The sequence below is a fragment of the Coregonus lavaretus genome (genome assembly GCF_964263955.1).
Source record: "Coregonus lavaretus genome assembly, chromosome: 28".
In the NCBI taxonomy this organism is placed as follows: domain Eukaryota; kingdom Metazoa; phylum Chordata; class Actinopteri; order Salmoniformes; family Salmonidae; genus Coregonus; species Coregonus lavaretus.
Genome location: NC_140015.1, coordinates 19,208,681 through 19,352,859, shown reverse-complemented (window position 1 = coordinate 19,352,859; position 144,179 = coordinate 19,208,681). Strand labels below are relative to the sequence as shown.

Here is a 144,179-nt window from a genome sequence, read left to right as displayed (position 1 = left end):
TTCATTTACGGACTAACACAGTCATTACTCAGTGTAGTTCTCCGAGAACTGTTTAAGAATTATGAAATGTTGCATGCATGTTAGGATTAACTATACAAATATCTTGAATGATTATAATGTTTTTTAACCATTTTACAGGTAATCAGTGAGTTAGTTAACCCATGGATATTAACCATGAAACCAGTCTGTTCAGGCCATATACACTTATGAATCACACAGCATAAACCTATGGGCTGCATGTGAACTATATGACACCACAAAGCCCTGATAGTATTTTCCCTAATCTCTCAGCTGTAGTTAGATGTACTGGTATAAAGCCGTTTACAGTCCCTGCTCAGTAGAGTTAGTCTGCCGTCTGCAGGTGAATAGTGGGAGGTGTCTGCATGTGGTCAGCAGAACCTTTGGTGCAGACAGTCCCCTGGCGTCCTTCTGTTGACAGTGTTTTACTTTGAACAAGGATGCCATATATGAGTAAAGTCAATGAAGGACAAGAACATTTGGACATTGTATAGCAATGTTTACAAAAATAGAATGACAGCAACATTTGGGAGAAATATAAATGAGTTGTAAAATAACATTTATTTAGATCATAGACAGATCTCAGATCTTAGGCAGATACACACAGAACAGATTCATACAGTATGCAGGCTATTTCAACACCATCCCTTTAGCTCTGAGCCTCTTCCATTGACGGTGGTTTTGGGATGCTTGCCAATCCAATAATTCCTCACTTGCAGCCTCATTTCCTGTCCGCATGCACCCTCCAGCCTCCAGCTCTAATTCCCCTACCCTCGCCAGGAAGATCACCAGCCAACAGGGCTTGGCACTCAGAGGCACATGCCTACATAGCCTCATTGCCACGGCAACAGAAAGGTCCTGTGCCAAACATATGGTTACAGAAAGAGAAACAGAATAGAGATGAATGGTATAGCAACATAATAATGACAGCAACTAGGAATAATGAACTGTATATCACTGTTTCCCTATGAGTATTTCCATACCATTCTCTCTTTCCCTATGAGTGTTTCCCAACCTCTCCCTAATTGCCTGGGTATCCTCCTCTCAGCTTTCAGTAAACAGCTTATCAGTGACAATCTGAGAGTGGCTTAAAGGTTATTCCCTGTTTTCCTCTCTCTTTTCATCATCTGATGCTTTGTCTCCCACCACTCCCTGTCACGTTTGAGGGTTTCTCTCTCTCTCTCTCTCTCTCTCTCTCTCTCTCTCTCTCTCTCTCTCTCTCTCTCTCTCTCTCTCTCTCTCTCTCTCTCTCTCTCTCTCTCTCTCTCTCTCTCTCAATCTCTCTCTCTCAATCTCTCTCTCTCTCTCTCTCTCGCTCTCTCTCTCGCTCTCTCTGGGGAAGTTCAATATAGACTCTACACTCCATGAGCCAACATTCTGAACATCCACTTAACACACAAATAGCCCGAATGACAGGGGGATAAATAGACCCAGTGTTGTCCACCAAGCTTATAAAAAATGGCATATGCAGTAAGGAAATAGTATAGCATAATGTCATCTGGATATATGTATCGTTCATTGGTGTGTTCTATTCAGTAAGAGATACATGTGTAATAGGGGTCTGCTAAGGGTATTCTTAGCTGTGACTGTATCTACAATCTCTCGTGTGCAGACTATGCTAGCGTTACGCAAGACTTACTGTGCCTACAAAGGTCTTTAGAAAATCTCTGCTTTAGGTTCACCGAGTTTGTTTTCTCCTGATTTGTTTACCGTTGCACTGCAGGTTTTGTCTGCCACAGATTAAAAGTAAACATGGCGTTTTTTATTACATTGAAGCCTAAATATGGAAGCTGTTGGATTGTTATAGCTTCTTTGTTTGGATTAGAAAGAACCAGTGCTGTGGCAGACAACAAAACTGGGAAAGAGTGAATGGCGAGCCAAGAAATACCCTGCATACAGGATTTGATAATGACACTTAACAAGTCCTATCAACCATTTCCCCCTGTTTTTAAAGAGACAGACCCATCTAAAGGACTTTGAGCTGGAGAATGTAAGGTGGACTTTTGCGAAATATTTTGTTGATGTACAGTATTATGACATATGGCACATTGTATGTGTAATTGTTTTGCAAAGAGTTGGGCTTGAATAGTCATCCAATGACCTGTGTGCATGTTTGAGGGAGGTGCATGTGTGTGAGCGTGTGTTAACGCTCTCACATTTCAATTGAACCCACTTTGTGAAAGCCATTTTTCCCTTGGTCAAATGAAATTACGTAATGGTCTTGGGTACTGTAAAACTCATGTCATGGAAAAATATGTTTTGTATACTCAGTGTACAGTTGAAGTCGGAAGTTTACATACACTTAGGTTGGAGTCATTAAAACTTGTTTTTCAACCACTCCACAGATTTCTTGTTAAAAAACTATAGTTTTGGCATGTCGGTTAGGACATCTACTTTGTACATGACACAAGTAATTTTTCCAACAATTGTTTATTTCACTTATAATTCACTGTATCACAATTCCATTGGGTCAGAAGTTTACATGCACTAAATTGACTTGCTTTTAAACAGCTTGGAAAATTCAAGAAAATGATGTCATGGCTTTAGAAGCTTCTGATAGGCTAATTGACATAATTGGAGTCAATTGGAGGTGTACCTGTGGATGTATTTCAAGGCCTACCTTCAAACTCAGTGCCTCTTTGCTTGACATCATGGGAAAATCAAAAGAAATCAGCCAAGACCTCAGAAAAAAAATTGTAGACCTCCACAAGTCTGGTTCATCCTTGGGAGCAATTTCCAAACGCCTGAAGGTACCACGTTCATCTGTACAAACAATAGTACGCAAGTATAAACACCATGGGACCACGCAGCCATTATACTGCTCAGGAAGGAGACGCGTTCTGTCTCCTAGAGATAAACGTACTTTGGTGCGAAAAGTGCAAATCAATCCCAGAACAACAGCAAAGGACCTTGTGAAGATGCTGGAGGACACAGGTACAAAAGTATCTATATCCACAGTAAAACGAGTCCTATATCGACATAACCTGAAAGGCCGCTCAGCAAGGAAGAAGCCACTGCTCCAAAACCGCCATAAGAAAGTCAGACTACGGTTTGCAACTGCACATGGGGACAAAGATTGTACATTTTGGAGAAATGTCCTCTGGTCTGATGAAACAAAAATAGAACTGTTTGGCCATAATGACCATCGTTATGTTTGGAGGAAAAAGGGGGTCGCTTGCAAGCCGAAGAACACCCTCCCAACCGTGAAGCACGGGGGTGGCAGCATCATGCTGTGGCGGTCCTTTGCTGCAGGAGGGACTGGTGCACTTCACAAAATAGATGGCATCATGAGGAAGGAAAATTATGTGGGTATATTGAAGCAACATCTCAAGACATCAGTCAGGAAGTTAAAGCTTGGTCACAAATGGGTCTTCCAAATGGACAATGACCCCAAGCATACTTCCAAAGTTGTGGCAAAATGGCTTAAGGACAACAAAGTCAAGGTATTGGAGTGGCCATCACAAAGCCCTGACCTCAATCCTATAGAACATTTGTGGGCAGAACTGAAAAAGTGTGTGCGAGCAAGGAGGCCTACAACCTGACTCAGTTACACCAGCTCTGTCAGGAGGAATGGGCCAAAATTCACCCAACTTATTGTGGGAAGCTTGTGGAAGGGCTACCCGAAACATTTGACCCAAGTTAAACAATTTCAAGGCAATGCTACCAAATACTAATTGAGTGTATGTAAACTTCTGACCCACTGGGAATGTGATGAAATAAATAAAAGCTGAAATAAATAATTATTTCTACTATTATTCTGACATTTCACATTCTTAAAATAAAGTGGTGATTCTAACTGACCTAAAACAGGGAATTTTTACTAGGATTAAATGTCAGGAATTGTGAAAAACTGAGTTTAAATGTATTTGGCTAAGGTGTATGCAAACTTCCGACTTCAACTGTATATGCTATATTGGGTTCAATTCAGTTCCAGTCATTATGTTTTGAACCCAACATCCGAGGATGTATACAATGGAAAATAACAACATCTGTAACCAATTAGATTGAATAGTAAAAGTCTACGTATTTCTCATTAAAGTTATATTTTATTAGTGGGTTAGGTTGGTCTGTTTAAACTGAATATGGCTCTGAAATACATGGATTTTAGTATAAATCTCTAATTTCAATCCAAATGAATGCATTTTTACCATATTTACAAGATAGACAAAGTCTTAGACTCCATGAGAAAACCTCAAAGATGTAAAAGCAGAATGTAAGGAGATGACGGGGAACCTCAAGTGTATTAAATTAAATGAGACTGCAATATGAGAACTCGCATCAGATCAAATCAAAGGCATAATTTCCCCCTCAGCGTTCTGCTTCTTCATGTTGGGGTATGTTACTGTGAAAGCCTCAGCGCTGCCTTTCAACTTTTGCTACTCTGAATAACGTCTTTCATGCTGTTTATTTCTCTGGTTCTTATCTCAAGTTATCCCTTTATACTCTCTCTCTCTCTCTCTCTGTTTCATTCTTTCTCTCTCTATTATCTCTTTCTCCTCTCTCATAAATGTCTACTATATTTGTTACAGCCAGTGAACCAATTTACATGGCACATGCAGTGTTAGTGTTGTTCACCTTGAATGTTCTTTTCTCTGCAGAGAGCTGTGAATTGAATGAACACACATGCCTACCTTCACCCATGCACGCACAAGGGAGCACACACACACACAGACACACACGCAGGACACCTTTTCCCTCATATTTTTCCTATGTGTGGCTAGAAAGCATCATTAGCCCACCGTGTATAGATAGCTTGGCACCGTTTCCATATGGTGTGCACGTCATCCCTCTGTCACAGGTCCAGGCTCTCAGACATCAGGGCCCTGATTTGGTCATATCCAATTAGTGCCTGCACTGAGGGGAAACACTCAGTCCAATCTGTGTCCTGGCTTTAATACCCATAGACAGCCTTAAAGCCCAGATTACAGCTACTGCTCTCTATCTATTTTGCTCTCTATCTCGTTCTCTCATCTCTTCAACTTGACCTTTTCCAACTTCGCCCCTCCCTCATGCTTTCTCTTCCTTTCTCTCTCTTTCTCTCTCTTTCTGTCCCCTTCTCCATGTTTCTAGAATCTACACCTTTCTGTGCTGCCTCATTTCTGGCTCATCCATGCACTGTTTGACTTCCCTTGAAATTAGGGTTGCACTGATTTCTTCAATATTGTGCACCCCTTTTTGTTCAACCCGTCATGGTTACCATGTTGATGCTAGGAAGTGGTTCTTGTTATTTTGGTAGTGTAGGAGATGGATTGGGCGTTGAATGATAAGCACACACATGCATATTAAAGAGACAGTCCCCTTGTGAAGTGCCCTTTAAAACAAGCATGCTATCAGATCACATGCTGATCCAAACGTCATATTGCAGTGACTCACTCCTTCTATCTATTTCTCATCTTCTCCCTCTATATTTTTAATCTCCCACTTCTTCCCTCTCTCACTTTTTCACTATTTGTGGTTGATTTCTAACTTCAAAGCCAAGGTCACATTCATGAAATCATCCCAGTGTATGACTGAGTATGACAACCTGAATCTCAATGTAGATTTCCCTGTTTGTAATTCAAAATGTGCTGTGTTGGTAGCAGCACAGCTATTTGCAAACCCTCACATTACTGCACACAAATTGACATGTCACACACGTCCACTCTCACTGGAGAGTTAAAAACCCAACAGGATTCTGTGACTCCAAGTACCTAGTAGCTATAATTGGTCAGAGAAAGGTGGTATTTATGCATCAAGTGAATCTCTTCTGCCTTCACTGTGGTGAGAAGGACACAAAGGAGGATCTGAAGGCACAATGTGAATCACAATGGCAGCTGCAAGGCTATACAGTAACTTCACATAACAGCCAGAAACAGTTTCCAATTTGAATCTAAATTGATTATATAAAAACATTGAATGTGAAACGATCTATTTGCATATATTCCTTTTTTAAGGTTAATAATAATTTATTATTATTATTATTAAGGTTGCATTTCTATTGTTCCAGTGTATCTTGTATCATTCACAGTAGGCCTATTTATATTGTTCCAGTGTATTTTATATCATTCACAGTAGGCCTATTTCTTTTGTTCCAGTGTATCTTGTATCATTCACAGTAGGCCTATTTTGTTGTCATTCTGTCATTTGAGCAACAGGGGCTGCAGATCAAAATGAACGTGCATTAAATCTGATGTAATGTATGAAATATGTGCACTTATGTGAAAAATGTCACATGCTCCCTGACAAATGAATGAATGTAATATTGCAGTTGTCATTCCACAGCCTAATATGGACATTAACACAACTGGCAGCTAACAACCTAAGTGCGCAATTTTGTCAAATGCAGTTTTAGTCAACAAAATACATTTGGAATGAACATTCTGTAAATAATTTGCGACCTTGTCATGAATTACTTAATGATTAATGATTGAGATTCAGGTTAATCTCCCATAGAGTCAACTGCTTACACTGGTGTCTGAACAGGTTCAATGACACGATTAAGAATTACGTAACGACAAGACACATACATTTGGGAGGATTATTGATACTATATTGATAACTTATATTGATACTACAGCTTTATAATCAACGTAAGCTAAATAATAACTAAAACAGTGGCTTTTAAAGCTGCAATATGTAATTTATTGGGCAACCCGACCAAATTCACATAGAAATGTAGGTTATAGATCTGTCATTCTCATTGAAAGCAAGTCTAAGAAGCGGTAGATATGTTCTATGTGCGCTATTTCTTTGCTTCCCAGTCTTAAGTTTGGTTTTCACTTCTTTTACTTTCGGTTTTGTACACCAGCTTCAAACAGCTGAAAATACAATATTTTTGGTTATGGAAAATATATTTCACAGCGGTTTCACAGTTTAGATGGTACAATGATTCTCTGCACTATACTTGCTTGTTTTGTCACAAACTGAAATTAGGCGAACTATTAGAATTTTAGCAACCAGGAAATGGCGGAGCGATTTCTGCATAGAAATCAGTTATATATATATTTTTTAAATATAGCCTAATGGGGTTAAAGCATTGATGACTTGTTTGTAGCATGTATGTAGTGATTTTAAATTGGATGAAATTATTACATTTACATCATTTAGCAGATGCTCTTATCCAGAGCGACTTACAAATTGGTGCATTCAACTTATGAAAGCCAGTGGGACAACCACTTTTTTTTTTATGGGGGGTGGGGGAAGAAGGATTACTTTATACTATTCCAGGTATTCCTTAAAGAGGTAGGGTTTCAAGTGTCTCCGGAAGGTGGTCAGTGACTCCGCTGTCCTGGCGTCGTGGGGGAGCTTGTTCCACCATTGTGGTGCCAGAGCAGCGAATAGCTTTGACTGGGCTGAGCGGGAACTGTGCTTCCGTAGAGGTAGGGGAGCTAGCAGGCCAGAGGTGGATGAACGTAGTGCCCTCGTTTGGGTGTAGGGTCTGATCAGAGCCTGAAGGTAAGGAGGTGCCGTTCCCCTCACAGCTCCGTAGGCAAGCACCATGGTCTTGTAGTAGATGCGAGCCTCAACTGGAAGCCAGTGGAGTGTGCGGAGGAGCGGGGTGACATGAGAGAACTTGGGAAGGTTGAACACCAGACGGGCTGCAGCGTTCTGGATAAGTTGTAGGGGTTTAATGGCACAGGCAGGGAGCCCAGCCAACAGCGAGTTGCAGTAATCCAGACGGGAGATGACAAGTGCCTGGATTAGGACCTGTGCCGCTTTCTGTGTAAGGTAGGGTCGTACTCTGCGAATGTTGTAGAGCATGAACCTGCAGGATCGGGTCACCGCTTTGATGTTAGCGGAGAATGACAGGGTGTTGTCCAGGGTCACGCCAAGGTTCTTTTTATTTTTTTTGGGGGTAGATCAGCTTAATATTGCAGATAGATTGTAACTTCCATCAATGTAATTGTCTGCATCACTTCCAATCCCTCATGTTTATATATACAGTGGGGGAAAAAGTATTTAGTCAGCCACCAATCGTGCAAGTTCTCCCACTTAAAAAGATGAGAGAGGCCTGTAATTTTCATCATAGGTACACGTCAACTATGACAGACAAATTGAGAAAAGAAAATCCAGAAAATCACATTGTAGGATTTTTTATGAATTTATTTGCAAATTATGGTGGAAAATAAGTATTTGGTCACCTACAAACAAGCAAGATTTCTGGCTCTCACAGACCTGTAACTTCTTCTTTAAGAGGCTCCTCTGTCCTCCACCCGTTACCTGTATTAATGGCACCTGTTTGAACTTGTTATCAGTATAAAAGACACCTGTCCACAACCTCAAACAGTCACACTCCAAACTCCACTATGGCCAAGACCAAAGAGCTGTCAAAGGACACCAGAAACAAAATTGTAGACCTGCACCAGGCTGGGAAGACTGAATCTGCAATAGGTAAGCAGCTTGGTTTGAAGAAATCAACTGTGGGAGCAATTATTAGGAAATGGAAGACATACAAGACCACTGATAATCTCCCTCGATCTGGGGCTCCACGCAAGATCTCACCCCGTGGGGTCAAAATGATCACAAGAACAGTGAGCAAAAATCCCAGAACCACACGGGGGGACCTAGTGAATGACCTGCAGAGAGCTGGGACCAAAGTAACAAAGCCTACCATCAGTAACACACTACGCCGCCAGGGAGTTGCATCCAAAGAACACCATACCTACTGTGAAGCATGGGGGTGGAAACATCATGCTTTGGGGCTGTTTTTCTGCAAAGGGACCAGGACGACTGATCCGTGTAAAGGAAAGAATGAATGGGGCCATGTATCGTGAGATTTTGAGTGAAAACCTCCTTCCATCAGCAAGGGCATTGAAGATGAAACGTGGCTGGGTCTTTCAGCATGACAATGATCCCAAACACACCGCCCGGGCAACGAAGGAGTGGCTTCGTAAGAAGCATTTCAAGGTCCTGGAGTGGCCTAGCCAGTCTCCAGATCTCAACCCCATAGAAAATCTTTGGAGAGAGTTGAAAGTCCGTGTTGCCCAGCGACAGCCCCAAAACATCACTGCTCTAGAGGAGATCTGCATGGAGGAATGGGCCAAAATACCAGCAACAGTGTGTGAAAACCTTGTGAAGACTTACAGAAAACGTTTGACCTGTGTCATTGCCAACAAAGGGTATATAACAAAGTATTGAGAAACTTTTGTTATTGACCAAATACTTATTTTCCACCATAATTTGCAAATAAATTCATTAAAAATCCTACAATGTGATTTTCTGGATTTTCTTTTCTCATTTTGTCTGTCATAGTTGACGTGTACCTATGATGAAAATTACAGGCCTCTCTCATCTTTTTAAGTGGGAGAACTTGCACAATTGGTGGCTGACAAAATACTTTTTTCCCCCACTGTTTATATATATTGCAGGTTTTCCTACTTACAAAGCATGTAGAGGTCTGTCATTTTTATCATAGGTACATTTCAACTGTGAGAGACGGAATCTAAAACAAAAATCCAGAAAATCACATTGTATGATTTGTAAGTAATTAATTTGCATTTTATTGCATGACATAAGTATTTGATACATCAGAAAAGCAGAACTTAATATTTGGTACAGAAACCTTTGTTTGCAATTACAGAGATCATATGTTTCCTGTAGGTCTTGACCAGGTTTGCACACACTGCAGCAGGGATTTTGGCCCACTCCTCCATACAGACCTTCTCCAGATCCTTCAGGTTTCGGGGCTGTCGCTGGGCAATACGGATTTTCAGCTCCCTCCAAAGATGTTCTATTGGGTTCAGGTCTGGAGACTGGCTAGGCCACTCCAGGACCTTGAGATGCTTCTTACGGAACCACTCCTTAGTTGCCCTGGCTGTGTGTTTCGGGTCGTTGTTATGCTGGAAGACCCAGCCACGACCCATCTTCAATGCTCTTACTGAGGGAAGGAGGTTGTTGGCCAAGATCTTGCGATACATGGCCCCATCCATCCTCCCCTCAATACGGTGCAGTCGTCCTGTCCCCTTTGCAGAAAAGCATCCCCAAAGAATTATGTTTCCACCTCCATGCTTCACGGTTGAGATGGTGTTCTTGGGGTTGTACTCATCCTTCTTCTTCCTCCAAACACGGCGAGTGGAGTTTAGACCAAAAAGCTCTATTTTTGTCTCATCAGACCACATGACCTTCTCCCATTCCTCCTCTGGATCATCCAGATGGTCATTGGCAAACTTCAGACGGGCCTGGACATGCACTGGCTTGAGCAGGGGGACCTTGCGTGCGCTGCAGGATTTTAATCCATGACGGCGTAGTGTGTTACTAATGGTTTTCTTTGAGACTGTGGTCCCAGCTCTCTTCAGGTCATTGACCAGGTCCTGCCGTGTAGTTCTGGGCTGATCCCTCACCTTCCTCATGATCATTGATGCCCTACGAGGTGAGATCTTGCATGGAGCCCCAGACCGAGGGTGATTGACCGTCATCTTGCACTTCTTCCATTTTCTAATAATTGCGCCAACAGTTGTTGCCTTCTCACCAAGCTGCTTGCCTATTGTCCTGTAGCCCATCCCAGCCTTGTGCAGGTCTACAATTTTATCCCTGATGTCCTTACACAGCTCTCTGGTCTTGGCCATTATGGAGAGGTTGGAGTCTGTTTGATTGAGTGTGTGGACAGGTGTCTTTTATACAGGTAACGAGTTCAAACAGGTGCAGTTAATACAGGTAATGAGTGGAGAACAGGAGGGCTTCTTAAAGAAAAACTAACAGGTCTGTGAGAGCCGGAATTCTTACTGGTTGGTAGGTGATCAAATACTTATGTCATGCAATAAAATGCAAATTAATTACTTAAAAATCATACAATGTGATTTTCTGGATTTTTGTTTTAGATTCCATCTCTCACAGTTGAAGTGTACCTATGATAAAATTTACAGACCTCTACATGCTTTGTAAGTAGGAAAACCTGCAAAATCGGCAGTGTATCAAATACTTGTTCTCCCCACTGTACATATATATATATACACATACACATACACGCATACATACACATATACATATACATATACACACATACACACCCACATACATACAAACATACACATACATATCCTTTAAAAATATATATATATTCCCCTTTATTACTTTCCAACCCCGCCACCCTTTCCCCACTTGGAGTAAACTACTGAACAACAACGCCTAGGCCTCTACTTCCAGCCCATACCCACTATCTACATTTTATGGACACAGTCAATTTTACAATAATTACATTTTGTTTGTTCTTTCACCTGTATTTCTTCTACTCTCAACCTCTCCGATTATTTTCATGATGTCCATCCGGTGCCATATCTTTCTAACTGTGCTCCTTCACAAAAGCTCCCAACCTACAACCCATACACTTATTATGGACACAGCGTGCCTACATTATTAGTTATCTTGTTATTGTTTGTTGTTAGTTGTTATTAGTCCCATCCTTCAATTCCATTCAACACCTCCCATCTATCTCTCAACACCATCCATATAGGATTTCTATTTGCCATATATATTTAAACTGTACTGTGATGTCTTACAAAAGTTCTGAACCTTTCTATTCTCTTTGTTTCTACAGATTGTGAATTGAAAATAAACATTTCTGCTAATAGTATTATTATGTTATTGATCGATTGACTATGACTTTTCAGATCACCCAGTAGTGCTATCTGCAGGGTTAGCTCCAGGTAAATATTGCAATCCTTTAGCCATTCCTGGACCTGTGTCCAAAAACAAGCTACAAATGGACAGTACCAAAACAAATGCTCTAATGATTCTGTCTCTTCGCAGCAAAATCTGCAGAGTTGGGAAGATTGTATCCCCCATATAAATAACATTCTATTGGTAGCAAGAATTTTATATAATAATTTAAATATTCTAAGTTTTGAATCCAGTGTCGTTTTGCATATCAGTTCATACATTTACATTTTAGTCACCAGGATCTCTAGTGGCACAGTTAGCACTGCGATGCAGTGCCTTAGACCACTGCGCCACTCAGGAGGTGGTCTGTTCATAAACACTATGCCATGGGATCGGTACATCAAAAAATCTCTTCCCAACTATTTTGCAATCTATATGGGACGGCTGTCAATCCATTGGTCCTTAAATGAAACTGATATACTTTTTTATTTATCACAGTTTTCCTTAACCAATTATGTTCTTTAATGCAAGGCCGACAGTGTCACGCCCTGGCTCTGGGGACTCTTAAATGTTGAGCCAGGGTGTGGAGTTTCTATGTTGTATTTTCTATGTTGTGTTTTCTAGATCGTGTGGATCTATGTTGGCCAGGGTGGTTCCCAATCAGAGGCAGCTGTAACTCGTTGTCTCTGATTGGGGACCATACTTAGGCAGCCGTTTGGCACCAGTTAGTGGTGGGATCTTGTTCCGTTAAGGTTTGTTTTGTTAACCTAGGACTTCACGTTTCGTTTGTTTGTTGTGTTGTCGTGAGTTTAGTACTTAATAAAATGTACGCTTATCACGCTGCGCCTTGGTCCTTCTCGTTCGTCAACGACCGTGACAGACAGACAAGTTCCTTACTTTCTCTCTACAATTAGCTTCAGTTAGAGGAGATGGAGGCGACTGAAACGAAAACAAATGCTTAAAGTACCTTGTTTCCTCCTTCAAAATATTATTTGGTGAATCATGGGTTATTCCGTCAATTGTAACCAGTTTCATAAAATTATTTTTGGTAGCATTCCTATGTTGAAGATTTAAAAAGAATTTGGTGAATTTTTCCCCATATTCCATCCAGTTTGCTTTATTTTTATAATATATTACACTTGATCTTTCTTTAATAAGTTTCTCCATTTCTTTTTGTTTTTCCTCTAATTTATTCTGAGCCTCTATGTTACAGTTTTTATTGCCATCTATCTGTTCTGTTAGACTTTCTATTTCCTTTGTTAGTATAAACTCTTTTGACCTAAATTGCTTTTGTTTTCGAGATGAGTACTGAATTGCATGGCCTCTAAAGGCACATTTAAAGGTGTCCCATACAATAAGGGGATTTGCTGTACCTATGTTATGTCGGAAAAAGTCAGTTATAAATTCCTTTGTCCTAGTTAAAAATGAATTATCATCCAATAGGCTTTGATTAAATTTCCAATATCCTTGCCCACGTGGAAATTCAGTAAGAGTAATGTATATGCCAATTATATGATGGTCCGACCGCATTCTGTCCCCTATCAACACTTTTTTAACTTTTGGTGCCAACGAGAATGAGATAAGAAAGAAGTAAAGACGACTAGCTTGATTGAGTCTCCACCATGTATATCTCACTAGATCAGGATATTTAAGCCTCCATATATCTACTAGTTCTAATGTATCCATGACATTCACGATTTCCTTAAGAGCATGTGGGTGATTGTTTGTGGTGTGATTTCCTTTACGGTCCATTGAGCTATTTAAAACAGTATTATAATCCCTCACCATAATAATATTGTCTTGAATTGCTTGCAGGGTTGATATTTTATTATATATATTGTCAAAGAAGTGTGGATCATCATTATTTGGTCCGTAAATGTTAATGAGCCATATCTGTTTATTGTCCAATAACATATTTAAAATAATCCATCTACCTTGCATATCTATTTGGACAATTTGCACATTCGGATCGAAATTACTATTAATTAATATCATCACCCCTTTTGAATTTCTTTGCCCATGGGAGAAGTATATTTTGCCCCCCATTCCGTTTTCCACGCAACTTCATCTAGAATTGTTGAATGAGTTTCCTGTAAACAATAGATATTATATTCCTTCTCTTTGAGCCATGTAAATATTGTTATTCTTTTGTTATTATCAGCTAAGCCATTACAATTATAACTGGCTATACTTATTTCACCATACACCATAATGAGATACAAGTTTCAAGTCTATTTATCATTATATATATTTGTCAATTTACCAATAAAAAATACCGTAATGATTGAGTGTCCATATACAGTGGGGAGAACAAGTATTTGATACACTGACGATTTTGCAGGTTTTCCTACTTACAAAGCATGTAGAGGTCTGTAAATTCTTATCATAGGTACACTTCAACTGTGAGAGACGGAATCTAAAACAAAAATCCAGAAAATCACATTGTATGATTTTTAAGTAATTAATTTGCATTTTATTGCATGACATAAGTATTTGATCATCTACCAACCAGTAAGAATTCCGGCTCTCACAGACCTGTTAGTTTTTCTTTAAGAAGCCCTCCTGTTCTCCACTCATTACCTGTATTAACTGCACCTGTTTGAACTCGTTACCTGTATAAAAGACGCCTGTCCACACACTCAATCAAACAGACTCCAACCTCTCCACAATGGCCAAGACCAGAAGGACGCCAGAGAGAACACAGGACCAACCCCAACAACCGTCCGCCAAAACAACAATTGCCCGCCAAAAAAGCCATGTTCTAATTAGTTGTATTTGAAGATGTATTATTCTGCTTGTTATCTTTTCTTGTTATATCGTTTTATCCTTTTTAAAATACTATACTTACTACAAATGTTATTTAATATTCCAATCCCTATCATTGCCAGTATTGGGTGTTCCATTATTCAACTCCTCTATTACAACTTTTAGAATAGCCATGGAGTAGTCTTTGTGTCTCTGAACATTTGGTTGTCAATATATAGTTTATCGACCACAAGTGCCACACGTTTCCCTTTTAATCTATTTTCCTTGAAGATTGGATACAGAACTTTGTGCCTTTCTGCAATCTCCCTCGGGAATTGATCATTCATGCCTATTTTCGTGCCAGCAAGTATTTTTCCTAGGCTTTTAACCATAGCTTTATCCTTAAAAATCAATCATATTTCTGTCCTCTTTGTCCGAAACGGTGTACACGTTCGAGTTGGATTTTATCGACAGCCTCGAGTGGTATTTGAAGCGCTGTATGCAGGAAATCCTTCATAATATTCTCAGTTATTTCTCCCTCCTTTTCCTGAATAGGAAAAGTACTAGATTTTCTCTCATCGATCTAGTTTGGATGTCTAGTAAGGCTTCTCTCAGAAGATTGTTCTCCGTTTTAAGTTCCCTAATGTCCGTTTCCATCTTAGTTACTGTCACTTTTAATTTTTTGGTTTCTGTTTCCATTATCGCTGCTTTTTCGTCACTCATTTCAAGACTCGCTTTCAACTCTTTTACGTCCTTACTGACCAATTCTAGTATGCCCAATTTGTCATTTATCGACTTCAACAGGTCGCTTTCCACACTTACCAGACCCAGTGGTATCAGTCGACGAGTCGCGTATTTTCTTGGGGATTGGTTCTCCTCGTTTATCTTCCGCCATGTTTGGGTGTTGCGTGTTGTTGTAATATTTGTCGATATATTTCTCTAGCCTTATGATTTGTTTTGTGTTATTATCCAGATTGAATTTTATTTACTGCGAATATATGAAATGCTAATATTTAGTCTAACTTACTGATTTTTAATATTATGTTTTTATCTTGAGGTGGTTTGTACCGCTTTCTATTCAATACGCCATCTTGTCTACACACACCTGCACTTTACACGAAGAGTCATTTCACGCCAAGGTTCTTTGCACTCTGGGAGGAGGACACAATGGAGTTGTCAACCGTGATGGCGAGATCATGGAGCGGGCAGTCCTTCCCCAGGAGGAAGAGCAGCTCCGTCTTGCCGAGGTTCAGTTTGAGGTGGTGATCCGACAACCACACTGATATGTCTGCCAGACATGCAGAGATGCGATTCGACACCTGGTTATCAGAAGGGGGAAAGGAGAAAATTAATTGTGTGTCGTCTGCGTAGCAATGATAGGAGAGACCATGTGAGGATATGACAGAGCCAAGTGACTTGGTGTATAGAGAAAATAGGAGAGGGCCTAGAACTGAGCCCTGGGGGACACCAGTGGTGAGAGCACGTGGTGCGGAGATTGATTCTCGCCATGCCACCTGGTAGGAGCGACCTGTCAGGTAGGACGCAATCCAAGAGTGAGCAGCGCCGGAGATGCCCAACTCGGAGAGGGTGGAGAGGAGGATCTGATGGTTCACAGTATCAAGGGCAGCGGATAGGTTAGAGGAGAGAGAGTTAGCTTTAGCAGTGCGGAGAGCCTCTGTGACACAGAGAAGAGCAGTCTCAGTTGAATGACCAGTCTTGAAACCTGACAGGTTTGGATCAAGAAGGTCATTCTGAGAGAGATTGCAGGAGAGTTGGCTAGAGACGGCACGCTCAAGAGTTTTGGAGAGAAAAGAAAGAAGGGATACTGGTCTGTAGTTGTTGACATCGGAGGGATCAAGTGTAGGTTTTTTGAGGAGGGGTGCAACTCTCGCTCTCTTGAAGACGGAAGGGACATGGCCAGCGGTCAAGGATGAGTTGATGAGCGAGGTGAGGTAAGGGAGAAGGTCTCCGGAAATGGTCTGGAGAAGAGAGGAGGGGATAGGGTCAGGTTGTTGGGCGGCCGGCCGTCACAAGTCGTAAGATTTCATCTGGAGAGAGAGGGGAGAAAGAAGTCAAAGCATAGGGTAGGGCAGTGTGAGCAGGACCAGCGGTGTCATTTGACTTAATAAATGAGGATCGGATGTCGTCAACCTTCTTTTCAAAATGGTTGACGAAGTCATCCACAGAGAGGGAGGAGGGAGGGGGAGGAGGAGGAGGATTCAGCAGGGAGGAGAAGGTGGCAAAGAGCTTCCTAGGGTTAGAGGCAGAGGCTTGACATTTAGAGTGGTAGAAAGTGGCTTTAGCAGCGGAAACAGAGGAAGAGAATGTAGAGAGGAGGGAGTGAAAAGATGACAGGTCCGCAGGGAGTCTAGTTTTCCTCCATTTCCGCTCGGCTGCCCCGGAGCCCTCTTCTGTGAGCTCGCAATGAGTCGTCAAGCCACGGAGCAGGAGGGGAGGACCGAGCCGGCCGGGAGGATAGGGGACATAGAGAGTCAAAAGATGCAGAAAGGGAGGAGAGGAGGGTTGAGGAGGCAGAATCAGGAGATCGGAGGGAGAAGGATTTAGCAGAGGGAAGAGATGATAGGATGGAAGAGGAGAGAGTAGTGGGAGAGAGAGAGCGAAGGTAGCGACGGCACATTACCATCTGAGTAGGGGCAGAGTGAGTAGTGTTGGAGGAGAGCGAGAGAGAAAAGGATACAAAGTAGTGGTCGGAGACTTGGAGGGGAGTTGCAGTGAAATTAGTAGAAGAACAGCATCTAGTAAAGATGAGGTCAAGCGTATTGCCTGCCTTGTGAGTAGGGGGGGACTGTGAGAGGGTGAGATCAAAAGAGGAAAGGAGTGGAAAGAAGGAGGCAGAGAGAAATGAGTCAAAGGCAGACGTAGGGAGGTTAAAGTCACCCAGAACTGTGAGGGGTGAGCCATCCTCAGGAAAGGAACTTATCAAGGCGTCAATCTCATTGATGAACTCTCCAAGGGAACCTGGAGGGCGATAAATTACAAGGATGTTAAGCTTGAATGGGCTAGTGACTGTGACAGCATGGAATTCAAATGAGGAGATAGACGGATGGGTCAGGGGAAAAAGAGAGAATGTCCACTTGGGAGAGATGAGGATTCCTGTGCCACCGCCGCGATGACCAGATGCTCTCGGGGTATGCGAGAACACATGGTCAGACGAGGAAAGAGCAGTAGGAGTAGCAGTGTTTTCTGTGGTAATCCATGTTTCCGTCAGCGCCAAGAAGTCGAGGGACTGGAGGGTAGCATAGACTGATATGAACTCTGCCTTGTTGGCCGCAGAAAGGCAGTTCCAGAGGCTGCCGGAGACCTGGAACTCCACGTGGGTCGTGCGTGCAGGGACCACCAGATTAGAGTAGCAGCAGCCACGCGGTGTGAAGCGTTTGTATGGCCTGTGCTGAGAGGAGAGAACAGGGATAGACAGACACATAGTTAACAGGCTACAGAAAAAGGCTACAATAATACAAGATAAACTTTACCTATGTCAACTATACTGAACAAAAATATAAACGCAACATGCAACAATTTCAACAATTTTACTGAGTTACAGTTTATAGAAGGAAATCAGTCAATTGAAATACATTCATTAGGCCTAGATAGTTTGTGTGTATGTATTGATATGTGTGCCTTTTAAAAAAAAGTATGTAGTTTTGTCCTTGAGCTGTTCTTGTCTATTAATGTTCTGTATTATGTCATGTTTCATGTTTTGTGTGGACCCCAGGAAAAGTAGCTGCTGCTCTTGCAATAGCTAATGGGGATCCTAATAAAATACTAAAATACCCTAATCTATGGATTTCACATAACTAGGCAGGGACGCAACCATGGGTGGGCCTGGGAAGACATAGGCCCACTGGGGAGCCAGGCCCACCCAATCAGAATGAGTTTTTCCCCACAAAAGGGCTTTATTATAGACAGAAATACACCACAGTTTCCCCCTCCCTCCCTCCATGCCGGATGTGGAGGTCTTGGGCTGTCGTGGTTACACGTGGTCTGCGGTTGGACGTACTGCCAAATTCTCTAAAATGACATTGTAGGTGGCTTATGGTCGAGAAATTAACATTAAATTATCTGGCAACAGCACTGTTGGACATTCCTGCAGTCAGCATGCCAATTGCACGCTTCCTCAAAACTAGAGACATCTGTGACATTGTGTTGTGTGACAAACAAACAAATTAAAAATGAGAAGAAAAAAAATATATATACAAATAAAAATTAATAATAAAAAAATAAATAATAAGAAATATATAAAAATATAAAATAATAAATAAAAATATAAAAATATAAAAATATATATGTATTCACTAACTGTAAGTCGCTCTGGATAAGAGCGTCTGCTAAATGACTAAAATGTAAAAAAATGGAATGAAATGAACTAAACATCTGGGAAAGTGAGAGAGCGGGGCCTTCCTCACTTACGTTTCACTGAAACACTCAAATATAACTCTCCCAACTTCCACTTTAGAAATTATAATTGTTGTAAACTACAGCGGTTCAATGTTTTCTAGGAATAGACTCTAACTTAGTTTATTCAGCTAGCTAACTTGGTACAGTATTCTTCCGTGAAAACCGTCTATGACGCCATAGCCAACTAGCATGCTAGTCTGCGAGACAAGTGATTTTTAATAACAATGTGTCTAATTCTGGAGCTGTGGTGCACTGCAGTGCTTAAAATTCTAATTCAAACACATTACAAATAATCCATGAGCCAGGGGGGTCGGTCGGGCTCACCTAGGGTGACGATGTCTCATAGTGATTTTCTTGAAATGTCCCTTGAGTTGGAAAATGTCTGATAGTAGTGCAGCAATGGGAGCTTCCTCAGTTATCACTCTTTCTTTCATTCATCCCTCCATCACATTCATTTTTCCCATAGGGATTTTACCTATGACAATGTCAGTATACAACAAGTTAATGCTCACATATACCCTTTAATATATATAATTGGAAAGTTTAGATCCACAGTTATCCATCAGACACCTTTTTTGGAATGTTCAGGTCAACAGAACTTTGACCTCTAGTTTACATATCAGAATTACCTGTATAAATTGCTTTAAAAAGGAAACCCTGATACATTTTAAACTTAGTTTGAAAAGTGGTTCTGAAAGATCCTGAAATTACCTTTCAAATTATATATATTATAACCAACTTTGAAAGCACCAGCTACAACTTGTGTAAAAAGAAAATGCCCATAGTGTGCCATTGACATTAGGATGTTGGAAGCTTAGAATTCCATGTAGTGGGGCAGCTATAAGCTTTCAAATTACATACGATTTAAGGGTATATGTGAGCAATAACTTGTTGTATACTGACATAGTTTGTCATAGGGTAAAATCCCTATTGGAAAAATGTATGGGATGGAGGAATGAAAGAAAGAGCTCTCATTGCTGCACCGCTATCACACATTTTCCAACAATCTTGGGCTCCCGAGTGGCGCAGCGGTCTAAGGCACTGCATCTCAGTGCTTGAGGCGTCACTACAGACCCCCTGGTTTGATTCCAGGCTGTATCAAAACCAGCCGTGATTGGGAGTCCCATAAGGCGGCGCACAATTGGCCCAGCGTCGTCTGGGTTTGGCCGTCATTGTAAATAAGAATTTGTTCTTAACTGACTTGCCAAGTAAAATAAAATAAAAATATATATATACCTTCAAGGACTAAAACGCAAATCCTGATAATTTGGTTGTTGCCATGGTAGCAAGAGATTTTGGCCAGAACTGAAGGGGGGTGAGGATTATGTGATTGCACACTACAAAGCGAAAAGGAGCTTCATTGATTTCATTTTTGTATTTTTTATCTAGTTTATTTGAATGAAAAATTGCTAGTTCTTTTCTTTTATATATTTATTGGGAGAAATGTACATGCAAATAGCCTAAAAGCTTCAAACATAAAGTGCCTTCAGAAAGTATTCACACCCCTTGACTTTTTCCACATTTTGTTGTGTTACAGCCTGATCTATACACAATACCCCATAATGTCAAAGTTTAATTATATTTTTGGAAATGTTTATAAATTAATAAAAAATGAAAAGCTGAAATGTCTTGAGTCAATAAGTTATCACGACTCAGGATAAGACCCAGATGCAGACACAGGAGGCGAATGGTTCAGTTCTCAGATAATTTATATAACACGGGGGGCAGGCAAAGGGCTGGTCGAGGACAGGCAGAGGTTCGTAACTAGGTCAGAGTCCGACAGGTACAGGACGGCAGACAGGCTCAGGGCTGGCAGAAAGGTCAGTCCCGGGAGTACTAGAAAACAGCAAGACTGGAAAACGGGAAAACACGCTGGTAAGACTTGGCAAGACGACGAACTGGCAACAGACAAACAGAAAACGCAGGTATAAATACACAGGGGATAATGGGGAAAATGGGAGACACCTGGTTGGGGGTGGAGACAAGCACAAGACAGGTGAAACAGATCAGGGTGTGATGTAATTATTCAACCTTCTTATGGCAAGCCTAATTAAGTTCAGGAGTAAAAATGTGCTTAATAAGTCACATAATACGTTGCATGGACTCACTCTATGTGCAATAATTGTGTTTAGCATGATTTTTGAATGACTACCTCATCTCTGTACCCCACAGATACAATTATGTATAAGGTCCCTCAGTCGAGCAGTGAATTTCAACCACAAAGACCAGGAAGGTTTTCCAATGCCTCCCAAAGAAGGGCACCTATTGGTAGATGGTGAAGTTATTAATTACCCTTTGGATGTTGTATCAATACATCCAGTCACTACAAAGATACAGTTGTCATTCCTAACTCATTTGCCAGAGAGGAAGGACACCGCTCGGGGATTTCATAATGAGGCTAATGGTCTTTAAAACAGTTACAGAGTTTATTGGCTGTGATAGGAGAAAAATGAGGATGGATCAACAACATTGTTTTTACTCCACAATACAAAAATAATTGACAGAGTGAACAGAAGGAAGCCTGTACATGCATCCTGTTTGCAACAATGCACTAAAGCAATACTGCAAAAAAATGTGGCAAAGCAATTAACAACACATTACTGAGTACCACTCTCCATATTTTCAAGCATAGTGGTGGCTGCATCATGTTATGGGTATGCTTGCAATCGTTAAGGACTGGGGAGTTTTTTATTCGATAACAAATCAACGGAATGGAGCTAAGCATAGGCAAAATCCTAGAGGAAATCCTGGTTCAGTCTGCTTCCACCAGACACTGGGAGATGAATTCACCTTTCAGCAGGACAATAACCAAAAACACAAGGCCAAATCTACAAGGGGGTTGCTTACCAAGAAGACAGTTAATGTTCCTGAGTGTCCGAGTTAAAGTTTTGACTTAAATCTACTTGAAAAGCTATGGCAAGACCTGAAAATGGTGGTCTAGCAATGATCAACAAACAATTTGACAGAGCTTCTTGCCCTTTGTTCTGTTGTCTGTGCCCAATAATGTTTGTACCATGTTTTGTGCTGCTACCATGTTGTGCTGCTGCCATGTTGTGTTGCTACCATGTTCTTGTCATGTTGTGTTGCTACCATGATGTGTTGTCATGTGTTGCTGCCATGCTATGTTGTTGTCTTAGGTCTCTCTTTATGTAGTGTTGTGGTGTCTCTCTTGTCATGATGTGTGTTTTATCTGATATTTTATTTTTTTATCCCAGCCCACGTCCCCGCAAGAGGCCTTTTGCCTTTTGGTAGGCCATCATTGTAAATAAGAATTTGTTCTTAACTGACTTGCCTAGTTAAATAAAGGTTAAATAAATAAATAAATAAAATAAAAAGCTTGAAGAATTTGAAAATAATAATGGGCAAATGTTGCACAATCCAGGTGTGGATTTACCCAGAAAGACTCACAGCTGTAATTGCTGCCAAAGGTGCTTCTACAAAGTATTGACTCAGGGGTGTGAATACTTATTGTGGGGATCTATTTTCTTGTAACTGGATGTGATGCCTAGCTTAGAAAGAATGCATTAATGATTAAACATAAAAGGTTTGTACTGTACTGATATAAATTGTTTAACCTAACAAGCTGTGATTAATGTGAGGAGCTGTTTTAGGGAGTAGGGGGAGATAAGAACTTGTGTCTCACATACACGAACACTGCCTCTTTGTGATCTGTGAACCGTCCAAGGACGTAGGTACAAAGAGTACAGGGGAACGGTGTCTATGGGTGCTGACTCGAGACAGGGTGTGATGATAACAACTTATGCCTGGCAACAGTGTGCAACGGTAAAGCGCCAAGGGTCTGGGACCAGCCTGTCCGCCAACGATTGGCTGAGTAAGTCTAAACCACGCTCAGTCTCTACTCTGATTGGCCAGCAGGGAGCGGGAACTATCTCTGTCAGAGTATTTGAAGAAGAACTTAGAACAATGGAGTGCCCTGCGTGGTATTTCAGTGGACCCGTATATACGAACATCATATTTACCATTGAAGTGGTTTGCATTAATTAAAATACTAGTCTATTTTAGAAGATGTGTATTGACCTCTTTTGTTCCTAATACCAGATTTGAATTGACGCAACTTAACATTATGTAAATGTAATTATTTGCAAACATTTCTAAAAACATGTTTTCACTTAGTCCTTATGGGATATTGTATGTAGATTGGTGAGAAGAAGTGGAATAAGTCAAGGGGTATGAATACTTTCTGAAGGTATCGGAATTATTAAAGGCAATTCTCTCTTTCTCTCTGTATGAAGTATGCCAGTTAAGAAATGTGTCAATAAGGTGACAGGTCAGTGTTGGTATTCTATTTCAGGATAATTTGGCGATTGCGATTAAGGAGAATACAAAGGATGTATGCAGTGTCACACTTCTCACATGGTCTATCTGTCCAGACACCTTTGGTCTAGAACTGGGTGAGCTGAAACAAAGCTCCTTTCTTCCTGACAGTCCCATATGAAGATACTTGGTTGATACCTATTGAAAATGATATACTGTATGATATAGGGCTTACTTAAAAGGCATTATCCATATAGGTTCTCTGTCCCATTTGGCAATGTTACAAACTACACACATAATCAACTTGAGACTAACTAAAAACAAACCAGTGCACCCAGTTCTGCTTCTTCATTGGTTTTGTGCGGCAGGTAGGGCCTACACTCTGCCTTCCAGAAAAAAGATTCCACTAAAGAGGCATAGTGGCAATTGTATTTTTTTTTCGACAAGATTCCAGGCTTATAATTGAGTAGTGCCATATAAATTGGTGTATATAATAATGGATATCAAGAGTATAAATTGGTTGACTACACTAGACCAATGTTGGCAGATGAGTTAAAGACACCTGTGACCGCTTTCAAATGTTAGTTTGTGGTCAGGTTAGGGCTGGGCGATATGGCCTAAAACTCATATCTCAATGTTTTCAAACTTTTGGGCGATTCACGATATATAGCTTGATTTTAAATCAAAAACGTTTTCTCTAAATAAGCTTTGTTGTACAATTAAAGGTCAAATACACTGCATTTATAACAGTCAGCAATAATCTAATGAATTCAGAGCTTGTGAAATTATACCCGGACTGAATATATGCCTTCCACAACCATAAGACCCACTAATAATGTAATTATTTTATCAAAATAGTGCTACCTGCTTTTTTGTGTGGTTTTCATGCATAATGACATTCACTAATAATGTAGCAGGCATTTTAGATGTTGAAATCAAGTGGTCTACCTTATTTCTCAGAATGAGAACGAGTTGCCAATTCCTTATATAACTGTTTTATGCTTATTGTACATTTATAAAACACAGACTGAACAGCTAGTATAACAATCTTTATTTGACTAAAATGCTGCTAGATATACCTGGTACCGTAATGCGCGCGCGACAAACTGAGCATTAATTTTCCAGAATGAATGTTCATTGGTACATCCGTTTTAGTGGTGTCTGCTCGGCTCGAAATTTGAGGAGTTGAAACATAAACAGTGTATGGTTCGAAAGGTTAACTTCTCCTCTATTACAGTAAAATAATGTATACATGTGTTTCGGTGTCCATATGACCGATTCTGTTGGACCAAACCTCAAATCCAAATAGCGAGTTGAAACCGTTTGTCTGAGAGGAAGAAGTGATCTCTCATCTTTGTTGTTGTGAGTGGTAGTGGGAGGGGCTTCACTCTCGCCAAAATCTGTCCAATGCGTTTCTATGCGCTTATTTTGAACCTTGTCGCCTGCCTTCCCGCCTTTGGGACAATGATTCCCATTGTTAGGGCGGAGACATGAGCATCTCGTCATTATATACAGATCTCTGGTATGAATGGGAAGGCGTACAGCACAGAAGGAGCGAACGAGACCAAAAAGACAACATGAGAACAAGCGGACATAAACGCTCATAAAAAAGAAAAGTACAAAAAACCTCGATTCTGCGATACAGGCATTTGAAATATTGCGCAAAAACATAAATTCGAATTAATCGAATTAATTCGATATATCGCCCAGCCCTAGGTCAGGTCCTACCAGTCAGGACCATATTAATAAACTGTGTGTTATTCTCAGTGTCTAGGAGACAGAAGACTCTCCAGACCTCCATCAAAATGTCTTTGAACTATCTGAGGAAGGAGAAACATATTGAATGAATGCATGTCTGCATGCAATGTACTCAATGCAGCACAGAGGGCTTTAACATAACACACAATCTGTATCCCCTGAATATACACATTGTATCCAGAAAAGAAAACATTCAATATACACACCAAGACAGTTCATGTACAATGCATACTGTATGTTTGTCTGTCTATGAACTGCCTATAGCCTATAAGTAAAGTCAAACCCCATCCAAGTAAATCAGTGCTAATTTCTTAACCCCTGTGTAATCCAATTATCCAAGTATTACTGTGAGCATGCATACAGAAAAAGCTGGGCCTGTGGGTCTCAAAAGATTTACATATTGACCTACTAATACTAACACCATGCTTTGACTTTCTGTTGTTTTTCAAGTTAAATGTCTGTGTTGTTTATGGAAAAATGGTTGTCAACAGTTAATTTAGTCCCCTGTAGCTCAGTTGGTAGAGCATGGCGCTTGCAACACCAGGGTTGTGGGTTCGTTTCCCACGGGGGGCCAGTATGAAAATGTATGCACTCACTAACTGTAAGTCGCTCTGGATAAGAGCGTCTGGTAAAAATGTTAATTGTCTTTTAACTGTCTGTCAGACAGGTCATCACTAAGAGATCCCTAATCACATCAACTGTACTTAAAGAACCTCTTGCGCTATAGCTTCCACTTGGCTTCCAATTTCTATTCTAGACATTTCGTCGACATTGATTTCATCTGTGCACAGACAACAAAGTGAAAGACCAAGTGGTGTCTTCACAATGTATCAACAGAAAATGCAATATTCTGTCTATCCAATGTTCTGAATGTAGTTACAGGATATTATCTGTTTTTGTCACAGGTTAATAATTGAACATATAATCAAGATCTTTCTAAAGGGGCCAAGAAATGACCTAGTCCTAGCCTCATCAACCCAGATAATGTCTGAGAGGCTTATCCATATCCATGCTACTGAGTCTTTCAGATGATAAGGGTTTCTATAACTGACCTGCTCTCAAAACCAGACCAGACCAGGGCTCTGGGTCAACATATCCAAGACTCAACTTGAGGAGCAAAATGTATGACTGCTTATTCTCATTAAAATCATTCATATCAAAAAGAGATCCAAATTAAATGAAATATATTTTATGAGACACAGGACCTCTAAGGGCATATTGTCAACTTTTCTACCAATTCACCAATTAATTAAGTACTGGTCCCCAGACTTCCATTATCAGGTATGTGATGAAGTACTGTATATGAAATAGCGTCAGCTTCCTTTAAGGGCCCTTGGTCTGTCCTGCTTGGTCTGTCCTGCTTGGTCTGTCCTGTACCAACGGGTCCTAAACCTTTAATCCAGAATGACCCCATTAACTGTAGGTCCATATTTGGCCACTTCACCATGCCAGACCTCAAGGTCAACTTCCTTGCACGTCAGAGCTCTGTGGTTAGACTGTTGCCTCCTGTGACGATGTTCATTTACATTTACATTTTAGTCATTTAGCAGATGCTCTTACGCATTCATCTTAAGATAGCTAGGTGAGATAATCACATATCACAGTCGTAGTAAGTACATTTCCCCATTAAATGGGTACCTTCCCTTCTAATTATTCCCCATGGAAATACATTTTTTTACCACATATTCAACAAGGAAATGTAAAACACAACACTCCACCCTCTCCCCATACAGAGGTTTCAATTCATGCTGCACTTTATTACTAATAAAAATAGCACTGAAGAAATGAATGGGGTAAAAAAGAGTTGAATGGTGTGTAATGATCTTGAGATGTAGTGCTACACTTAAATTGTACTGTATAGAGTAAAAAACTATAGTGATTTGGGATTATCTACTGTGACAGTTTGTTGTATTTGCTCTAAAATGAATGTCAGAACTATGTGCTTACAGTTAGCTCTGAAACATTCATATAAATCACTTATTGTTTGAATGTTCTTGATACAGTAAGATGCTGCGTGGTGATTGGATACATAGCTGAAAGTATTCCACTCACAGTATGTAGTCACGTACTAGAGAAGGTGATCTTACACAATGCAGATTCACAGTACTTCCTCATTGCTCTGACGTATATACGGAATACTGCAAGACGGACATGACGACTAACTTTGTTACAGTTAACTTGGAAAAAATTGTCTAGCCAATTATGAGTAATGGGATTGATCCATTATTCATTTTATTCCACTCAAACAAAATCCATTCTGAAGAATGTTGGTATTTTTTGCTATTGGGTTCAATGTTTGTTTAATCAGAAATGTTTTGAAGGTATTTCTGATTTGAAAAACGTTCTCAATTAAAATGAACAATGAACGTTTTGAAGATTGTGCTTAAAATGTGTTGGTTTACTTGTTATTTACAGGATAATTATATTATTTATTTAATGAATATTACAATAATAACGTTATTATAACTAAATAACTACCTCTCTCTGGCTCCTCGGATTGAAGTCCCTGATACCACGGTCCACGTAACAAGCAATTCGTTTGATTGATTTAAAATAAGTAACAAAATATACCTATTGTTCCCTAATACATTTCTAGTAAATTCCAGGTAGGCCTATATACCAGCTGTAACAGGACTGTTAAAGAATGCCACCTGCAAAAATACATTAAAAACAGAGACTCACTGATTATCACCAAGTAAAATAACTTTAGTAGATTGACCCCTAACCTTCATGACAAGTCAGGAAATGTTCTTAATTTTTCAGGTGTGTGTATGTGTTCTTTTTTTATTTTACCAGAGCTATCTGTGTATCTTAGGTAAAATATCCCACTCAAATAAAATAGTTGTCAGGAGAAGATAGTGTTCTAAGCACACGACCTGATCACAAGGATAAAGGAACATCATGAGTGACAACACAGTCTTTAAAGACCAATCACAGTGACAAAGCAGACTCTTTAAAGACCCATCACATGGACCAGGAACGCAACCACATTTACATTTTAGTAGACGCTCTTATCCAGAGCGACTTACAGTTAGTGAGTGCATACATTTTCATACTGGCCCCCCGTGGAAAACGAACCCACAACCCTGGCGTTGCAAGCGCCATGCTCTACCAACTGAGCTACAGGGCAACAGACAACGTCGACTCCTTTGACAAGCTTGACACAGGTGTGCCAAGGCTTAATTTTATAAGTTAGTTAAAAACGACCATATTGACCTGACTCACTGATGTCCCCACCCCCTCTGATGTCCAGGAATGGAGATGGGGGGAGGGTGGTGAAGGAGCTGGCTGACCTTTTTGGAGAGCATGTGACTGGAAACCAGGAGACTGCAGGATTAAGAATCAGGGGTATTTAAAACGAAGGCCGGTTCCTTGTATTCATTTTGCTCTTGGACTGACATGCAGCAGTAGCTCTCAGGAGAGACAGAAGCTCTTTGGAACATTTGTGAAATTAGGTGAGGCAGAGACTTTTTATTTATTTATTTTTATTTAACCCTTATTTTTCCAGGTAAGTTGACTGAGAACACATTCTCATTTACAGCAACGACCTGGGAAATAGTTACAGGGGGGAGACTACTTATTGCTACTTTTCTTTATTATTCCTTAGAAATAATACATTACTACTACTTAATTACTTATTGCTAATACAGATGAATACATTAGTGCTACAGTATAAGTACAAACAACTTGTAAATGAAGTATAAAGGAAAAGTTCCAAGAGTATCAAGCAGGAACATCTAAGACTGTGATTGATTGACTCATGCAAATATAGCACCTGTAGCCATGATGCAGAATGTACATGCATTTGTAATTGTAGCTAACCTGCTCAATTGAGAATTATAGCATGATAGCAATGAGTGTGCATTAAGATTGGGAAGTGAAACAATGCAATATGGACATATTGCATAGAGGAATCCATTTGTGTGCTAGACAGAAGTCCACATAGCTACAAATGTGTGCATCTTGACTCTAAAATCATTGGCACATTACTAGAATACCAATAAGAAGGCATGCCCAACGCATTGCTTCACACTAACTGGTATGCTAGCGTTGATATTGGAACAGAGAGATGTAGAGGATCCTGGGAGTTTTTTAAATAATAGTGCAGTGGAAAGTAGGTGGGAAAACATTTGTGCCAATCAATGCAACATCTAAAAAGTTGTAAAACCTCCAGTGGAAGGCAGATATCTGAGAGAGAGCAGACACCAAATTCCTGGAGAGAGAGACTTACCTGTTGGAAGCAGAGACTGAAATCACAGCAACAGATGCTTTTGCGCAGCTTTACAGATCTCTGTCCACTCTGGATTGGCATTAGGCAGCAGTATAGGGAGTGCCAGATCTGTGATCTCATGCAGGTGCAGCATCTGTTGAGTTACATAACGTGTCCTGGTAGAGTGAGCTCCATCCACGTCATTATGTTAACAGGATTATGGAGCTCCCAGGTTCGGGGAAGGTGGTACTCAGGAGACAGATTAGGAGGATACTGCTTAAACAGATGAACGAGAACAGGAACAAGGACAGAGTGTGGCCTCACCTGTTGTCCAATATAGTGTCTGAGCCACTAAAGAGATTGGCAGGCCAGCCACTGCCTGTCTCAATACCATAATTAATTGGTGTCCGTCCCGACCTCCTTACTAAGCCATAAGGATCAACCTTTTTTTAGCTGATGACATCAAAGGCCAATGGGATCTAAAAAAAATCAGATGCACAGTAGTGAAGATTTCATTTACAATAATTTTACAATGCTATGTGCATGCATAGGAATTCAGTGGGGGACAGTCAATTCAATACTTTAGTCAGGTCAAAAAATCAGACATCCAAAAAGAAGATGTCCATGCTACGAAAGGAGAGTGGCCTGGGTCAAGACAATCTACCAACCCAAATGGGAAAGACGTTTTCTTTTTAAATTATGGGGACTGAGAAAATAAGGGGTTGATTTCCCCCCTCCCTTCGTGATCTAAGCGATTAAGTGTGACACAGAGGACATTCCTGGGATTTAAGAAGGGCAATTAATCAAATTGGGTTTTATATGGAATCAGAGATAATCTGACTGTTTAGCCAAATCCCATAATCTATCCTGATTAGCAGTAAGGTGGCTGGAGGGAGCCTGGCAGAGAGCTAGAGATTAGCAGAAAGACAGCAGTAGAGAATAAGAGAGAGGGGGGGGGGGGGGGGGGGGGGGGATGAGGATAATACAAGATAGAGGGAAATGATAGACTTTCTGGCCAACACTATAACAGCTCTCTCTCTCTCTCTCTCTCTCTCTCTCTCTCTCTAATGTGGGAAACATATTTACATTACCAAAGCAAGTGAAATAAACAAAAATGAAAGAAACAATCAGAAATTAAGAGTAAACATTACACTCACAAAAGTTTCAAAAGAATAGAGACATTTCAAATGTTATATTATGGACAGTCTTGTAACAATCTCTCTCTGTCTCTCTCTCTGTGTCAGACCTCAGCAGAAATGAACACAGCTCCCCCTGCAGGAAGCGCCCTGGCCACGCCCGCCGGAACAGCTGGCCCCACCACCCCCAAGAAGGGACCCCCTAAATTCAAGCAGAGGCAGACCCGTACATTCAAGAGCAAGGCCCCCAAACCTGGCCAGAAAGGGTGAGAATCTCTCTCTGTCGTCACACATTCACACAGATACACACAAACTCCACACACAACCGTTCCACATATTCACACTAACAAGCACTCAGTTGTCTCACATTCTCAAACCTGTATAAATAAACACAGACAAATTCTAGAATCTGTAAGATACAAACATGTCTCCTTGTCAATTACAGATTTGGTGATGACATCCCCGGCATGGAGGGTCTTGGCACAGGTAACTTTGATATTCCATCTGCAATCATCAGTAGTCATGTTTGTTCATCTATATATTTGTATTTCTACTTTCAGTATACAGTGCCTTTCAGAAAGTATTCATGCCCCTTGAATCATCCCACATTTAGTTGTGTTACAGCCTGAATTCAAAATGGATTAAATATGATTTTTTTCTCACACATTTACACACAATACTCCACAATGACAAAGTGAAAACATGTTTCTAGACATTTTTGCAAATGTATTTAAAAAGAAATGCAGAAATGTTCATTAACATAAGTATTCACACCCCTGAGTCAATACATGTTAGAATCACCTTTGGCAGCAATAACAGCTGTGAGTTTTTCTTAGTAAGTCTCAAAGAGTTTTGCACACCTGGATTGTACAATATTTTCCCATTATTATTTTCAAAATGAAGCTCTGTCAAATTTGTTGTTGATCATAGCTAGACAACCATTTTCAAGCAGATTTAAGTCAAAACTGTAACTCGGCCACTTAGGAACATTCACTGTCTTCTCGGTAAGCAACTCCAGTGTAGATTTGGCCTTGTGTTTTAAGTTAATGTCCTGCTGAAATATGAATTCCTCTCCCAGTGTTTGGTGGAAAGCAGACTGAACCAGGTTTTCTCCTAGGATTTTTCTTGTGCTTAGCTCCATTCCGTTTCTTTTTCACCCTGAAAACTCCACAGTCCTTAACGATTACAAGCATACACATAACATGATGCAGCCACCACTATACTTGAAAATACGGAGAGTGGTACTCACTAATGTGTTCTATTGCATTTGCCCCAAACATAACACTTTGTATTCAGGACATAAAGTGAATTGCTTTGCCAAATTGTTTGCAGTATTACTTTAGTGCCTTGTTGCAAACAGGATGCATGTTTTGGAATATTTTTATTCTGTACAGACTTCCTTCTTTTCACTCTGTCAATTAGGTTAGTAATCTGGAGTAACTATAATGTTGTTGATCCATCCTCAGTTTTTTCCTATCACAGCCATTAAACTCTATAACTGTTTTAAAGTCACTATTGGCCTCATGGTGAAATCCCTGAGCGGTTTCCTTCCTCTCCGGCAACTGAGTTAGGAAGGACGCCTGTAACTTTGTGTAGGTACCTTTCTTTGTGAGGAATTGGAAAACCTCCCTGGTCTTTGAAGTTGAATCTGAGTTTGAAATTCACTGTTCAACTGAGGGACCATACAGATAATTGTATGTGTGGGGTACAGAGATGAGGTAGTCATTTTAAAATTATGTTAAACACTATTAGTGCACACAGAGTGAGTCCATGCAACTTTTATGTGAATTGTGAAGAAAAAAATACGACTTATGGACTCAAGACATTTCAGCTTTTCTGTTCTATTTGTAATTAATTAGTAAACATTTTGAAAAACATAATTCCACTTTGACATTATGGGGTATTGTGTGTAGGCCAGTGACAAAACCCCCCGCTATTTAATCAATTTTCAATTCAGGCTGTAACACAAATGTGGAAAAAGTCAAGGGGTGTGAATACTTTCTGAAGGCACTGTATATGGCTGTTGATAGATAACCACGACAATCAACAAGTGTTCCTTGCCCGTTTTCATCAACTGGACAATCATTACTAATTGTTTCTCCCTCTCTCATTCTCTCTAGACATAGCAGTGGTCTGCCCATGGGAGGCCTACGGCGACATGGAGCTCAGTGATCTGGCCAAATATGGAATCATCTAAGACTGCAAGCCTCCTGCCTTCCCTTAACCTCTCCGCTCTTAACCTCTGACCCCTCCCTCTGTGTTAGTCTGGCGCGCCACCATAAGGCGACTGGCCATCCCCCTAAAGTCGTCTCTTCACTCCACGCTGTTCTTAAGTCTGTTGTGGTCAGGCACTGTGGCCTGAAATACCATATACGGTGGGCAGACGGAACACTGAACTGTTTATTTTTATTATTATCATATAATAGTATTATACTGTATTTTAAACAGGACATAAGAGATACTTGATGTGATACAACGAGACCACACCCACCCCTCCTCTCTACAATAGCCTACCTCGGCTCCCCCATCCCTCTCTCCTTCTGTAATCCCTCAGATTCCTTTAGTCCCTCAATTCCTCTGTCAACCATCAATCACAGCAATGGACGCAAGCAAAATACTAGCTATGACTAGCTTGTATTTGCTTATAGTCTACTACAGAACTGTAAATATGTCCCTGTTTCCAATGCAGCCTCTACCTTTATTCGTTACCCTCCCTTTTTACCCCAAGGTATTTTTTGTCTGTTTTTTGTTGTTGCATTGTGTTTTTTACTTGTTGATAAAGGCGTGCCACTGTGAACACACAGGGAACGAAAGGGATGAGACCAGGGAGGAGGGTGTGTGATATATATTGTGATGACCAAAACTACAATGCTTTGTCATAGATCATTATGGTGAAGGCATTCCCTGTTATCCCTGTGGTGCTACCACACTACCCCCTTCTTAGTGTACGGTATGCCACCAAACTAAATATAAACATATTGATGTGTTACACACACAAACACATTTATATGACAGAATGCGTATGTGTGATTGTATGTCCTGATAGATCCATTAAAGTTTTTATTTTCAATACTCATGTTGTCCTTTTCTCTTCTGTCATCTCTGAGAAAATATCAGAAAATACAACCCCTTCCATGATGGGGTATAAAATGAAAATCTGAGTATGTTATACTTTTCACTAATAACTGACATTATTTTAAAGAACATTAATTAAGAATGGCAATGAACATTCATAAGCATATATTTCAACCATATTTTTTCTACATTGCTCCATCATAACATACTGTAGTTTGAAACTATAACAAATGTATATTTCTCACAACCGGTTCCTATGTTTTTCCCAAACATACTGTACATGTCCTGATCTCAGAAACACATCCAGCTGTCACCAGTGTCTTACACAACAATGTCTCATTTCCATGACATACCAACCACAAGTATTGAGTAAGAATAATACAGTATGCCACTTTTGGAATATTCCAGATAATGTCCTGGGTGTCACAATCACTTAGCACACAAAGGGAGGGGGAAATCAACTCCTTCATTTCTCAGTCCCCAAAATATATTTCTCAAAACGTCTTTCCCATTTGTATTGCTACATTGTTTTGGTTGATGCCCTGTGATCATAGGTCAGTCTCTGTGTCTGTGCTTTAGTATTTATTTAGTAATTCTTGACATTGCTGATACTGTTTATTCTTCTAGCTCCCTGAAGCTTATGGAAATCGTATACTGTGAACAGGCAAACTGTCCTGGCCTTTGTGTCTGTCTCTATGAAAGCTTCAGTGTCTATACCCTTTGCTCCATTTGCACACACCTTACAGAACGTCCTTGCCTGTACAGACTTGAGCCCAGGAGCTCAGCACGGGCTTGTTCATACAGAGACCCAATGGAAGGCATTCTCCCTCCCTGACGTACACCACCTGAGGGGTATCAATGTTGTGAGGTTATGTCTAAGTGGTTACTGTTAATCTTAGGGACAGCTAGATGAGTCAGTTGTGTTATTCAGCCTCCTCCCTCCTCCTCCTCGGTCGTCACTAGTTACTATAGCCACAAAGTAATAAACCCTGTCTATTTCTACAAAAATTTGATTTTAAAACTAACCTCAACCACACTTATGTCTAAACCTTACCTTAAAACCAAAAAGCAATAAATAAAAAAATATGAATAGCCAATTTTGAGGTTGTAGTAACTAGTGGAAACCCTCCTCCTCACCTCTAACCTCGCTCTGTAACATAGCAACCAGCAGTGTGATTATTTATGATGACCGGACATTCAGATCTGGGCCTATGCATATCATTTCCAATCACGTGGTCAACTCTCATAGCTAGATGTTCAACTTTAGCATTTCCTTGTAAACATACCAAAATCTGTGGTTGTTGCATACATACACATGCACTGATAAAGAGGGGGATATGGAAGTCAAATCTATTGAGAAACTGTATAGAGGGGGTGGTTGATACTGCATGTGTGTGTGCGTGAGTGTGTGTGTGTATTTGTGTGTGTGTCAGTGCCTGTTCCATAGCCTCCAGGGGTTTGAGCCCCACCTATACTTTGCTGTTTTGTGAGATAGACTAAGAGAAAGAGAGTGAGAGGAGGGGAAGTCAGGGGTGGGTCAGTCCAAACTTCTCTGCTATCTGTAGATGTAGATTTGGGCGAGGTGAAAAAATCCTCATCTTTCGTTTCCAAACTCATTTGCTCCCTCTCTCATTCCTTTCTTCCTGCTTTCCCTCCCTTCCTCTTGCACTCACTGCCTGTAAAAGATATGGGAACATCCTTGAGTTAGGAGGCATGTTCATACATAGATGACTGTCTACTGATGCATCAGCTGAGAGTTCATTGCAAATCTCAAGTGGAACTACAAGTACGAGAGAAATAACCAGGAACCACAGAGGTGGATGCACTGAAGCCTCAGGATAAAGGGTAAGTCAATTCATGTTACTCTTCTTCGCTTGTTTGAAAGTTGCAGCTTGAATGGAGGTATAGCCTACACAGGAAGAGTTTGTTATTTTAAAGTAAAAATGTTGCTCACAAGATTAAAGGTAACAGCTGAAGCAATGATGCCCTCATGTCTCCTGTTGTTGGATGACAATTTATCATTATTGTTTAGACTGTTGTTACTGGGTAAAAGTCAACCAATTCAACGACCCGATTAACGGAAAAACATAACATTCAAAACAATTGTTTTATGAAATATTTGTTTATGTTTCATACTAGTTTGTGTTACATAACAAATGACCAGTCACATATAGTGGGGAAAAAAGGTATTTAGTCAGCCACCAATTGTGCAAGTTCTCCCACTTAAAAAGATGAGAGAGGCCTGTAATTTTCATCATAGGTACACGTCAACTATGACAGACAAAATGAGATTTTTTTTCTCCAAAAATCACATTGTAGGATTTTTAATGAATTTATTTGCAAATTATGGTGGAAAATAAGTATTTGGTCAATAACAAAAGTTTCTCAATACTTTGTTATATACCCTTTGTTGTCAATGACACAGCTCAAACGTTTTCTGTAAGTCTTCACAAGGTCTTCACACACTGTTGCTGGTATTTTGGCCCATTCCTCCATGCAGATCTCCTCTAGAGCAGTGATGTTTTGGGGCTGTCGCTGGGCAACACGGACTTTCAACTCCCTCCAAAGATGTTCTATGGGGTTGAGATCTGGAGACTGGCTAGGCCACTCCAGGACCTTGAAATGCTTCTTACGAAGTCACTCCTTCGTTGCCCGGGCGGTGTGTTTGGGATCATTATCATGCTGAAAGACCCAGCCACATTTCATCTTCAATGCCCTTGCTGATGGAAGGAGGTTTTCACTCAAAATCTCACAATACATGGCCCCATTCATTCTTTCCTTTACACGGATCAGTCGTCCTGGTCCCTTTGCAGAAAAACAGCTCCAAAGCATAATGTTTCCACCCCCATGCTTCACAGTAGGTATGGTGTTCTTTGGATGCAACTCAGCATTCGTTGTCCTCCAAACACGACGAGTTGAGTTTTTACCAAAAAGTTATATTTTGGTTTCATCTGACCATATGACATTCTCCCAATCCTCTTCTGGATCATCCAAATGCACTCTAGCAAACTTCAGACGGGCCTGGACATGTACTGGCTTAAGCAGGGGGACACGTCTGGCACTGCAGGATTTGAGTCCCTGGCGGCGTAGTGTGTTACTGATGGTAGGCTTTTTTACTTTGGTCCCAGCTCTCTGCAGGTCATTCACTAGGTCCCCCCGTGTGGTTCTGGGATTTTTGCTCACCGTTCTTGTGATCATTTTGACCCCACGGGGTGAGATCTTGCGTGGAGCCCCAGATCGAGGGAGATTATCAGTGGTCTTTTATGTCTTCCATTTCCTAATAATTGCTCCCACAGTTGATTTCTTCAAACCAAGCTGCTTACCTATTGCAGATTCAGTCTTTCCAGCCTGGTGCAGGTCTACAATTTTGTTTCTGGTGTCCTTTGACAGCTCTTTGGTCTTGGCCATAGTGGAGTTTGGAGTGTGACTGTTTGAGGTTGTGGACAGGTGTCTTTTATACTGATAACAAGTTCAAACAGGTGCCATTAATACAGGTAACAAGTGGAGGACAGAGGAGCCTCTTAAAGAAGAAGTTACAGGTCTGTGAGAGCCAGAAATCTTGCTTGTTTGTAGGTGACCAAATACTTATTTTCCACCATAATTTGCAAATAAATTCATAAAAAATCCTACAATGTGATTTTCTGGATTTTCTTTTCTCAATTTGTCTGTCATAGTTGACGTGTACCTATGATGAAAATTACAGGCCTCTCTCATCTTTTTAAGTGGGAGAACTTGCACAATTGGTGGCTGACTAAATACTTTTTTTCCCCACTGTAAACATGTTCCTGAAATCATCTGTAAAGATGTATAGAGGTTTCATCTCCTGTCCTCTGTGCAAAACAGAGTTATCCTTAAGCTTTAAATAAAGGGGCCAGGGCCATATTTACCCAGCGATAAGCATATTAAATGTCATATTTAAATCTCTGACACTGAAACAAGGGCTCTGTTATGAACTAGAGGAAGTGACAATGAACTATCAGGAGAGTATATCTCTGGCTTCTCTCTCTCACTCCCTCTCACTTCCAGTGTGTCAACCCCCCCTCGCATTTGTCTTCACTCTCACGCTCACTCCCTATTGCTCTCTTTCCTGGTTTCACACGGCTGTATGAGTTAATGTAGTTCTCCATTTTTCCTCTGTGTAGAGCAGGGATGAGTCCCCAATTTTTTTAAATGAATTTTTATATTTTATTTTAGGAAATCAGTTGGGCTTTCAACTTACTGCTGCGAGTTAAAATAGTGGAATGCACAAGGTGCAATTTTGAAATTTGGTTGTGGATCAGCAGTTTTTGTCTTGTCATGTAAAGCACTGATAGTCAGTCAATTAGCATACGTCAGCAAAATATTTTTTAGATTGCTAAATTAGTTATCTAAGACAGCTATCTAAAGTGTCCTGTATAAAATACAGTATAATACTATTATATGATTATGTTGGTCAGTCTCAATCAGATATAATATTAAAAACTACAAACATTTCTCTCCACCCTATGGCAAAATGTGTAGAATTGCAGTAAATTAGCTGTAAAACAATGTGGGTACGCAGACCCGCAAGCAACTGCGGCCCCTCATGATGAGTTCAGATTTTTTGTGGCCCCGACTCCCTCCAAGTTGTCCATCCCTGGTGTAGAGTATCTAGAACCTGTTCGTAATGACATCACTCCTAATTCCTCTGTTCTTAGTTATTGCCCTGTCCTGGCATGTCTGTCTCTCTCTGTCTCTCTCTGTCTCTCTCTGTCTCTCTCTCTCTCTCTCTCTCTCTCTCTCTCTCTCTCTCTCTCTCTCTCTCTCTCTCTCTCTCTCTCTCTCTCTCTCTCTCTCTCTCTCTCTCTCTCTCTCTCTCTCTCTCTCTCTCTCTGTCTGTCTGTCTGTCTGTCTGTCTGTCTGTCTGTCTGTCTGTCTGTCTGTCTGTCTGTCTGTCTGTCTGTCTGTCTGTCTGTCTGTCTGTCTGTCTGTCTGTCTGTCTGTCTGTCTGTCGCTCTCTCTCTCTCTCTCTCTCTCTCTCTCTCTCTCTCTCTCTCTCTCTCTCTCTCTCTCTCTCTCTCTCTCTCTCTCTCTCTCTCTCTCTCTCTCTCTCTCTCTCTCTCTCTGATCTTTATTCAAAAGCACCTTAATTGATTTGATTGTGCTAAATACCGCTATGCTCTATAAATAAAGATATTCAGAGTCAAAAATACATGCTCTCATGGATGCTACTTTTTCTAGGTAGCAAAGGCCCACCTGAGCAGGGAGTATACCATCAAAACAGAAAACCAGGGAGGAAGGACACAACAACATGCTGACAAAACAAAAAAAGATGGTCTTTCCATTCCAGATACACAAATCAATTTTTCTCATCCTACTATTCAATGTCCCACTTCCCAGCACATGTCAGACCACACTGAATGCCCACAGCACCCTCAACCAAACCATCCCTCACACTGCTGCCACTAGCTCTAATGCTATCCCCAATACCACCACTAATAATTCCACAGTAAAATCCAGTATCAACCGAGGCACCATTCCCTTCCTCCAGCGCATCTTTTCCTCAAACTCTACTTCCCAGGATGCAATCCTGGGGTGTGGGGCGGATCTGGACCCCATCTACTTCTACCTGTGTGACCGTCAGGTGGCGTGGGGTATCGTGGTGGAGAGCCTGGCCTCACTGGGCTTTGTGGTCAGTTCAGGGCTGCTGGTGGGGCTGCTGTTCTGGACCCTGTGGATGTGTGTGTCGTCCCGCCAGCGCAGGGGCATCGGGGGGAGCGTAGCCTCCATGGCTCTGTTCCTGGTCAGCACGGCGGGGGTCTTCGCCCTGACCTTTGCCTTCGTCATCCGCCTCACCCCCCAGACATGCCCCACACGCCTCTTCCTGTTCGGGGTGCTGTTCTCCCTGGCTTTCTCCTGCCTGCTGGCGCGCTGCCTGGCCCTGCTGGGCTTCGGTGTGACCCGGGGCTGGGGGGAGAGTGGGGTGGCCCTGGCCCTCTTCACCCTCCAGGTGATCATCGCTACAGAGTGGCTGATCATCGTACTGCTGCGGGACGGCCAGCCCTGTCAGTACTCCCAGGAGGAGTTTGTCATGTTGCTCATCTACGTGCTGGTTCTGCTGGCCACCGGCCTGGTCCTCTCCCTGTGCTGCCTCTGCCACTCCTGTCTCACCTACAGCTATAGCTACAGCGGGGGCACCCACCGACAGAGAAAGGTCCAGGCCACACTGCTCTGCCTCACCCTGCTGCTGTCCGCTGCCATCTGGGTGGTGTGGATCGCCCTGCTGACCCGGGGTAACATGGAGATGGGCCGGCAGCCGCAGTGGGATGACCCGGTGCTGAGTATAGCCCTGGTGGCCAACGGCTGGGTCCTGCTGCTGGGCCACGGACTGGCCCAAGTGGTCCTCCTCTGTAGGTGGGAGGCCAGCTCCAAGGAGGGCCCCCTCGACTTTGGCGGATGGACCAGTCCCAATGCCAACTTGCCAGGGCTGGGCAGCCCGAAAGAAGGAAGGGAGAACAGAAGCTTTGAGAACGACGGTGAGGAACGGAGAAGTGAGAAACAGTAGCACTGAAAAGGAGTAAAGCAGGGGAATGTACTGTACTGCATGTCTACGTTTAGTTCATTAGCTAAATAACATTAGAAACACAGACAATTGACTGTTGGTAGAGTACTAATAAGTTAGCATGGAAGCTACATTATATATGGACTAGCTCCAATGAATAAGATATGACATATGAGATTAATTACACAATCAGTCACTTTAATACTCACTGTATGGGATTTGCGGATAATTGAGTCATTGTATCGTGTTCTCTTCTCCAGGCAGAAGACAAGACCCCGTTTTCCAGTCACCATATGAGTCTGGATTCTCAATGACAGTGAGTAGGCCTCAAAATGGCTCTGGGCTTACTAGGTGATTAATAGGAATGAGAATCAGCATATGTGTTGTAACAAAGAATAACTAAAAAAATATATGTTTAATCCAAGATAATGTATAGAATTGTATTATACAAGAGACAAAATTCACAAATTCTACAGCACAAGGGCAGAGTCATGTCTTAAGTGTAAAACTAATAAAGACTCAATAATCCATGCTTTCTGGGAATGTTATAAAGTCCGGAAGTTGTGGGCGGAGCTAGAAAGTTTGCAGTCAGAAGTATTACATTTACATTTACATCATTTAGCAGACGGTCTTATCCAGAGCGACTTACAAATTGGTTCATTCAACTTATGATAGCCAGTGGGACAACCACTTTTCTTCTTTTATTTTTATTTTTTATGGGGGGTAGAAGGATTACTTTATACTATTCCAGGTATTCCTTAAAGAGGTAGGGTTTCAAGTGTCTCCGGAAGGTGGTCAGTGACTCCGCTGTCCTGGCGTCGTGGGGGAGCTTGTTCCACCATTGGGGTGCCAGAGCAGCGAATAGCTTTGACTGGGCTGAGCGGGAACTGTGCCATTACAATGTAAATGTACTTTTAATCCGTCTGTCTGCATATTTCAAGACATGGCATATGAGGGTGTAGTGAGATACCCGATGGGTTGGACGATTCTCTTCTCATCACTCATCTTGAAAAAATGTATACTAAAAACATGGAAATCAATCAATCCGCCATCATTAACACAATGGAAAAATCAAATGATTTATTATTTCAACATTGAAAGTGCGTGGGCTACGGAGAGAAACAAAATGGTGCAATTTCAGGCCATGTGGCAGAAAGTGATGCGGTTGCTGGAGATGGGGGTGTGTGCTAGTCGGTCTGGGCAGGTGTGATGTAGTTGATGTTTGTATGATGTTGTCATTTCTATGTGTATGTTTTGTATTGTTTATAAAAGATAAAATAACCTCTTACAAAAGAATATGACCCTTACCATTACAAGCAATGTATCTGTAATTATTAACTGCACTAATATGTTGAATGTTTTAATGTTCCACTGTGTCTGTTTCAGGAAATAGATCCTGACAAAGATTACTCCATCCCTCGTCCTCAGACTACCAACATCAGCGTGCCCTATGATGAATACTATGGACACAGCATGTCTGATTAGGATCACATTGCTTTTCGTGTACACACACACACACACACACACACACACACAAAGACAACCTAACAGCTGAACATATACATGCACTCTCACATGACCCAGAAATGTTTTTGAAGTTCAGCTACAAATGTATATTTCTTGTATAGAACCTGAATTGCAACATGATTTCCATAATTATGTGACTAAGGCTTGATTGATTAATTTAATTCATCTTTACTCATGCTGGATCCAGATAGAATGAGCTTACTGAATTTGAGCAAATGTGACAAGTGTTTTTGCAACATGTTGCTTGAAAACACAAGAGTCAGTGTCTAATAGGCCCAGGGAGGAGGCGTGAATCTGTCTGTATCATGGTGCCAAACTGCAGGGATGAGGCAGCGCCAGGCATGTGTGCAGGAGAGGAGAGAAAGGACCTGGCAGCGCTAAAGTAGACCCTTGTCATCATGTCTTAACATCTTCTTATGTAAAGGTGCATTGCGGCTTTTTTTTTTACATCCCACTTTATAAATACTAATCAATGTTATACTATGCATATTGTGTAGTTTGAAAAAGTGTTATTAAAATGGAATGTTAAAAGGTATGTTTGTTAGTCATATCTAACAGCAGAGGGCTGATTCATTCTCTCACAAAAAAAGCAGCAGGAGCTAGATTGAATGTGGTAGTACTGTGTTTAACCACTAGGTGACACTGTACAAGATGTGTGAATTATTGTTGGTGGGATTCAATTTACCTCAATGTTCATACTATTATTGTTCCACCAAATGTAAACAAATGCATTCCATCATGTAATTTCCACATGCAAATATTGTTTACTGATATGAATGATAGATCTGTAGTGCTCTAGGAATGACATATGAGAGCAATATAACTTTATACTCTGCCTATAGGCATCATGGTCATCTCATTTTCTCCCATAGTGGGCGAGTCAGTGGGGTCAATACCTCAATAATTCAGTGGATCCATGTGCTTTATTGTTTCACTGATCAAACAGCCCTCAATTTAATCATTTCAATTAGTCCCACTTCAATAATCTGGAAGTGCATGTCATCAACTGGGCAATTAGCCTCTTGTGCATTAGAGCAATTAACAGGGATATGAGATTTCCTCCAAACTCAACCCAGACAGTCACATTCATTAACTTTGGATGCAATGAGATCGGCCTATTTTTTCCCTAAGTGGCAATGAACGAGTTTGGTTAGAGAAAATTGGCTACAGGAGGTAAAACTCTACTTTAGAGTTCAAGTTGGCATAGTTGCCACCAGCGCTACTACTAGTGAACAACAATCATGACGAATGCCGTGTGGCCATACCCTATGACAACATAACAATAATCAATGGCAACAAAATCTACCAAACATTTTACCCAAATGAGGAGTTGAGAAAAGAGGAGTATAAAAACCAAACCGTTTATTATGTACATTCAATAACAATGACAGGAAACAGAGGGCAAACATGAGGAACAACACACAAGTCACTTGTTGAAGAAAATAAAAAAAATATCACTTGGATCAATGAGCTTAGCAATGCACATGTGAAAATAAAAAAGTCACATGCAATTCCAACTCATATGAAATCCCTGTCCAACAACTCCCACTAGGTTGACTTCCGCACAGTGCAGGGGTAAGTCAGACCCACAGCTGGGTCTAAGGTGATCTCAGCAGCCGTGAGAGGGCACATGGGAGTCTCCACTGCTGGGTAACAAGTGGAACGTTATGGAGGGATGGTCAGTTGCTGTGCCAGAGCAGTCTTGTGCTACAATGCAGCACATTGAAAACATCAACCTTAGTTATGTCTGTGCTAAACTGCTGTGTGCATGGTGGGACAATGTCATTGGTTTACTTAACATACTTCAAAAGAAAAACTGCAGGGGTTCAACATTCCAAATTAAAATTGAACTAAGAGATATAACTGGTAATTCAAATGATATCATGACCACAGAAGAACATAGATAACCCAGGCATAAACTTAACAAAACAAGCAGTGTTTTACATATCATTATTCCCCCCCAGCTAGAAACAAACTCAAGTGGACTATGTTGAGACCCCATCTCAATCCTGCCTTCATATCTGAAGAAAAGAAATGTATGCACTCACTAACTGTAAGTCGCTCTGGATAAGAACGTCTGCTAAATGACTAAAATGTAAATGTAATATCTCACATAACCTCCTTTCCATAGAAATTGTTTGATTCATGCAACAAATGAAATGACTTGACCCTGTCCTTCTCACAAAAACATGCATACTGATACTTTTAATACTTTTTAAGAGAAGTTCAAAATTCTTATTCTCATTATATCATGGCATAAATACTCAACAGAATAACTAATGCAGCTGTATGTATCACCCTCCTTCACCTGGTCCCTCTCCTATTTCAGCCCTGATAAAACAGCTAGTAACATGGTACTCATCATGTCAACAGGTGGTTTATGGCTCAGCTCTCTGGGTCCTCCACCCTAGAACTGTCCCTGAACTACACGCTCACTCCCAACTGGACAAAGGAGGCTTGGGGGGGCTCTTTAAAATTGTGTGGAATAGAACGCTTTGTTTCACCATCACACTCAATCTAATCTGACATTTATTCTGTATCAAAATGTCAAATCCCCCTCTCAAGTCTACTGTGGACTCCTAAATGTTCTATTTAACCCAACATTTTAAAAGGCAAACTTTGCCAGTTCCCAAATTTATTTTTGTGATTTTAAGTCTATTAATTTGTTGCTATAAGATGTAAATAAATTCATGTTTGCCCCCCATCTTCTCTCTCCACTTCTCATATGACATCTCCCAGGACAGGGTGCTTTTAAAACACCCCCATGAGCAAACTGAAAGGGTGCACTTTGAACTCACCATAAAATAGAATAAAAGCTAAAATAACAGCAATAACAACAATCATAAAAAGTATAATAAATGTGTGTACACTTGACCAACAAATGTGCTTTTAGAGAATCTTTGGAACCAAATGACAAACAATAGAAATAATAACATATTCAGAGTATATGGAGATACATAATAGGTCAAAGACTATTTATATATTTTTCTTGGTCACTTCCTGTACCTTAAAGAAGCATTGAGGCAGTGACTTTAATACATACTGGACTATAACATTCCCAAAGACTTAGGAGGAAGATTGCATTGGGTGAACATTAGGGTGTTTCACTTCTCGCGTGTCTGTATTTTTGTGTCAATTTGACAAAAAATATATTAAAAAATGGTGAAACCAAAAGTAACATCAACTTGTAGTGTTTGTAACTGTCATATGTTTCCTACCATCTGGTTTGTTCCCACAAACCCCTAAGATTTCCATTCTTATCTGTGAATAGCTGGGTCCAGCTTGCATGACTGGTTTATACAGCTTGTTAGCTACGCCCAGACACTTTCAATGTTTCTACCCCTTTCAGTCACAATTGTGATGCTACACCTGGAATGTCATATAGTCTAGTAAAGAGAAATGTATAAGGAGTTGTGTTGAGCAGGCATGAGTTGTACAATATTCTCAAAAGGAAAAAAGAAGACAATGTAGGTATATAATAGTAAGGATGCATGATACAGATCGAAACACTTGTGTCATTATAGTTGCAACTACAGTAATAATGATCATAATACTTATAGACCAGCATTAACAGTATTAATCAACTGGAAAATGTGAAAATGACGATGGTGGATGTAATTTCATTGCATCCACATTAAAACAATAATGCTTTTTCATAGACAATTAAAGAAAAGAAAAACTGAGGTAATGCAGAACAAAAACAAGTCATTTTGTTTCTTTTTCCTTGTCATTTTCACACCATTTATCTTTTTTTTTGTCTTTTACAGTTGGGTTGGTGGTGTAATGGTAGACTGTTTGGATTTCTCTAATCATTTTCAGAGCAACAGCTGTTACCTAGATTTAACTGCGTCATCACTCAGTTTTTGTAGTTCAGATTATGGACTTTTTGCTACTTTTGCATTTCTCCGTGCCATTCACCTTTTTGTTGAACGGGTTCTTTAAAGAAAAACAACTTGGATGTGTTCATTGCTTTGCCCAGGTGTTTAACTGATGTGATTCCTCCACTGGGAAGGTTTTTGTCAATGTAGTGCTTCATATAAAGGACCTAGGGTTTCAGGCTAGAGATGGCCTACTTTGAGGCTGAACTAACACACTGAGCGCAGTTTTGTATGTGTACGTATTAAATTTGGTAACATAGGCATTGGGTATTATTACCATACAGACTATTAGGAGCAAAGGTTTGTAATGCTGTAGTGTAAAAAGTTACTGGTGGGCAGCAATTTCTCCATCCACGTCCAATAGTGTTTTTTATGTAACCATTCTTGTTCTTCCCACAGTTGTCTTCAATTATTGTTGCCAGTCTTGAAATTCACAGGCAGTTTTCATTCGTCCATTACTAAGTCACTGTGAGTGTGACAGTTGAAGCAAGCCGAGTTACAGTTGAGTTTATCTTGATTGGATGACCTTTTTCCAAAACACATGGGTTTATACTACCACCCGTAGAAAATGGAGGGGAGCTCTTTCCAAATGAAGAGGTTCAGAAATATGGAATTCCATGGTGCGAGTGCTGTTTAGTAAGGAGCAAACCTACTGTATCCAGCCCGATATAAACTAGCCTGGAACAAAGAGAAAGGGAGAGAGAAAGAGAAATTAGAAATAAGGAAAGGAGGATGTAGCTGTCTTTTTTTTTTAAACAACAGACAGCAGTGAAAAAGATTTGCAAGAAGTAAATAAATACATTTACATAAAGTGAAGATAATTCAGTTTCCAGCCTGTTGTTGTAGTGTTGAGGTTGGGGTGCTCTTACCATGGCACCGACTCCATAGGCAGCAGCAGCAGGACCTAGAGCGTGGTAGGGATCTGTAGTGTACACTCGTCCATAACTGTCCCAGGGGAATACCAACACACGTCTTTTAGCTGCACATAGTTAGTGAGAATATAACACACACCTTGCACTAAATAGGCTGAGATATTACAATCACATAACAAAAGATTTGTAAGATCAAGTGTATCATAAATACCCACCAAAAAAACAGAACTGAATCATTTATACTGTGAGTCATAGCCTAGCATGTTATTGTGTAAAAGTCTGGTCACATTATTGCATTTCGAGGCTGCTGGTTTTGGATGCGAGTCCTCAGACGAACGTCCTTATTCTTACCTGTCACTGTAAGCGGCAGCGGCGGCAGCAGTTGCCCCGGTTACAGCAGCAGGCTGAGCAAAGCGATAGGCAGCGGCAGGATAGCCTCCCTGGGAGACAGAGGGACAAATGGAGGTTATCACCACAGTACAGCTGAGGTAGACAGGAGTTTTACTGAGGCAGAGTTGTGTAAGTGCAGAGTGAGTTAAAGAATCACACAGTACAACGACCAAGTTTAGAACATTTGTGGTTAAAGATTGAAGTATTAACAACAAATGAAAAAAACCAAAACAGTGGAGGTTGTTGACAATCGTCAATAACGCAGCATATGAAAGATTCTGAATTATAGAGAAAGATATAAGTAACATTTACACAAATCATCCATATTAACTTTGTGATCTCTCATACGTATATAATAGACAAAGAAAAAGGGGGAAAATAGAAATGACACACGCAAACACTCACAGTGTCACCTCCTGGCATTGAGACAGCATGCATGCCCCTATTCAACGCAAACCTATTTGAACACACCACTGCATTTGGACCTAATCATACAGAACACAACCCCCAGCATTCCCCTGGAAACCTGCAGTACAACTAGTGACAGGACATAGGCAGGGGGGAGGGGGGCTGAGGGGGAGAAGATAAGGGGGAGAGGGGAAAGGTAGGCCTATGTCTATAGTGCATGCAGACGTTGATCAGCATGCTTCAGTAATTGTAGCTCCAGACAGAGTCGAGACCGGGAAGGGGTTGGGGACAGGCTTTAGTAATAAGAAACCGTGTTCTCCTCATCTTTAATTTCAGCCCCACAGGGCACTGCTGCTACACAGATAGAGTATCTTCCAGCTCATCTCTGTACCTGTTCCAGCTATGGATGTTACTCAGCATAATGGCTGTGGTAACTTCCAATTATAAGAAATGGTGCTGGGAACAATGGTGTTTGTATGAAATAAGAGGCTCTCTGTCAGTGACTTAAAGGACAAATACAACTGCCGCCTTTCATGTTATCACTGCCAGCAGTCTAAATTTCAGAGACCAGGTTCTCCTTGAACAAACCGCCAAAAAACACACGCTGTTTAGTAGCTTAGTAACAAACCCCTTCCCCACAATCCACCTGTGCAGATGTCAGTGAGTTAGTAGGAAAATGAAAAAAGCAAGTTACCGTTTCAAAACAAAACAACATCAAAAGATCATAATCACCAGAGGGATAACACAAATGCACACTGTGTTTGGTAATTGACCCTACCTGAGGCAATCTGCTACTAATGACTGAGTCCTGAAACACTATTCTATAGAGAGAACAGAAACAGCCATTGTCAACCTGGACGCACGCACACTGGCAGACATGCGGCCTGACACAAGCGCACACAGAGCGGCCCGGCTACCCATGTTGGAACCCCGTGTTACAACACCAGACTACAACATCCTCTGTTACAGTCGGTCTGTCCTCTGGGGAAACTCAGACCCACTGGTGTGATTCCAAGCAGTGGTGGAATGGTAAAATAAAGAGTGTTACCCTTAGCATAATTCAATATAGGAGCTGTGTGCATGAAACAGTTGGTTTCTGTCACATTTGGGCAGTGCATTTACATATGCACATGCAGAAACGCACAGAGAGAAAGGAGAGAGAGTCGTGAGGAGTGGGAATATACTTACGTATAAGTCTGCAGCTCCATAAAACCCACCATCCTGATACACCACGCTGAGAGAGAAAGTCAGATAGGGGCAGATAGAGGAGATTGCAGGTGAAGAGAGGGCAGACAGAAAGAGAGGGATGGAGGGAGGAGAGAGGGAGGGACAAAGGAGGGAGGAACAGGAGAAGTGGAGATGGAAGGGTCGGTGTGTACAGTGAGATGGTACAAGACCAGAGTGGGAGGAATGAAAGCCAGTGTGGAGGAAAGTAAACAGTGAGATGATTGAGGGGAAAGGTGAACGCACAGAGAGAGAGAGATAGAAAAGTTATTTCACACACATGCAGCATGCAGAGGAAATACCACTTCCATTCTTTTGTTCCATTACTGCTGAACAAAGTGGTAATGATAAACATGACTGTACTATAGGGTACCATCCTCTAGCAGCATCCCCCAGGGAGAGGGAATGGAGGCCCATTTACATTGATGAGGAAAAGGTCATTGACAGACAGAGAGGACAAGTCAGCCAGTTGTTTGTTTGAAGTCAGGCAGTAGTGGATTAAATACGGAAGAGGCATTTCCTGCAGCACTAGTTTTTAAAATCCAGAATATCACAGCAGTTGCATCCCCATTAAGCAATTGGCAAAGCCCAGCAACATGCAACACAGTACAATTTCTCTGTGAGTCTATCTAGCGTAATTACTGGAACATAGAAAAATATGAAGAAAATGTGTCTGGTCTTTCTGTGCAGCGTGACGCACAGGATCAAATTAATGTTCTGCTCTGCATCAGAGGGAGCTTGTGTATGAGAGTCTTTACTACCAAATTAATGACATTACGCTTATTGGTATTTATAGTAAACTACTGAATTTACTGAAGGAATGTATAGAAATGTGTAAATATGTCATGTTAAGTGTGTCCTTTCAGAGGATGGATTCTGTAGTTGAATCTCTTACCCAGGGTAGGCAGGGAGGGCAGGCTGCGGCACTGCCGCACGCACGGCGCTGTACACTGGCCTCCCCCGGCCCCTAAGGTGGGCACCACGGAACGCAGCTGCCGTGGAGGCCGCCGCAGACGGGTAGGGGAACCCTGGAACTGAGGGAGAGGAAAGGAGAGAGAGAGAGAGAGAGAATGAACGTCCAACGCCTGGGGGGCACTATGAATTAGGAATGTGTAAATGAAGACAAGTGGATTTGGGTGAAATAAAGGGCATGTAATCTAAGAGGAAGACAAGGTTTACCTGCATAGAGCTCTGGTCCGTACATAGCCTGCACCATTGGGCTTAACTTCCACCCAGCTGAGAAGCAGAGAGGAGGCAGAAACAGGAGGGTTTCATATAGATAGGGGATACACAGGAAGATGGGTAGCTGTCTAACAGTTAGTTATTTAGCCAGTTTTATATTGAAGTGTTCTATGGATCGTAATGAGGCTAATGGAGTGGTTTGCATCTGGTTACCGTATGGCAGGGTGCTAAGGGCCTCTCCGTTGGGGTAAGGGCTGACCATCTTCTTATTGGTCATCACCCTGGCCGTGGCATTGTTAACCTGGGGAGTGGGAGGAGGGACAGTGAGCACAACGTTTGGCCTGCTCTATTCAAAGGAGGAAACACATATAAACACTGATATAAAGGTCAATCACACAAGTGGACCAATATTAGACATTTACAGTTGATAGCAATTCATAAATAAACAATACCTAAAAATGAATGTGTGAATAATACAATGGTAATAACACTCATGCTGTCTAAGAAGACCATCTTCATCATTTGCCAATAAAATAGTGATTGTGTGTCCACATACAGGGAGGCCATAGTTACAGTCTGCTCCCATTCACCATCACTGGATGATTCACATCAATATGGTGGTGGGTTTGATGCATCACATCGTTAATTCATCCCTGCCAGGCTGCCTCCTTCCTAGCCAGTTATACGACAGCTGACAACATCGGTTATGATGAACCAGTCTCTGCTCTCCCTTACGGTGTTTATGTGAGTGTGTGTGCGCGTGTGTACATCAGTGGGTGGAGGGTTGTTAGGGGGAATCTTAGTCATGCAATTAAAGTGTTCTGCCCAAGAGGAGTGTAATCGATGATTCATTGTTTCGAGACAACTAGCTACACTGAGGGCCAGTGGTTGTGCCCAGCAGTGAGAGGAGAGAGAGAGAGAGAGAGAGAGAGAGAGAGAGAGAGAGAGAGAGAGAGAGAGAGAGAGAGAGAGAGAGAGAGAGAGAGAGAGAGAGAGAGAGAGAGAGAGAGAGAGAGAGAGAGAGAGAGAGAGAGAGAGAGAGAGAGAGAGAGAGAGAGAGAGAGAGAGTGATCTATAGGTAAGAGAAGAAAAGAAGACAGATAAGGTGAAGGAGAAGAGCTGGGATACGTGGCACTGCAGGAGAATAATAATATGTGTTTGTAGTATGCAGGTGTGTGAACAAAGGCTGGCATTTCTGTCTAGTGCTGCACCCGGCTGTTGGAGGCCCAAGATGGCTGCTAGCTAGGCTAATACCCTCACTGAACTTCAAAGGGCCATATTAGGCTCCCTTAATCTTTATCCATCTCCTTTGATGGGATTCATGAGAATGACTGTTGTGCCGTGCAATTGCACAGTTTGAGTGTGACGTTGCGCCATGTCAAACTTTGTTGTGAGCTACTAATGACCTATCGGCCAATTGGAGAGCTCTATGTGATGAGGTTCCATTTAGAAGGCCATTATAGATTTAGCCGCCTTCAACACCCCGCTAGTCATACTCTTTATCACTGCAGCCCTCATTCAAATGGAAATTAGATTTACCTCATTTTCCTTCATTGCAAATGAGATGGTCAGCCTTGAGTAATTCAATTAGCTGACGTAATTGTCCCTGTGAGTGAAGACACTAAAATAAAACGAATAAATCAGCCTAATGAATCAGATTAATGCTGATAATCTTTTTATATCACAGCATTCATATCCGGGTCATTTATAAAGCTCTATTTTGGGTGTGATAACTGGGCAATGATCATTTCCTTATGTATATTTAGTGGTGTATGTCAATGCCAGGGGAGTTAATGCAATTTGATCAATCTCACGGAGAGGTAGACATGCAAATCAAACAGAGACCAAAGTGAGAAACACATCTGCATGGGTTAATAATAAACATTCAACCCCATCCATTCCATCCCACCCCTCAACTTAGGACACAAGCTCACAGCAGTCCAGCAGAACTAACAGAACTGGACCAAAGTAACCCAAACCGCCCCCAAATTAAACCAAACTTGTTGGGGTTTACCTAAAAAGAAATCAACATCAATACATAAAAGGGGGAGGGAGAGAAAGAGGGGTGCAAAAAACATTTGTTGGACAAAATTAATAATTTTATAACACAGAAATTATACGCAGCCAAATATGGGCGCATCACATGACCAAGAGTGAGAATAAAGAACCAAAAAATTAAATTCAGCCAATCAGCAAGCGTCGGATGCAGCATAGAGACCAATCAAAACAATCGCAGCACTCCCATATCAAACACATACAGAGACAGATGGGACAGGTAAGGAGTTCAGGAGAGGGATGCAGGTGAGAGAGAGAGACAGAGATACAGAGCCAGTCCACATACAGAAACAGGGAAACACAAAGATGGTGTAAGGAAGAGAGAGACATTGTCTACATAAGCAACAACAAAAATCAACAATTATTTTCTCAAAAACAAAAATAACAAATACCAAGGTGCGTCATTCAAAAAAAAAGCAATTAGATTCTGTGACCATTCTCCAAAAAATCTCCCTAAGTTGTATGTGGAGGGATAGAGGGACAGAGAGACAGAGCACCAAAGGATGGAGGGAAGAGAGAGAAGAACAATCCTCATACCCCAAAAAAGAGAAATCAAATAATACATGATACACTGCCAGGCATTATTACTGTGTCACAAACTAAGACCAGTACAGAAACTACTATACACACACAATTCAATAAAGGAAAACCAAAGAAGATAAAAGGACAGCAAAAGACAGACCAAAGGATAACCCAGTTAAAAACCCAATGTGTTTATATAAATCATTAGTTAAACCCCATATCTTTTCAGAAATGAGGCTACTCTACAAAGGAATTTACAGAACAGAATGAATCTCTGTGTGCTTTTAAATCCTTGTTGTTAATCCCATTAATATAGACTACTATACTCACTACAGAGTGGGGTGTTTTTGCTGTTATAAACTTGATTGAGTATTCTCTTAAAGTGCATTCCATAAGATTCCCTGCTACTGCTCGCAATTTTAACTTCAAAAATCCTCAAACTTTAAGAAGAGGACCAACACGATTAACACAGTTTCTCATTGTGAAGAGAAAATATGGACAGATGGATGAGCCATCTTTTCTAAACAATTACAATTTCACTTACTCCTGTGACAGATATATTTTTGACTGCTTTATGGACATACAGTGAGGGAAAAAAGTATTTGATCCCCTGCTGATTTTGTATGTTTGCCCACTGACAAAGAAATGATCAGTTTATAAATTTTAATGGTAGGTTTATTTGAACAGTGAGAGACAGAATAACAACAAACAAATCCAGAAAAACGCATGTCAAAAATGTTATAAATTGATTTGCATTTTAATGAGGGAAATCATTATTTGACCCCCTCTCAATCAGAAAGATTTCTGGCTCCCAGGTGTCTTTTATACAGGTAACGAGCTGAGATTAGGAGCACACTCTTAAGTGCTCCTAATCTCAGCTCGTTACCTGTATAAAAGACACCTGTCCACAGAAGCAATCAATCAATCAGATTCCAAACTCTCCACCATGGCCAAGACCAAAGAGCTCTCCAAGGATGTCAGGGACAAGATTGTAGACCTACACAAGGCTGGAATGGGCTACAAGACCATCGCCAAGCAGCTTGGTGAGAAGGTGACAACAGTTGGTGCGATTATTCGCAAATGGAAGAAACACAAAATAACTGTCAATCTCCCTCAGCCTGGGGCCCCATGCAAGATCTCACCTCGTGGAGTTGCAACGATCATGAGAACGGTGAGGAATCAGCCCAGAACTACACGGGAGGATCTTCTCAATGATCTCAAGGCAGCTAGGACCATAGTCAACAAGAAAACAATTGGTAACACACTACAGCGTGAAGGACTGAAATCCTGCAGTGCCCGCAAGGTCCCCCTGCTCAAGAAAGCACATATACAGTCCCGTCTGAAGTTTGCCAGTGAACATCTGAATGATTCAGAGGAGAACTGGGTGAAAGTGTTGTGGTCAGATGAGACCAAAATCGAGCTCTTTGGCATCAACTCAACTCGCCGTGTTTGGAGGAGGAGGAATGCTGCCTATGACCCCAAGAACACCATCCCCTCCGTCAAAGATGGAGGTGGAAACATTATGCTTTGGGGGTGTTTTTCTGCTAAGGGGACAGGACAACTTCACCGCATCAAAGGGACAATGGACGGGCCATGTACCGTCAAATCTTGGGTGAGAACCTCATTCCCTCAGCCAGGGCATTGAAAATGGGTCGTGGATGGGTATTCCAGCATGACAATGACCCAAAACACACGGCCAAGGCAACAAAGGAGTGGCTCAAGAAGAAGCACATTAAGGTCCTGGAGTGGCCTAGCCAGTCTCCAGACCTTAATCCCATAGAAAATCTGTGGGGGGAGCTGAAGGTTCGAGTTGCCAAACGTCAGCCTCGAAACCTTAATGACTTGGAGAAGATCTGCAAAGAGGAGTGGGACAAAATCCCTCCTGAGATGTGTGCAAACCTGGTGGCCAACTACAAGAAACGTCTGACCTCTGTGATTGCCAAAAAGGGTTTTGCAACCAAGTACTAAGTCATGTTTTGCAGAGGGGTGAAATACTTATTTCCCCCATTAAAATGCAAATCAATTTATAACATTTTTGACATGCGTTTTTCTGAATTTTTGTTGTTGTTATTCTGTCTCTCACTGTTCAAATATACCTACCATTAAAATTATAGACTGATCATGTCTTTGTCAGTGGGCAAACGTACAAAATCAGCAGGGGATCAAATACTTTTTTCCCTCACTGTAAAGCTTGTACCTTTTGTTAATGCAGAGGCGTAGCCAGAAATTGGTAGGTGGGCCTGCAGAAATTTTAATTGGCCAACAGGACCAATCCAATCTGATTGGGTGGACCTGGCAGGGCCTGGCTCCCCAGTGGGTAAGCCTGTGTCCACCCAAGCCCACAAATGCCTATGACCCTGTGTTAATGTTTCGGTTTCCATGAGTGATTCATCCTGAAGTTTCAAAATGCGAAATACATAAACATATACACTTTAGCACAGTATACTTTCATATTTAGAACATAGAAAAACACATAGAATTAGGAATTAGAATACTAGAATGGACATGAATCTTTTTATGATGGGACAAAAGCCATTTTGGTCAGGGAGTTGGTCAACCATGGTTTGCCAGTGCTGTGATAAGATCATGTAAAACAGGGATGGGCAACTGGCGGCCGCAGTCCCCCTTTTGAAGGCCCTCTGATATTTATTTGGGGGGGGGGAACTCAGTCGGGGTCTCAACTTACTGTTGTGAAGTAGAATAGTGGAATACACAAGGTGCAATTTCGAAATTTGGTTGTGCATCAACTGTTTTTATCTTGTTATGTCAGTCACTGATAGTCACTCAATTAGCCCATGTCAGCTAACATTTTTTAGATTGGTAAATTAGTCTAGCAGCCAGCTACCTAAACTTATAGTAATCAAGGTCGATTTAGAGCCCGGGGGGCACCCATTGATTTTGTTAGTCCTTCTCACTCAGATATATTAAAAACTGCAACATCTCTCTCCACCCTTTGGCAAAATGTGTAGAATTGCAGGAAATTAACTGTAAAACTGCTAATTGTCCTCTCCGCCTCAAGGCAAAATGAGTAGAATTGCACGTAATTAACTCTAAAACTTGAAAGAAATCATTACATTTGTTCTAAAATTTGAAAAATCTTCTTTCTGCCCCATGGCACATATTTTACAATGGCAGTAAACTAGCTTTAAAACAGCAACATTTTCTCTATGCCCCATGGCAAAATTTGTAGAACTGTAGAATTGCACGAAATTAACTCAAAAGCTTGGATCAACTGCAGCCCCTCATGATGAGTTGATTTTTTGTGGGCCCCACCATAGTTGCCCATCCCGGATGTAAAATAATTAATTTGAAGAATTGATCTGCACTGTATGTTTGTTAGCTAGCAAGCCAGCCAGTTTCAGAGGAATGTTTCCATAGGATAAAAAAAATTAACTGCCAATATGCCAACATTCCATTCGAACAATGCAGTCAATCCACAGCCATACACTGGCTGAAATTAGTTGATGATAGGATTTAGACAAGTTGTAAATGCAATAAATACTGATATTATATCATATAATAGCACTCAACTTCCCATGAAAACAAAATGTTTGCCATGTAATATAATATAAATAATATAATATGCCATTTAGCAGACGCTTTTATCCAAAGCGACTTACAGTCATGCGTGCATAAATTTTTTGTGTATGGGTGGTCCCGGGGATCGAACCCACTACCTTGGCGTTACAAGCGCCGTGCTCTACCAGCTAAGCTACAGAGGACTACATGTATGGTTTACATATATTTTAGAGGCTATTTATACAGAAAATTGCTATATACCTTTAAAAACAGTATTTATAATTATATCACAATATTTTAGGTTGACAATAATTTGATTACACAATTTCTGATTTATCACATACCTTACTTTAACTTTTCTGCATAAGTAAAATCTGGATTATGCCACTACAGCCATTAATTCCAATTAGACTGGTTTGGATTTCTCCCTGACCAATTTAGCTGCAATTTTAACCCCATTCTGGAACTTTGAGGGCTTATGAAATAGCCCCTCTAGTAATTGAATAAGATCTCTATGGAAAAACACACCATGTTGTAGGAAGCAATGCAGTGATCTAAACATGTCCTCCACCACCAGAGTGAGAATTACCATTCTAGCATTCTAATTCTATGCAAAAATTGTCACCCCAACACTTTTCAACAGTGAATCTTACGGCTTGCACAAACTGAGATGGATTTCATTCTACTGCCACTCCATTTTGGACTATGTGCAAGTACAAGTTCAACTTGATTGGATTGATTAATTATTGTACTTTCCCATCAGCATAACTGATGGGTCATGTTTGAAAATGGTAACTGTAATTTCTGTGCTACTTTCTATGTTTGCCTGAAAGCAGACAAGCCACATGTTGTGCATTAGGATTTAAAGCTTCAATATGTAACTTTTTGGGTGACCCGACCAAATTCACATAGAAATTCTCATTGAAAGCAAGTCTAAGAAGCGGTAGATCTTTTCCATGTACGCTATTTCTATGCTTCCCGTTCTTCAGTTTAGTTTGAGTCTTTAACTTTCAGTTTTGTACACCAGCTTCAAACAGCTGAAAATACAATATATTTTCGTTATTGAAAATATATTTCACAGCGGTTTAGATGGTACAATGATTCTCCACACTATAGATCGCTTGTTTGTCACATAAACTGAAATTAGGCTAACTATTAGAATTTTTGCAACCAGAAAATGGCAAAGCGATTTCGGGATATTGCACATTTACACTTGACATAGGCCCTCCCATGAATCTGAAACCCACCCAACACTGGTGACAAAGAAAAGTTACTCAAAATATTTATTTTCCCCTTAACTAACATTGACTGAAGCAGCTGAAGGGGATGATAACACAATTGAACAGGAGCCTCCCAGAGAGCCATGGGTTATTGTCATTACTGGTGATTACAATTAATTAGGAAAAATATACATACAATGAAGAATTAATCAAATGGGTTCTGGTCAGCCATGTCATTGCAAAGAGGAGGATGATTAAACTTGGACATTCCCGGGGAGGTGTTAATGAGAGGAGAGGAGGGGAGGGGGAGGGTGTGGGGTGGATCCATTATTATTACTAGTTGGACCAGGCTGTCAATGGGCTGTGTGTCTGTGTCTGTCTGTGTGTCTGTGTCTGTCGGTGTGTGTGTGTGTGTGTGTGTGTGTGTGCCTCATCACTGCTACCTTCCCTATCAATACAGGCCCCATCATAACAGGGACTTATCCTCTGGATAGCTGGGAGATCAGAACAATGCTATGCTGTAGCTAGGCTACCATACATTGGATTGATTTGTAATATACAATACAAAGATGCTGTGGACATAACTAAAGCATGCAACTACTGTATGTCTTGCTCCCAGCATCTACTACCACTAAGCTAATTGACAGATTTGAACTAGCCAAATTAACGGTTTCTTTAGAAATATTCAAAACAATGTGTGATTTTGTGTCTATTGGCTTTTTCAAGGGTGGGGTGGGGGTCAGATCAGCGATTATGTCATTTATACACAACTTACCGTTGCCGAAGAAACAGCGTGAGGACACGCGAGTGGTTACCGTGGAGACTGACAACACACATAGAAGTCATCAGGGAAACAGAAAAAATATAATAACAAATAAATAAACCAACAAACAACCCAATAAATTAAAAGAAAAATCCCCCCAATGTGAAATAAAAATGGGGATAACAGTTGAAAGCAGTGAGAGTTTTTGAGAGAAAGAGAGAAAGTGAGAGAGAAATCATCTAAAATGAGTTTCTGCTCAATGCATGAGCATCTTTCCATTTACTTGTGAAGAGAGAGATCGACGGACTGGAGGGGTGCTTCTTTCAACTTATGCAAATTATAGTGGTCATAAGAGAGGAGTAAGAGACACAAAAACCAGGTCGACCACTTTCGTATTAAGAGATTGGCTTAATTGCGTCTGAAAATAGGTCTCCCACGGTCAAGAGTGACAGTATAAATACTTAAGTGAAATGTAGCGTAAAATGATTCTTAGTAAAAGGCGACGTGGGCAGGATTCATATTTTGATCTGCAGAGGGGGGTAATTGTATAAAAAAAATTACTTTGGAACATTTAGCTCCACCATGAATAACAACAAAATAACTAGAAAAAAAGAGAGGATGGGGGTAAGGGACTAAAGAAATATAACACGTGAAAAGAAATACAATGAGAGGTATTACACACACAGGGGCACGTAGACAAGACAAGAGGGTGAGGACCAGGGAGTGTCACACAGAGAAACACATAACAGTGGAGAAACAAAGGAAGACAAACTCGACTGGCATGGACAGAATGGGAGAGTGAAAGAGAGAGAGAGAGAGAGAGAGAGAGAGAGAGAGAGAGAGAGAGAGAGATGGAGCAGCCTGTGGTCTGGGAGAAAGAGAGAGGAGTGGAAAGGGAACAGTTCATACTCCCTGTCCCCTTTCCTTTTGCCCTGCTCTCACATCAACACACACACACACACACACATACATACAACCACACCAATCCATTCACAGGTTCACCCCTTTTTCTCTGTCAATCATGCAAAGTATCTGAAACAAACAACAACCATGACTAAATCCAAAGCTAAGCCCAGTTGATCACAAACAGCCCATTTATAGCAGTAATACACTTCTGGGGCGCAGAGTGATCGCAGCCTTCTTTTGATTTGAGCCAATTCACATCTAAAGCTCAATTAAAAGACCTGGTGTTGAAAAAGGATTCAAATCAATGCCAGGATAAAATGTCAAGTCTGATTGGTTTTCTTGAAAAACATGACCCTTTTCTTTAAAAGACTGACAAAACGTATTCAAATGGAGGCTGTGAGCGGTTTGCCACCCGCAGTAGTGTAGCGTACATCTATCACTGATTGAGAACGGATCAGCCATGCAGGATCAGATGAACAGCACCAGTAAGTCAGTACTTATCACGCTCATTTCTCTCTTTAGTCTGAGACTCAGGCTCATGCAGTGGTGATATGGTTGGTCTCGGAGTGAGGAGCTCTCCTCTCTACGACCCTGTGTCTGATGAGATGCATGCAGACTCAAGAGCACCAGGGGACGAGACGTCGCTCGTTCTCATTATTACCACTACTGGGGTGATAGTCTACACCTTCACATTCTACTGCATCTAATGTCTGTCTAAAACTCTGCGCCACGGAATAATCACTTCCCATCACACCAACACGTCAACAAGAGCGGCATGCTTCAGGGTGAGAGAGACACCTACACGTTCAATACACATTTACTACTACAGTACTTCAGGGTGGGAAATGTGGTGTGACAGCACAATGAAAATACTTAAAGGGCTTTATCCGTCAAATGTCGGGGTATCCCACAGTCAAATGTCTTAAATGTCACTTTCAAAACATCAGTGTGATGAGTTGCTTGATGGCATATAATTGTCACTGCCTGGAAATTGATTAAATGTCTATGGGGTGTGATGTCAATGTCTTTAGTTAGAGTGCTTTTTGTGGAATACCCTTTGATATGAGGAGGACACACACAAACACAGACTGATGGAGGAGATGCATGGTGTGTGCATACTTAGACACAGAGTAGTGGAGTGGAGACACAAACAGCAGGAAGACTAGTGAATTGGACCACTTACATGGGTACATTGGACGCGCACAGGAAACTGACTTCTTCAAAGCGCAGAGTTTTATTCCAGACAAAAAGAAGTACACTTCGATGTAATAGAATAGGTCACTGCAGAGATCAATACTACACTCTATGTAGAACCAATAGCCATGCACACTTAGGATTCCAAACTAACTAGCTAGGAGAAAAATCACTACAGATTCCCATGCACTGACAGACTTCAGTCAACAACATGAAATAAATCCTTTAATCCAATCAACAACTATTGCCTTGTTTTGTTTTATGGATAGACAGACCTTCATAAAAGTAGCAAGGCATTTTCAACTTTCAGAACACGTCATGCTAAACAACCAAAAGTCCACATCACTATCACCAAAATCATCTAAAAGTCTTAACAAAATAGCCAATATAAAAGACATGCAAGAAATCAGACTGTCCACACTAGTGCCGCAGTGACAGCCCATGTTAGAACACCATAGTATTATCATGCACACATACTTCCAATAAATCCCATGCAAAAGGATAGCAAACAGATAATATTCACACTCCTGATTTCAAAAACAATCTGGTAAAATACTACCATGGTATATCTTTCAGAGTTTCCTAAGCAAAACAAGGTGTAATCTAATCCTAGCCTAGTACGGGGGCAACTAAAACTGACCATTCCCCATTCCAACAACTAAACATTCCCTATGTCAGAACATTGCCTCTAAGCTTAGCCAGTTTTTAATTAGTATCTTCACATTTGTTAGAATAAAGGCCATTGTTTAAAAAAAAATCTGAAATTGTATGACCAATGACTAAGCTAGGGTTGCAAACAACTTAATATGCCATTTAACTTCTAGGAGAAAGAAGAACCGTCACATTGCATTGCCTCAAAAGGAATGCTGGGCTTTTCCTTCGGTGTTGAATGAGCATATAAATCCAGAACAACCTTTATTTGCCCTTAGTCTGTACGGCTGTTCTAACCCATGCACTAGTCAAACAGACAAACCTGATGACACACACTCCTGTTGACCCATGCAGTTTACAAAGGACTGGCCACAGCGTCAGATAATACAACTACTGTCACACATGCAGCAATGATAAAAGGTGAAGAGGAGTGAGAGAAACTGCCCTACAATTAAAGTGATAAAGATCATGCATGAAACAAGAAGATACTACAAAGACTACAGAGACAGAGGTTACAGAACTACCAGGGCCAAACAAATAGGTTGTTGATTTATATAAGTTTAACTGATGCAGGTTTTCATTGGGCTCCATCAGTATCCATTCAACTTGCTGATTGACTGAAGGTGAAGTTTAGGGCTTATAGACCATTGGATGCAGGTGTCATTCAGAACCAGATGTTGGAGAGTTGCAGATGAATCCCAGGCGGGACCAGCCATCACCATCATGCAGGACACAACTACCACAGTAAACCACAGCAAGGAGGCAGGAGCCCATGCAGAATTGTGATTGGCTAAGAACCTGGCTTATAATAGATCTGCTCCAGAGATGGGTAGGATAGCACTGGCACGCAAACTGACAATATTTCAAAGAAAAACATGCATCTTCTCAGCTTCTCCCCAACCCTGAAACAATCACATACGAGCCACACTTTCATTAAAAATAGAATTGTGAAAGGAGGGAGTTTAATATCAAATATATGCCGTAGTTTTTTTACAGATGGAGAGTAGAGGAGTGCATGCATTGTGCTGCATGCTGGAGGCCAGGCGCCATAAGCTTGTCACAACCACTTTGCAGCACGGGAAAAAAAGGAACATTCTAGATTAGGGACTAAGATATGAGCAACCCGGCTACAATCGGCCATGCATCATCGTCTCATCATGTTCTCCTAATGTCCCGCGGTTCCAGCAACAGAGAAAGATGATTTAGATTGTATTTTGAAATCAAAGGCAGTGGAAGCTATAATAAGAAATAAGAAATGGTGCAAGACAGAACCGAGACCTAAACGATGCAGAGAGGAAACTTCCCAGCATGCCTTGAGGTGTCCCAACTCTCCCCACGCCCCAAATGAACCAGGGAACAAGACAACCCCCCCCAAAAAAATTTAACGGCAGCAAACTATCTGGGGGTACCAGCAGAGACCACATCAGAGCATGTCAGTGTAAAAGGATGGCAGCTAGCGGAATCAGTGTACAGGCAGAGGAACAATGGCAGTAGGAGGAGATGGGTTAAATTACCTCTATCTTGCGACCTTCCACTAGCGTGCCGTGAAGCCTTTCCCGGGCTTTCTCCGCATCGGCGCTGGTCTCAAACGTGACAAAGCCAAAGCCCTGGGGTAGACAGACAGAGGGGAAAGAGGAACACCACAAAGACACCGTAAGGAGAGAGGTGGAAGAAACATACTGGTTGTTTTATAGAAAATCAAAGTTAGCTAGTTTCACTCATTTCATTACACATTTACTGAACGGGTATCCAGTTGTAATCACTGGTTTATACAGTTGTTTGTTCTAGAACTGATACGGTGGTTACTGATTAGTGAAGGGTTGGGCAAATGGAATTTTGAAATTCAACGGAGGGCCGCACAGATTTTCTTGTGACCAATTTGCTTGTCAAAATCAATTTCAGGCCAGAAAAAGGGCAGTTATTACAAAATATATAGGTCCATTATAATTTCGACATACTTTCAATCTAGTTTTAGACGTTCAACAGCGGCCTGGAGTGTTCTTTTTACCCATAATACTACCCTGTTGTTTATACTATCAGTGCAGGTCAGTAAGACACAGTGCAGTGTAGAAAATGTATCATTTAGACACAGTCCTGTAAAGTTACATTTGACTTTTTCATCATAATAATTTCCCCAGTGGTGGGACTGAGGACATGTTACCATCTCACTCACCTTTGAGCCCCTCTCATTGAAAATGATCTCAACATCAATAATCTTCCCAAATTGCTGAAAATCAACAAACACAAGAAATTAGGATACAAACCAAAATTGCATTATGTACTCTGTGTAATTAATTGACAATCAGGGTTGAACTAAACCTGCAGCACACTAGGAGGCAGTATTGGACCAAAATAAACTCAATCAAATTGCACCTACCTTCTATTGTCTCCATTTCTATCCCTTTAATACGTTACTACATGCCTTCCTTTCCTCACTCATTCACTAACTACTGACTACCTCTCTATGGCTCTCATGGCCCTGTAATAGAGCAAATCTAAGGATATGAGAGTTCCTCCCTTTGTGACTGTCTGGCCCTTTGTTCTTCTCAACACCCAGTCTGACACCAACCATCAATTAAACAACAGAAGGGATTTACTCCTCATCTCAAAGGGCAACAAGGATGTTCCCAGATTCTTACCCCAAACATCTGCCTGAGGTCAGGGTCTCGGAAGCGGAAGGGGATGTTGGAGACGTGAAGTCGTTTTGGGGTTCCTTTGGCCTCTGAGGCGTCAGCCCCGGATACTCCTCCTGCTAATTCTACTGCCAAGCACTGCCCCACTCCATCTACCTGTCCTGGGGACACCTCTGTCTGCTGGGGGAGAGAGGAGAGAGAGAGAGAGAGAAAGAGAGAGGCTGATAAATGGAATGAACCGAGTACTCTCGAGCATTGTCGGGACAAATGCAGAGAGTGAGCCTAACAACAAAACCAACCATAACACTCACCGGGGTGGGTAAGATGTTGGGAGTGGTGGCTGAGCCATTTGTTCCAGCCCCTGAATCCGATGGCCCCTGCCCACCTGCACCAAACAAAGCACCGCCAAACTCTGTCCCCAGGCCGTTCTGCGGAGGGGGTGGTGGAGGGAACGCTGAGAAGGGCGGGGGCACCAGCCCCTCCTGGCCCCCCGTTGAATCTTGAGAACCCTGAAGGAGAGGAGAAGACAGGGTTAATACTGGTAGGCATGACTGTACTGTACCGTTCAGATGGGGGCAGGGAGAGAGACTAGAACGAGGGTTAAAAACACAGCTTAAATTTCACCCACCCTCCTACTCCGTCTCTCTCTCCATATCTCTGACAGCAGAGCGTTTCAGTCAGCCTACCATGAAATATTCACTGCAACCACATCTATTATTGACAGTCACAAAATCTGATCCACACACACTGCTACACAAACATGCTCACTATCCATGTACACGCATATCCAGACAATATTTACAATGTTTTTTTGCCTGTTATACCCTGTGAAAACAGATACTGCTATCCTATTTAGTTACACTTGATATGAATTCATATCATAAGCAGTTGGGAGACAGCTCCAGGCCATTGCCACAGCACTGTTACTATGCGGTCTTCATGATAAGCACGGTAATGGATTGTAGCGCTGGCCGGTCACGATTTAAAAAAAGGTGTCAGTTATGTGTTTTGGTATGGTGACACTGTGATATAGCACTCTTCAGTCACACACTCAAGGACATCCTGTAATAACTTCAAAAACACCCCAACTGTGCTCATAAAGAGCTCAGTAAAAGCCTGTAGGGAGGCAGGAGTGGGGGGGAGAGAAGCGCCATTTTGTTTCGGGCCATGAAACTGCTTCGTGGCCTTCCCGGCATGATGACAGCATCCAATACCATTAAAACAGGCCAGTCAGTCAGTCAGCCAGCCAGGCCTAGGCGAGGTGACACCCAGGCTCCAGACAGCCTTTTTAATTACCAGGGAAACTAAGTTGCGGTGCAGTAAAGCAAATGAGGATTCACTAATCCCAGAGACTGCAGACTTCTCATCTTGAAACGACAGTGGAAAGAACCGTCCCAGCTACTGTTAAATCCCCTTTACTAGATAAGGAGGAGTGAGCTTTCGGTTCTGTGCCTCCAAGATAACGAGTGCAACAAAAGTAGGTTTAATTCAGAACAGGGTGGAAAAACTGTTCTACTCCTATATTCCACCAGCCACTTCTTATATATTCCAGTTCATATTAATCGCTTATGAGGCTGATTGCATACTGCATTCATTGCAATGCCAATAACTTAATTAATAACAATAGCACAAACGCCACAATCCTGCATAAAACGGGGAGGATGGTTAAATAAAGGAGGATTCCAAATAGGTTAAATGTAGGGAATTAAAGACCCCTTCCTCCTGTAAAGACATGTCATCCATAAACATGCACAAGCCTGTAACAAGCCAGTAAAGGGTGCTTCTCATAGTCTGAGTCACAGGGACCAAATCCAAATCTGTGTTGGAGGCTCAGAGGATGGGGGTGGGGTGGAAGAGTAGTGGGTGTTTCTAACAGTACAGTATCTCGATCATGTGAGTACTGGAATGGATATTTAGGCTACTCACTGGTATCCACTGATGGATGGACAAAGCTAAAAAAATTAAAATAAATAAAGAGAGAAGGTACTGGCTGGGGCCTGGTAGCACTCAACACATTTGTCAACTGGACATTCCTGCCACACTGACTGAGAGGTAACAGTAACACTGCCCTAAACGGCAGTATCTCACACACAGAGCAGGAGAGGAGGGAGAGAGAGTCAAAGAGAAAGGAGGGAGACGGTATTATAAAAGGGAGTCATGCTGTGTTGCAAAAAGGAAAGGATAAAATAATATCTGGAAAAACATTGTATTAAAAACTGAAACTGAATTATCAAATTGTTTACACATTTCAGGAGACAGAGGGGGTTGTACAGTCAATTGTATAATATTTCACAAATATGTATATCTGTATACAATACAGCATATCATAACTCACTAGTAAGCCACTAGGTGATGTTCAAAAGCAATGCAGGAATTAATATAAAATAGTCTAAGCATAACAAATCTCATTTGACCACTAGGTACCCTTTCAATATAACTTCAGAATTACTCTTCTGCATAAACGTATATAACACAATATTAAATGCACCATCTGAATTACAACAGGCTAAACTCTGCATCCCTCTTTCTCTTCACGCACGGCGGCGGTAGTACAGAAGTGTTACCTGAGACACCATAGGTTTTTCCATACACCAAGAGGACCGGGGGAAGAAAGAGGGCTTGCAATGTGGGTCAAAATATTCAGCGAACCTTGCGAGAGTGCATGTGTTAAAATGTGTGCAGTGATTGCAGCGTAATAAAATAATTATAATTAAATTGCACAGGAGACAGTCAGTGAAGAGCGTTAGTAGACTACAGTAATCTCTTTAACCAGTTAGTTAGTCTAATCCCAATCCGTTTATCATGGCAGAATAACTGAATGACCACTATTAATTTCCAGCCTACTGTGACGCATTGCTTTTCATTAAATATGCCGCCTCTTTCCCCCTTTCTCTCCAATGCAGTAGTACGCTCCTCTTCCTTTTTCTGCAGCTGGAGAAGTAGATATGCTTTCCCTCTCCTTTTTCCTCTCCTTCTTCGCCCTCCCCTTCTTTCTCCCTCCTCGCTTGATGAAATCCAGACGAGGGTTTCTACCTCTGCCCCCCCAAGTCAGTCAAAGCCACCGCCGCTACGAAACGTGACCCATGGATCCCAAGAGCCAGTCAAGCATAGCGCTGTAGCCGCCTCCCATCTCCATGTAAGGGCGCCTATGTGCTGAAACCCTGTCACTCCTTCAGGGTTGTCAACCAATGAAAATCACAACACATTATATACAGCCTATCCCTCCACGGTACATTAACAGCTAATTGGCTTAAACCCTACAGGTACCACAAGCAAAATAACACATGGCAATTCATTTAAGGGTAACAGAGCATTGGACTCTTAACAAAATAGTTGGTCAGTTTCTAAAGGTCCGGCGGTAGTATAGGCTATTGTATTCACTGACTCACTCAATATTACATAAATGTATCAAATAGATCAGAGGTTGTTGTTGGCCATGAAGGATGGGACCATGCAAGGCCAGTTGGATGTTCAGTCATACCACACTCTGATTCTGAAAGCCTGGCTGGACCAGTCTCACAGGACACCTTTAAAGACTTCCCTCAGCAGCCTCTCCATTATATACTCCTACAGACTGCACAACGTGAGCCATGTCTACTACGGCTCCAACACCATGGTGGCCATACACAGTCCCAAAACTCTGAAAGATGTCTGGTATGGTATGGTGGAGGAGCAAACCTCATCCCTGACACTTAACCTTTGCAAAGTTCACTGACATGACTCTCCTCATCCTTCAGTCTCTCTTTGAAACGCTGCTCTAATCAACCCAGCAGCCTAAGACATAGTCCCCTGTAGCTCAGTTGGTAGAGCATGGCGCTTACAACGCCAGGGTTGTGGGTTCGTTTCCCACGGGGGGCCAGTATGAAAATGTATGCACTCACTAACTGTAAGTCACTCTGGATAAGAGCGTCTGCTAAATGACTAAAATGTAAAAATGTACGGGGATGAATTAGTGTATCTGGGAGGATTAACATCCATGCCCAATTGCTGTTAAAGGTTTCCCACAATTTTTGATTGATTCAGCCACCAACACTAGTGAGGATTGCCTCTATTTCAGCCCAGAGAAGAAGACAAGAGAATAAACGCTGCTGCGCCATGTGTCCATTGAACTGAACCAGCTCCGTCAGCCGATAGTGGGGGAAGGGGCTTAAGGAGCCTCTGAGACTCAACACTGCACTGCAGCAGAACTGGCCATTGTTTCTGTCAGTCACAATAGTGCATGTGTGCAAATTAACATACTTGCTGTGCTGTCTATCCAAAGCTCAATGTTGTTCTGCATGTCCCTTGAGCCAGCTGGATTGTCAATACTGCAGGTTTAGATAGATGGGCAGAGTGAGGAGCAGTAAGCCTGTAGTGGAGACGGATGTCTCAGAGTGCATTAGTGCTGCAATACTGTCTGCCAGTTCTGCAGCAGTTTGGTTGGTGCAAATGTGAAGCAGCAGGTAAGTCGCTTACCCCTGGGGGTGAACGCTTGGGTGGGGCTCTGCAAAATACTTTCAATTCCTGCCTTCCCTTTCTAAACCAAGCAGGGTGGCTGCAGTAATGGAGGTGATGCAGCAAAATACACCACCATCAAACCATTTCTCAGAACCCGGCTGGTTGCTGTGTTTGCACTTTGCTTGGTTGCTTAATAGCAAAGCTGTTAGTTAAATTGATGGGGTAGCAAACACAGCATTTATAACCCTAACACACTCACAAGCATACACTTTAATCTGGGTTATAATGAAGAAATGTCAACTAAAAGAAGGCATTTTCTTAACCTCACTTCTCTGGAGTTAAAAGATATTGGGGAGATTCCTGCTGCTAACTGTCCAATCAGCACCCAGAGCACAGAACCTCACAGCACCCCATCCAGTATTGTGGCAGGAGGAGAGGGGTGGCGGAGGAAAGGGGAGGCTGGGTTGTACCAACAGAGAAAATTTGAGGGGAAAGAGTAACAACTGTTTCTTGGCACCTGTCTCTTTCACTCAGCAGACGGGGGGACGGGGGGGTTAAACAGCAAAGACAGCTGGGAAGACAACAAAGAATTGCTGTAGCACTCTCTCCTTCTTCCTCATTCCAACAGCCCCCCCCTCTCTGCACCCCCTGGACTAACATGATGTTCTGTAGAGTCAGCATGGCCGCAACGTGCGACATACACACAGCTCAACACTGCTAATTTACAGAGACATTTGCAGAAGCCTGTACATCCTTGAGGGCCCTGATGCACAGACATGACCACAGAACATGTTGGGGCAGCAGGCTCATTAGAACATGTACACAGTTAACCCTTCTTGCTGCCAGTAACACATCTACATATTTAAATGAAAAAACAAGTTATATTACATAAGTCGTTACACAATACCAGTCACAAATCACTGAGCGTTCACTGAGTGTCTAGGCTATGTGCATTTATTTGTGGTAAAAGAGAAACAACAGTATAACTCCATGCAGCAATCTGAGGCCTTGCCTTGTGCAACGTATCAAAACTAGCTAGGTAAACATCTTTAGATGTTCCAGGTCTAAACCTGCTACACTGGATAGGAGCATACAGAAAACTATGATGTTAACTCACCGGCAACACCGCAGGATAGTACAGCCCCATCATTGTCTGTACGGGAAGGAAGAAATGCCTCAAGTCTCTCCTCTCTTTCTCTCTATTCCGCTCTGAATGTGGTCTGTTACCATCCGCCGGGAAGCACCTTCTGTCCACGTCTCTCACAGATTCAAATTCTCCCTCGCTCTCCGCCAGTGTTCCCCCTTCCCTTAGCACCAAGCAAGCCTTGTGTCCTTGTCACTACCTTATTTTCTGTTTGCCCCCTTGTCAGTTTTCTCCTCTTTGACAGCTCTCGAGTCTCTTCTCTTCTTCCTCTGACGTGTGTCACTTCTCACTCAAACTACCTCTCCTGCTCTGCTCTGTCATGGCTTCTGCATGTTCCATCCCCCTTCAAACTTTCCCTCTCTCTGAGCCTGGCTGGGTCCCTCCTATCTATCAGTCTCTCCATCCCCTCCCCTCTCCTCTCTGGTTAGGTACTGACAGGTTAGGAAGGAAGGAGCTGCTGTTTGGCAGCCCTGAGTAGAAGACGCTCCGTTTCACACTGTAACGCTACCCACTGCATTGCAGGTTTTTTTAATCATTTATTTATTGGATGGCAGCTTGTCAACCCCATGTTAGGCTCGCAGGCAGCTCTCCCTCACCTCCCCATGTTCATTACCCAGAGAGGAAACAGCTTCAAACTGCTACGGCCCCATTCTACACCTCCACAACATGTATATTTATTACTCTGCATTGCGCTTTTTCATTTCCTACACTACAGTATTGTTGGGGTTCTATGGGAGAGAGGAGTGCAGCTATGCCAGTATGCAGACATCTGCTGAGGTTGGCTACTACAGAGGGGAGAGAGAGATGGAGAGAGGGAGGGGAGCGAGGGAGGGAGAGAGGGACCAAAAGAGGTGATGGGAGGTGATGGGAAAGGGGTAAAAGAGGGGGTGAGAGAGGCAGTGGATGCGAGCGAGAGATAACGGGATAGAGATAAAAGGATAAAGGGATGGGGAAAGAGCGAGGGATGACGGGATTAGGGTGTAAGTGAGGAGGATGAGAGGATGATCTAAGGATTAACTACACAGACTGAACACACTGATAAACACACAGATGCACAGCCATATTTATTGTGCACCCTGGCAGGCACACAAACATGCTTTCAAACAAAGGGCTATTTCCATCACACTCTCTCTCTCACACACATACAATCAAACAATGCCCCTCCCCCACCAAAATAGATCATCATAAGGCCATACATATAGGGATACACTGATATGGGCATTCTGGGCTGATACAATAGTCCTAATCAATATTCTCTTGTCCATAATGGATTATATATCGATATGGAAATATTGATCTGAAGGCCAATGTATGCATCCCTACATACCAACAAACAATACATAACTCTACTAATTAGGTAGGTTGATTGAATTTATTAGACTATTAAAAGTAGTAGGCTGCTCCAACCGGAGAGGTTCTGCTGGCCTGAGTTAGAATACCTCATGATAAGCTGTAGACCATACTATTTACCAAGAGAGTTTTCATAAATTTTTCTTAACTGGCTATTTACCACCACAAACCGATGCTGGCACGAAGACTGCACTCAACGAGCTGTATAGGACCATAAGCAAATAAGAAAATGCTCATCCAGAGGCGGTGCTCCTAGTGGCCGGTGATTTTAACGCAGGAAAACTGAAATCCGTCTTACCCAATTACTACCAGCAATTCACCTGAACTAGAAGCGAAAAAACTCTAGATCACCTTTACTCCACACACAGAGATGCATAACAAAGCTCTCCCTCCCTCTCCATTTGGCTAATCTGACCATAACTCTATCCTCATGATTCCCGCTTACAAGCAGAAACTCAAATAAGAAGTACCAGTGACGCGCTCAATACGGAAGCAGATGCTAAGCTACAGGACTGTTTCGCTAGCACAGACTGGAATATGTTCCGTGATTCATCCGATAACATTCAGGAGTTTACCACATCAGTCACTAGCTTCATCAATAAATGCATCGATGACGTCGTCCCCACAGTGACTGTATGTACATATCCCAACCAGAAGCCATGGATTACAGGTAACATCCGCACTGAGTTAAAGGCTAGAGCTGCCACTTATAAGAAATCCCACTACGCCCTCCGACAAACCATCAAACAGGCAAAGCGTCAATACAGGTCTAAGATCGAATCCTACTACACCGGCTCTGATGCTCGTCGGATGTGGCAGGGCTTGCAAACTATCACGGATTACAAAGGGATGCGAGCCTACCAGACGAGCTAAATGCCTTCTATGCACCGAACCATGCGTGAGAGCACCAGCTGATCCGGACGACAGTGTGATCACGCTCTCCGTAGCCGATGTGAGTAAGACCTTTAAACAGGTTAACTTTCACAAGGCTGCAGGGCTAGACAGATTACCAGGACGTGTACTCAAAGCATGCGCTGACCAACTGGCAAGTTTTTTCACTGACATTTTCAACCTATTCCTGACCTGGTCTGTAATACCAACTCGTTTCAAGCAGACCTCCATAGTCCCTGTGCCCAAGAACACCAAGGTAACCTGTCTAAATGACTAATCGCCCCGTAGCACTCACATCTGTAGCCATGAAATGGTTTGAAAGGCTGGTCATGGCTCACATCAACACCATGAACCCAGACACCCTGGACCCACTCAAATTCACATTCCACCCCGACGGGATCCACAGATGACGCAATCTCTATTGCACTCCACACTGCCCTTTTCCACTTGGACAAAAGGAACATATACAGTTGAAGTTGGAAGTTTGCATACACCTTAGACAAATACATTTAAACTCAGTTTTTCACAATTCCTGACATTTAATCCTACTAAAAATTCCCTGTTTTAGGTCAGTTAGGATCACCACTTTATTTTAAGAACGTGAAATGTCAGAATAATAGTAGAGAGAATTATTTATTTCAGCTTTTATTTCTTTCATCACATTCCCAGTGGGTCAGAAGTTTACATACACTCAATTAGTATTTGGTACTAATTGAGTTTGCCTTTAAATTGTTTAAATTGTTTAAATTGCCTTTAAATTGTTTAACTTGGGTCAAACGTTTCGGGTAGCCTTCCACAAGCTTCCCACAATAAATTGGGTGAATTTTGGCCCATTCCTCCTGACAGAGCTGGTGTAACTGAGTCAGGTTTGTAGGCTTACTTGCTCGCACACGCTTTTTCAGTTCTGCCCACAAATGTTCTATAGGATTGAGGTCAGGTCTTTGTGATGGCCACTCCAATACCTTGACTTTGTTGTCCTTAAGCCATTTTGCCACAAATGTGGAAGTATGCTTGGGGTCATTGTCCATTTGGAAGACCCATTTGCGACCAAGCTTTAACTTCCTGACTGATGTCTTGAGATGTTGCTTCAATATTTCCACATAATTTTCCTTCCTCATGATGCCATCTATTTTGTGAAGTGCACCAGTCCCTCCTGCAGCAAAGCACCCCCACAGCATGATGCTGCCACCCCCGTGCTTCACGGTTAAGATGGTGTTCTTCGGCTTGCAAGCGACCCCCTTTTTCCTCCAAACATAACGATGGTCTTTATGGGCAAACAGTTCAATTTTTGTTTCATCAGACCAGAGGATATTTCTCCAAAAAGTACATTCTTTGTCACCATGTGCAGTTGCAAACCGTAGTCTGGCTTTTTTATGGCGGTTTTGGAGCAGTGGCATCTTCCTTGCTGAGCGGCCTTTCAGGTTATGTTGATATAGGACTTGTTTTACTGTGGATATAGATACTTTTGTACCTGTTTCCTCCAGCATCTTCACAAGGTCCTTTGCTGTTGTTCTGGGATTGATTTGCACTTTTCGCACCAAAGTACGTTAATCTCTAGCCTCCTGTAGCTCAGTTGGTAGAGCATGGCACTTGCAATGCCAGGGTTATGGGTTCAATTCCCATGGGGGGCCAGTATGAAAAATGCATGCACTCACTAACTGTAAGTCGCTCTGGATAAGAACGTCTGCTAAATGACTAAAATGTCAAATGTAAAAAAAAAAAGAGACAGAACGCATCTCCTTCCTGAGCGGTATGACGGCTGCGTGGTCCTATGGTGTTTATACTTATAATACTATTGTTTGTACAGATGAACGTGGTACCTTCAGGCGTTTGGAAATTGCTCCCAAGGATGAACCAGATTTGTGGAGGTCTACAATTTTTTTCCTAAGGTCTTGGCTGATTTCTTTTGATTTTCCCATGATGTCAAGCAAAGAGGCACTGAGGTAGGCCTTGAAATACATCCACAGGTAGACCTCCAATTGACTCAAATGATGTCAATTAGTCTATAAGAAGCTTCTAAATCCATTACATCATTTTCTGGAATTTTCCAAGCTGTTTAAAGGCACCGTCAACTTAGTGTATGTAAACTTCTGACCCACTGGAATTGTGATACAGTGAATTATAAGTGAAATAATCTGTCTGTAAACAATTGTTGGAAAAATGTATTGTATCATGCACAAAGTAGATGTCCTAACCGACTTGCCAAAACTATAGTTTTTTAACAAGAAATTTGTGGAGTGGTTGAAAAACGAGTTTTAATGACTCCAACCTAAGTGTATGTAAACTTCCGACTTCAACTGTACGTAAGAATGCTGTTTATTGACTATAGCTCAGCATTCAACACCATAGTGCCCTCCAAGCTCATCACTAAGCTAAGGACCCTGGGACTGAACACCTCCCTTTGCAACTGGATATCCTGACGGCCACCCCCAGTTGGTGAGGGTAGGCAACAACACATCCACCACGCTGACCCTTAACACGGGGGCCCATCAGGGGTGCGTGCTTAGTCCCCTCCTGTATTCCCCATTCACCCACGACTGCATGGCTGCGCACGACTCCAACACAATCAATAAGATTGCTGACGACGCGATAGAATGGCGCCGGAGAAGATGGCTGCCGTTTTACAGCCCTCTAACCAATTGTACTATTATGTGTGTTTTTCCGCGTTATTTGTAATTTATTCTGTACATAATGTTTCTGCCATCGTCTCTTATAACCAAAAAGAGCTTCTGGATATCAGGACAGCGATTACTCACCTCGTATTGGATGAAGATTTTTTCTTCAACAAGTCGGATGCGAAGGATATCCTACAGACACCCGACAAGGCCCAAATCCCTGTCATTCGCATGAGAAAGAGACAGAGATATCGTGGACGTAGGTCGGGGTGCCTTGTAAGGATCCGACGGCGAGCGAGTAAACAGCCTCTTCCATCAATCCTATTAGCCAATGTTCAATCATTTGAGAATAAATTAGATGACCTAAGATTACGGTTATCCTACCAACGGGACATTAAAAACTGTAATATATTATGTTTCACAGAGTCGTGGCTGAACGACGACATGGACATACAGCTAGCGGGCTATACGCTACATCGGCAGGATAGAACGGCTGACTCCGGTAAGACAAGGGGTGGCGTTCTGTGTATATTTGTAAACAACAGCTGGTGCACAAAATCAAATACTAAGGAAGTCTCGAGGATTTGCTCGCCTGAGGTAGAGTATCTTATGATAAGCTGTAGACCACACCATTTACCAAGAGTTTTCATCTATATTTTTCATAGCTGTCTATTTACCACCACAAACCGATGCTGGGATTAAGATTGCACTGAATGAGCTGTATAAGGCCATAAGTGAACAGGAAAACGCTCATCCAGAGGCGGCGCTCCTAGTGGCCGGGGACTTTAATGCAGGGAAACTTAAATCAGGTCTACCTAAGTTCTACCAGCATGTTAAATGTGCAACCAGAGGAAGAAAACTCTAGACCACCTTTACTCCACACACAGAGACGCATACAAAGCTCTCCCTCGCCCTCCATTTGGCAAATCTGACCATAACTCTATCCTTCTGATTCCTGCTTATAAGCAAAAACTAAAGCAGGAAGCACCTGTGGTTAATAAGAAAGTGCTCAGATGACGCAGATGCTAAGCTACAGGACTGTTTTGCTAGCACAGACTGGAACATGTTCTGGGATTCTTCAGATAGCATTGAGGAGTACACCACATCAGTCACTGGCTTCATCAATAAGTGCATCGATGACGTCATCCCCACAGTGACCGTACGTACATACCCCAACCAGAAGCCATGGATTACAGGCAACATCCGCACTGAGCTAAAGGGTAGAGCTGCCGCTTTCAAGGAGCGGGACTCTAACCCGGACGCTTATAAGAAATCCCGCTATGCCCTCCGCCGAACCATCAAACAGGCAAAGAGTCAGTACAGGACTAAGATTGAATCGTACTACACCAGCTCTGACACTCGTCGGATGTGGCAGGGCTTGAAAACTATTACAGACTACAAAGGGAAGCACAGCCGCGAGCTGCCCAGTGACACAAGACTTCCAGACGAGCTAAACCACTTCTATGCTCACTTCGAGGCAAGCAACACTGAAGCATGCATGAGAGCACCAGCTGTTCCGGATGACTATGTGATCACGCTCTCCGTAGCCAATGTGAGTAAGACTTTTAAGCAGGTCAACATTCACAAGGCCGCAGGGCCAGATGGATTACCAGGACATGTACTCCGAGCATGTGCTGACCAACTGGCAAGTGTCTTCACTGACATTTTCAACATGTCCCTGACTGAGTCTGTAATACCAACATGTTTCAAGCAGACCACCATAGTCCCCATGCTCAAGGACACTAAGATAACCTGCCTAAATGACTACCGACCCGTAGCACTGACGTCTGTAGCCATGAAGTGCTTTGAAAGGCTGGTCATGGCTCACATCAACACCATTATCCCAGAAACCCTAGACCCACTCCAATTTGCATACCGCCCCAACAGATCCACAGATGATGCAATCTCTATTGCACTCCACACTGCCCTTTCCCACCTGGACATGAGGAACACCTACGTGAGAATGCTATTCCTTGACTACAGCTCAGCATTCAACACCATAGTGCCCTCAAAGCTCATCACTAAGCTAAGGATCCTGGGACTAAACACCTCCCTCTGCAACTGGATCCTGGACTTTCTGACGGGCCGCCCCCAGGTGGTAAGGGTAGGTAACAACACATCTGCCACACTGATCCTCAACACGGGGGCCCCTCAGGGGTGCGTGCTCAGTCCCCTCCTGTACTCCCTGTTCAACCATGACTGCTTGGCCAGGCACGATTCCAACACCATCATTAAGTTTGCCGACGACACAACAGTGGTAGGCCTGATCACCGACAACGATGAGACAGCCTATAGGGAGGAGGTCAGAGACCTGGCCGTGTGGTGCCAGGATAACAACCTCTCCCTCAACGTGACCAAGACAAAGGAGATGATTGTGGACTACAGGAAAAAAAAGAGGACTGAGCACGCCCCCATTCTCATCGACGGGGCTGTAGTGGAACAGGTTGAGAGCTTCAAGTTCCTTGGTGTCCACATCACCAACGAACTATCATGGTCCAAACACACCAAGACAGTCGTAAAGAGGGCACGACAAAGCCTATTCCCCCTCAGGAGACTGAAAAGATTTGGCATGGGTCCTCAGATCCTCAAATAATTCAACAGCTGCACCATTGAGAGCATCCTGACTGGTTGCATCACCGCCTGGTATGGCAACTGCTCGGCCTCCGACCGCAAGGCACTACAGAGGGTAGTGCGTACGGCCCAGTACATCACTGGGGCCAAGCTTCCTGCCATCCAGGACCTCTATACCAGGCGGTGTCAGAGGAAGGCCCTCAAAATTGTCAAAGACTCCAGCCACCCTAGTCATAGACTGTTCTCTCTGCTATCGCACGGCAAGCGGTACCGGATTGCCAAGTCTAGGTCCAAAAGACTTCTCAACAGCTTCTACCCCCAAGCCATAAGACTCCTGAACAGCTAATCATGGCTACCCGGACTATTTGCACTGCCCCCCCACCCCCACCCCATCTTTTTACGCTGCTGCTACTCTGTTCATTATTTATGCATAGTCACTTTAACTCTACCCACATGTACATATTACCTCAACTAGCCGGTGCCCCCGCACATTGACTCTGCACCGGTACCCCCCTGTATATATAGCCTCCGTATATATAGCCTCCCTACTGTTATTTTATTTTACTTCTGCTCTTTTTTTCTCAACACTTTTTTGTGGTTGTTTTATTTTACTTTTTTATTAGAAAATAAATGCATTGTTGGTTAAGGGCTGTAAGTAAGCATTTCACTGTAATGTCTACACCTGTTGTATTCGGCACATGTGGCCAATACAATTTGATTTGATCACCGACGACGATGAAACAAAAGAGCTGATCGTGGACTACAGGATACGGAGGGCCGAGCACGCCCTCATTCACATCGACTGGGCTGTAGTGGAGCGGGTCGAAAGCTTTGAGTTCCTCGGTGTCCACATCACTAAGGATCTATCAAACACACCAACACAGTCGTGAAGAGGGCACGACCATGCCTCTTCAACCTCGTGAGGCTGAAAAGATTTGGAATGGGCCCTCAGATCCTCAAAAAGTTCTGGTACTGCATGGCAAGCGGTACCGATGTACCATGTCTGGAACCAACAGGACCCTGAACAGCTTCTAGCCCCAAGCCATAAGACCGCTAAATAGTTAGTTAAATAGTTAACCAAACAGCTAGCCGGACTATCGGCATTGACCCTTTTTGCACTAACTTCTTTGACTCATCACATACGCTGCTGCTACTGTTTACTATCTGGCACTTTATTCCTAGTTATATGTACATATCTACCTCAATTACCTCGTACCCCTGCACATCGACTCAGTATTGGCACCCCTTGTATATAGCCAAGTTATCGTTACTCATTTTGTATCTATTATTACGTGTTTTACTTATCTTTTATTTCTCAATTTTCTTTCTCTCTGTATTGTTATGAAGGGCCCCTCAGTAAGCATTTCACTGTTAGTCCACTCGTGTTGTGTGTGACAAATACAATTAGATTTGAGACAAAAATACATACATCAAAATTCAAGGATAAAACACAATAAAGCCCAAAGGCTTATTTTCATCGTGGTCCTCAGGTATGGATGTGTAAAATGTAATTGCGCATTTACTGCAGCAAAACACACTTGCATGGAATACCAGTACTACTGACCCCACAGTCAAACGTGTTCTCTTCTATATCATCAGAGGCAGATACAGGACTGTGTGGTCACTGTATACTGACTGACTAGGACCATCATAACCATCATGGCTTCTGTAGCCTAAACGTGATGAGGAGGGGCACTAACCTCCAGACAGACCCACATACATAGGGTTTTGGCTAAGCCACCATGCATAAACATTGTCCCTATTGACACAGCCAAACCTACAGGTAGATCAACCAACGCACAACAGCCCATAGGAACTCCAGCTAGAATGTAGGTAGGCTAGACTAACTCCTCCAACCCTTTGCATGACAACCGGCTCAACTCCTATGTGTACTCTGAGGCCGATTACATCACTAAGAACTAGCTAGCATTAAATAATTTAAAACATTTGTTGTACGTTTGACTAGTCTTGAATCAAATAATAATAATAATAATAATAATAATATAATATAATAATATATAATAATAATATATAAATATGCCATTTAGCAGACGCTTTATCCAAAGCGACTTACAGTCATGCGTGCATACATTTTTGTGTATGAGTGGTCCCGGGGATCGAACTCACTACCTTGGCGTTACAAGCGCTGTGCTCTACCAGCTGAGCTACAGAGGACCACACAAATAAGTAAGTTAGGTTCCCATGTGTATGTTTGGATTATAACTATATAACAACCTTACCAAATGCATGTTATTTCAGACGTGTCTAGCCCAATGGTTTTCAAATTTTTTCAGTGGGGACCCAATTTTTTCCCGCAAGAATTTCAGCGCCCCCATTTTTTCTGCAGGAATTTCTTGCCAAATCTAACAACCTTAACATCGGTAAAATGTAGATTTTTGCATCAACAAATAATCTTCAATTCATTCAAATATATATATATATATATATATATATATATTTACTCAATATTTTTGTTTTTATATTTTGGCGACCCCACTGCAGTTCCCCTGTGCCCCCACTTCGGGTCGCGACCCCGACTTTGAATACCACTGGTCTAGCCTATATATTACCTCACCACAGAAAGGTTAACTTCAATATGGTGGCTCACTTGCTCCATCTTCCCCTCCTCTCGCTTTCCCTCTCTCCTGCCTCTTGTGCTTTCCATCCACCCCCCCCTCCCCGTCTCTCCAGCACAGGCAGCGAGCGAGCTGCATTCCCAAGAAAGGAGATGGCAGGGGTAGAGGAACGCACACAGGAGGAAAAAACACATAATGGAGATAAAGCTGTGGAGATCCATCTTGTTGAGAGGAGAGGGAGGGCAGGCAGACCAACACCCCCCTCCTGTGGCTCTGCCAGAGACCTGCACTCACATCTCAGCCATGACAACAGACAGACGACACAGCACTGTGCTGCTGCTCCCAGGCAGATAAGAGACTGTCAGAAACAGCCCTGTCTGGTGCACATAAGGTACTCATTACTGGAACCAATAAGGAGGGAGAGCACTAGAAATTAGAGAGAGGAGGGGAAAGAGAGCAGGGGAATGTGGATTGTGGGAAAAGTGTGCACAGCAGCCAGGCAGATCAAAATGATTCAGAGTGGAAAATGTCATCACAGTTTCTGTAGGCTATGTTCGTGTTGGGCTTTCATAAGAGATGATCAACGGTACTTTAACCTGTTTCATGAAACTCCATGACACATCCATCAATTATACCAAAATTAAAGGAGAATTCAGTAAAAGATGGTATTCTCTCTTACCTGGCTGTGAGGTGGGTATCCAAGGAAACCTGGGGTTAAAGGGTCGTTGTTCTAAAAAAAAAAAAGTAAAAAGAGAGAGAGAGAGGAAGGGTTTGAAAAATGTGATGTGATTTAACATGAAGTCACTTTTTCATCTCCCATCTTCACCCCTAACAAAGTAATATGCCTCTGCGAGGAGAAACAGCCCAGCTGTTACTAGTAATGGGGGGGAAAATGTATATAGTAACATTACATTTACATTTTAGTAATTTAGCAGACACTGTTATCCAGAGCAACTTACAGTTAATGAGTGCATACATTAGTTTTTTTCTCATACTTTTTTCTTAAACATATCAGAATATAATTTTTGCTGATATATCGCATCATTTTGACAATATCATGTTTGTGCTAGTGTGCTGTATCTGCACCAAAACTCCAGTCTTTTTCCTTCATAGCTTGTTCTCCATCTTGTTTTCAGCAGTTTTATCAAAACTCGTTTTCTCATGGCTCTCTGTTGTCCCTCTGCAGCAGACTTATGGTGAGCTACATGTTTGGAACACCGAATCACAAAATCACAGTGTCGAATCGCAATACATATCGAATCGTGAGAATCGCAATACATATCGTATCGGCAGCTAAGTATCGTGATAACATCGTATCATGAAGTCCCTGGCAATTCCCAGCCCTAGCTGTTACGGTATACCCTACAGACCAACACATTTATGAAAATACGTATGGTGCAGGAAAGAAGCAGGGAACTTAAGGGGGCACATTTCACAAAGGCAAAGGATTGTGCAAGTTAACAGTTAACATGATGACCCTTTTGGTTTGAACCCTGAGCGCTGCCTCAACCATGTAGAGCAGCTGGTGAATCATTCTGCAGCCAGGCCAGTTCCTTATTCAGCAGACAAAACAAAACGCACTCCGCAACAAAAAAAGAGCGCACCCTTCCCCCGACCATGCCCCAGAATCTAGTGTTGTGGTTAATTAATCTGTAATTACTTCTAATTAGATTATTTCTGTCGCTCTTCCCTCTCATTTCCCCCCAGCAGAAGAGCCATTTCCCCCCCGGCAGAAGAGCCATTGTTCATGGCAATGTAAGAGGAGGGAAAAGAACGGGGGAGAGGGGGCGGGATAGAACAACAGGGGAAAAGTTCAACAAAACGATGATATTTTCACAACAGTAAGGAGAGAGGATTCCAGCGATCCTGTCTGGCATGCTAGCGGTACACTGTGCAGGGAAAACAGGCAGAGTAACGAGGCTACGGCCTTTTCAATCATGCTCAGGGGAAGGACACTGCACACGTGTTAAAAGGGTGAATATGTTTCCATTGTGCTTGTGCTAAAAGACGACAGTCAGCAGCTAATTTTAAATTCATACACTATCTCCATTAGCTTCCATTCAGTGAGCAGCCAGGGCTGGAGTAATGTAGTAAAAAGGTGGTCCTGGCCTCTTCATTGTAAACAGACAGAGTAACCTCATGCTTCTGCACCCGACCTGCTTCCTGGGGGAATTGGTCCCTCCCTACTATAATTTTTTCAACCTATCGCGGGAAAGGCCCGACTCAGGATGCCATGGCGACAGCACGGTAGAGATGCCCTCTCAGAAAGCTAGCTGTGCTGGCTGTGCTTACTGCACTAACCCTGAATGGGACTCCACAGACACACCAAAATGAGACATGGCAGTGGTGGAGGGAGGGAGTGGACAAAACAGGGAGGGGAAAAAGGAATGACGTCAATCAAATAAGTAGAGAGAGGGACAACATTTGACGGGGCACAGAGAGCGTTTAAGTAGTGAGCAGCAGAAGTGAGTGACAGACTGATGTGTGATGCTGTCTGGACAGTACAGACTATAGCATACATGACTCATGCCAGAGGAGTGAGATGTATGTTATTCAGCCCAACAGTGTCCAGGCTCCCTCTCCAGCATAAAACAGCCCTCTCTTTGTCTCCCCCTCTCCACTTCCTGTTTCATCTGGAACCAATTTCCCCCTCGTGCCTCGTCCTCTGGGGGAACACACTCCTCAGCGCGCCGCATTAAAGCGGGAGAGCCGCCGAACGGACAGGGCTGTATTCAGCAACACACATGGTAAAAACACTGGTAGTCTTCAAAGGCTGGACAGTGGAGGACTGATGAAGATGCGACACACTGAACATTTGAAAGAGTGAGTGTAACTCTGACAAGGCACCATAAGTGAAAACACAATGTAGCGCATCACTTGGAACACAGAACTACCCCACACGTTTCAATACATAACAAAGTTGCAGTAAAAAACCTATTTGTTCTAGTAGAAAGGCAGGATGAAGAGGGAGGAGTTTAGGTTAGAACAGGGGGAGGGAGAGGAGAAGAATTTGGTAACATCTGGAATCAATCTGTCTGGAGGAAAGGGGGAGGGAGACGAATGGTGGATGAAGAGAAGAGAAAGAACAAGAGAGTGAGATGGAAATTAGGAGAGAAAGACAGGGGTGGAAGAATGTGGGGATTAAGAAAGACAAAGACGAAGTGAAAAATACAGCAAAAAGAAGAAACCAAGAAATGGAGACAATGACTCATACCCCAAGAATGTAATGTGACTCATATTTCCTTAAAGGGTGGGGGAGGGGGTTCTGAACTTGATACTCATTGTTAAAACACACACACACTTTCTTCTGCAGGCATATGGTGCTTTGGCCAAGTATGCATTTCAGGTCTGCTTTGAGTCTGTAAAGTTTTTCAAGCTTTTATTATGCTCAACAAAAATCATGACACCCTCTTTCATGCAGATACAAACTGCAATTTAACAGGGTACCATCCACTTTGGTATTAATTACACACATTTACAGTAGAGGGGTAGTTATGAGGTGTGGCTGCTCTGAGAGCCAGGACCTACAGACTGTACAGATCAGAAATGTACAAACACATACAGTGACTTTCTCTCTGTACGCTCAACTAAAGGGCGTCACTCTGTTCGTTTTTTCTCTCCCCCACTTTCTATTTTAGGAAAAGTAAAGAAGTTGAGAGTTGGAGCAAATGGGCAGAAAAAGAGAGCAGTGGAGGGAGGAGGGTAAAATGGCATGAGGTCAACAGATGGTGAGGGAGGAGGGGGATGGGGAAGAAGGGATAGAGGGGTCGGAAAGAGGGTGATACGCTGAGGATGGAGGGAGGAGCTGAGGGGACCAAAAGAAGGAGCAAGACAGGATGAATCAACGTTACCGACAGGGAGACATTCGGGGGCGGAGATGGAAGTACATATGACAGTTTGGGAGCAGCGGGAGGGGGGGGGGGGGGGGGGGGGGGAGTAGAAGGGGGGGTGACAACAACATGACAACAACAACCAGTGTCCAGAGTTAACGTGTGAGTGTAAGTGGCAGGCCCTGCATCTGAATAAATGAGTGGGGGACTGTAAAAAAAAAAATGGGGGGGGGGGGGGAGTTTGAGCACTATTGTGTTGAGCAACATCTTGAAGATAACTTTGAGCTTCTCTCAAGGGGTGAAAGGTCAAGGGTGACACCGCTGCATTGCGCTCAAAGTTCAGTGACAATCATTAAACAGACGCTGCAGAGAAAGTAAGGGGAGGGGGTGTCCACTATAGTCTGCTGCACATTATATCTCCTACTTTATCATTTTAATGACACACAATGCTCCCGCTATTACTAGTCAGCATTCCCTGGTAGCCTAATAGTTTCAAAGAATACTGCACCTTTTGAGCTTACCTGTGCAAAACTGTATAATCTTAATGGTTTGTTTATATCGTAGCTTCGCCCACCCACTCCCCCTTTACTCTCCTCCCCTTGAAGCGATCAGTCTGGTTAATGCCCTCTCTTAAATGAGCTTTGATCTCGTTAGCGTGACACAAAGCCTCTTTACTGCCAACGATAGGACAAATCTGCTCTCAGGGTGCCGGAGGGAGGCATATACAGCATACTGTACACTATCAGGCTGGACTAGGCTAGGGCACATCAATACTGCATAGAAGGAAACAGAGAGAGAGAGAGAGAGAGAGAGAGATGGAGTGATTGGACGCTAGAGACAGTGAGCGGGGGTGGGGAGGTTTGTCTCACTAGCAGTGCACACTCAAATTCTATGGACCATGAGTCAATTAGCAGTCTGGAAATATGCCTTAGGGGGAGGATGACAGGAACAAAATAAGAGGATGGAGATGACAGGACACTCCTCTCTCATTTAATATTTCAGCCATGATTTAGGCTGTTACCCATCCTGTCCTCTGGGTAGCAATGAGTATCAAATAGCTATCCATCGCCGCACCAAAAATATTTAGTAAACTCATCTTCTCAGCACTGAATATGGTGTCACCTACAGGACTGGATGATGTAATCATGTCTAATAACATTAAGCACCACCAATGTCATTTCCTAATGTTTACCCTTAGTTATCGTCAAACCTCAACTAAGCTACATAGAGGATTTTTCTACATCTTTCTCCTTCTCTTGTGCTAAATGTTCTCTTTCATACAGTAAATACTGCCTTCTATCCTCCTGTTTCCTCCCTCTCTCCCGTGGGCGTATTTCCAGCCTGACCCACAGTGGCAGGCGATCAATATAAGTGATTGGCAGGGAGATCCTAATGTTGCACCTCTCATTGCCACACCATCTACACATAACCTTTTGTCATCACCATCCATCCATTATATGGTGTGAGGCACATGGCCTGCCCATTTGTCATTGCAATAGGTTAGCAGCAGTACCAATTGAAGCATTTTCCCAATCCCCAGGATTCAATTATCCACAGCTGACCCGGAACCATGTTTGACTGCTGCCTTAGTCAAAAACACTGTATGTCAGCTACTTTCAATGATGCTCTGCTCTGTTGGATTACGGATACTGTGTGTGCGTGTGTAATATCACTGGTTAGCCGAAGAGCAAAGCACTGTTGCTATGCTGTATCAGCAGTCAAGTCATGGAGAGGCCCATAGCTAGAGGCAAGGTATCCTAAAGCCCCTTCCTTCCTACTCCCTTATTCACAAAAAGGGGTCTGTTCTTTGTCTCTCCTGTAATGACCCCTCCCCCAACCCCCCTGTCTCTCTCCTCTTTTTAGCACCTAGCTCCAATCACAGACGAGGGGGACTGGCACAAATGACTGTTCCCATGCGGGTACCCTCCTGTATCGGAGGCTTTGATGTGATGCCCGATGACAAAGACAGACCATCATGGTAAAGATGGGAATATCAGTGTGTACATAAATGCATGAAAGGCCCTTATGTATCGTTGGATCTTTGCTGTAGCTTAACTGTCATTGCCGAGAAGCTGTGGGCTATCATATTACCTTTGTCTCGCCCATAATCATGGTGTTACCTTAGCTGCCACGAGCACAGAACAATGTTCAAGACACGTTTTGTACCTAGATTGTAATTCTACGGCACGCTCGTTACTGCAGTTGCTGCGACGAGGCATGCTTTTGATGAGTGGGCCTGCCTGTCAGCAGCGTCATCATCATGACCCACTGATGTTCTTGAAACAATAGACGTAGCGTGCTACTGAAAGGAAATCGTTTAATGTATGGGTTACAATGTAGCACACATTCAACGTAAACAACACATGGAACGGAAACAAACAGCAATTTGGCTTCATTTGTTGATGCTCTACTCCTTACCTGTCCAATGTCACCAACACCCACCGTCCCGTCTATCCTTGGCCGTTTGCACTCTGCTGCTGCTAATTCGGTCAAAGTTGCAGCTGTTTGAGCGTCGGGCTCAGGATCCCCTCGTTTCATTCCCCGGACTACTGCTGCTGTACCCCCGGTCGTGTTCGCGTGGGGTCCGGTTGCTGTATCAATGTCCCTTTCCCGGTCCATCATTCCCCGAGTAACGGGTAACATTATGGATGCGACGTCGGTCGACATTAACATTGGACGGCAGCTAGTCTACACTTGCAAGTCTAGCTATTTTTTTTAAACCTTTGACTTCTTCCCTATTCTGGGATAAGGAATGCTATTCGTTGAATGTGCAAATAGCTGATTATAGCTGGTCTTCTTGGCCAAATGTATTGTACCGCTAGCTAGATTGTTATTGTCTAATCAATACAGAACACCATGACCATGTGTGGCTCGTGCACATTTCACACGATTACTAGCGTTAGAAAAATAGTGTCACAATAGAACACGTAAACCTAGTAAACACAAAAATCCAAAAGCCTTGCTAATTAACTAGCTACACATTCCGCTACCTCGTAACAGTAGCTAGCTAGCTAACGATACTTATTTTTCCGCCGAATATAGAAAATGTTGGGAAATGATTTGAATCACTAATCTTCTCCTTGCGAAGCCAATGCGTCCTCCGCTCCCAACCAAATATATTTTTAAGCCCTTCGTTTGCTTCCACCTTCTCTTTCTCCTAGCCTTCTTTTTATCACCGTTCTTTTTCTTGCAGTATGTTCAGTGAATTCTAGTGGCGTGTGTACGGAGTGGCGAGGAACACGATTTCCTCTCTATCGTGTACGTCCAGATTGGTGTGGTGTGGAACGGGCCGCAGAGAGTTCGCTGATCTGGTGTCAGTTTTGTTATTGTCCATGTGCTAAGATTACGATAGGGGTAAACAATTTAGACGGGTCCTAGATCTGCACTCTCTCTATTCCCCTCCTTTTCCTCTCTGTCGTATTATCTCCTGCACCTACCTCCTCATTTTTTAAACCATAATATACACAGTGGCATTTCATTTAGAGTAGCCTTCCACAAATGCATTTTTACGACTTTTGTCATTACCGATAGACTACATTAAAATAATCAAATTTCGTAAACATTTAAACGTGTAAGTTGGTATGTTTATTTTTAGGGGATTGTTTGCTTGTAAATATGATTTTTATGATCGCTTGCCACGATTTATTGCGAAACATTTGTCTTTCTGATTTTTTTTAAACGACTCATGCAGCTTCCACGCATGAGCGAGTGTCTCAAATCAAGGAATAGAACAAGGAATCGAGTATAAACAGTTCCCCCCGAACGCTTTAATTGACTTTCACTAGAGTCAAATGGCGGTGATATAGCTAATGAAATGGAGGGGGAGGGGTTATAAATAAAGAGGGAATAGATGGGGTAGACCTAAAATAACACACAACTAGCTATTTAACAATGTAGAATAAATATGTGTGAGAAAAGACACAGGGTAGTGTAGGCCTGGCTACACACATGTTAAATTTGATCCATTTTAAACCACTCAAACCTAGGCAACTTCAAAGGCTAATTATTTTACAGGATTGATCTGAAAGCATGTTTTTTTATGATAGTGCGACGCCTGGTGGATATCAAACAACTTCATCAATGGACATGCAAGTAACAAGTCACAAAACTGTATTCAACAACAATGTAATAACAAAAACTAACATAAGGTAGAACAAAAACACACGAGAAATAAAAAATAAGAAATAAGAAGCACATGAGAAAGTAAGTAAGCATACTATATGCAGGGTCATTCAGTTCTAGTACGATATTTACAATGTGCAGGGATACTGGAGTGATAGAGGTAGATATCAGTGGAAGCTGCTGAAGGGAGGACGGCTCATAATAATGGCTGGAACGGCGCAAATGAAATGGCATCAAACACATAGAAACCATGTGTTTGATACCATTCCACCTATTCTGCTCGAGACATTATCACAAGCCCGTCCTCCCCAATTAAGGTGACACCAACCTCCGTTGGTAGATATGGATAGGGGTGACTAGGCATCAGGATATATGATAAACAGAGTAGCAGCAGCAGCATATATGATGATTGTATGTGAGTGGGTGTGCGGGTGTGTAGAGTCAGTATAAATGTACAGTTGAAGTCGGAAGTTTACATACACTTAGGTTGGAGTCATTAAAACTCGTTTTTCAACACCACAAATGTATTGTTAACAAACTATAGTTTTGGCAAGTCGGTTAGGACATCTACTTTGTGCATGACACAAGTCATCTTTCCAACAATTGTTTACAGACAGATTATTTCACTTATAATTCACTGTATCACAATTCCAGTGGGTCAGAAGTTTACATACACTAAGTTGACTGTGACTTTAAACAGCTTGGAAAATTCCAGAAAATGATGTCATGGCTTTAGAAGCTTCTGATAGGCTAATTGACATAATTTGAGTCAATTGGAGGTGTACCTGTGGATGTATTTCAAGGGCTACCTTCAAACTCAGTGCCTCTTTGCTTGACATCATGTGAAAATCAAAATAAATCAGCCAAGACCTCAGAAAAAAAATTGTAGACCTCCACAAATCTGGTTCATCCTTGGGAGCAATTTCCAAACGCCTGAAAGTACCACGTTCACCTGTACAAACAATAGTACGCAAGATAAACACCATGGGACCACACAGCTGTCATACCGCTCAGGAAGGAGACGCGTTCTGTCTCCTAGAGATGAACGTGCTTTGGTGCAAATCAATCCCAGAACAACAGCAAAGGACCTTGTGAAGATGCTGGAGGAAACAGGTACAAAGTATCTATATCCACAGTAAAACGAGTCCTATATCGACATAACCTGAAAGGCCGCTCAGCAAGGAAGAAGCCACTGCTCCAAAACCGCCATAAAAAAGCCAGACTACGGTTTGCAACTGCACATGGGGACAAAGATCGTACATTTTGGAGAAATGTCCTCTGGTCTGATGAAACAAAAATAGAACTGTTTGGCCATAATGACCATCGTTATGTTTGGAGGAAAAAGGGGTAGGCTTGCAAGCCAAAGAACACCATCCCAACCGTGAAGCACGGGGGTGGCAGCATCATGATGTGGGGGTGCTTTGCTGCAGGAGGGACTGGTGCACTTCACAAAATAGATGGCATCATGAGGAAGGAAAATTATGTGGATATATTGAAGCAACATCTCAAGACATCAGTCAGGAAGGTAAAGCTTGGTCGCAAATGGGTCTTCCAAATGGACAATGACCCCAAGCATACTTCCAAATTTGTGGCAAAATAGCTTAAGGACAACAAAGTCAAGGTATCACAAAGCCCTGACCTCAATCCTATAGAACATTTGTGGGCAGAACTGAAAAAAGAGGCCTACAAACCTGACTCAGTTACACCAGCTCTGTCAGGAGGAATGTGACTAAATTCACCCAACTTATTGTGGGAAGCTTGTGGATGGCTACCCGAAACGTTTGACCCAAGTTAAACAATTTAAAGGCAATGCTACCAAATACTAAATGAGTGTATGTAAACTTCTGACCCACTGGGAATGTGATGAAAGAAATAAAAGCTTAAATAAATAATTCTCTCTACTATTATTCTGACATTTCACATTCTTAAAATAAAGTTGTGATCCTAACTGACCTAAAACAGGGAATTTTTAGTAGGATTAAATGTCAGGAATTGTGAAAAACTGAGTTTAAATGTATTTGGCTAAGGTGTATGTAAACTTCCGACTTCAACTTTATGTGCATATTATGTGTGTGTGAGCAAATTATGGAGTGAGTGTTTGTGTGTGTGTTGGAGTGTCAGTGTGCGTGAGTAGGGCCCTGTGAGTGTGCATAGAGACAGTGCAAAAATAAAATACAAAGGTCAACTCAGATAGTCCATGTAGCCATTTTCTTAGCTATTTAGCAGTCTTATGGCTTGGGCATAGAAACTGTTCAGGAGCCTGTTGGTGTCAGACTTGATGCACCAGCACCGCTTGCCATGTGGAGGCAGAGAGAACAGTCTGTGGCTTGGGTGGCTGGAGTCTTTAACGATTTTCCGGGTCTTCCTTTCACACCGCCGGATATAGAGGTCCTGGATGGAAGGGAGCTCAGCCCCAGTGATGTACTGGGCTGTCTGCACCACCCTCTGTAGCGCCATGCAATCGAGCGCAGTGCTATTGCCATACCAAGCAGTGATGCAGCCAGTCAAGATGCTCTCAATGGTACAGCTGTAGTACTTTTTGAGGATTTGAGGGCCCATGCCAAACCTTTTCAACCTCCTGAGGAGGTGGTCCTCTGTAGCTCAATTGGTAGAGCATGGCGCTTGTAACGCCAGCGTAGTGGGTTCGATCCCCGGGACCACCCATACGTAAAAATGTATGCGCACATGACTGTAAGTCGCTTTGGATAAAAGCGTCTGCTAAATGGCATATTATTAAGAGGCGCTGTCGTGCCTTCTTCGCGCATGTGTGTGGACCATTTTACGTCCTTAGTGATTTGGACACCAAGGAACTTGAAGCTCTCGACCCGCTCCACTGCAGCCCCATCGATGTGTATGGGGCGTGCTCGTCCCCCTGTTTCCTATAGTCCACGATCAGCTCCTTGTTCTTACTGACGTTGAGGGAGAGGTTGTTGTTCCGGCACTACACTGCCAGGTCACTGACCTCCTCCCTGTAGGCTGTCTCATCGTCGCCGGAGATCAGGCCTACCACCGTCGTGTGGTCAACTTGATAATAGTGTTGGAGTCGTGCGTGGCCATGCAGTCATGGGTGAACAGGGAGTACAGGAGGGGACTAAGCACACACTGCTGTGGGGCCTCCGTGTTGAGGGTCAGCGTGGCGGGGTTGATGTTGCCTACCTTCACCTCCTGGGGTCGGCCCGCCAGGAAGTCCAGGATCCAGTTGTAGAGGGAGGTGTTCAGTCCCAGTGTCCTAAGCTTGGTGACGAGCTTGGAGGGGACAATGGCGTTGTCTATGGATCTTTTGGGGCGATATGCAAATTGGAGTCTGTCTAGGGTGTCTGGGATGATGGAGTTTATGTATGCCATAACCAACCTTTCAAAGCATGTTCATGTTTACAGATGTGAGTGCTACAGTGCGGTAGTCATTGTGGCATGAAGTCTTAGAGTTCTTGGGAACAGGAATGAGGGTGGTCATCTTAAACGTGGGGGTTACAGACTGGGACAAGGAGAGGTTGAAAATTCTCTCACTCTAACCTAATGTAGCAGGTGTAAAATAATCTCACCCCAACAACAACTGGGGGAAAGTAAATGCATGCGAGTAATCCTAACAGTGAGCTCCAAAAGTATTGGGACAGTGACAATTTTGTTGTTGTTTTAGCTCTACTCCAGCACTTTGGATTTGAAATGATACAAGGACTATGCGGTTAAAGTGCAGACTGTCAGCTTTAATTTGAGGGTATTTTCTTCCATATCGGGTGAACTGTTTAGAAATTACAGCACTTTTTATACATAGTACCCCCCATTTTAGGAGACCAAAAGTATTGGGACAAATTCACTTATATGTGTATTAAAGTAGTAAAATGTTAAGTATGTGGTCCCTTATTCCTAGCACGCAATGACTACATTAAGCTTGTGACTATAAAAACTTGTTGGATGCATTTTCTGTTTGTTTTGGTTGTGTTTCAGATTATTTTGTGCCCAATAGAAATCAATGGTAAATAATGTATTGTGTCATTTTGGAGTCACTTTTATTGTAAAAAAGAATAGAATATGTTTCTAAACTCTTCTACATTAATGTGGATGCTACCTAGATTACAGATAATCCTGAATGAATCGTGAATAATGATGAGTGAGAAAGTTACAGACGTACAAATATATCCCCAAGACATGCTAACCTCTCACAATTACAATAACAGGGGAGGTTAGTGTTTTTTTGGGGGGTATTATAGTTATGCCTCTGTAACTTTCTCACTCATCATTATTCACGATTCATTCAGGATTATCCGCAATCATGGTAGCAGCCACATTAATGTAGAAGTGTTAACTCCCGAGTGGCGCATTGGTCTAAGGCTGTGCCATTAGAGATCCTGGTTCGAATCCAGGCTCTGTCGTAGCCGGCTGCGACCGGGAGACCCATGGGGCGGCGCACAATTGGTCCAGGGTAGGGGAGGGAATGGCCGGCAGGGATGTAGCTCAGTTAGTAGAGCATGGCGTTTGCAACGCCAGGGTTGTGGGTTCGATTCCCACGGGGGGCCAGTATGAAAAATGTGTATGCACTCACTAACTCTGGATAAGAGCGTCTGCTTAATGACTAAAATGGAAAGGAGAGGAAGCATGTGATATAACAAGCCAATACATTCAACAGCAGTTTCAGTAATCCATAAAGTGCATACAATTTAAATCACAAGTAATTATTGACACTGATAGAAAATCACACAGGTTTGTAATATTTAAAAAAATTATACTCCCCCCACCCCAACCCTACCATTCCTACCCTGATTGGAGTAAACTAACGGACAGCAATACTTCTACTTCTACTTACAGCTATTTTCGCTCACATGTATGTTACATGTAGTTAAATAATTATACATAAAGTATATTCCTAATTTCTTCTTTCTGCAAGTGCTGGATTTTCACCCATAGTGGCGAATCCACTAAGTTATATTATTTTAGTGGTGATTTCTAAGGGTCACCAAAATCGCTGTATCAATTTCTGTGTCTGTGATAACACTCACATTTTTATTGAAAGCAAGAACATCACAGCAAAAAAAAAAGTAAAAGATGAATTTTACTTACCTTTGTCATTGCTCCTCCACAATCCCTTCAGCATCACTACTTCAGAAAATATTATTGCAGCCACTTTGAGATGGGTGTCCATCAGTGCTATCACAGCCCTCTCTTCAGCAGCCACTGGTCATTCCATTGTCTGCTTTGGCCCAGGGAGGGCAGGCAAGCCATAATTATGTCCTGTAATATCATGGAATCTCTTAGAGCCATGGACTTTATTGATCATGGAACAGAGCCAAACCAGTTGGATCTGGTTCCTGTGGAAGATATTGTCCATATAACAGTTAACACACCAAAGGTGAAGCTGTCATAGAAATACTTGACTCAAATGTAGTTAACTCAAAAATATCTCTCAAGAAACTGGAGCTTGTGAATCCAAGAATTAGACTTTATTTTGTAATAAAGCCGAGCTTGCTCCATGGAGCAACTGTCTCTCTCTGGCTCAGAAATCTATTTTATACACACACAAATGCACAGTCATGTTTACATAGCATACAAAGCTACTCCCCTTAAGATACATGATTAACATATTTTAGTGCCACTCTACCCTTATCTTTCAACGTCCAGATGTCACATGTGGCTTACTCCAAAAGGCCATGGGCGCTTTTCCATATGACCTCTTCCTCTTATCTCATTATATTGGTGGCAGACCCTTTCTCAAAAATAATACACATACACACATTAAGGCATGGTTACACACTGTATTGGCTATATTCCTTATTTAAACATACATCTGAATTATAGAATGTCAATCATGTTTACTATATATTTACTTTTGACATTTCCCAACATTTGCCTTAATGATACATAAAATATGACCATATAATCCCCCCTTTGGGACATTCCAACAATGTCCCAAATAATACAAAGATTAATTTTAAAATGAATGTAAGCATGCGCATTTACTTATTCTTAGCCTTGCCATATGTGGTTTCATTTTACACGCATATATTTAAACCAATATATCTTCCTCATTACTTGACCCATCCTGATGAGGACCCATAGCCCAGTCAGGTATTGGATACAAGTCTGCAAGGTTTTCCTCTATATTAACCTCCAAATGTTCCTGTTGGGCTTTGTAACCATGGCAGGCCCATCCACCCCCAGGAACAACTTCATACAAACATTCAGGATTCCCAAATGGACAGTCCATTGGTCCTCCTTTAACAAGGTTTCCCATATTCATTAACATACTGTCCTGGAGCTCCCTGAACTGGGTGTATTTCTTTGGCTGAACTAGTAACAATTGTCTGTACAGTCATTTGTTTTACTGTGGTTTGAATCAAAAGTGATTTTAACAGAGGTAGTATACAACAAAACACTACTCCCACCACTACAAGTGATATTCCTATCATTATTGCCATTTTTGTAAACATTGCACCCCATTTTCCCAAAGTTAAGTCCATCCAGTCCCATACCCAGCATTATCCTTAACCTCTTTTCGTAGTCCTTTGAGCTTAGTCATTGCTTCAGTGAAAGAACCATCCGGGGCAGTATTATTGGGGATAAAAGTACAACATTCATCTCCAAACATAACACAAACTCCACCTTTTTCCGCTAATAGCCAGTTTAGAGCCTGCCTATTCTGCCATGCCATTCTACTGGTAGCCTGTACTTGCTCTCCTAAAGCTGATAATGCAGAGTCTGTGTAATTAATAAACCTTTGTTGATTATAATAAATATCATTGATCCATTCTAGGTTTTTGTTGGTTGAAATCCAGACAAATATTGATTCAAATCCTGCTTTAATTTCATCTCTTGCCTTATATTCATTTGGAATTCCTCTGGGTTGACCTATTGCATTGAAATATACATTGGGGTCATGTTCATACGCTCTTTTTACCCTTTTATTATTATTCTGTGCATCCCTATTTGTCGTTTGATCTACCTCCCACTCTGATATAACCACCTCCTGAAGCATTTGTACTCTAGCACATACTCCCTTCCATCCTTTAGGCAAAGTAGCTGTAATCTTTTGTTCTCCACATACCCAAAATAAATCTGCCACTGCCACCGATTGATCCTCATAAGGAGAAATCAATGGCATTGCCAGTGTTTGCTTCTCACATTCCCCAGGGTCACCCGGCCCTCCATTTGTAGCTATTACCCCAGTACTTGATCCTGCTGCCTGATACACTGCTCTGTGGGGGGTATCTGCATTCCAGGACATATCATTATTTAGGTGCCATGTGATCTCACACTTTCCCTTAAATTTTCCCAAATCGTGCTCCCCATCTGTTTTATTGTAGCATTCATAATTTTGATTATAGTCTAAACGGTATTTTTCCGGTGCTTCCATTTTTCTGGGCTCTATTCTGGTATCACATTTTTTACACCACTCTCCCTATCCTACTTGATTATAGAATCTGTAATGATAGGGATTTCCCAAAAATGATAAACATTCTGCAGGACAGTAGGGCCTTTCTCCTCTTTTAAGATGACAGTAGCTTCGTTTCAAGTTAGCACAGTCCTTGTAACTGTGTGGATTTGGTATTACTATCAATTATTTTAATGGAGAAGGAGCACATACTAAACAATTCGTTTTTCTATTAATTAATTTAGCTGAATATTGTGCCCATTTGTACCAATCATTTTGCATGGCTCCCTCCCATAGCCTTTCTATTTTTGTTGATGCTATCATTACTTTCGGTGTTACTGTTGGGGCTGAAGTAGATTGTCTATTTTCCTGACTTCCCCAATTAGTTAAAGAATCCCATACATTTTGAAAAAACCCAGTTGTTCCTATTTTTTCTAATCCTGTCTTTGTTGGTTCAACCGCTATAGTACTTAGTGGTCCTTGGGTAGTGGTCATAGTTACATTAACTATTTCAGGTTCTTCTTCCTGTCTAGATTGGTGTTTGGAAATAGGATCAATATCCATTGTTATTATACAATTCCCTTCTAACCCTTTAACACTAACTATTTCCAATATGTACTTTGCATTATTATCTTGAGTCAATTCCTTAAAGGTCATTTCCCAACTAGTGTCTCCTTTGTTAACTTCTATTTGGCAACCATATTCATCCCAGGTTGCTTCTCCTCTTGTTTGATGATTAGCCCACCCACAAAGTGATTTTTCTGGCAGAGGTTTTATCCTACGTATTGAAAATGATTTTTGAGTTTCCATAGCTGTCAGTACTTGGGCTGGAATATAAATACTGATTTGAGCTATTTCCAAAGGTACATGCTTTTTTATTCTATTTCTTATTTTAGCTTCAGGAACCAATTTCTTAAGTACTGACGGAATCATGAGATGTTTGGCTTGTTTTATTTCCATTATTTTTCCATGTCCATTCCCTTTTATCTCAACTTCTACAGAATTATTTTTTAAGCATTTTATTCTAAACATTGCATATCCTTCAATCTGACATTTCCCCAATCTAGGCCATCCTGTGTACGATACTTGTTCTTTATTTACAACAACAATTCTTCCTGGCTCAGTAAGACTATCTCTAGAATATTGTATAGTTGTAGGCAGACTCACCACCATCTCTCCTAGGTTAACTGCTATTACCGTTAGAGCAATTCGACAGTTCTTAAATTGTCGGAGATCATGTGAGGGCAGAGAAGTCAATTGTGGGAATGTCCCTTTCCTCAACAGCAGAGGAGTCTCTTCCTTCAATGGTAGAAAGATCGCTTCCTCCTCCATCACCTGTTGTCCCTCCATTCCCTGGGTCTCTGCTTGTGTTTGGGGGATCTGCCATGGCAGGTATCCTATCAGCAGTATTCCCCACATCATCAGGCCCCACCTCCCGACTCTCCGGATTTTCAGGAGGGAGTGCCTGTTGTCCTTTGACGTTGGCACTTGGACTCGTGCATGCTTCTTCTTCTTGGACTCCATCTGGTGCCTCGACATCCTCCTCTTCCCCATGGCTCGCCGATGGCAGACCGGTTCTCTTCGGGACCCTGGTGCAGTGGTTTAGATGGTACCACGTCGTGCTTCCTTCCACCTGTACTGCTGTGGGCGTCGCTCGGATCACTGTATATGGTCCTTCTCTCCTGGGCTCGTTCCACTTCCTGCGAAACACTCGGATGTAGACTCGATCTCCTGGAATCACCGGCCCTGGCTGCTCTGGTCCAGGTTCCAGTTCTCGCCCTTTTTCCTGGAGATAGATCACTTTATGTATAGCAGTTAGTTGTCTTACATATGCTTTAAGTTCCATCTCTAATTGTTCCAATGAGGGTCCTTTGTAGGGCCCTCTTAGACCTGGCACTGGCATGGGTCGACCCGTAAGCATTTCATGCGGGGTTAGATGCGTATTTCTGTTAGTTTGCATGCGATAACTCATCAACGCTAGTGGTAGTGCATCCACCCAATTGAGCTTTGCACTAGCACAGATTTTATTCAGTTTAGCCTTAAGGGTGCCATTAATTCTCTCAACCATCCCCTGAGATTGTGGCCGAAACACACACCCTAGTCTTTGCTTAATCCTTAGCTGCTGTAATACTTGCTTCACTGTTTTCTGAATAAACGCTGATCCATTGTCTGAACTGATTTCTATTGGTATTCCAAATCTGGGTATTACTTCTCTGGTTAGAAATTTGATTACTGTTCCTGATCCTAGATCTGCTGAGGGTACCGCTTCTACCCATCTACTGAATCTATCTATGATCACTAGCATGTACCTTTTGCCATTCACCTTTTTTATCATATCTACATAGTCCATGACTAAGTGTCGAAATGGTCCTTCAGGAACTGGTATGTGCCCTATAGGCATTGTTATTCCTTTCCTTACATTGTTTTGTGCACACACCTCACATCTTGCTAATGCCTCATCTATTGTTGCCTGTAGGTATGGAGACCAGTATCCTTGTTTTTTAATTTTCCTTACTATTTCCCCCCTTGCGCAATGGTCAAAACCATGCGCATCAGTTATCAGTAAGTTGAGCAACACAATGGGTGCTACTATGGTTCCTTCATGAGACCTCCATAATCCCTTCACATCTTTGGTGGCCCCTCTTTGGTGCCACATAGTCTGTTCATACGGTCCTGCTCTTTCCTGCATCCTTATTATATCATCTGGCTGTGGTATGGATTCAATAATGACCATTGGTGCTGTTAACACTGGGACGGTGCATCTAGATGCCTTCTTTGCAGCTTCATCAGCTGCATTGTTTCCTTTGGTTATAAATCCCTTTCCTTTCCTATGCGCCTGACATTTCACTATCGCCAATTTAGTGGGATACATTAACACCATCATTAATTCCACAATCTGCTCGTGGTGTTGTATGGGTGTACCATCGCTTTTCTTGAACCCTCGCTGCTTCCAGACTGCCCCAAACAAATGACACACCCCATGTGCATATGCTGAATCAGTATAGATATTAACAGTTTTTCGTTTTCCTAGGATGCAAGCTGCAGTGAGTGCTTTTAGTTCAGCCAACTGGGCTGAGCATGGCTGTGGACAGTATTCTGCTATCACCTCTTTGAAATCTTCTCCTTGTTTTTGCACTACTGAATAGCCTGCATGATTTCCCACATGATCTTTATAACAGGATCCATCAACAAAATACTCTTCTATGCACTCTTCCCCCAGGCTGGACAACGGGGTTGACTCTAAGTCTGGCCTTAGTCGAGTAAATGTCAATGAATCTGCTACACAGTCATGTGCTTGCCCCTCAAACTCTAAGGGGATTATTTCAGCTGGGTTTACTGTACTGCATCGTTTAATGGAAACATCTGGATAGGTCAATAGAGTCATGTATTCCAAAGTTCTAACATTGGTAAGGACAAACTTCCCTTGTTCTATTAGTTCCACTATTTTATGATGTGTATATATTATTACCGGGTATCCCATAGTAATTGTGGACGCTTTGTCATATGCATATTGTAATGCAGCTAGACCTTGATAACAGGTTGGATATCCCTGGGCAACAGAATCTAGTTTAGAACTATAATACGCAATAGGTTGTTTTCTTCTTCCACTGCATGTCTCTTGCATAAGTACCGCTGTTGCATACCTATCACATCTATTTGCCACATACAACAAGAATGGTTTTGTGTAATCTGGGGCTGCTAGAGCCGGAGCTGACTGCATTTCCTTCTTTATTGTTTCGAACGCAGTCAATGCGTCACTGTTCCATTCCAGGCTTGCTCTAAGGTCTAGTTGTCCTGCTTCTTTCATGATTTCTCACAGAGGAGCAGTTTTAACCGCATACTCCTCTATCCAGTCTGAGCTGAATCCAGTCATCCCTAAGAACGTCATCATCTGAGCAACTGTTTGAGGAAGTGGTGCCTTGCTGATTCCTTCCAATTGTCCTGGTGCTATCGCCTTTGTTCCATGTGCAATTGTTCTTCCTAGATATTCAACTTGAGATTGGCAGGACTGAAGTTTCTTTTTTGACACCTTGTGTCCTCCTTCTGCCAGTCGCTTTAAAACCTTCATAGAATCAGCATGGCATTGTGCTAAGGAGGCAGCGCCGATCAACAGATCATCCACATACTGGATCAATGTTCCTTCAAGTATTAGATATTCTAGATCTGCTCTTAACACCTGATTGAACACATGAGGAGAATGCTTAAATCCCTGTGGAGTCCGAGTATATGTGTATTGCTTACCTTTGTAGGTAAATGCAAACAAGTGTCTGCACTCTTCTGCCAGGGGCACACTAAAAAATGCTCCACATAGGTCAATCACTGTGAAGTACTTGGCTTCTGGGGGAACATTGGTGAGTAGCGTATGAGGGTTTGGAACATCAGCAGGCCAATCTTGTACTATGTCATTTATGGCCCTTAAGTCATGTACCAGCCTCCACTTTTTCCCCATCTGCTTTAAGGACCGGCAACAAAGGTGTGTTACAACAACTTTGCGTTTCTATCAATACTCCTGCTTTTATCAGTCCCTCAATTGTGGCACTGATGCCCTCTACTGCTTCAGGTTTCATATGGTATTGAGCCCTCCAAGGGGGCTTAACATCTGGCTTTATTTTGACAAACACAGGACATGCTGATTTTACCAATCCAACATCTGTATCATGTTGTGACCATACCTCATGAGGTATGTTTTTCTCCATTTCCTATTTTTGCTGGTCCTCAAATGCTGTTGCTTCCCCTAGCTGTGTTAGCTGTTGGGATGTAACTTCCACTTCCCTTGGGTCACCAGTCATTATTGTAGTATGGTGTATCTTGATTAAGGCTTTATCTTTTGAGTGATAAATCAGTGGATTTTTTGTCTTGTTCCATTGAATTGTTTTTGCTCACTTCATCATGGGGCCCAAATCCTTGGCCTCCATTCCCTTGTTCACCAGCAAGGTAATGTGTGGGGCAGCTTGAGAAACATTATACCATTTTGCCACAAAGTCTGAGCCATCCATGTCCGTCACCTCCATTGCTGCTCCTTTTTTTCCTATAATTATGTACTGAGACATTATAGGTACTGATTTCCCATTTGCATTTAACAACCACAGTTGCTCTAAAAGATCATCACGATAGGGATCATATTGCATGGTGCAGTGAAATTCTGACTTTCCTCTTTCTGCTTCTGGTATCTGAGCCTGAATAAACCGACCCCATTTCTTTACTACCCTATCTACTTCTGTCTCAATATCCCCTAACCAATAGACATTTGCTGTATCCTGTTTCATTACCATTTGTAAGTTTAACCCTGCCCTGTCTATAATTACCCCTTCAGAGGAACATCGAATTTGTATACCCATTTTGCATAGGGCATCTCTTCCCAATAGATTGACAGGGGTGTGTTCTGATACAAGTATAGGGAGGGTTGCGGATTTGCCATCCGCTGTCAGGCGAACTGGAGCTGTCATTGGAATTAACTGCGTTTGTCCCGAGAATCCTATAGTTTTGGCATATTTGCCAGACATGGGGAGGTGAGAGGCATAATTTGGACTTACACAGGTGTAAGTGGCTCCAGTGTCAACCATCATGGGTGTGCCTCTGTTCTCTATTTGAACCTGCAGTATAGGTTATTGATCAGCTCGTGTAGTTAGTACTGTAAACTGACCCTCCCCGGTAGGATTCTCTAGGCACCCCTAATACCCCTGATTGGGCCCTGCCCATGGATTCACAGGACCTTGGATTTGTTGCTGATTTTGTTGCCAGCCGTCAGGTTGCTTCCAATTATTTTGGTTTTTGTTCCCCTGTTGTTGCCAGGGGTTTGTGGGGCAGTTTCGTATGGTATGCCCTTGCTGCTGGCATCCCCAGCAAATTCCAGGTGGCCCTTGTGGGCCCCGATTTCCTCCTTTTTGATTATTTTGCTGACATTTTTGTTGTTTATTGTTATTATTCCATTGTCGGGGTTGTTGTGCATACACATTCACTACTGGTACTGTGGGTTGTACTTGGGCCTGTGGTGCGGGAGGCAGATATGACCCTCCTGGATTGACTGCAGCCATTATTCCTGTTTCATTTGCAGGTGCTGTTACTGGGGCCTGGATTTTCTTCTTCCCTCTGTCAGTTCTTCCAATTGGAGTTGAGTCAGTTTCCTCTGAATGTCTCTCCCCTGCTCCATAAGTCTCTGTTCATCCTTTCTGTGTTTTTCTACTGCATGTATCACATGGTCACATAATTCTTTGTGTGTCTTTGAGGTTAGTCCCACCACATCTTCCAGCCTGCTTCTCACTGATTGAGGCATTGCCTCTATTATGGAGTTTCGGAATAGAGTTGTCATCAGTGGGTCCCCTTCTGGATCTCGTTCTGTTTCCAGTCTCCATCGTTTCATCTGTTCATGTAGATAGGCAGCTGGATTCTCAGTTTCTCCCAGTGTCCCCCCTTTCAGTGACTTGGGGTCAATTCTCGCCGTGTATTCCAGTCTTAGTGCTTGCCAGACTTCGGGGCGGTGTGAATCAAAGTCCATCCCATCTCCTTGTGGGTCACTCACTTCTCTACTCAGGTCACTGTTCCCCAGTATATCCTCCATTTTTGCCTTTCCAACCACCCTTGCCAACAGTGCCTTCAGATCCCCCACAGCCAGCAGTTTCCCCATGGTTTGTTCCTCAAAAATCCTAATCCATTTTCCTGCCCCATCATGCAAATCTGGCAGACGGGCAACCAATCCTTCCAGGTCCTGTGATCCCCACGGAACATAGTGAGCCTGGGTACCTTTTATTAGAATTGGATATTGTCCCTTGTATTTTTCAGGTCTTCTCAATGTTCTCCAATTGCGCAATCTTTCTTCCCTTATGCCTTGATTGCAATCTCCCCATATTTCAGCTGCTGCTCCTTCTTCCTCCTCTAGCTCTCTGCCTGTACGCTGTCTTACCTCACTTTGCTCCCTCTCTTTTTCTTCCTTTTCTCTCAACATTCTCCTCATCCTGTCCATTTCTCTCTCTATTAGTTCGTTTGTTGCTTCAATATCTGCCATTTCTTCATCTGAGACTTCTCCATCATCTCTCTTCGTCATTTTCATTCTTCCCAATGCTTCCCTCAGCTCTCCATAGCAGTCCAATCTATTTGGCTTGATTTCTGCCCTTCGCTTGATTCCTTCTGTTTTCTTTGAGTCTTTTTCCATCCTTTGGGAGGATGTAAACAAAGGTCTTTCTTCTTCCATTTCTATTTCTCCTTTTATTGATATTACTCAGGACACCTGGGGATATTGTCCACCAACATATGGTGGGGGTCCCACAGACCAATCTGCTTTCTTTTTGTTTGTTTTCTCATCATCTTTTTTCAACATGTTTCTGGCTTCTCGCATGTTCTTTAGCAATCCTTCTCCTTCCATTTTGAACATGATGAGTACTTCTTTTTCTCTTTCTTTTTTGGCGCTTCTCTTCTTTCCTGTGTTTTTTGCTTTATGGTTCTTTATCAGTGTTTCCATTACCTCACACACCAAGACATCAAATGTTCCTCCTTCAGGTCATTTGGTGCCCATTTTCCTGGTGCGTTTCTCCCATTTTTCAGATGTTTTCGCTATTTCTTCCTTGCCTAAGGGATACCTAGCACTCAGTATTTCTACTGCCGTTTTATTCATATTTATGGCCTATATTTTTAACTTCCTTTTTAATCTATTTTAGTATTCCTCCTATTTATTTATTTTTTATATTAGTATTTGCTTTTATTGTTAAACTATTTGTGCTTCTTTGATTATTGTTTGGTTAGAACTTATTTATTATTAATGGGCATTTGACAGTCTCTTTATATCATAATAATATTTCCTGATGTCCACTTTTCCTTTGTGTGGACACCTCATGAATCTTACCCTTGCTAGTGTTTTATCTTAGCTTTAAATCACTCAGCTCTATTCTTTATGTAATAATAAAATAATTTCTCCTGATGTCCACTTTTCCTTTGTGTGGACACCTCATAAATCTTTCCCTTGCTAGTGTTTTATCTTAGCTTTAAATCACTCAGCTATATGTGTGTTCCTACCCCTACGAGCATCCACACACCATTCACTCTTTCTCTCCTGGTGTGAGACCGGGTGCGTCCTTCCTACCAGGTTACACTTAAGTAACGGTCCAGAAAAGGTGCGTCAACCTTTCCCCACCAAGGACAGAGATTTTCATACTCACTTGCACTCTCACTCTTTCACGCACTTGTCTAAGTTACCTGTAAACTTAACCCCTTCTTGATACACTTCCTCAACACAAGAAAACAGTTTTAAACAGGATTTCTATTTATCTAGCCCCCTAGGTGATACACTTCCTTGACACACCCGGACTTCTACTACGCTTTCCTAAGCGACCTGTAAATTCTGCTCTCTTTCTCTGATTCACTTCCACAGAGAAAAAACAATATTTCTACAGGATTTCGCCTACCTAAGCAGTCCTAAAAAACGATTCACTTCCTCGACACGTTTTAAAGCGGTATTCGCAGGACTTTGTAACATGTTATTATCTGATCGCTCAACCACATGGACAGCCGCCCGTGCCGAAATGACCCAGACAGTGATCAGCAAAATGAATCAAATGAATCAACCGAATCGAACAGACGCATCAGATGAGCAACCGAGTGACCCCGACGATTGAACGCACGAATTGAGCAATCGAATCAAACAGATCGATCAGACTGTCCAGATTAGCAACCTGAATGAGACAGATGAATCATCCAACTTGACCACAACCAATCAAATCACAATGGATTAAACAGAATTACCAGCAGGACGAACAATTGAATCAAATGTTTTGAACAAACGGTTCAGACGAACAACCGAGTGTCATCGACGAGTACAAGACGCGTCAAACCGTCGGTTTAGTCAAACAGATGCATTCATACTGACCAAATGATCAACTCAAACGAGACAGATAACCCACCCACTCAACCACAATGACTGACTCACACCAACCCAAGCAGACCATCCACCTACCGAGCAAATCTACTTATACTATTTTCTACTTATTGCAACCCTCGAGGCTTTTCATCATTTAGCATGTATTTGAAATCCAAAAGCTCCCAGTCTCTAATTTTCTGGTTCTTAAATTTGGAGAGACCTACTTGTTATTTCTGCAGCTGAGGTCGTGCCCTGGATCGAACCACACAAACGTTATACTATATAAGTAAGAACTTGGCTTACCTTTTAAAAGCGGCCGCTTTTGTTTGTATGGTCCGTTCAAGCCGTTTCACAACTGCAGATGTATACCGTCTCTGGTCCCTGTTTTTCAACTCCTGGAAAAGCTTGCCAATTATGTCGTATAAATATTTGACTCAAATGTAGTTAACTCAAAAATATCTCTCAAGAAACTGGAGCTTGTGAATCCAAGAATTAGACTTTATTGCGTAATAAAGCCGAGCTTGCTCCATGGAGCAACTGTCTCTCTCTGGCTCAGAAATCTATTTTATACACACACAAATGCATAGTAATGTCTACATAGCATACAAAGCTACTCCCCTTAAGATAAATGATTAACATATTTTAGTGCCACTCTACCCTTATCTTTCAACGTCCAGATGTCACATGTGGCTTACTCCAAAAGGCCATGGGCGCTTTTCCATATGACCTCTTCCTCTTATCTCATTATATTGGTGGCAGACCCTTTCTCAAAAATAATACACATACATACATTAAGGCATGGTTACACACTGTATTGGCTATATTCCTTATTTAAACATACATCTGAATTATAGAATGTCAATCATGTTTACTATATTTTACTTTTGACATTTCCCAACATTTGCCTTAATGATACATAAAAGATTACCATAAAGCAAAAGCCTTTTGTGTCCACCGATCAAATGCAATATGCTAGTTGCAATATGCTAGTTGTTCATGTTCAATGTACACCTGTGTGTGTCAGTGGAGACTGCTGAGGGGAGGACGGCTCATAATAATGTCTGGAACGGAGCGAATGGAATGGCACTCCAGCCATTACCACAAGCACGACTCCACAATTAAAGTCCCACCAACCGCCACCAACCTCCTGTGATGTGTGTGATGGCTGTGCTAAGGGTAGGTCTGGCCTCAGAAATTAATTCCCGTACCATTGGTGGAGCCAGAGCCAGTGGGTTGAGGGAGTGACTATTGGCTAGGGGAGTTGTAGCGATACTTGGAAGGTGTGTGTCAGTGAGAGAAAGTTTTCTTGATCCTGCATTTATGAGTGTTATTTCTCTGCTCAGGTAGAGTATACTATACATCAAACGTAGGTCAGTTGGCTTTTACTGTAGGTTCTTAGGGCCCCCGACCGCTAGGTGGCCCCCGACCAAACCAAATGGTTGTGTTTGTGTATTTTTTTTTAGGGAACTCAGTTGATGGGGTTTGACTAGGTGGGATACAGCTACGACCGGAAGTGACTTTTTTGTAGCAGGTTAGGAGAATTCGGTTTAGAAAAGGGTTAGCTAAAATGCTCTCCTAACATGCTACGAAAAGTAACTTCCGGTTAGCTGTACTCCATCTAGTCACATCCCAGTCGGGGTCTCAACTTATTATTGAGAGTTAGAATAGTAGAATACACAAGTTGCAATTTTGAAATTTGGTTGTGCATTAGCAGTTTTCCTCTTGTTATGTACAGTGGGGAAAAAAGTATTTAGTCAGCCACCAATTGTGCAAGTGCTCCCACTTAAAAAGATGAGAGAGGCCTGTAATTTTCATCATATGTACACGTCAACTATGACAGACAAACTGAGAAAAAAATGTCCAGAAAATCACATTGTAGGATTTCTAATGAATTTATTTGCAAATTATGGTGGAAAATAAGTATTTGGTCACCTACAAACAAGCAAGATTTCTGGCTCTCACAGACCTGTAACTTCTTCTTTAAGAGGCTCCTCTGTCCTCCACTCGTTACCTGTATTAATGGCACCTGTTTGAACTTGTTATCAGTATAAAAGACACTTGTCCACAACCTCAAACAGTCACACTCCAAACCAGTGGCGGCTCCTGAAAAAATTCTCAGGAGGGGCAATTTTTCTGATGATTTAGGTGACCTACACACATTTTAAAAAATATATGTCCAGCAACAACATGAAGACAGGGGCAGCATATAAGTCAATACCAGAAGCATTTATTGACTGATCTGGGGAGATGGATTCCAGTTTCTGTGACAGATTATAAATAATCTCTGATGCCTTTGTTATATTAGCTTTTGGTTGAATGTACTGTCGTAGTAAATATATAATGTTATAGCTTGGTCTGACTAAAATCTTGTGCATGACCCATTTTGTGTTGGGCGTTTGTTTTCAATCAATGCTGTTCCTATCCTATAACAATGGACAAAAGAGTCCTATCTTGTCAGCCTTGTCAGCAGGTGGCCAAGGACAACACCCACGCCATAGGTCTCTCAGTTCTTCCAACTCACGAGTTCTTGCTCTGAGGACACACACACACACACACACACACACACACATCATCACTGATAACACACACACACACACACATCATCACTGTTAAACACACACACACACACACACACAAAAATCCCCTCTCTTTAGGCTGAACATTTGAAGACAGAGAACCCGACTCAGAGCCAATGCAACAGTGGAGGGGACCTCGCCCAACTCATCAGGACCAATCAGAAGATCAGAACTACTAGATTCAACCTACATCATTTATTGTATAAAATGTCTGCACACAATGTTTTCGGGGCTCTCTTCTCCCTAAGAGTTTGACGAACGAGTCCGTGCACGCGATTCCAGATATCTTTACCTCTGAATAAACTGCCTTTATTATACCATATCCACCCTGTCCAAAGTCTCTACTTGGTCTCAGTTCTCCAGTAAACTTGTGATTATCAACAGTACACAACGGTAACAAACAATTGGGGGAACTCACGGGGCAGATAGTAAGGTCGCAATGACACAGAAAGCAGTTCAATGTCGGGGTACAGAGTCGCTCTCTTACCAGGATCGCGGTCCGCTCTGACCAGGGTGAAGCCGGCCGGCTCCACTTCTCTGTCCGGGACTCTGTCATCCAGCCAAGTCTCCCAGCTGTATTGGGATTCCGCTGCCAGCAGCGTTTTCATTATTTAGTCCGTTCGTAGCGGGTATGTACACGATCAACAAGATCAGTCCAAAACCAACCACTGGAAATCCATGGTTGGCAGAATGTTTGTAAACTAAGTCTACAAATTAAAAACATAAAATAACGCCACACTGCAGGTCGCAACAGAGACGCTGCTAGCCGCTATTGTCTTAGTTACGTTCATGGTTACGTCACGTATGACGAAAGCGCGTAAGTGCAAGCCCACAGACACCCATAGAGAATGTATTGAAAGCTTTGAAATTTGAAAAAAATAGATTTTACATGACAGGCTATGAGAGACTTCTGTGCGATTTTCAACTTGACTGAAATCGCCCCAAAAACGGGCGGGGCCATTTGAAGCACGACTTTAGCCTGATTTGACATTTAGTGGCTGGCAGATCAGACGTGAACACTGATAACTACTGTTGCCGTGATATAATTGATTAGAAAAAAAATCCCTTCCTTTTCCCGTTTGGCAGTGCGTCGCCCATATCGCCCTATTGAACAGGCCGTCCCTGCTCCAAACTCTACTATGGCCAAGACCAAAGAGCTGTCAAAGGACACCAGAAACAAAATTGTAGACCTGCACCAGGCTGGGAAGACTGAATCTGCAACAGGTAAGCAGCTTGGTTTGAAGAAATCAACTGTGGGAGCAATTATTAGGAAATGGAAGACATACAAGACCACTGATAATCTCCCTCGATCTGGGGCTCCACGCAAGATCTCACCCCGTGGGGTCAAAATGATCACAAGAACGGTGAGCAGAAATCCCAGAACCACACGGGGGGACCTAATGAATGACCTGCAGAGAGCTGGGACCAAAGTAACAAAGCCTACCATCAGTAACACACTACGCCGCCAGGGACTCAAATCCTGCAGTGCCAGACGTGTCCCCCTGCTTAAGCCAGTACATGTCCAGGCCCGTCTGAAGTTTGCTAGAGTGCATTTGGATGATCCAGAAGAGGATTGGGAGAATGTCATATGGTCAGATGAAACCAAAATATAACTTTTTGGTAAAAACTCAACTCGTCGTGTTTGGAGGACAAAGAATGCTGAGTTGCATCCAAAGAACACCATACCTACTGTGAAGCATGGGGGTGGAAACATCATGCTTTGGGGCTGTTTTTCTGCAAAGGGACCAGGATGACTGATCCGTGTAAAGGAAAGAATGAATGGGGCCATGTATCGTGAGATTTTGAGTGAAAACCTCCTTCCATCAGCAAGGGCATTGAAGATGAAACGTGGCTGGGTCTTTCAGCATGACAATGATCCCAAACACACCCGGGCAACGAAGGAGTGACTTCGTAAGAAGCATTTCAAGGTCCTGGAGTGGCCTAGCCAGTCTCCAGATCTCAACCCCATAGAAAATCTTTGGAGGGAGTTGAAAGTCTGTGTTGCCCAGCGACAGCCCCAAAACATCACTGCTCTAGAGGAGATCTGCATGGAGGAATGGGCCAAAGTACCAGCAACAGTGTGTGAAAACCTTGTGAAGACTTACAGAAAACGTTTGACCTGTGTCATTGCCAACAAATGGTATATAACAAAGTATTGAGAAACTTTTGTTATTGACCAAACACTTATTTTCCACCATAATTTGCAAATAAATTCATTAAAAATCCTACAATGTGATTTTCTGGATTTTTTTTCCTCATTTTGTCTGTCATAGTTGACGTGTACCTATGATGAAAATTACAGGCCTCTCTCATCTTTTTAAGTGGGAGAACTTGCACAATTGGTGGCTGACTAAATACTTTTTTTCCCCACTGTAAGTCACTGGCAGTCACTCAATTAGCCCATGTCAGCTAACATCGTTTTTTTGGTAAGTAAACATGGTTGAATTACCGACCGCAGGGTCCCCATTGATTTTGTTAGTCACTGTCACTCAGATGTCATATAAAAAACCGCAAACATTTCTCTCCACCCTATGGCAGAATGTGTACAATTGCAGGAAATTAGCTGGATGTGGGTACGCAGACCTGCGAGCCACTGCGGCCCCTGATGATGATTTCAGTTTTTTGTGGCTCCCATCAAATCAAAACCAAATCAAAGTCTATTGGTCGCGTACACAGATTTGCAGATGTTGTCACAGGTGCAGCGAAATGCTTGTGTTTCTAGCTCCAACAGTGCAGTAATAATACCTAGCAATACAAAGCACATAATCCAAAGGTAAAAATAAAGAAATTAAGAAATATCCGAACGAGCAATGTCAGACTCCGGAATATATTAAGGGGCTGAATACTTATGCCACGACTATATTTTAGTTATTTAATTTGTAGTCATCTTAATTTTTTTGTGAATTTTTCTTCCACTTCGACATTCCAAAGTATTTCGAGTAGAATACTTTTGCAAGGCACTATATATATACAGTACCAGTCAAAGGTTTGTACACACCTACTCATTCAAGGGTTTTTCTTTATTTTTTACTATTTTCTTCATTGTATAATAATAGTGAAGACATCAAAACTATGAAAGAACACATATGGAATCATGTAGTAACCAAAAAAGTGTTAAACAAATCAAAATATATTTTACATTTTAGATTCTTCGAAGTAGCCACCCTTTGCCTTGATGACAGCTTTGCACACTCTTGGCATTCTCTCAACCAGCTTCATGAGGAATGCTTTTCCAACAATCTTGAAGGAGTTCCCACATATGCTGAGCACTTGTTGGCTGCTTTTCCTTCACTCTGCGGTCCAACTCATCCCAAACCATCTCAATTGGGTTGAGGTCGGGTGATTGAGGAGGCCAGGTCATCTGATGCAGCACTCCATCACTCTCCTTCTTGGTCAAATAGCCCTTACACAGCCTGGAGGTGTGTTGGGTCATTGTCCTGTTGAAAAACAAACGATAGTCCCACTAAGCGCAAACCAGATGGGATGGCGTATCGCTGCAGAATGCTGTGGTAGCCATGCTGGTTAAGGGTGCCTTGAATTCTAAATAAATCACAGACAGTGTCACCAGCCAAGCACCCCCACACCATCACACCTCCTCCTCCATGCTTCACGGTGGGAACCACACATGTGGAGATCATCCGTTCACCTACTCTGCGTCTCACAAAGACACAGCGGTTGGAACCAAAAATGTCACATTTGGACTCATCAGCCCAAAGGACAGATTTCCATTGGTCTAATGCCCATTGCTCGTGTTTCTTGGCCCAAGCAAGTCTCTTCTTCTTATTGGTGTCCTTTAGTAGTGGTTTCTTTGTAGCAATTCGACCATGAAGGCCTGACTTCACGCAGTCTCCTCTGAACAGTTGATGTTGAGATGTGTCTGTTACTTGAACTCTGTGAAGCATTTATTTGGGCTGCAATCTGAGGTGCAACTCTAATGAACTTATCCTCTGCAGCAGAGGTAACTCTGGGTCTTCCTTTCCTGTGGCGGTCCTCATGAGAGCCAGTTTCATCATAGCGCTTGATGGTTTTTGCGACTGCACTTGAAGAAACTTTCAAAGTTCTTGAAATGTTCCGTATTGACTGACCTTCATGTCTCAAAGTAATGATGGACTGTCATTTCTCTTTGCTTATTTGAGCTGTTCTTGCCATAATATGGACTTGGTCTTTTACCAAATAGCGCTATCTTCTGTATACCACCCCTACCTTGTCACAACACAACTGATTGGCTCAAACACATTAAGGAAAGAAATTCCACAAATTAACTTTTAACAAGGCACACCTGTTAATTGAAATGCATTCCAGGTGAGTACCTAGTCTCTCCCGAGTGGCGCAGTGGTCTAAGGTACTGCATCGCAGTGCTAGCTGTGCCACTAGAGATCCTGGTTCGAATCCAGGCTCTGTCGTAGCCGGCCGCGACCAGGAGACCCATGGGGCGGCGCACAATTGGCCCAGGGTAGGGGAGGGAATGGCTGGCAGGGGATGTAGCTCAGTTGGTAGAGCATGGCGTTTGCAACGCCAGGGTTGTGGGTTCGATAAAATAATGTATGCGCTAACTGTAAGTCGCTCTGGATAAGAGCGTCGACTAAAATGTAAAAATGTACCTCATGAAGCTGGTTGAGAGAATGCCAAGAGTGTGCAAAGCTGTCAAGGCAAAGGGTGGCTACTTTGAAGAATCTCAAATATATTTCATAGTTTTGATATCTTCACTATTGTTCTACAATGTAGAAAATAGTAAAAATAAAGAAAAACCCTGGAATGAGTAGGTGTGTCCAAACTTTTGACTGGTACTGTGTGTATATATATATATATATATATATATATATATATATATATATATATATATATATATATATATATATATATATATATATATATATATATATATATATATATATATATATATATATATATATATATATATATATATATATATATATATATATATATACAAAAGTATGTGGACACCCCTTCAAATTAGTGGATTTGGCTATTTCAGCCACACCCGCTGCTGACAGGTGTATAAAACCGAGCACACAGCCATGCAATAGACAAACATTGGTCGTAGAATGGCCTTACTGAAGAGCTCAGTGACTTTCAACATGGCACCGTCATAGAATGCCACCTTTTCAACAAGTCAGTTCGTCAAATTTCTGCCCTGCTAGAGCTGCCCCGGTCAACTGTAAGTGCTGTTATTGTGAAGTGGAAACGTCTAGGAGCAACAACGGCTCAGCCGAAAAGTGGTATGCCACACAAGCTCACAGAACGGGACCGCCAAGTGCTGAAGCGTGTAAAAAATGGTCTGTCCTCGGTTGCTACACTCACCACCGAGTTCAAAACTGCCTCTGGAAGCAATGTCAGCACAAGTACTGTTTGTTGGAAGCTTTATGAAATGAGCTTCCATGGCCAAGTAGCCGCACACAAGCCTAAGATCACCATGCGCAATGCCAAGCGTCGGCTGGAGTGGTGTAAAGCTCACTGCCATTGGACTCTGGAGCAGTGGAAACGCGTTCTCTGGAGTGATTAATCACGCTTCACCATCTGGCTGTCCGATGGACGAATCTGGGTTTGGCGGATGCCAGGAGAATGCTACCTTCCCCAATGCATAGTGCCAACTGTAATGTTTGGTGGAGGAGGAATAATGGTCTGGGGCTGTTTTTCATGGTTCGGTCTAGGCCCCTTTGTTCCATTGAAGGGAAATCTTAACGATATAGCATACAATTACATTCTAGACGATTCTGTGCTTCCAACTTTGTGGCAACGGTTTGGGGAAGGCCCTTTCCTGTTTCAGCATGACAATGCCCCCATGCACAAAGTGAGGTCCATACAGCAATGGTTTGTCGAGATCGGTGTGGAAGAACTTGACTGGCCTGCACAGAGCCCTGACCCAAACCCCATCAAACACCTTTGGGATGAATTGGAACGGCGACTGCGAGTCAGACCTAATCGCCCAACATCAGTGCCCGACCTCACTAATGTTCTTGTGGCTGAATGGAAGCAAGTCCACGCAGCAATGTTCCAATATCTAGTGGAAAACCCTCCCAGAAGAGTGGAGGCTGTTATAACAGCAAAAGGGGGACCAACTTCATATTAATGCCCATGATTTTGGAATGAGAGGTGCAGGTGTCCACATACTTTTGGTCATTGATAGATGAATTTGTATGTTTATTATAATGACTAAAAAGATTCCACCCCAATACTGTATAAATGTGTAAACCGTGTTAGAGTTATAAGACAATGAACCCACTAACAGAGAAGGGGGTTAGAAACTGCTGAGACAAACATTCCAGGAGAAAGGAAACCTAGAAACTGTCAAACTTAACCATTCTATACTGGGGAAATGTACATGCCGCCTAAAGGTGGGCGGAGCATATAAAAAGGCTGTGTGTGTTTTTACCGCCAGAGCGCTCTCATGAATAAAAATGCTGATCTCTTGCAGACTGGAGAATTTGTTTAATTCATTATTAAACCAGAGCCTTACACCCTCTGGGAATTATACAAAGCTTGAGTATTAGAGATAGAAATTCTCGTGACAATTGGCCCTTCGAGCCGGATCTCAATATCCATTTTCTGTCGTTCCGGGGGACACCGAAAACCGTGCACGTGCGGATGATACATCCGTATAGACAAAGACCTGGCCTCTGATATGGGGGTTCAATACAGGCCGGTGGCAAAACTGGTAGACGACAGAAACGGTGACGAGATCACCAAATGTGAGATGTATATCCCAGCTGCAAGGATAAGGTCAGTACTTTTTATTCATGGGTTTAGGGGGATATATATTTTGAAACTGCAGTAGGAAAAAAATAACAGTTTAAATCTGCTGTAGTGAGGGTAGTAATCCGTCGATAATCCAAAAAGGGATTGTCATCCAGTAAACTGTTTTTCGCTAGTGAAAACCATGAGCCGGGTGTAGTCAAAAGTCATAAACAACTGTAGATTTGCTGTAACTCTATCCATTTCATGAAACTGGAGCCTTACAAACTCCGGGTTACCGATAGTGTTAACTAATAATCATAAGGTTGTATACGTGTGAGACCTAATGATCCATCGAAAATCGCAAAAATTAATTATTTCAAGGAAGGAATATACGATAAAACGTATAAGACATTAAAGTCATCAACTAATTTGACACCTAATAATTCATTAAAAGTCGTAAAATCATTTGACACCTAATAAGTAATTAAAAGTGATAAAATAATTATTCAAGATTCTAAGTAAAAGTTCTAATTTGAATACGTGGGAGACCTAGTAATTTGTTAATAGGCATAAAATAATTGTACAAAATACTCAGTAGAGAATAGCAGAAGAGTTTAGCTACCATGGGAAGTAAATCCTCAAAGGAGGTCCTGGAATTAACCGGGGATGAGAGGTATATGGAGTACCCAAATGGAGAAAGGGCAAGCCCAATCTTGCATTAGGAGGAGGATAATTAATAGTATGTGGACATTCATTTACTAACGGAGTCGTTATCAGGAGGGGTATGAGAAATCCTGTTGGAGGAACAGGTCACGTGTACGGGGTTAATCATATTATGTTATACATTTGGGAAATTTAGAAGTAACATAGGATTATGGGAAAATTGACCATAGTGAGATATCAGAACGTGCTAGGGTGAACATTCCAAATCTGGGTACTTTTATAGAAGAAAATATTCCTGTAGGTTATACGAATATTGATTGTGTGTTGGGAAATAGCGGTGTGTGAATGTGATATGAGAGTCGTGTGAAAATGAGAATAAGGTTATCGGAAGTTTGGAGAATAAGCTGTTGAGATAATGATATATTGGGGGGTGTACAACACTGCCTGGCATAGAATAGTGTAAGAACCGTAAATAGTGACCAGTCTATAGGATTCTGGGAGATTCTATGACTGAGGGGAGGGATCTAGGTAGTAAAGTGATATGTGCTGGCTTGTGCGCCCAAACACGTAGACGTACGGAGGGGGGGTGGGAGACAGTACATAAATCATTGACATTTTAGTCATTTAGCAGACTCTCTTATCCAGAGCGACTTACAGTTAGTGAGTGCATACATGTTTTCAATCATGTGATAGAAATAAGAGTAAGCATTATAAAAACTATCTACAGTGAGGGAAAAAAGTATTTGATCCCCTGCTGATTTTGTACATTTGCCCACTGACAAAGACATGGTCAGTCTATAATTTTAATGGTAGGTTTATTTGAACAGTGAGAGACAGAATAACAACGAAAAAATCCAGAAAAATGCATGTCAAAAATGTTATAAATTGATTTGCATTTTAATGAGGGAAATAAGTATTTGACCCCTCTGCAAAACATGACTTAGTACTTGGTGGCAAAACCCTTGTTGGCAATCACAGAGGTCAGACGTTTCTTGTAGTTGGCCACCAGGTTTGCACACATCTCAGGAGGAATTTTGTCCCACTCCTCTTTGCAGATCTTCTCCAAGTCATTAAGGTTTTGAGGCTGATGTTTGGAAACTCGAACCTTCAGCTCCCTCCACAGATTTTCTATGGGATTATGTTCTGGAGACTGGCTAGGCCACTCCAGGACCTTAATGTGCTTCTTCTTGAGCCACTCCTTTGTTGCCTTGGCCGTGTGTTTTGGGTCATTGTCATGCTGGAATACCCATCCACGACCCATTTTCAATGCCCTGGCTGAGGGAAGGAGGTTCTCACCCAAGATTTGACGGTACATGGCCCCGTCCATCGTCCCTTTGATGCGGTGAAGTTGTCCTGTTCCCTTAGCAGAAAAACCATGTTTGACGGTGGGGATGGTGTTCTTGGGGTCATAGGCAGCATTCCTCCTCCTCCAAACACGGCGAGTTGAGTTGATGGCAAAGAGCTCGATTTTGGTCTCATCTGACCACAACACTTTCACCCAGTTCTCCTCTGAATCATTCAGATGTTCATCGGCAAACTTCAGACGGGCCTGTATATGTGCTTTCTTGAGCAGGGGGACCTTGCGGGCGCTGCAGGATTTCAGTCCTTCACGACGTAGTGTGTTACCAATTGTTTTCTTGGTGACTATGGTCCCAGCTGCCTTGAGATAATTGACAAGATCCTCCCGTGTAGTTCTGGGCTGATTCCTCACCGTTCTCATGATCATTGCAACTTCACGAGGTGAGATCTTGCATGGAGCCCCAGGCCGAGGGAGATTGACAGTTCTTTTGTGTTTCTTCCATTTGCAAATAACCGCACCAACTGTTGTCACCTTCTCACCAAGCTGCTTGGCGATGGTCTTGTAGCCCATTCCAGCCTTGTGTAGGTCTACAATCTTGTCCCTGACATCCTTGGATAACTCTTTGGTCTTGGCCATGGTGGAGAGTTTGGAATCTGATTGATTGATTGCTTCTGTGGACAGGTGTCTTTTATACAGGTAACAAACTGAGATTAGGAGCACTCCCTTTAAGAGTGTGCTCCTAATCTCAGCTCGTTACCTGTACAAAAGACACCTGGGAGCCAGAAATCTTTCTGCTTGAGAGGGGGTCAAATACTTATTTCCCTCATTAAAATGCAAATCAATTTATGACATTTTTGACATGCGTTTTTCTGGATTTTTTTGTTGTTATTCTGTCTCTCACTGTTCAAATAAACCTACCATTAAAATTATAGACTGATAATTTATTTGTCAGTGGGCAAACATACAAAATCAGCAGGGGATCAATTACTTTTTTCCCTCACTGTATGTCAAGATCCACCACCACCCCGCACCAATTACGCTATGCCCTTACCATTGTTAAGAAGTAAAAGAGAAGCGACCCGACATACCAACCGTCAAGGACGAGTGACCTACAAAATAGGAGTCAGAGAAGGGCAGACTGTAGGATTCAAAATAAGGGTTAGGGACGTAGCCAACCGGTGGGGTACATGTCAACAAGCAACAGAATGGAACCATACCCCATCATATTTGTGTTCGGGCCCCACGGCGGATTGTTCCTGGACTCAAGTATTTAAACACACTTGGGGACGGGGATATGAGACCGGCCGGGACTGGATATCCAGATGGGGGTTAAAGAGAAACAAAGACATCACGAATTGTCAATTGGAAATAGTAGTAATGTGACCGAAAGCACAGGACAGAATTCTGAACCTTACAGCCCCTGTAACCGATGTGTGGTGGGCGTGTACCAGTAAAGACCGTATAAGGCAGACAATGCCAAAAGGGTGGGTAGGTACCTGCTCCCCGGTTCTACTGGTTCAGCCAGTTAGAATTAGTCACCAGAAACCAAGGAAAGGGTTAAACAGACGTAGGAGGAGTTTTGGCCAGAAGGGAGAATAGCCCTATTTGGATGGATACAATTGGGATACCAAGGGGGTTACCGGATGAATACAAAGCTATGAATCAAGATGGGGAAGGATTTACTCCAACATTCTATTGGTGGGTAACAACCAGTAAAAATGTGGATTGGATTAATTACATATATTACAGCCAACAACGATTTGTGAACCAGACTAGAGATGCAGTGAGAGGAATCTCAGATCAATTATCCGCCACCTCGCTCATGACTTGGCAAAATAGGTTGGCTCTAGATATGTTGCTGGCAGAAAAGGGCGGTGCAGAGCTCTTGCAGGATTGACTGCTCTAAGTGAAGAATGGGCTGAGAACTCAGGAGTTAATACATATTTGATAGGGTGGTTTGATGAAATGTTTGGTCAATGGAAAACCATAGCAGCCACCATCTTGGGGCCTGCCAACACATGTATGGGTATACTTGTATTATGTGGTTGTTGTCTTATTCCCTGTGTCCGAGGGTTGGTGAGTAAGGCATTGGAGCATGCAGTGTCTCAACAGATGAGATATGGACTGACTCCGGATTCTAACCAGTGGAATGTGAAAAACGATCCTCCAGGCTTTGTGGATAACGAGGACTTTGACCCTGATAACCTGCAATTAGATAAAACTTTTATTGGTTCTGACGTGTGAAGGTCATAGGGAAAATCTAAAAAAGACCTATGATTGGAAAGTAGTTAATATAACTAATCTCTGAGGTGAATCATGCTTGTAAATACATTTATCCTGAGGGTGTAAAATTTTTGTCAAAGGGTGGATTGATAGATGAATTTGTATGTTTATTATAATGACTAAAAAGATTCCACCCCAATACTGTATAAATGTGTAAACTGTGTTAGAGTTATAAGACAATGAACCCACTAACAGAGAAGGGGGTTAGAAACTGCTGAGACAAACATTCCAGGAGAAAGGAAACCTAGAAACTGTCAAACTTAACCATTCTATACTGTGGAAATTTACAGGGCGCCTAAAGATGGCGGAGCAAAGTCCTTTGTGTGGACGCATATAAAAAGGTTGTGTGTGTTTTTAGCGCCAGAGCGCTCTCATGAATAAAAATGCTGATCTCTTGCAGACTGGAGAATTTGTTTAATTCATTATTAAACCAAAGCCTTACACCCTCTGGGAACTATACAAAGCTTTAGTATTAGAGATAGAAATTCTCGTGACAGTCATGTAGTGTATATATATATAAGAGGAGGCTGGTGGGAGGAGCTGTAGGAGGATGGGCTCATTGTAATGGCTGGAATGGGATAAATGGAACGGTATTAAACACATCAAACATATGGTTTGACTCCGTTCCATTCATTCTATTCCAGCCATTACAATGAGCCTGTCCTCATATAGCTCCTCCCACCAGCCTCCTATGATGTGTGTATATATACACTACCAGTCAAAAGTTTGGACACACCTACTCATTCAAGGGTTCTTCTTAATTTTTACTATTTTTTACATAGTAGAAAACTAGTGAAGACATCAAAACTATGAAATAACACATATGGAATCATGTAGTAACCAAAAAAAGTGTTAAACAAATCAAACTATATTTTATATTTGAGACTCTTCAAATAGCCACCCTTTAGTCACCTGGAAAGCATTTCAATTAACAGGAGTGCCTTCTTAAAAGTTAATTTGTGGAATTTCTTTCCTTCCTAATGCTTTTGAGACAATCAGTTGTGTTGTGACAAGGTAAGGGGAGTATACAGAAGGTAGCCCTATTTGGTAAAAGGCCAAGTCCATATTATGGCAAGAACAGCGCAAATAAGCAAAGAGAAACAACAGTCCGTCATTACTTTAAGACATGAAGGTCAGTCAATACGGAAAATTTCAAGAACTTTGAAAGTTACCAGCCTCAGAAATTGCAGCCCAAATAAATGCTTCACAGAGTTTAAGTAACAGACACATCTCAACATCAACTGTTCAGATGAGACTGTGTGAATCAGGCCTTCATGGTCGAATTGCTGCAAAGAAAATACTACTAAAGGACACCAATAAGAAGAAGAGACTTGCTTGGGCCAAGAAACACGAGCAATGGACATTAGACCGGTGGAGATTTGTCCTTTGGTCAGGAGTCCAAATTGGAAATTTTTGGTTCCAACAGCCGTGGCTTTGTGAGACGCGGTGTGGGTGAACGGATGATCTCCGCATTTGTATTTCCCACCATAAAGCATAGAGGAGGAGGTGTTATGGTGTGGGGGTGCTTTGCTGGTGATACTGTCTGTGATTTATTTAGAATTCAAGGCACACTTAATCGGCATGGCTACCACAGCATTCTGCAGCGATGCGCCATCCCATCTGGTTTGGGCTTAGTGGGAATATCATTTGTTTTTCAACAAGACAATGACTCAACACACCTCCAGGCTGTGTAAGGGCTATTTTACCAAGAAGGAGAGTGATGGAGTGCTGCATCAGATGACCTGGCCTCCACAATCCCCCTACCTCAACCCAATTGAGATGGTTTGGACCGCAGAGTGAAGGAAAAGCAGCCAACAAGTGCTCAGCATATGTGGGAACTCCTTCAAGACTGTTGGAAAAGCATTCCAGGTGAAGCTGGTTGAGAGAATGCCAAGAGTGTGCAAAGCTGTCATCAAGGCAAAGGGTGGCTATTTGAGGAATCTCAAATATAAAATATATTTTGATTTGTTTAACACTTCTTTGGTTACTACATGATTCCATATGTGTTCTTTCATAGTTTTGATGTCTTCACTATTATTCTACAATGTAGAAAATAGTAAAAATAAAGAAAAACCTTGGAATGAGTAGGTGTGTCCAAACTTTTGACTGGGACTGTATATATACAGTTGAAGTCGGAAGTTTACATACACCTTAGCCAAATACATTTAAACTCAGTTTTTCACAATTCCTGACATTTAATCCTAGTAAAACCTCCCTGTCTTAGGTCAGATAGGATCACCACTTTCTTTTAAGAATATGAAATGTCAGAATAATAGTAGAGAGAATGATTTATTTAAAGCTTTTATTTATTTAATCACATTCCCAGTGGGTCAGAAGTTTACATACACTCAATTAGTATTTGGTAGCGTTGCCTTTAAATTGTTTAACTTGGGTCAAACGTTTCGGGTAGCCTTCCACAAGCTTCCCACAATAAGTTGGGTGAATTTTGTCCCATTCCTCCAGACAGAGCTGGTGTAACTGAGTCAGGTTTGTAGGCCTCCTTGCTCGCACCCGCTTTTTCAGTTCTGCCCACAAATGTTCTATAGGATTGAGGTCAGTGCTTTGTGATGGCCACTCCAATACCTTGACTTTGTTGTCCTTAAGCCATTTTGAAACAAATTTGGAAGTATGCTTGGAGTCATTGTCCATTTGGAAGACCCATTTGTGACCAAGCTTTAACTTCCTGAATGATGTCTTGAGATGTTGCTTCAACATGTCCACATAATTTTCCTTCCTCATGATGCCATCTATTTTGTGAAGTGCACCAGTCCCTCCTGCAGCAAAGCACCCCACAGCATGATGCTGTCACCCCTGTGCTTCACGGTTGGGATGGTGTTCTTCGGCTTGCAAGCAACCCCCTCTTTCCTCCAAACATGATTATCATTATGGCCAAACGGTTCTATTTTTGTTTCATCAGACCAGAGGACATTTCTCCAAAAAGTACAATCTTTGTCCCCATGTGCAGTTGCCAACCGTAGTCTGGCTTTTTTATGGCGGTTTTGGAGCAGTGGCTTCTTCCTTGCTGAGCGGCCTTTCAGGTTATGTTGATATAGGACTTGTTTTACTGTGGATATAGATAATTTTGTACCGGTTTCCTCCAGCATCTTCACAAGGTCCTTTGCTGTTGTTCTGGGATTGATTTGCACTTTTCGCACCAAAGTACGCTCATCTCTAGGAGACAGAACGTGTCTCCTTCATGAGCGTTATGAAGGATGCGTGGTCCCATGGTGTTTATACTTGCGTACTATTGTTTGTACAGATGAACGTGGTACCTTCAGGCGTTTGGAAATTGCTCCCAAGGATGAACCAGACTTGTTGAGGTCTACAATTCTTTTCTGAGGTCTTGGCTGATTTCTTTTGATATTCCCATGATGTCAAGTAAACAAGGCACTGAGTTTGAAGGTAGCCCTTGAAATACATCCACAGGTACACCTCCCAATTGATTCAAATGATGTCAATTAGCCTATCAGAAGCTTCTAAAGCCATGACATCATTTTCTGGAATATTCCAAGCTGTTTAAAGTCACAGTCAACTTAATGTATGTAAACTTCTGACCCACTGGAATTGTGATACAGTGAAATAATCAGTCTGTAAACAATTGTTGGAAAAATTTGACCCTGATGGTCATCCATGAACGTTTGAACATCTTGAAGAACCCTGCACAGCCAGAGGAGGACTGGCTGCCCCTCAGAGCCTGATTCCTCTCTAGGTTTCTTCCTAGGTTCCTGCTTTTCTAGGGAATTTTTACTAGCCACTGTGCTTCTACATCTGCATTGCTTGCTGTTTGGGGTTTTAGGCTGGTTTCCCATATAAGCACTTTGTGACATCTGGTAAAAAGGGCTTTATAAATCGATTTGATTTTATCATGTGTTATGATGAGTTTCTCAGGTATCAAAGAATCAAGGATGCAAGCATTCTGTGGAGATTTCATACCAAGTATTTATTGAATCACGAGCTCGTGGGTTCATCTAACAAACGGACATGGCTCTGCCCTTCATCAGTTGAACTAAGTTAACAAAGAAGATCCTCTATCTTATATAGCCTTTTGGTTCTCATTCCTTTCACATACATCTGGTAAACATCATAGGCCTCCCTGTCTCTGTTCTTATTAACCTTTTCCCTCAGGTCACTACATCCTGTCCATCACTCACATTACCCTAACCATCACTTATCTACTTTGACATAATGGAATGTAGACTACCTGGCACCAAACCACTCATCTCTTAACTCTTCCTCTGTCCTCACAACACTATGGCATGACATTATTATACCATAAAAACATAATATCATCATGAAAGGCCTATATGATATACTGTATGTGGCTATAACTGTACAGTACACTGTTATCTGCTTACTCCTTTTTCACTAAACTAATTATTATAATCTCATTATTTCTTGCACAACACACATGCTTAATGAAAGTATTTTCCCAGAACTGGCCAAACTTAAGTTTCATTTCTCCATTGCCACGCCTAAATCCTCTGATCTTCTGAGGTGTACTGACCCCCGTCACTCAACAACCTAATCCAATGAAATGATTCAGTCGGACTGGGGGGGTTGGACTTAATCCAGACGAAATCCCACAATAAAATTGTCTTCACGCACATCGTCTGAAATTTAAGAACGGTTTGGTGTCTCAGTTCCATTCTGCAGTGTGAAGAGACTGATCTGCATGCAAAGAATCCAGGTAGGTTTATTTGTTCAGGCTTGCGTTACATTTCCCTCACTGTAGCTCGAGCTAGAAGATTAAACACAAAATGTTTCTAATTGAAGATTCACCTTGCAATGATTCAACCCTGGCTATGATACTGTATAGTTAACTAAATACTTCCACCAACCCTCGACACGGTCTATTACCTATCACTGCTCTTTTTTCACACATATTGTAAACATTTAGATGTTTGAACATCTTCAATTCTTTATCCAGGACACCAGACTGTATTTCTGATTTCCTGATTGTAGCGTGTTAGCAAACCGTTGATCATGGCACTGGACGGATGTGGCCAGCTGTGTAAGTGTGTCCTCATCCTTTTCAACATCATTTTTGGCGTAAGTATCCATAATCTCACTGTAACTCTGTAGACCTAGTGGTAACAAATTGGTATCTGGTGTGTATGAGAAAGAGAAGGGGGCTGGTGTAAAATGTAAACTCATTGTGGTAGGTGAATAGTTCAAAGGGCATTGTCTATTTATCTTTGATCAACATAGGCAGCATTTGCCATTTGCTGATTTGGAAATAAGCGTTGCTTAAAGTCAAATAGCTAAATCTCTTATTAAAATTTTGTCCAGACCCTTGCTACCATCTCTGTATGGGAAAGACATTTCCATTGCTGTTATTAAAAGGCTGCATGTATCGTCTGTGTGACTGATTAAACCCCTTTCCCGTCAAAGTACCAGCTCATGTCTATTGCTCACAGTTGTCCAAATCAAATCGGATGTCACATGCGCCGAATATAACTGGTGTAGACTTTACCATGAAATGCTTGTTATGAGCCCTTCCCAATGATGCAGAGTTTTAAAAGAACAATACAAATAAAATAGTAACAAGGAATAAAATAAAACACAGGATGGAGCTACAGACAGGGAGTACCAGTACCAGATCAATGTGCAGAGGTACGAGGTATTTGAGGTAGATATGTACATGAAGGCAGGGTAAGGTGACTAGGCATCAGGATAGATAATAATAAGAGTCAAATAAAGTAGCAAATGATGTGTAAAAGTGTGTGTGTGTTTGTAATGTGCATGTATGTGTTTGTGTTGTGTCGGTATGCGTAGTGTACGCATATACAGAAGCTCATTCCATTAATTAACTTCTCCTTCATTAATGGAAATGAACGAGAAGTTTAGTTTCTCATGTTAAGTTTCAAAATGTTGGCGTTCATTCAGACAACCGCTTAGGTGACCCTTCTGGTCAGGCTTTTATATCCAATGAATGTAATAAGAATACAAAAGAAGCAACAAAACAACATTTACCTTGCTGCTGAAAAGCATGCCTAAATCATTGAACAGGTAATAGTATGTGAAATATGAGCCGACAGATGCAAAACCACAGACTTACTGTATCATTGGGGTGTGGTTAGTTCACTTTACCAGCAAACTGATAATCCAAGCAGGGGAATTCCATAGTAATGAATCAAAAGAAACCAAACCAAAACCAAAGTTAAATAGCAGAGTAGAATCACACAGGTGTGCTGTTTGATTCGTTGAACTAGGCTAGTCCTGGCCCCTGGTTGAGGAAGCTATTCTGTTCAGTATTTATTCTGTTGCTATTCTGTGCTTTGAAAGGAATGCCTCTTGTGGAACATTCTTTCTTTATGTCTTGTTTATCTAGCTTTCCCAAACTAGACTATATTAATTTGTAGTCCTTTTTTGCAAATCAGTGCTGGACCTGACATTACATGATGACATTACTCTCATCATGTTACCAATCATCGTTGTCAGATGAAAACCTCATCTCCAAAACAGAAACTTTTCAGGAAATTGAAAAAACTGCCATATTTTCCCATGAACAAACACACAATTATGAAACTTCAGAAGCTATTTTGAATACATGTATTGTTCCTAGAGTCATGAAATTGAGGGGAATTACTGCTTTCAATACATATAAAAAAAGTTGCAAGGTTTTCATCCGATTAATTGAACATTGTAGATTTCATAGTTACATTGAAAGGGATACTTTGGGATTTTGGCAATAACGCCCTTTATCTACTTCCCCAGAGTAAGATGAACTAATGGATACCATTTTTATGTCTGCGTGCAGTTTGAAGGAAGTTGCTAACTAGCTTAGCGCAATTGCTAACTAGCATTAGCACAATGACTGGAAGTCTATGGTAACTGCCAGCATGCTAGTTAGCATTGGTTCGCAAAACTACTTTTAACTTCCTTCATACTCAGTGCTTGACTTGGGCAGAAACTCACCGGAGCGGAGTACCTCCACCTCAATTTTTGTGCTGCTTGAGCTCCTGTTCCTCTTATTGAATATTAGCTCAAAAATATTGTGGAGCTCCTGCACCTAAATATAAACAGTAACGGCACCTATTTCAGTCCAAGTCAAGCACTGTTCATACTGGATGCAGAGACATAACATTTTTAGATTAAGGGCTTCATTGCCAAAATCCAGAAGTATCCTTTTAATACTAGTGCATCTTCTACAGTATATTTGTAACATCTTGTGTGAGACTGATCTTTAGGTATGCTTTTACAACCTGTTTCATGCACAGTTTTTGTGGTTTCTTCTGACAGCTGGTGGGTTTTGCGATGTTGGGGTTGGGCTTGTGGCTGAGGTTCAGCTCTGAGACCAGAGGATTTTTCAACATAGACTTCAACACGCAACAGTTTGTCATCGGTGAGCTCAGACAACTCTGCTCTACTAATTTCAGGCCAAAATTTGTTGGAAAACCTTTTGCAGCCATGGATAGACAGACTATACAACTTTAGGTCAGTTGTTTAGTATTTATTTTATTACAGGTTTATAAACTAATAATTACTTTATTAATTACTTATAAACATTTGAAAACCATTTATAAAGTATACCTTTTATGTGTTACTGAAAAATTATTCTAATCACCATTAGTGCTGAATAGCAAACATTGACAAATGGGCATCTATCTCTCTCTCATACTGTAGGAGTGTCAGTGTTGATTGTGTTAGGAGCAGTGATATTGCTCGTGGCTGCTTTCGGAGACTATGGAGTGTGCAATGAGAATAGGACTGCTTTGGGAGTGGTAAGCTACAAGGAAAAGAAAAACTGCATCCATTTTCCATTAGTTACACTACACTGAAGTGGGGGCACAACGTATTTGACAGCCCTGATTTAGAGGCTTGATTGGGCAGTGGTAGGTAACCTTTGCTAATTCAATTGTCCTTAAACAAGTCAAGGGAGATCAAAATACTGAAACATGAGACCAAGACAGAGACCAGACATGCTTTCAGAAACCAGGCATGGATATCCACCCCTTTCTAGTGACGAACCACACAGATTCCCTTCTACCGCAGGGAACATTAGTGTCTAAGAACATACATATTAGTTTAACTTCCTAATAAGAGTTCCTCACTAGAACGTATCGAAACTTGTTCAGCCCAATATTTACATTTACATTTTTGTCATTTAGCAGACGCTCTTATCCAGCGCGACTTACAGTTAGTGAGTGCATACATTTTAATTTTTCATACTGGCCCCCCATGGGAATCGAACCCACAATCCTGGCGTTGCAAACGCCATGCTCTACCAACTGAGCTACATCCCTGCTGGCCATTCCCAGTTCATTATTTATCTTGCCCAGAGCTTCCTGTTGCCATTTTGAGGCAGCGGTTGCTTTTTCTCTGTGTGGTTTATTATTGAATGCATTACTGTGAGCGTGTCATACAGTATGTGATCTCGCTCACATTAAAATCAGCACTCAGGTCGAGGAATGTTAGCACTTCTATGCTTGAGTAGCTTGTGAAGCAGATAGCCAGTGATTTACTTTAGGCACATAGTTCCCAACCTTCACACAGTTTCTCAAAGGTCATGGACTTTTCTCATTGTTGCAACTTCAAATTCAACTTTATTTATTGTGCATACATTTAACGTCACAACACAAATAAGAAATAAGTCAATTTAAAGGACAGTTTATACATATACAGTGATACTGTGTTTTTATGTGTGGTAATTCATACAGTATGTGTGTTGTTCTGCCATTTACCTGATTTGTTTACCTGCCCTCCCAGTTTTCCTGCCTGCTGGCTATCCTGGCTGTGGTAGAGATTGGAGCCGGTGTGTTCGCCTACAGGAGAAGCGATGAGGTGAGAGAAAATGATGAATGATAAACAACTTGAAGCAAAGGCTTCCCTTTCACACAGATCACCAAACCCTGTGCAATTTCATTAAATGGTAGTAGTCAACAGTGTAACTCTACCTGTGTTGTTGTTGTTGTCGTCTTTGTGCTGTGCAGGTGGGGGAGCAGCTGGCAAAATTCTATACGTCTGTGTACGCTCAGTATGTGGACAAAAGAGACCCTGGCTTGGCTGTTACCCTGTCCATGTTCCACAATGCGGTAAAGACAAAACCTATACCCAAACTTTTAATAGCATCACAGCTTTAGTTAGGCACATTTCACTCCATCATAGCTAATTCAATCCATAGCTCTATAACAATTGTACAAGTATTGTAAACAATTATGTAAACATTCTAAATGGCACTTGCCTTCTCTCTTTTTCTTCTAGTTGCACTGCTGTGGACTCATTGGTGCCTTGGACCCCTTGGTCCAAAAAACATGTCCCGAAACCGGCATTTTTGAGACTTTCACTCTCCCTGTGAGTATTCATTATAGGCCAAATCCTATAAACTTGAGAAACATGTGCAACTTGAACTTCAATGTATTTCATGCATTGCTGTCCATCCAATGGATATTTGCAAGTAAATGTAAGTTACAGGTGCAGGGCCGGCCCGCTCATTAGGCAGACGCCTATGGCGGCAGATTGACGAGGGCGGCATTTTCTAAGCCAAGCTGAACAAGACGCACCTCCAACAACGCATAAAACCTCACATAATTCTGCCCCAAAACAATGACAAATTTACTCAACAAATGGCAAACTGGCTTTTTAGGTGAGCACCGATGCCGCCCTGTGCCCACTTTCTCAAAGGCGCAAAATGTTTCGCTTGTCCATTCCCAGCGTGCCTCTCCAGGGTGCTGTTGGAGACGCATTGCTGCAGCGCTCCACCAACGTTTCATCAAAAAAATAATCTAACGTACGGTACCAGTCAAATTTGGACACACCTACTCATTCAAGGGTTTTTCTTTATTTGTGCTATTTTCTACATTGTACTATCAAACTATGAAATAACACATATGTAATCATGTAGTACCAAAAAACTGTTAAACAAATCATAATATATTTTAGATTCTTCAAAGTAGCCACCCTTTGCCTTGATGATAGCTTTGCACACTCTTTGCATTCTCTCAACCAGCTTCATGAGGAATACTTTTCCAACAGACTTGAAGGAGTTCCCACATATGCTGAGCACTTGTTGGCTGTTTTTCCTTCATTCTGCGGTCCAACTCATCCCAAACCATCTCAATTGGGTTGAGGTCGGGTGATTGTAGAGGCCAGGTCATCTGATGCAGCACTCATCACTCTCCTTCTTGGTAAAATACACCTTACACAGCCTGGAGTTGTGTTTTGGGTCATTGTCCTGTTGAAAAACAAATGATATTCCCACTAAGTGCAAACCAGATGGGATGGCGAATCGCTGCAGAATGCTGTGGTAGCCATGCTGGTTAAGTGTGCCTTGAATTCTAAATAGATCACTGACAGTGTCACCAGCAAAGCACCCCCACACCATCACACCTCCTCCTCCACGCTTCACGGTGGGAACCACACATGCGGAGATCATCCGTTCACCTACTCTGTGTCTCGCAAAGACACGGCGATTGGAACTAAAAATCTCAAATTTGGACTCATCAGACCAGAGGACAGATTTCCACTGGTCTAATGTCCATTGCTCGTGTTTCTTGGCCCAAGCAAGTCTCTTCTTCTTATTGGTGTCCTTTAGTAGTGGTTTCTTTGCAGCAATTCGACCATGAAGGCCTGACTTCACGCCGTCTCCTCTGAACAGTTGATGTTGAGATGTCTGTTACTTGAACTCTGTGAAGGATTTATTTGGGCTGCAATCTGAGGTGCATTTAACTCTAATGAACTTATCCTCTGCAGCAGAGAACTCTGGGTCTTCCTTTCCTGTGGCGGTCCTCATGAGAGCTAGTTTCATCATAGCGCTTGATGGTTTTTGCGACTGCACTTGAAGAAACTTTAAAAGTTCTTGAAATGTTCCGTATTGACTGACCTTCATGTCTTAAAGTAATGATGGACTGTCATTTCACTTTGCTTATTTGAGCTGTTCTTGCCATAATATGGACTTGGTCTTTTACCAAATAGGGCTATCTTCTGTATACCACCCCTACCTTGTCACAACACAACTGATTGGCTCAAACGCATTAAGGAAATAAATTCCACAAATTAACTTTTAACAAGGCACCCCTATTAATTGAAATGCATTCCAGGTGACTATGTCATGAAGCTGGTTGAGAGATTCCATATGTGTTATTTCATAGTTTTTGATGTCTTCACTATTATTCTACAATGTAGAAAATATTAAAAAGAAAGAAAAACCCTTGAATGAGTAGGTGTGTCCAAACCTTTGACTGGTACTGTAAATCATGTAGCAGATACAGGATATGGTAGAAAGAGTATGTGGCCTTTTCTGTAGCCTCCAGGCTGGAGATAAAATCTATGACAATGTAATGAGATGGACACTTTTACAACATGCAGGTTTCTCCGATCAAAGAGCCAAACCTAAATGGTGCCCAATCAAATAAAAATGTGCTGACATGTTAACATATCCTAAAAACAGGACAGGTCAAAGTAAAAATGGACAATATGGAATGGACAATCAGGCTACTCACAACTGCTGTTTAGGAGTTTCACCCTGTGGGCTAAATTGTTTGGTTCAGATTTGGTGCGCTCCGGTCCGGCCTTGATTTCAACGTCCACGGACACTGATTTTTGGTCCAGTCCAAACCAAATCAGATTGTCTGGTGTGGACCGGCATTGATTTGGTCCGAACATAGACATCTATAAATGACGTCTTTTCAACTATCATTCAGAACCGAAAATTCAACGTCCTGAAAAATTCATATTTTCACCTTTCATTCAGAACCTAAATTGAACCTAACTTCAACATCTGGAAAATACATATTTTAGACAGCTTTTCAACATCATTTTGCTTACTGGGACTATTGTAGTTTTGCGGGGTGGCAATTTGTTTCTCTGGCCTAGGGCGGCAGAACAGCCATGACCAGCCCTGTACAGGTGCATAGGATTCAGTCGTTTTTCATATTGACTGTATAACTGACTATAATAAAAACATATGTAAAATAATCCATCAAGACTGACAAATTACATTTGTTACCTTATGTTTATTCCACTATGGAGCCATCGAGGAGGCTGGCCTAGATTTCCATAACTCTGGGCTGTACTGAGCCCAAGGCCCTAACCAGTCCCCCTCTGGTCTCTCTGTCCCCCCCCTGCAGGCCTGCCCCACAGTGATCATCAACATCTTTGAGTCCAATGCGCCTCTGGTAACGGGCCTCTTCCTTGGGACTGCTGCTATGCTGGTAGACAATACTATATACACACAGTTCAGTGCACAAATTTGTTAACCAGGGTAGATCTATTGCTGCATGGTTAGAAATGCACCGGTTAGAAGAGAGAGCAACAGACGGGTGTTGTTACACATTGTTCCCGTGTGGAATGTGATGATGAAACTGATTGTGAGAGGAGAGTTTAAGCAAACCAAGACTTAACTACTGTTCTCATTTTTCAACCCCTCTGCTTCTCCTTTGTAATAACCCATACCTTCTTCTGTTTCTCCCATCCTATACCATCCCTCCCTTCAAATCACTCCTCTCCCCCTTCCATGCACTCTCCCTGCTCTCCCTCTGTCCATCCTTTCAGATCTTAGCCCTGATGTGCAGCGCCCTCCTCAGCAAAGAGATCCAGCGCTCCCAGTCCTCTCCTCCCCCCTACGTCCTCCTCTCCTCAACTACAGTCCTCTCCTCCCCTAACCAGGACCCTGTGTTCTTCACCCCGCTTCCCGTCGTAATACCTGTGGCTGATGCACTGTAACTCCTTACTCCTCCCATCTTTATTTACACCAATGATCTATGATCCTTTCTCCTCTTTTCACTGCTCAGTAATGTCAATGTCTAGTCTCACTGCAAGCTATCCATCTTCTACCGTTAAATGTCTGGAATTAGTGTTTCATGTCTTCAATTCACCCACTCTTTTGGTACATTTGCTTGTCTCCGAGGCAATAATTTAGGTGGGGATTTGCACTCATGAATCACATCCTGTTACAGCATCTGGTCTAATCCTGAAGGTGATGGGGGCGATTGCTCACTCTGCTGTCTTTCTGATTCCATTCTGCTTCACCCTTTCCTCCCTGCATCACCACCTCCTGTTGCTCCTAGATCACAGCCCAGGTGTGCTGCAGCATCCTCATGAAACAGATCAAGATGAGTCGTCTCTCTGCCCCTGTGAACTACTCCTAGGCCGTGTACTGAGGGGACAGGAACACATTTTTCTCCGCTAGGAGACCAAACCAGATGGTTGTCATTCAGTGACCATCACCCCGTCCTTTCACTTAATACTTCTGGTGAGGTGCCCAATAAAAATGGATGTCCTAATTAGCTTTCATTCATTTGCGTAGCTGGACAGGACTCTAGATCATCTGGACATGCCATTAGCAGGGCTCAGAATGAGACCACGCCATCCATTTAGATGACATATGAACAGGGCAGACGACACTGTTGCTCAGTAGCAGCTGTTTGTTCTGCCAGTCTTCCCACTGTAATCCTTAATCTTCATATTTCATTTCTTAAGGTTATAATTTGAGGATTTAACTGTCAACTGGATTAATCCGTAATTGGTTCTCTATGCCAAATTGAGTACATTAAAGATGTTATTAACAAACTACATTGTTAATCTATCTACACAATTACAATCCCCCTACTGCCCTGAGGTGACATGAAACATCGGATTTCATCATTCCATGTTTGGATGTTGATGTTGGATGGTATCATATGCAAAGTTGAGTCAGGGATCCTTAAATATGGCTATGGAACATTCCATTTGTTTGACTTCTTTCTACCATGTGAACAACTGATTTTTATAAGCGAACTGTAATGTATTCAACAGGGATACATTTCCTTGTAATTTTGAGTCACTCCAATCGCAGCGCATGTGTAACCTACAACCTTATTGCTCATGGGAATCATATCTCCCTGAATGCCCCGTCAGGCAGCAGTTGTAATGGAGGCTTCTGAGTGTGATAGAATAAGCACTTCATATGGAGTGCCTTGGTACTCTAGCCAAAGTGTTGCCCTGTAAATGCAGGCCGTGTCAGGCAGGAGTGGGCCAAATGGTGTACCTAACCAAGTGTCTTGTAGGAAGTCTTATTTTATAGGTCTTAATGAGAATGTCTATTTCCAATGCTTGTTTTGCACTGTGAGAACCGCTTATGTTCTGTTGCAAGCTAATACTACCGACTGTAACATGGCACCAAATGTGGAGCTTTTTGTTAAATATGTGTTTTTTTTCCCTTTGTCTGATGTCATTGTGCTTACTGCATGACTGAATAAGTCCTTGAGAATAACACATCATTGACCAATTCTGAGTAAATGTATATTTATTAATTTGTTCAGTCGTCCAGCTTTGGTCCTACAAATGAATAACAGTTAATGTAACAAAGACCGCAAATACATTTGAGTGTCATGTTGAATACTGTAAGAAACAAGTACATTTGAGCACTACAGTATTAATACAGTACATTTGAGTAACTTCAAGAAATTAATGGTTTATACTCCCACCTTGTGTTCAAAATTGTCCAAACCATTGTAGGAGTGTTAATTCAACTCACCTCTGAAGCAGCCCTCAATACAGTCCCCGTCTGCTGGGGAGCACACCTCCGTGGAGCACATGAAGTAGATCTGTTGTGGATGAGGACAGGAGAACACATTCAAATGCACTGACCACATAGTACTGTATCAAATGCTGAGTCTATAATATGACACCATTGGCTGAGACTGACCTCCTGGTCCTCCAGGTGGGAGGGACTTCCTGTGGGTAAAGACTGGAAGGTGGTGATTGTGAGCCTCCGGGTGTGACGGGGTTGGGCAGGTGGTGGGGGAGGGGCCTGGGAGTCACCACGGCTGGGACAGCTGAAAAACGAGAAGACAAACGAGAAGACAACGTGGAGGTTCAGACAAAATAACTGCCTGTTCACTATACGGGACAGTTATTTAGTGGAGCTGAGCAGCAGGTGCTGTGGAAAAACCTAAAGAATATCCATATTTCAATCTAATCAGCAATTTCACTGTCACATCATTCACGTGGTGTAGAGATTCATGCATCTATGCAGTGCTTTCTCTGCTGTTGCATATAAACAAACAAACTATATAGTGGAACAACCTACCCATCATAGATGAGCAGCCAGCGGGCCAGTGGTGTGTCTGAGTAGGCCAGACAGTAGTGCACCAGGAGAACCAGGCCAGGGTCCAGGTCTGGGGGGCTCAGCAGACCCACCTCCAGGTGCAGAGGTTGCCCCTGAAGTAGACTGATTGGTCGATGTTTCTCTGGGTAGAAGCTGCTGTAGTGCTCATCTACAGGCAGAGGTAAACATGGGGATGTTAAAGTGGTTAGTTGACAGATACAGTATGATAAAACTCACTCCGCAGAGTCCTACATAGCTCTATTATGACTGCTGCTACTCCTGAATTTTTCATTACTTCTACAGTCCTACCTGTAGCGATTCGTAGACGGACAGCCAATGAGCCCTGAGTGGGGACAGGGGGGGTAGGGGTGGTGCTCATCACATGGTACCTCACCCTCCCTGGAGAACCAGGAGAAGACCTGCACGCCACCATCAACCTACACACAAGACAAGCTCATGTTACACTAATTCTACACTGACTTGTAATCTCATCCCATCTGTACTAAAGGATATCATGTTAATCATGGTTTGACAGCATTTGCAATCAGATGGTAACTTTTGGGAATACATTTGCTAGGGACTTGAACCATTTGTTCTCGTAGTAATGGCTTTACCTGACAGGTGAGTCTTCAAATGTGGTGCTGTGTTCATGTTGTGTGGAAAGTAGAGCGTTGAACTCCAATAAGTGGACCACGGCCTGACCAGCCTCCTAACCAAACAGACATGTGCAACAGGTCAAAAGAAGGAGCATCAAACTATATCATACAAAATAAGCATACACAGATAATGAGTTGAACAGTTTTATAAAGGAGGTGGAGTAGCAAGTCTACAGTAACTTACGTATCTGTGCACTCCACAGCCATCCAGGGGCACACTGTACAGGTCAGAGGTGATCCTCTGGGGGGTGCAGGACACGTGACTGTCCGCAGGCAGAGGGGTGACCGTGGGGTCCACCAGAGAGCCAGGGACCGCAAAGACAAATTGACGCCCCGATGTACACTCTGAGGGATGACACACACACCCTGAGGACCTAAGACACAAATCAGCACATTGTGGAAACTAAAGAGTAGCAGAGCAGTTCGAAAACTGACATTCCCAAAATACCAAGCATGTGCCATTGGCCTTGGACACACTGGAAGACCATTTCCATTCCTCCCATCTCAGACATTCCCCTGGGAAGTGTTTTGATGTCGGCGAAACACCAAATAGCCAACTGTTATGGCCTCTCCATAGCAACGACAAGACCAGTAGCTTGAGATCGAGAGACTAACCATTCACAGGGTAAGAGCAGCAACCTAAGAAGCCCGCACAGTCATGGTGGGACAAGCCACAGGGTGTGTGTGTATCTGCCTTGAAACCAGGGTCTGTATGGAGAAAAGGGAAATGGTACTGGTGTGACAAACCTCCACTTTTTTAAAGAACTTCTTACAAAGAAATGTGGATATTTGATGCTGAAGTGAAACAAATGACATAGCAGTCCCCAGGATCACCTAGTAGAGGTGGAGTGCCCTCATGTGGCTCTTTATAGAGCATGCACTGATATTAGACAACCAAATAGCCTTTCAATAGTGGTGCAGTTCACACAGTAGAAATATTCAAGATGACGACTTACCTTTCATCAAGGTGTCTGACATATTTCCAGTGGGCCCTGTGTGGGGACGATGAGGGGAAGGAATGGTTGAAGGTTGTGGATGAATGATATGATGGTGTGAGGGGTTATGAATGGGGTTGGTGGTAGGATGGGGTGCATGGGTTGGACTCTCCACATGAGTATGGGCAAAGCTGCCTCTTCTATAATGGTCAGAATCTATGGGAGCTTGAGCTCCTGATGTCTTTTCGGCGTGTGTACTGGGTTCATAGCTTTGGTCCTGGTCGTAGATGGACATTCCAGGATGGTAGTAGAAGTAGTAGTAGTAAGGGTCAAAGGGAAAAGGTGGGATTTCAGGAGTTGTAGATTCTGGGGTTGGAGTGGGGGTTTGAAGACTGTTAGTAGCAGGAGGAGTAATCTGGATAGGCATTTTGGCCTGGGCGTAGTCATATGGGAGGGCTGGTTGGTGAGAAGTTTCCATAGTGTGAGGAGCAGAGGTCTGAGATGGAGGAGTCTGAGCTCCTTTAGATGGGGCAGAAGATGCATGATCGACAGGTTGGGGTAATCTGTATGGATCATAAGGTATTGAGTAGTAATAGTAGGGGTGATAGTAGTAGTGTGGGTAAACTGGAGGGCCAGGGGTAGATGCTGGAGTAGGGGTTGACGAGGGTGCAGGCAGAGCAGTGGGAAGGAGAGTAACAGGGTTTGGTTCTTGTTGAGGGTTGCTGATGGGTGATTTGAGATGAGGGTAGTACAACGGGGGGAAGTTTGGAAAGAGAAGAGGTTGGGTTGCAGCATGGGCAACAGAGGTAGAACTAGTAGACCGGCTCTGAACTGTGGAACTAGTAACTGTGTGTGAATTGGAGGGTTGTTGTTGTGGAGGCCATTTCAGGTGACCATGAGGGTGTGACTTTCCACTTTGATCAGGAGGAGACAAAGGGGGAGATGGGACAACTGGAGGATGTTCGTCCATGGGTCTAGAGGGATTGTTGGTCTGGAGACCATTTCTATGTTTCTGGTTCGGTGTAGGCTTGTAGGGAAAATTAAGAGTGTATTGGTAGAATGGGAGCTCTGTTAAGGTGGGAGATGAGTTAGGGGAAATGATAGGTTTCAAAGTTTGAAGATGAATAAAAGGGTCATCATCAGGGTGATGGGATCTCTTGACTTCACCAGGTGTTTGTGGGGTGTAGTAGTGAGGATAGGGTGGAAGGTGAGGCATATCAGAAGCAGGAAGTATACGGAGTGTTTGTGAACTGCTAACAGGGAGAGTAGAGGAGTGAGAGGCAGGGGTAACAGGCTGAGGGAGTTGGGGTGGGTTATAGGGAGGCACTTTGGGGTGGTAGAGGTAGTAGTGTGGAAACACAGGGAAGATTGGGTTAGGGGTGTGAGGGGCAGGTGGTTCAACCTGAGGACCATTGGTGGAAGTACCCGTCTTGGCACCAGGACTGGGCCCTTGAGGTGGCTCAAGGATAGGGATTTTGGGGTGATGGTAGTTGTGGTAGTATGGGTGGAGAGTATACGCAGGGGTTTGGAGAGTGGGGGCTTCAGAGTGAACTGGATGACCAGCTATAGTGGAAGAATACTGAGTAACATGGGGGTCATAGTAGTTGGGGTGGCTTGGGACAGGAGTTGTGGGAGTGTGGCATGGCTTCGACTCAGTGGGATCTCCTGAGGGTCCTGTAGTTGGGAGTTGAGAGGGGGGACTAGAGGAGAGGGGTGACTGGTATGACTCACTGAGGGGCATCGTGTGGAGGTGGTAATACTGATAGAATGGGTAGGCCTGAAGACGCGGGGCCAGGGGAGGATGGTCAGAGGGGCCTGTAGTTGAGCGAGAAGTAACATGGCTACCAGGGCTGGGAGGCTGGTGAGGATGATCAGGGGGCAATGTGGGCTGGGGATTGAATGGGAAGAATGGGTGAGGCACCGGGTTAGACATGGTTATGGAAGTAGGGTTTGACAGCAGGGTTGTGGAAACTGAGTTTGTTGGGCCCTTAGTTGCATAATGGAGGAAATCTACTGCAGGTCGGAGGGGTTGTATTACTTGGTCAGGTAGAGCAGAAGGACAGGCCAGTGTGATTGCGTTCTCTCCTATTTGAAGAGAGAGAATGTATTTTCCATCCTGGAAGAAAATTGACATTATTTAAGTTAGGTGGGGAAATGATCATGTCACTGAGTGTACAACATATTAAGAACACCTTCCTAATATTGAGTTGCAACCCCTTTTGCCCTCAGAACAGCCTCAATTCGTTGGGGCATGACTATAAGGTGTCGAAAGCATTCCACAGGGATGCTGTCCCATGTTGACTCCAATGCTTCCAACAGTTGTGTCAAGTTGGCTGGATGTCCTTTGGGTGGTGGACATTCTTGATACACACGGGAAACTTGAGCATGAAAAACCAAGCAGCGTTGCAGTTCTTGACACAAACCGGTGCACCTGGCACCTACTACCATACCCCGTTCAAAGGCACTTAAATATTTTGTCGTGCCCATTCAACCCTCTGAATGGCACACATACAAAATCCATGTCTCAAGGCTTAAAAATCTATATTTCACCCATCTCCTCCCCTTTATCTACACTGATTGAAGCGGATTTAATAAGTGACATCAATAAGGGATCATAGCTTTCACCTAGATTCACCTGGTCAGTCTCATGGAAAGAGCCGGTGTTCCTAATGTTTTGTTCACTCAGTGTAAAATGCTACATTCTTAAGCAAAGAAATTGGTTCCGCAAATTCCATGTAAAAGCAAAAAGGACAGTCAAGTAGCCCTGAGTCATAACTTCCATCCCACATGCAATATGAGTGCCATGGCTCACCTTTGATGTGATCCCACAGGCAGTGAAGGGTGCAGATATGAGCAGCTCTCCATGTTGCCTGTCCATAATGTAGCCACACTGCAGGGCCAGCGAAAGCAGTGGCATCCATCCACCTCTCACTGCAGGGGGAAACCAACACATCTCACATACAGACCTGACAGTAACCCCGCAAACTCATGATAGCAGCAGAAATATAGTTATAGAAACATTGGATTCAGTCCAAATTATGCCTCTAAATCTGTCTGTTCAGCAGCCATAGTGTGCAGGCTATGTACAATTGTGATACATTATGCAATGTAACTCCACACTTACCCTTGACTCTGAGCTCCTCTTTGGCTCCATGTCCTTGCAATCTGACAGTCATTCCCTGAGACGAGCAGCAGAGGGAGGAGGGGGCCAGGGCCTGAGCCTGGGACACTGGGCAGGACATCTTCACAGGGGTCCCTCTCCAGACCAGAGGCAACACATAACTACCATCCTGTCAGCAGCACCGCAGGCCACAGGAAAGGAGTGAATAATGGTGTGTGATTAACAATTTTAAAAGCTTTTATGTTGACAGAATGACAGTCACAGAACAGTTTTAACCTGCCAGTCTGACAAGTTTGGAGAATGGAGTGTGACTATGGCCATTGAGTTACTTTTTAGCAGGGGAGAGCTACTTTACCTCTTCTTGCTTGACGTGACAGGCATCATAAGGTACCACAAACATCAGGTCTCGCCATGTCGACTCGACAGAGTAGCCACATTGAGAGGGTAGTTGGGCCAGGGGGACAGCAGAGGCATTCGCTAAAGGCAAGAGGACAAATGAATACAATAGCCTACAGCTATGCATCATTCACATCCACACACCTTGTGGTCAGACTTAATGGACTAACGGAGCCTAACTTTACTCCTTATAGTCCAAGGACCTTACATGTTCTGTTTAAAGGCCAATTGGCTCTGGAAGCCAAAATAGCCAAATACTCTATCTAAATGTGAATCGATTCTCAATTGCGGTACGGTTCTAGAAACATAAATCCATCTACTTTCATATCACATCAAAATAATTTCAAATGAAAATACTGTACACTGTTTTAACACAGTTGCAGCCGATAGTATTTTTGAGTGACAACTGTCAAGTTTGTGGCATCTGTCTTCCATTTACACAAAGGTGTTTGGCGATGCCGATAGCCAATTTGCACAGGAGTCCACTGTCTTCTGTATTATTCTGTATGTAAATCCAAGATACTCCATTTAGTATGATGTTACGTTTCGTATGTATTCATTTGTATTACAATTCGGATGATATGTTACAAATTCTAATTTGTTGTGTCTAACGTTAGCTAGGTGGCTAACGTTAGCTAGGCTAGGGGTTAAGGGTTAGCTAACATGCTAAGTAGTTGAAAAGTTGCTAATTAGCTAAAATGCTAAAGTTGTCCATGATGAGATTCGAACACGCAACCTTTGGGTTGCTAGACATTCGGGTTATACGTCCACCATCCATACACCATAACCAGCCACCCTCCTTGTGTTTTTGCCTTAAGTAACCTTCTGTCTTATGTAACCATACCAAACATACCATACTAATTTGAGTGCCACGGATTTACATTTACTATGTTACATCTAGTCTATGAGACCAGGCTGGGGAACCCTAACTCTATAAAAGGTGTGTATCAATTAAACTTTTCGTTTATAAAATTATGTCATGCTGATATGAAAGATAAGGATGGTCCTTATGCTTCCAAAACCCTACCCCAAGCGGTGTGTTAATGTTCAGACCGAGCTTCAGGGCTCAAAAAAAAAAAATCCCCTGTACAGAAGACACCTTCATCCAATGACTAATGTGTAATGGAACTGAGAGTCATGATCAAAGGGATAGGTCACCGTCATACTTACCTCTGTCTACTAGCAGATGTATGGCTCTTCTCCCTCTGACAGTGAGGGTCATAGTCTCATCTCCACACTCCACAACTGGCTCCATTCTCAGCCAACTCTCCTCTGCTTTTGCTATCTCACCTCGAACCTTTCCTGCACGCACTCCTAAAACAGACATAACATTAGCCTATTATGCATATTTTGAGCAAAAAATACGTGGCTAGTCAAACTAAACAAGTTGAATGATAGAATAGGCTACATGATAAACAGAGCCCACCTATAACTTACCTGGAGTTGCTGAATCTGATTGGTAGGCCATTTGTGAGTGGTTCTCATCGTTTCCTGTGATGGAAAACTTGCCACGATGTAGATTCTGAATTTTTCCTTGATTGCAATCGATATTACTGTAGGATTTTGATGGCGAATCTTCCGAATGCTTCTCCTCGTGTTGTTTGGCATGGTACTTGCCGTTTCTATCATTGAATAACACCATTCTAGATTGAAAACGCATCCGTTTTCTACCCGAAAGTCGTGATCTGTTCACTTCTTCAAAGTCCTGAGATAATTTATATTTTCGCGCGTTTTCGTATGATTCACCAATTTCACCTGGCTTGGTCTCGTGGAACTGTCTTCGCGCTGGCTTATCTACGCTGATTCTTGACGGGTTTGTTTGACGGGCGTTGGTCTTTGTAGTCGGGATGTCCTGAGTCAGTTTATCATTACGGGAGATACTGCCACTTGAAAGATGATTTTGTGTGGATTCTGTGAACGCAACAGGTGTGTGAATTATTATTTTACCAGTCGAATCGTGAGCCTGACCTCGCAGACACCGAGTGATTGTTAGAATGTAAAGTATGAGAATACGGTATCCATTTTGTTTAACATACATTGCCAATATGATCATTTCTCAACGTACACCAAAACACTGGGACTAGGCAAAAGGGAAAGGTATATTTTGTAGGCTGCCGCATGCACCACGTGTTCACTGATTCAACCTCAATTAGGCTTAATTGGCAATTAGTCTCAACAATGGCATGCCAATTCCAAATATGCTTGTCAGTTCTACAGGGATATATAATTACAGGCTTGCTATATAATTTACCATAATAAAAGTAAAGTTTAAACTTAACCACCATAATACGTTAGAGATAAATACCATATTGTTAATATGGTGATTTGATGAAAAGCTCTCTTTTCTCTCCACAAGAGGGTGGCATTGTCATACAAGTCAAAGCATACATTGAATTCTCCACTCTGCCCCTGAGGAGCATCTGACCATTCATTACATTTACATTTTAGTCATTAGCAGACGCTCTTATCCAGAGCGACTTACAGTTAGTGAGTGCATACATTCCACCCTCACCCTGGTATGGCCAAGTACCCTTACACAGTTCCTATAACTTTGCTTTGTTATTATGGTAATCTGCTGTAGCACAAGAACATCAGCAATTGCTGAGAGGTGAAGCCTGACCCCAATCAAGTTTCACCTTTGAATGTAGGGGTTAGGTAACCTGCTTTTGTACCAATCCACATGAAAACATACTATAGTATACTAGCAGACTTTAGTGTACTATTACTGTAGTATTTACTGTAGTGTTTTAGTTTTATTATCTCTGACATAGAAGTGGGGTCTTTCTCCTTGAGGAAACCTGCTGGACAAATACTAAAAGAGCAAATGTTCCATAACTTGTAGGTAGGGAGTCTGAACAGATAGTTGAGCGCTTCTGCTCTTTTCTATAACCTGTAGGGAACACAACATATGGCCTATACTTGCCATGTAGGTTTCTCACTCATGGGTGGCACAAGTTGGGATATGGGGAAGGGGAATGTGTGGGGTATATGCAAATTAAATACTGTAGTTAAACTGTAGTGTTTTTGCAGACACTGTAGTGCTTTTGCGGACATTACTGTAGTATTTACTACAGTGTTTTTTTGGGGGGGTAATACCGTAGTATTTACTATAGTATTCTACAGTATACTACAACATTCTATAGTAAGCACTACACGATTGAGGGATACTACAGTGTGGAGTATAGTATTCTATAGTATACTACAGTTTACTACATAATTATATAGTAAGTATAGTAAACTGTAGTATTCTTGGTGTTGGAATTGCCCTGAAATCAACTTGGGGCATCATAGGGATTTTATTTAGTGTTTCCTTTGGAATAACATCACTATAACCATTGCTATTATTGTCATAGTGACACTTTGCCACCACATGGCCACATCAATGTTGATAATTATCAGCCGAATAGTACAGTGGCATGAATTGTACGGACAGTGGTAGGCCTAAGAGTGACAGTGAAAATCAAAAACAAATTCCACTGTACTTCCCTCTTTTGTCAGACATCTGCATACTAACTACTGTAATATTCAAGAAGGACCAGTAAGTAATAGAGGGATTTAATTGAAACTGAACATAATGACACTGTCTAACTGAACTACACTCTTCAATAGGTTACATGAAGAGAGTGTACAGGGGAGGGGAGAGGGGGTTGATGGGCGCGGCAGGGTGATGACTCATATTGTGAGTTGCCTAGCTACTAACAGTCAGGAGTTGTTTTCTTTTCAACATTTCAAAGCAGAAAATATGTATGTCTGGATTTCATTGAGAGAAAATAGTGAGAGGGGGTGGTAAACAAGGGCTGAGCAGGAAAAGGAGGGACAAAACAGTCGGAGAAGGAGGAGGAGGGTAGATCATGTGCAAACTAAGTAAAATGTAGCAATAATGTGAGATCTAAAAAAAAGAGCCACAGGGTATAAGTGACAGAGAGGGAGTGGATCAAGAATAAAACCCTGACCAGTCACCATGGAAACGGGCAGCTCCACTAAATATCAGGAATAATTGTTTGTAAACAATGTAAACAGTTGCTGGAACAACCAAAACAAGTAGTGGCTACATTTCTTATCTGTTTTCTGTTACTACATTGGATTACATGTCCCTGAAAGCTATCCCTGACAGTTTACTTTTTTTTCTTCTTCTTCTTAAAAAAGCAACAACAGACTAGTAAAAGAAAACGGTACTATAACTATAGTAATTTATGTAGTGCTTTTGCTGATTGTACTATACTGTAGTATGTACTGTAGTGTTTTTGCAGACTGTAGTATACTGTAGTATTTACTGTAGTGTTTTTGCGGACATTACTGTAGTATTTAGCCTACTACAGTGTTTTTATTTTATTATCTTAGACAATATTAAAATAGCAAATTTTCTTTAGATTAATAGGAATGGGGTCTGAACGGATAGCCCAGAGCTTCTACTATTTTCTATAACCTGTAGGGAACACAATACTGTATGTGGTCTATACTTGGCATTACTGTAATATTGTTACGGTCCGGCACTGTTGGTCCTGTTCCTGCTGGTTTTCCTTTCCCTTTTTTCCCCTGTGTGTGTTGTTTGTGTCTGTCTCCCCCTGCTGTGCAGCCCAGTCAGAGGATCTAGGTCAGGGGGCGTGGCCATTCTCTCACAAGATCAGTTACATCAAGCTGCAGCTCATTGTCACCAATCAAGCAGCAGTTATCTACCCGGGCTGGACACCTCTCCAGCGCCAGTTCGTTCCTACACTACCTGTGGTAACTTGGCCCGTACAGCACTCTCAGTTTAGTTGTACGCTCTCAGTATTATTGTTGTTCCTGCCACGTTTGTAACCTGTCTCTCCTTCGACCAGATCCCGTCTGTTCCTGCTGCCTGCCTGCTTGCCATTCCCACGCCGCTACCTGCTCCTCTGTTACCTGTTATCCTCGTCATCCAGCTCTCAGGACTACTGGCTCTCCACCCCACTCAGCTCCTACCCCGGCCTGAAGCTACTCCACCCTGAACTGCTTCTCTCTGCCAAAACACGTTGAATAAACTACATCCTAATTCACTCTCTTTGTCCGTGTGTCCGTCTCTGCACCTGAGTCCCCCACCCAACCTAATAGAACGAACTGGCCAAACATGGACTCAGCAGAGATGCCACATGAAACAACGGATGATGGCGTACAACACGCCCTCCATTCACAGGGAATGCTATTGGGACAACACGACCAACTCATCCGGACTCTATTGGATAACAACCAGCAGTTGTTGGATCAAGTATCTCATCTCACCTCTCAGGTAGCTAACCTGGTAACACTCACTACCCTTCCTCCCTCTGCTTCTCCTCCGCCTGTTCCTCCTACAGTGGCTCCAGGCTCGGCTTCCGCTCCTGCCCTTCGGGAACCCCCTACAACCGCACCCGAACCTTTCACCGGGGACCTGAACAAATGCCGTGGTTTCCTGCTTCAGTGCCGCTTGGTGTTCCAACAGAAGCCCCTGTCTTTCTCCACGGAATCCTCCAAGGTACACTACGCACTGGGGTTAATGAGGGGCAAAGCTTTGATTTGGGCAGAAGCGGCTTGTTCTACTCAGCAGATTGCCAGCCTGTCGTTTGACGATTTTTCCTCTCAATTGAAAGTTGTGTTTGATCACCCGGACCATGCCGGGACCGCCACAAAGAGACTATTGAAGCTACGACAGGGCACGGGTAGCGTGGCTGAATACGCCATTGAATTTTGGACCTTGGCAGCCGATTCCAAGTGGAACGACGAAGCTCTTCAGGGAGCGTTTGTTAACGGTCTAAGTGACACGATTAAGAATGAACTAGCTGTTCGTGATGAGCCTGCTAACCTTCATGTTCTCGTTTCCCTTGCTACACGAATAGACAACAGGCTACGGGAGAGGAGACAGGAGAGGGGCGGTCGGGTCCACACCTCTAACGGGGCTCCCTCGCTTTCTGCAGCCCGAGCTACACCACCACTCGGACACCGCCCACACACCTCAGCGGATCCCTCCACGGAACTAGACGAGCCCATGCAGCTGGGCCGTGCTCGTCTGTCCCATGTCGAAAAGGAACGGCGCATACGGGCTGGTGAGTGCATGTACTGTGGGGACCGCACTCATTTCCTGGTTAACTGTCCGGTTCGCCCCAAAAGACCAAGCTCGCAGGTAAAAGTGGGCGTACTTGCGAGTGCTATACCTGACTCAATGCCCACAACACCCCGTCTAGTGATCCCAGTTACAGTCCAGTTCAGGAATCTATCTCTCCCACTAGCTGCTCTCATCGACTCTGGTGCTGAGGATAGTTTCATTGACGCTAACCTGGTCACTCAGGCTGAGATCCCTGTTAAGCCCCTGCCTAAGCCTATAACAGTAACCGCTATTGACGGCCATCAGTTTGCCAACATCACCCACCAAACTGTCCCCGTTTCTCTCATGCTGTCCGGCAATCACAAAGAAACCATCCAGTTTAAAGTAGTCTCCTCCTCGGCCTCCCCCCTTATCCTCGGTTTCCCCTGGCTTAGCCTTCACAACCCCCATATTGATTGGCAAAACCACAAAATACACAGTTGGAGCACTCACTGCCATTCTGTGTGCCTTGGGTCGGCTATTCCGCCCTCGGTCGGCTCCCCTGATTCCCCTGTCAAAACTCCAGACCTCTCTTCAGTCCCTGAGGAGTACCTGGACCTGGCCGAGGTATTCAGTAAGTCCAAGGCACTTTCATTACCACCTCATAGGCCATACGATTGCGCTATTGAGTTACTTCCTGGAGCCCCTTTGCCGTCCAGTCGGCTTTTCAATCTGTCCCGTCCTGAGAGAGAAGCTATGGAAACCTACATAGGCGACTCCCTAACCTCTGGCATCATTCGTCCCTCATCGTCCGCTGTTGGTGCTGGGTTCTTTTTTGTAGAGAAGAAGGACAAAACATTACGCCCCTGCATTGACTACAGAGGACTAAATAACATCACAGTCAGAAATACATACCCCCTGCCTCTCATCAACTCAGCATTTGACTCCCTTCATGGTGCCACTGTGTTTACCAAACTCGACCTACGGAACGCTTACCACCTCGTTAGGATCAGGCAGGGAGACGAATGGAAGACTGGGTTCAATACCCCTCTCGGACACTTTGAATACCTAGTCATGCCATTCGGTCTCACTAACGCCCCAGCAGTGTTTCAGGCCATGGTTAACGATGTGTTGAGGGATTTTCTACACCGTTTTGTGTTTGTCTATTTGGATGACATTCTTATATTCTCTAAGTCACAGGATGAACACGTCTCCCACGTCCGTCTGGTTCTCCAACGCCTCATGGAAAACAAACTGTATGTGAAAGCAGAAAAATGTGAGTTCCACCGGCAGTCCGTCCCCTTTTTGGGCTTTATTATCGAGCGGGGACAAGTGTCACCAGACCCTGACAAGATCAGAGCGGTTGTGGAGTGGCCCACACCCACGTCTCGGAAGCAGCTACAACGCTTCCTGGGCTTCGCCAACTTCTACCGCCGCTTCATCAGGGGTTTCAGCCGAGTGGTTGCCCCCCTGACCAAGCTCACCTCCCCTAAGGTGCCATTCCTGTGGACGCCTGAGGCCGAGTCAGCCGTGAGTACATTGAAGGAACTGTTCACCACCTCACCTGTTCTTATTCATCCAGACACTAGTTTGCAGTTCATTGTGGAAGTGGACGCCTCTGATTCGGGGGTGGGGGCTGTCCTGTCACAACGTTCCCCCACGGACCAGAAGCTCCATCCTGTGGCTTTTTTCTCCAGGAGATTGACCCCTGCTGAGAAGAACTACGACGTGGGTAACCGGGAGTTGCTTGCTGTCAAGTTGGCGTTGGAGGAGTGGAGGCACTGGCTAGACGGAGCAGAGCAACCCTTCATAGTCTGGACAGACCACAAGAACCTGGCTTACATCCAGTCGTCCAAGAGGCTGAACTCCCGTCAGGCCAGATGGGCTCTGTTCTTCAGCAGGTTCAAGTTTATTTTAACATATCGTCCTGGCACACGTAATGTCAAGCCTGATGCTCTCTCTCGCCAGTTTACAGACAATGAAGACTCCAGCAATCCTGAATCTGTTCTGCCCGCTTCCTGTTTGGTGGCGGCTGTTCATTGGGAAATCGAGTCCCTCGTCCGATCGGCACAAGAGTTGGAACCTGGA

At 42.6% G+C, this 144,179-nt stretch overlaps 4 protein-coding genes across 20 annotated transcripts; 3 read left to right on the top strand and 1 right to left on the bottom strand.

The window, feature by feature from the left end:
- Window positions 1–30,252: 30,252 nt before the first annotated feature.
- pde6hb (phosphodiesterase 6H, cGMP-specific, cone, gamma, paralog b) lies at window positions 30,253–32,329 on the top strand (the record flags this gene model as incomplete). The annotated part of the gene is made up of 3 exons (XM_084145041.1): window positions 30,253–30,398; window positions 30,578–30,618; window positions 32,253–32,329. 3 exons carry the CDS (start codon window positions 30,253–30,255, stop codon window positions 32,327–32,329), a joined length of 264 nt encoding a protein of 87 aa, XP_084001167.1.
- A 2,233-nt stretch (window positions 32,330–34,562) lies between these two features.
- On the top strand, window positions 34,563–42,769 carry LOC311103735 (G-protein coupled receptor family C group 5 member D). Of its 3 annotated transcripts, XM_084145369.1 has the most exons (5): window positions 34,673–35,052; window positions 38,407–39,286; window positions 39,386–39,701; window positions 39,988–40,043; window positions 41,114–42,097. In XM_084145369.1, exons 2-5 carry the CDS (start codon window positions 38,477–38,479, stop codon window positions 41,210–41,212), a joined length of 1,281 nt encoding a protein of 426 aa, XP_084001495.1. In that variant the 5' UTR covers window positions 34,673–35,052; window positions 38,407–38,476; the 3' UTR covers window positions 41,213–42,097. The 3 variants fall into 3 exon arrangements, with proteins under 3 accessions (XP_084001493.1, XP_084001495.1, XP_084001494.1); XM_084145367.1 differs by having other exon boundaries at window positions 34,563–35,052; window positions 38,407–39,701; window positions 41,114–42,769; XM_084145368.1 differs by having other exon boundaries at window positions 34,696–35,052; window positions 38,407–39,701; window positions 39,988–40,078; window positions 41,114–41,788.
- Window positions 42,597–85,307, bottom strand: LOC311103733 (RNA binding protein fox-1 homolog 2-like). Of its 15 annotated transcripts, none has more exons than XM_084145361.1 (13): window positions 84,504–85,307; window positions 78,935–78,985; window positions 62,983–63,180; window positions 62,678–62,851; window positions 62,212–62,265; window positions 61,553–61,645; window positions 49,422–49,509; window positions 49,206–49,262; window positions 48,922–49,060; window positions 47,991–48,036; window positions 46,356–46,444; window positions 46,002–46,077; window positions 44,986–45,810 (listed from the first exon to the last, which is right to left on the bottom strand). In XM_084145361.1, the coding sequence occupies exons 1-13, from the start codon at window positions 84,756–84,758 to the stop codon at window positions 45,766–45,768; spliced, it is 1,365 nt and encodes a 454-aa protein (XP_084001487.1). In that variant the 5' UTR covers window positions 84,759–85,307; the 3' UTR covers window positions 44,986–45,765. The 15 variants fall into 15 exon arrangements, with proteins under 15 accessions (XP_084001489.1, XP_084001487.1, XP_084001485.1 ...); XM_084145359.1 differs by lacking the exon at window positions 47,991–48,036 and adding an exon at window positions 47,581–47,623 and having other exon boundaries at window positions 45,939–46,077; XM_084145358.1 differs by having other exon boundaries at window positions 45,939–46,077; window positions 84,504–85,305.
- A 35,199-nt stretch (window positions 85,308–120,506) lies between these two features.
- Window positions 120,507–130,169, top strand: cd9r (CD9 molecule related). Its single transcript, XM_084146238.1, has 10 exons — window positions 120,507–120,623; window positions 120,864–120,985; window positions 123,179–123,281; window positions 123,563–123,660; window positions 124,646–124,720; window positions 124,870–124,971; window positions 125,141–125,230; window positions 128,005–128,088; window positions 128,429–128,595; window positions 128,944–130,169. Exons 2-10 carry the CDS (start codon window positions 120,920–120,922, stop codon window positions 128,975–128,977), a joined length of 819 nt encoding a protein of 272 aa, XP_084002364.1. The 5' UTR covers window positions 120,507–120,623; window positions 120,864–120,919; the 3' UTR covers window positions 128,978–130,169.
- The last annotated feature ends 14,010 nt before the right edge of the window (window positions 130,170–144,179 follow it).

What these genes read in the sequence shown, in the direction of transcription:
- LOC311103735 (XM_084145367.1), top strand. Translation starts at nt 38,477, where the DNA reads ATGCTGACAAAACAAAAAAAGATGGTCTTTCCATTCCAGATACACAAA. An exon ending in CAGAAGCTTTGAGAACGACG is followed by an intron (nt 39,702 to 39,987) that starts GTGAGGAACGGA and finishes TCTCTTCTCCAG; the next exon opens with GCAGAAGACAAGACCCCGTT. An exon ending in AGTCTGGATTCTCAATGACA is followed by an intron (nt 40,044 to 41,113) that starts GTGAGTAGGCCT and finishes TGTCTGTTTCAG; the next exon opens with GAAATAGATCCTGACAAAGA.
- LOC311103733 (XM_084145358.1), bottom strand. Translation starts at nt 84,758, where the DNA reads ATGTTAATGTCGACCGACGTCGCATCCATAATGTTACCCGTTACTCGG. An exon ending in GTGTTGGTGACATTGGACAG is followed by an intron (nt 78,986 to 84,503) that starts GTAAGGAGTAGA and finishes TTTTTTTTTTAG; the next exon opens with AACAACGACCCTTTAACCCC. An exon ending in ATGGAGCTGCAGACTTATAC is followed by an intron (nt 46,445 to 47,990) that starts GTAAGTATATTC and finishes TCTGTCTCCCAG; the next exon opens with GGAGGCTATCCTGCCGCTGC.
- cd9r (XM_084146238.1), top strand. Translation starts at nt 120,920, where the DNA reads ATGGCACTGGACGGATGTGGCCAGCTGTGTAAGTGTGTCCTCATCCTT. An exon ending in TGTCCATGTTCCACAATGCG is followed by an intron (nt 124,972 to 125,140) that starts GTAAAGACAAAA and finishes TTTTTCTTCTAG; the next exon opens with TTGCACTGCTGTGGACTCAT. An exon ending in ATACCTGTGGCTGATGCACT is followed by an intron (nt 128,596 to 128,943) that starts GTAACTCCTTAC and finishes TGTTGCTCCTAG; the next exon opens with ATCACAGCCCAGGTGTGCTG.